Source organism: Arvicola amphibius, chromosome 7 (assembly GCF_903992535.2).
Source record: "Arvicola amphibius chromosome 7, mArvAmp1.2, whole genome shotgun sequence".
In the NCBI taxonomy this organism is placed as follows: domain Eukaryota; kingdom Metazoa; phylum Chordata; class Mammalia; order Rodentia; family Cricetidae; genus Arvicola; species Arvicola amphibius.
In genome coordinates, this window is record NC_052053.1 from 92,130,703 (window position 1) to 92,273,142 (window position 142,440).

The following is a 142,440-nucleotide window of genomic DNA, read 5'->3' on the forward strand; positions in this document are numbered from 1 at the left end:
AGGCTAAGCAGATGAAGCAGGTTTTTCCTGTAGGGTTTAAACAGCAGAGCAAAATTTCTGTCTCCAGTGTTCCTTTGTGACACATGCCCCACCCCCACCATAATTATCATGTGCAAAAGGGATCTTGGCTGTTGGTGGGTCCAAACCACTGAGGGTGAAGGGCAGATACACCTTGTGGACAGAGCTTAAGTGGGGAGTTTTATTGACATAAATGGAGTGGGAGAAGGGAAGGGAGAGAGAGAGAGAGAGAGAGAGAGAGAGAGAGAGAGAGAGAGAGAGAGAGAGAGAGAAAGGAAGAGAGAAGTAGGCAGAGTTTCGCCTTTTAGGGACAGGATATACATGCACACAGGGCTTACAGCACTCCGCCAAGTCCCCAAAGGATGGGGTCAAGGTGTGCCTGGATGCACCCCCACCAACTATATAAAGATCCTTGCGGTAAGCCCTGCCTCCCTGGGTTTCAGTTTCTTTGGCTTTACTTGGAGGGTTGAAGAGGGCTGTTCAGGGTCTAGAACTGAGGAGAAAGCTGGAGGACCCTGAAGGTTAGCAACGAGCATTTGAAAGCTGGCTCTGTAAGCAAGGCTTTGCTTAGCTCCCTTTGTGCTCTCCTGAGGGGCATAAGAGGGAATGGAGGGTCCCCCACTTCTGCCACAATTACAGACACACCAGAGCCCTGGGAGAAGGAAGTCCAAAGCCCAGAGGAAAAGGGCTCATTGTCCACCATGTGACTGGGACACAGTAGGATTCTGTGCTTGGTCCCAGGACCGAGCTATTCTCAATACATTTCTAGGAGTTTGCCTCAGAGGAAAAGACTGGAAGGGGTCATATGAGCCGTCTCTGGAAGCTAGAAAAGAATCAGCATTTGTTCAGTGTGAAGGAAGGGTTGCTAATTTCTCCGGAAATGTCCAGAAACAAGTGTTTATCTTTCTGAGACACAGGAGCTCAGATAGTTCAGGAATGTCTTGAGATTCCACTGGATTTGGGGGTCTACCTATCACTCCCAGGAGATGGCTTCAGCCTCGTCCCAAAGCTGCCTTTCTAAAAATGTGTGCAGATAGGGCTGTCAAGGCTTGCCCAATATCATTCTGTTCTTTCTTTACCCGTAGTGCTGTGGGTTTCCTTGACCGTAGTGTGTCCATCTTTAAAGAGCACACCATGAGGGTAAAGATTGCCCGTGGCAAAAGCAGAAGTCAGCAGGGCAGTTTGGGGAAAGTTGTCTTGCTGCCTTTCCTTTGTGTGTGTATGAATGTGAGTGTGTGTGTGTGTGTGTGTGTGAGAGAGAGAGAGAGAGAGAGAGAGAGAGAGAGAGAGAGAGAGGGTGCTTGTGAAGTCAGAAGACAATTTACTGCCTCGTTGAGGCAGGGTCTCCCTCGTTTCTGCCATACTGTGTACTGCAGTCTGGCCGGCCTAGGGGCTTCTGGATGATTCTCTCATCTTGTCATGGGACTGTTGGGATTACAGGTTTGTAATACTGCATACTGCATCTGAGGTTTTTTTTTTTTTTTTTTTTTTTTTTTTTTTTTTTTTTTTTTTTTTTTTTTTTAAATGTGGGTTCTGAGGACTGAACTTGGGTCATAAATCTTACATGGATAGCCCCTTGGCGAACTTTTCCAGAGGTGGAGTCTGGACTAAGGCGACTTCCAGGCCAGGGGCCGGGGTGATGCTTTCAATCATTCCAAGCTCCTTGGGATCTCACTTTTGACCAAACAACCTGGTGTTTTGTCACAAGGAGAAAGGCAATCATCACACCGAGGATTCTACAAGCAGAAACGAGAATCCTTGGGAAATGCCGCAGAAGAACAGACTTCACACCTTCCAGGAGGCTTCTGCTGGATCCCGCAGGACAAAGTCTCAGTACTTCTTACAGTTTTAATTGATTAAATTGCCAAATGACTGTCCTGGAGCCTGGAGAAGATAGCATTGAGAGCTGGATGACAGAGAGAGCTCCTGGAGGAAGACTCTCCCCATCTGAACCTGCTAAAACAGAGCTGGCCCGACCAGGCACGCTGCTAGAGTCAGAGGGCAGCTGCCAGCTTGTCCCTCTGAGTAGTGCATTTTAATGTGTTGATATGGCGGTCAGTTAGATCCAGATGAGAAGACACTTGGGGCAGAGTGTCTCCCAGCCTGTATGGTGGAGACTCAGTTGTTATTCTAATTCCTGTCATTGATAGATTGATAGATAGGCTGCTTATACTTTTTTTTTTTTTTCAACAGGGTTTCTCTGTAGCTTTAGAGCCTGTCCTGGAACTAGCTCTTGTAGACCAGGCTGGCCTCGAACTCACAGAGATCCACCTGCCCTCTGCCTTCCGAGTGCTGGGATTTAAAGGCATGTGCCACCACCACCTGGCTTGGCTACTTCTTTCTTAAAGGAATTCAGAGAAATTGCTCGAAAGATGAAGGGGAAAATCATCATATGAAGTTAGAGTCCCATCGTTTATTTAATTTTTTTTTTTTTTTGGTTTTTTCGAGACAGGGTTTCCCTGTAGTTTCTAGAGCCTGTCCTGGAGCTAGCTCTTGTAGACCAGGCTGGCCTCGAACTCAGAGATCTGCCTGCCTCTGCCTCCCGAGTGCTGGGATTAAAGGCGTGTGCCACCACTGCCCGGCCCCATCGTTTATTTAAATTGTTAAACTGTCATGAAACCACTCTGCCCCACTGTTGGAGAGGTTTCTAAATGTTCCCAGGACACGTCTGATCCTACCTCTCCTTGGGCCTGCTCTGCCCAGGCCGGCTGTGGAGGAGGGCGGGATGGCTGTGTGGGACCACGGGAGGCCTCCTATTCCTCGCTCCGTGTAGTTTGCAGGAGGCCTGGGAGCCACATCTTCAGTCTGTCTGCAGTGGAAAGCAGCCTAGGACTTGTCGCTGGAACACTCAGGGGACGTCCAGAAGTTGAGACTGGGAAGACGTGCCTCCTTGTCTCTCCCCACTCCTCCCCATGTGCTCTGCCCACCCTGGGTTCTGTGCCTCCATGTGGAAAGTGATGGTTTCCGAGCGGCCAACTGGCCTGGCTGGGGTGGGGTTGAGGCCAGTGAGTTCAGAGGCTTCCCAGCAGTGTTTTACATGGCGTGCATGGGTTGGGCCAACAGTCCTTCAGAGGAGACGCTGAGCTTTCTATGGGAGCTTAGGGCACAGGGGTAGTCTGGAAACAGCCTCAGTTTCTCCCACATTCACAGCAGTCTGGCTCCGTGTCAACCTGTTGAGGCATTTCCCTAAAGCCTTGCCTCTGCCTTCCCGGTGCTGTGGTTAAGGGTGTGCACCACCACACCTGGCTCATTTTATATTAAATTACCTGTTTGTGTGTGTGTGTCTCATGGGGTTATGTATGTGCACATGAGTGCAGGTGCCCATGGAATTCAGAAAAGGGCGCCAGATCCCCTGGAGCTGGAGTTACAGGCAGTTGTGAGCTGCCCTATGTGGATGCCGGGATCCTAACTCAGGTCCCCTGCAAGAGCAACACTCGCTTTCAACAGCTGAACCATCTCTCCAGCCTCTAGAACGTTCACTTTTCTTTCTTTCTTTCTTTCTTTCTTTCTTTCTTTCTTTCTTTCTTTCTTTCTTTCTTTCTTTCTTTCAAGGTTATATTTGGACTGATGTGAGAGAGACATTCAGGTAAGATCAGCTTCCCTCTGCTTGCTCCCACGACACCGGATCAGACGGAGAAAGGCAGTTCACCAGGCCAGGGGAAGACAGCAGTGTCAGCTAACTGCTAGAGGGAAGGAGCTAGAAGCTTTAGGAGCTTGCCCTGCACCTCTCTCACTGTCCCACCCCAAGCTGGGCTGCATCTTCCTAGTGGGGAGCGAGATGGCTCAGTGATCTTTGGATAAGCAAGTGGAGGGGCCTGTATCCCTTCCAGGCTACGGTTCTGGGAGCAGATGGTCTGGAGACACCCTGGTGTGGACACCCCACTCACCCCTGTGGTCCTGATTAGGGTTCCTGCAGCCTCCCTTCAAAGCTTAAATAACAAAGCTGCTGCAGGCCACAGTAAAGGGCAGGCTGAGACCTTGGGTTGCTCACGGTCTGGTGGCATAGTTGAGAGTCCAAAGCCTTGTCCTTTGGTTTTCTGGAGAGCCAGGCAGGATATGGTGACCTGTGTTGGAGCCGTTCCCCTTGGCGGTGAGGAAGTTGTAGTTTGTCCAAGCCCTGTGACTGCTAAGTACCAAGCCTGGAATCGCCGTACCCTGGAGGGTTCAGGATAGATGGCTGGGGAGGTCTCGCTGGGGGCAGTTGCCTGTTTAGCTGTTGACCCCTTGCAACATTTCTGGGCCTCAGTTTCTCTGCCTGTCCCTCCCCCACCCCAACTCAGGCTGGCCACAGACCTCTTCACCAGCGTGAGGACGAGGAGCCTGTATCAATTTCTTCCGGGCTCTGGGAGAATTGGCATCGGTGCAGGAAGGGGATGAACTGGCCGACTTGGGAGATGCTAAGGGAGGAACTTAAGGCCAGGTTCCCAGCCTTCTGGACAGAAGGTGGGTGTTGCAGAGTGGTTGGTGCCGCCTGAGGCCCTGGCTGCTGTCTAGCTTGTTCTTGCCAGGGAGGGCGGGTTTTCTGCTGTCTGGCTTTCGAGAATCCAGGCTGAACTGAAGACAGGTCTGGAGGCTGTCTCCACTGTCCTCACCCCAGCACACACAGGGTGGGGTGGGGCCCTCTCTCCCCCTCTTCTGTGAAGCCTGGATCCTCCCCAGGCCTGGTCCCCTCCCACCAACTCAGTTTCCCGGTACCAACTGACCCTGGACCAGCTGACAGGGGACACAGCTGGAAGGTGGGTCCGATGTGGCTGCCGGCCTTGGCAGCTGGCTTGAGCTCGGAGGAGCAAGGCAAGCAGGTCCCAGCAGCAATCTGGAGGAGTTTCTGAATTACCCACTGGCTAGAGACCAGAGGCCAAAGCTTGCCTGGGCCCGCCCTGCTGGCTGGAATTCTAAAGAGCCTCCTGGCTGTAGGCCTTGTTACCACTTCCTCCCTCCTTGTGTCTTCAGCAGCCTCTCTGCTCTGCAGGCTCCTATCCAGAGGCACTGCCAGCTCATGGTGACTATCAGCTGTACACTCATTTTACCCACGCGGCAGACAGAGGAGACTACCCAGGATCCCAGGGCTAGTGGCTGCTCTCTCCCCGACTCTACCTGCCACCTGTCGAGGTCAGTCCTGGACTCCACCTCTTTTGTCTTAGAGACGCGAATTCCATCTGTCAAGCCCAGGTGGAGGCCTGGCCACATTCTTCGCCATTCCCAGAAATGCGTGACTGAGATAGTAGTAAGGGGTTCACGGTCACCACAGCCTCTAATGCTGACCTCCAGGCAGGATGGCCTTTTATGTTTAAAGTCCCTCCCATCAGGGCTAGGAATCCGGCTCAGTTGGTAGAACGTCTAGCTCTCCAGCACCACGTAAACCGGTTGTGGTGGCACACTACTTCAACCCTCACGCTCTGCAATCCCAACCCTCGGGAGGTGGAGGCAGTCTGGGCTAACTAAGATCGTATCTTAAAACAAAGAAAAAGATCCTCCCCCAGACACAGTGGGCTGTATAATTTCTGAGGTCATTTGTTTTAAAAATTAAAATGTTTCACCGCTGGGCGTAGTGGCACACACCTTTAATCCCAGCACTCGGGAGGCAGAGACAGGCGGATCTCTGTGAGTTCGAGGCCAGCCTGGTCTACAAGAGCTAGTTCCAGGACAGGCTCCAAAGCTACAGAGAATAAAAAGATAGTAATAAGAGAGTATGAAACTCACTGTGGGGCCTTGTGTGACTTGTGAGCCTGTGAAACAGAGTCCCCGGAAGTCTTGGCCCTCCTCAGTGCACTTCAGTTTTCCTAGATTTGCTTCAAGAGCTTGGCTGCAGAGTCTGGGCAGCCACCCACCCCATTGTCCCCCTCCTTTCCAGCACATCTTCAGTGGAAGGCTTTACCTTCTCATGAACACTAGGGAAACTGAGGTAACGGAACCCCTAGGCCTTCTGATCCTTTGCAGAATCGCCCATTTCAGTTGGCCAGGGGAGGGGCTGACTCCACTGGGGATGAACTCTGGGACCAAGGGCCCTCAAGTGCTGACAGGTGCCAATCAGGGCTCTTGGCGGGAGTCTGGTAAAGGTGGAGTCCAGCCCTGTCTTCTGTTTCCTATTAGCGTCGTTTTTTTTCTGGGCAGAGCCAGGGAGCACTAGCGTCTGCAGGACCATGCTTGGTGTTTTGTTCATGCTGCCACCACGTGCTTGCTGGTTGCGACAAGCTGGTGCAGCAACTGTCTTTGGAGCTGTTCAGTCCCCTGAGCCATTGGGGAAGGCCGGGACCTAGGTTAGTGCTCAAACATTTCTTGGTTTAGGAGGTGGGCTGGTGCTGGCAGACAACTGGGCAAAGTCAGCGCTGAGAAGGGTGAGACCCTGTAGACAGATGGGCCAGCACTTGCTCTCATGGGCTGCGCTGGCCATGGCCAACTCCAAGACCCTGCTCTTGTAGGAGGAGGGCCCACTTGCTCGCCCTGGCCGCCCAGCTAGTTTAGCCCCGAAATAACCACACAGAAACTGTATTAATTAAATCACTGTTTGGCCCATTAGCGTTAGCTTCTTATTGGCTAATATCTTACATATTAATTTAACCCATTTCTAGTAATCTGTATATTGCCACATGGCAGTGGCTTACAGGGTAAAATTCCCAGCGTCTGTTTCTGGCAGTTCAAGGGCTTCTCTCTGACTTTGCTTTCTTCCTCCCAGAATTCAGTTCGGTCTTCCCCGCCTACCTAAGTTCTGCTCTGTCAACAGGCCAAGGCAGTTTTTTTTTTTTTATTAACCAATGAAAATCTGTAGGAGGAGGGCCCGCTTGTTTGTCCTGGCCACCCAGAACCAAAATAATCACACAGAAACTGTATTAATTAAAACACTGCTTGGCCCATCAGCTCTAGCTTCTTATTGGCTAACTCTTATATTAATTTGACCCATTTTTATTAATTTGTATATCGCCACATGGCAGTGGCTTACCGGCATCTTTCTCAGGCAGAGGATCCATTGTGTCTCCTGACTCCGCCCTTCTTTCTCCCAGCATTCGGTTCTGTCTTCCCTGCCTACCTAAGTGCTGTCCTATCAACAGGCAAAGGCAGTTTCTTTATTAACCAATGAAAGCAGCACATAGAAGGACCTCCTACACCATGCTCTCATTGCCTAGTCTAGTCCTCCAGGCCTGTCATTGGCACCTCTGCTTTTCCATTAGGGGGTGCTTAGTCAGGACGCCGGCAGTCACAAGAATGGGACTCAGATTAGCAATGGCTTGTCCCCACATCTACGAAGTGGTTCCTAGATGGTGTCTTCTAAGAATGTCCTTATGGGATGCTCAATCCTGCCACAAGGACATGTACTCAACTATGTCTATAGCAGCTTTGTTTGTCATAGCCAGAGCCTGGAAACAACCTAAATGCCCCTCGACCAAAGAATGGATAAGGAAAATGTGGTAGATTTACACAATGGGGTACTACACAGCAGAAAAAATAATGACAGCTTGAATTTTGCAGGAAAATGGATGGAGCTAGAAAATATTATTTTGAGTGAAGTAACCTAGACACCGAAAGACAATTATCACATGTCCTCACTCATAGGTGGTATTTATTTATAAATATTTATTTATTTATTTATTTATTTGTTATGCATACAATATTATTTTTTAAAAATATTTATTTATTTATTATTTATTATGTATATAATATTCTGTCTACGTGCATGACTGAAGAGGGTACTAGGCCTCATTACAGATGGTTGTGAGCCACCATGTGGTTGCTGGGAATTGAACTCAGGACCTTTGGAAGAGCAGGCAATGCTCTTAACCACTGAGCCATCTCTCTAGCCCCTTAGGTGGTTTTTAAACATAAAGCAAAGAAAGGCAGCCTACAAACCACAATCCCAGAGAACTTAGACAATAATGCGGACACTAAGAGAGACTTACAGAGATATAAACTACATGGGAAATAGAAAATAGAAAAAGACAAGATCTTCTGAGTAAATTGGGAGCATGGGGACCTTGGGGGAGGATTGAAGGGGGAGGGGAGAGACAGGGAAGGGAGCAGAGAAAAATGTAGAGCTCAATAAATATCAAAAAGAATGTCCTTATGATCATTTAACATGTGCCTCTTTAATTAAGACTTTGTGTTCCATGTTACTTACCAAGTATAGTGGCCATTTGAATATATAAATCTTTTTTTAAAAATATTTATTTATTATTTATACAATATTCTGTCTGTGTGTATGTCTGCAGGCCAGAAGAGGGCACCAGACCTCATTACAGATGGTTGTGAGCCACCATGTGGTTACTGGGAATTGAACTCAGGACCTTTGGAAGAGCAGGCAATGCTCTTAACCTCTGAGCCATTTCTCCAGCCCCGAATATATAAATCTTTAAAAAAAATAAAATAAAAAAGACTTATCTTAAGCCAGGCATGATGGTGCACACCTGTTAGCAGAGGCTGCTTGTTTCTCCTCAGCTGCCCAGACCCAAAATAATCACACAGAAACTGTATTAATTACAATACTGTTTGGTCAATAGCTTAAGCGTATTTCTAGCTAGCTCTTATATCTTAAATTAATCCATCTCTGTTAATCTGTGCATCACCATGAGGTCATTGCCTACTGGTAAGGTTTCCAGGCATCTGTCTCCTTCAGCGGCTACATGGCATCTCCCTGACTCTGCCTACTTTCTCCTCTATCTCTGCTTGGAATTCCTGACTTGCTTAATTCTCCCCCCCACCCCCCGCAGGCCAAAGCAGCTTTATAAAAGCAACACATATACAGGAGGATTTCCCACACCTCATGCCTTTGGTCCAGCACTTGGGAGGCAGAGGCAGGCGGATTGTGGGTTTGTAGCCTGGTCTACAGAGTGAGTTCAGGGACGGTCAGGGTTGCAGTCATAGTAAGACCTCGTCTCAGACAAACAAACAGAAGGATTTATTGTTGTGTGTGTGTCTGCATATATGTTTGTGGGTGCTGGTGGAGGCTGGAAGAGGTGTTGCACCCCCTGGAGCTGTAATTACAGGCTGTAATGAGATGCCCACTGCTGGGAACTGTGCTCCTGCCCCCTGAAATGATGACCTTTATCTCCCAATCTTCCTATGCCATCCTGAGAGCTGGAATTGCTACTATGGTCCACCACACACCACGATTTACGTGTTACTGGGATTAAAACCCAGGGCCTCAGGCATGCTAGGGAGACATTCCACCCATTGAGCTTCACCCCCAGAGTCTGCCTCTGTTTTTATTAGTTAATTAAAACATTATTCTTTTATTTTGAGATAAGAGTTGTTTTAAGATTTATTTATTACATATACAGTGTTCTGCCTGCATGTATGCCTGCAGGCCAGAAGAGGGTGCCAGATCTCATTTCAGATGATTGTGAGCCACCATGTGGTTGCTGGGATTTGAACTCAGAAATTCCTCCACTGGTTTTTTTTTTGTTTTTTTTTTTTTTTTGGTTTGGGTTTCTCTGTAGCTTTGGAGCCTGCCTGTCCTAGAACTCACTCTGTATAGAATAGGCTGTAGATCTGCCTGTCCCTGCCTCCCCAGTGCAGGGATTAAAGGCATGTGCCACCACACTTGAAGTATATTTACATTCACTATATGTCTGCCTGTTGCCTGCAGAGGCCAGAAGAGGGCTCCCTGGAACTGGAGTTACAGACAGTTGTAAGCCACCACGTGACTGTTAGAAGTCAAACCTGGGTCTTCTTCAAGAGCAGCCAGTGTTTTTAACTGCTGAGCCATCTCTTTTGCTCCCTCCCTCTTCTGAAGGATTTATCATCCTGAATTTTCACCAATCATTTCAAAATGGGGTTACTGCTGCATCACAGCATATTGGAGAAAGGCATTTTGAGACTCTTATCCCAAGTTCGAAATGGCAAGTAAGCAGAGTACCAACTGTGGGGCTAGGAAACAAGGATGCGGAAGCACTTAGAGCCATCCAAGAGGTAGGCTGATGTGGCAACCTCCCTTTGTGTGTGTGTGTGTGTGTGTGTGTGTGTGGTGGGGGGAAGCTTTCCGCACTTGTCTGTGGTGTGCCTACAGTTGTCTCCTCCACAGACAGGGAAAGACAATGCTGGCACAGTTTCTCTAGAGAGAAATTGTGGAGCCCGATGTCTTCTAGTCCCTATCTTGGCACCGCAGGCTCAGAAGGCAGACTGGTTTTGCCTCAGGAAGGATGGAACACTGCCCTAGACTCCCTTTCCTGCAACTGGGCACTCCTTGCTGGGAAACAAAACGGAGCAGCTGGGACTGGGGACCCTCACTACAGCAGGGGACACATTGGGGGCTCCCAAAGAAGCTCCTTGCGAGGCCCCAGGATTTGATGTTCATCACATTGTCAGCTTTTGCAGTTTCTCGCTGGCCCCAACTCTAAATAAACATCCATCCCCTAACATTGCATTTTTCAAAAAAGGGACTCTCTGAGTTGCCCAAGCTTGGTGCCCACAGGACCTGAACTATCCATGTTGAGAAGCTGCTCCCCAGGCAGGTCGAGGTTCTGACCTAGTTTGTCAATATGCTGTGTGCTGCTGTCGATGCCAATGACATGGCTGCTTTCCTTTCCTCCCTCCCTCCCTCCCTCCCTCCCTCCCTCCCTCCCTCCCTCCCTCCCTCCTCCCTCCTTTCCTCCCGTCTTTTCTTCCTTCCTTCCCATCCTTCCCCTGCCCCCGCTCTCATTCTCTTCTTCATTTATTTTTCTTTATAGCCATTAGGAATCTGATTTTCTTGAGCCAGCGGGGTTCTGTTTTCTTTCCTCTTCCCCCCCCCCCAAAAAAAATCTTAGCCCAAATGGAGGACTTGTAAGGTCAGAGCGTCGCCTGCTGGGCAAAGTAGAACACAACACGGAGAGGTGGCGTCTCAGCAGGACTCTCAGGGATGAGGCCAGTTCTTGCGGGCTTCTGTCTCTGACAGGCGCCTGTTTAAGTATGGAACACACAACCGATTCAGACATGAGCATGCTTTTGCGTGCACTCGTGTTTCTCGTTTGACTTGGGCTAACTCCGATGGATCTGCCGCAATTCTCATTGACCCTACTCACCCTCGACCCGTGTGTTTAAGGGCTCGATCCTCTGCAGGACAGCTACTTAAGACACCAGCTGCAAATGGGATCTCTAGGATGTCTGCATTTCTGACTGGCCATGTAAAAGTCTGAGGGTCCTGCTTCCCCTTTGCTGCAGGTACTGCACCAACAATTATAATTTCACCATAAAGGCTGCAGGCTGGGGCGGGTGGCTCGTTTGGTAAATGTGCATGCTACTCAAGCCTGAAAACCTGAATCTGGATCCCGGAAGCCCATGTAAAAGCCAGATAGGGTGGTCTGTGTCTGGACTCGTACCCCTCCCACGGTAAGATGGGAGGAAACAGGGACCTGATATCCAGAAGTATTCAGCCAAACCAGCAAACAGAATCTATACCCAACACCATGGAAGGTGACGACCCACACTTGAGGTTGTCCTCTGACCTCTACACGCACACTGTGACACGCACATATTCTGAAACATGCACATGTGTGCGTGGGTACACACACACACACACACACAGACTCATAAAGGACAACACTCCAGGAAGCCAAATGAAGGGGAACTTAGAGCAGGTTTTGAGGGCTGAGGCTTGGGAATCCCTCTTTGTGGAGTCCGGACACACCACCTCCTCCACAAAGACTCTTCACCATCAGGCACACCAGGAGCCAGGGGTTTCTGTAGTTTCATGAGGTGGACATGACCGACAGGAGGAGGTCAGAGGATTAAATTCTACCTCCAAGTCACCCTCCTGGGAGCGGGACATCTGAGTCTGGATTGGAAGGCCCAGCTGTAGTCTTGGTCTTTTTGGTGATCAGCTCCCATCCCAAAGCCATCTGAGGGTTGTGTGACTCATCCATTACCACGACAAAGACATTTCTTCTCAGGAAATTCCAAGGGTTTTGGCACTCTTGCCTAAGAACTACAGAAAAGACCAAACTATTGTTTTTAAGCTGGGAATAAGGGGCTTCTCCTCTAGCCTAGTCTGACTTCAATATGGCAAATGCATTCTTTCTTTTTCTTTTCTTTTTTTTTTAAAACTGTATCTGCACACATTTGTACAAGTAGGAATGTTGTGTATCAGGCATCTTAAACTCATAGCAGCCAGCCAGTTATCCTGGCATCGTCAAGCACTCTCAAAAGCCATGGTAAGACAAAGTTTTTTTTTAAAAAAAATCTCCCTGCCAGGCATGATGGCTCTGGTCTAAGAGCCTAGCCCTCAGGGGGCTAAGATAAGAGGATTGCAGAGAGCTTGGGGCCAGTCTGGGCTGCAGTGTGAGACCAGAGGTGGGGACATTGGGAGGGGGAGGGTGGGGAGCATGGGTGAGGTCCCTCTGAGGATCAAGCCACTATTCTTCCCTGTGTGGCGTGCTGGGCTGGGAGCCAGCTTCCACAGCTGCCCAGCCTTCCTCTCCCCCTGGAATGCGATGCCGGCTTCCTGAGAGCCTTTCCTTCATTTTGGTTCAAGGCTGCTGGTCAGAAGCCAGGGTCTTAGGACACAGGCTAGCTTTGCCAGCCATTGTTTTCTTTTGTTTAAAACCAAACAAATCCTGAGCCCCGACTTGGCAGGGCAGGCTTGGTTTCCTGAGGACACTGCAGCAGCCACCAGGACTGACTTTGGAGGCGGTGGCATGTGTACACGCTCTCTCACCCATTCCTAACCAGCATCAGGACAACTCAGCATCTCTGAGGAACAAGTCGGTTATGGTGCTTGCTTCTAGGATGGAAGCTTCTGAATCTGGAGTCGGCGCCTTCCCCAGGACTGAGGGTGGGGTTGGCATCCTGCTCTGTTGTGGGCTTGCGATGCCCACTGTCCCGCCATGTGAGCTAGCACTGTTTTTTTTTTTTTTTTTTTTTTTTGGTTTTTTCGAGACAGGGTTTCTCTGTGGCTTTGGAGCCTGTCCTGGAACTAGCTCTTGTAGACCAGGCTGTTCTCGAACTCACAGAGATCCGCCTGCCTCTGCCTCCCGAGTGCTGGGATTAATCCCTGTCATTCTTAAGACCCTGGGCTGTTGCCAGTCTTAGCCAAGGCTGGAGGTTAAAACTCCTCCAGAGTGTTTTTAAGATTCAGTACTGGGGTGCATTGAGAGCGCCCCGCCTGTGCCCTTTGGGTCCGGTGGTTCCCACTCCCCTCTCTCAGGAGTGGAATACCGCGCTGTAAGGAGGTTGAGACAGGGGTAAACAAGAAAGGGTTTTGTAATGAGCATGGAAACAGATTCCTCTGAATGAATAAATAAAGGGGAATCTGTAGTGTAGATAGAGCAGGAAATTTATAGAGTAAGAATGAATGCAACTTGATGTAATGTAAAAACATTTCTTTTTGTGTGTGGTGTGGAAAATTACTAAGGTGAAATATTAAGAGAACATTTGCCCACTTGAAGGTTGCCACACCCATCTGGCCCTGCCAGATGAGGGGGGCTGCACCCAGCAACCGTGGTAACGAAATAATTTTGCCACACAAGAGGGACCCCCACCCTTCTGTGGTCAGTCGATACTGATAACCCAGGACACCTGGTTATCAGAAGGATCAAACGAGGGGCAGCGTCAAACTAACTTAAAAGAGAGGGCTGAAGCAGGACGGTCATCTCACTTCTCACAATGGCTCTGGCATCAAACCTTCGTGGAAAGAGAAATCCTCCTAGCTTGCCTCCCGAAAAGCAGAAATATTAAATGTCTTGCCTAAACATTTAATGCTCTGTCTCCCGAGTACAGAGCTTCATCTCCCGAAAACAGACATTTAACGCCTTGCCTCCCAAATGCAAAGCCTCATTTCCTGAGAGTGGACATTGAAGGTCTGTCTCCCGAGAACAGACAAGATAGTCTGCCTTTCAGAATGCTTTGCCATCCGGAGAGCAAAGCTTCGTCTTCTGAGTAGATAGAACGCTTTGCCATCCCGAGAGCAGAGCTTCGTCTTCGAGAATGGTGAACTAAGAGCCTTGTCTCCCGAGACTTGGTCACCCGAAAAGCCGAGTCCAAGGCCCTACATTCTGAGACAGACTAGCACCAGGCCACAGACAACCCGATACCAGCCTGGAACGGGACATTGGAACCTTATCTCCCGAGCGCAGACTACGGGGTCAAGAGTCGATCTACGCTACCCAGCCCCCAGTGCGGACAAGAGCCCAGCCTGAAGAAATTCAAAAAGCCCTTTTTAAGTCAGGGAATACCAGGTCGTATGATGCTATTTCATGTGTGTATGAGATGTTAAGAGAAGAGCATAGACGTATTAATACATAGGTTTAGTGTGTGAAATGTTAAGAGATATCTTAAGAATAATTAATAAGATTAGGAAATGTTAATAGATAAGTTAAGGTTAAGAAGTGTTTTATAGATAAGTAATGGATAAGTTGTATTAAGGTTAAGAAGTGTTTTATGAATAAGTGATAAGTTAGATTAAGGTTATGAATTGGTTTTATGTATTAGGATTAATAGGATTAATAATTGTGATATTGAATTGCCTGTGTGTTGCCCATTACCAATCCCCCATGTCTATTAAGATTGTAAACCCCATTGATGCATTGGATATTGAAGTTGCTAGTAAAGAATCATTATAAAAACAATTCTCTTGCTTGGTCTGGTCACTCATCGCTCTCTGGGGAGAAGGGTACAGAGTCCTCATAGGTATTACTCGAAAAGAACCTGGAGCTGAAGTCCCCCAGCTCGTAACAGGTTTCATATACGTTATTCCATTTACTCTTCACAGGGCTCTATAGAAGAAAGGGGACTATTATCACCCCCATTTACAGATGAGAAAACTTAAGCCAGAAACATGGAACCCGCTGCTCAAGATCACGAAGGTAAAGCTAGGTAGATTTCAAACTGAGCATTGTAAAATGCCAGGATTTACATGGGTTGACCGTGTTATGGTGCTAACACACAAAGGTAACCACCCAGTGTCCTGCCACTTTAGTTCCCCCAGTGGGATAGCTGAGCCCCGTGGGAGTGGAGGTCCGGGGGTGGGGATCAGCAGGACTTAACCACTGAAGAGAATGGGATTCCTCTCACAAGCCGTTCCAGCCCGCACAATGTATTTCCCACTTTGCTGTCTTCAGAGCAATCCGTCTTAATCTGCCCCCTGGTGGTGAAAAGGTGCAAGGCAGCCTCAGAGGGACAGGGAAGGGTCAGGGTCCTGAAATCTCAGCGTTGTTCTTTGCTACCTGGGAGGTCGTGGACAGAATGCTGAACTCCTCCTAACTGGGAAACGAATTGAACGATGCTCATTCTACAGTCCCGGGAGGACACAGAGCTTGTTCTCAAAGCCCAGCTGGAGTATGGAACGAGGGATAAACCCAGACTTCTGTGTCCTAGGGTGCAACAGTCTCTGGTTTATCTCTTTCCCTGATGGCCTCTGCTATTCCTGCAGGGTCCTCCCGCTTAAGCCTACGGTTTACCAGTAGAGAAAGAGTTGCTGCAGCCCCTCCCCACCACCATGCTTCCGCCGGTTTGCTTGTCAGGCTGGGCTTGCTGGTGCTCCTGCAGTCCTACTTCAGTGGTGTTTCCTGCTATTTAGCCGGCTGGCTAGATAGGGGACTGGCTGTGGAACGCAACAGGGGCTAACTTTTCTTCCTTATTTCAGAAGTGCACGGTAGTTCTTAGTAACCCCGATCGACTGTGTGGGCACGGAGCCTTGGAGGGGTCGGCGCGGGTATGGACTCCTGGGTCCCTGGGGCTGATCAGGGTGGCTTCCAGGGGCAGACCCGTTCAAGATGTTGGAAGAAGTTTCTGGAAGACTCCAAGTTTAGGGAACGTCTCTAATGAGGACTTTTGAGGCTAACCTGACACCTAGTGGCTACAAATAGGAATGACGCCACCTTTGGGAGTTGCAAAAAACAATCCGGTTTTGGGGGAGGCCTCTTGGAATACTGGGGGAACGTTTGGGTTTGACCACCTGTCTCTCACTTACTTAAAGTGGAGTGTCAGGGTCAAGGGGTGACCTAGAGGGATGGAACTGGTCATAGGGGTAGATTTTAGCTGCCTAGAATCTCCATCATTCCTAGAAATCAGCCTGAAAGAAAATCAAATGCATAGTGATCTTTGCTCCCTTTTCAATTTTATGCAAAGGAGAACAGAAACAAACGGGAGCTTTAACTGATGCACAACCATCCCAATTTTCATTCTTTTTACACATTTGGATGTTTGTTTCATCCACACAGGGAGGGGCACTACTTGGAGGTGTGACCTTGTTGGAGTAGGTATGGTCTTGTTGGAGGAAGTGTGTCACTGTGGAGGTGAGCTTTGAGGTCTCATATATGCTCAAGCTACTGCCCAGGGTCTCAGACCACTTCCTGTTGCTTGCAAGATAGACTCTCAGCTGCTTTTCCAGCACCATCTCTGCCTGTATGATGCCATGTTGCACCATGAGGACAGTGGACTGAACTTTGAACTGTAAGTGAGCCACCCCAATGAAATGTTTTCCTTTGTAAGAGTTGCTGTGGTCATGGTGTCTCTTCACAGCAAAAGAAACCCTGACTAAGACACCAACCTACCTGAGCACTGTGTGTGTTCATAGCTCTTCCTTTCCCTCTTTTTACAAAATTCTTGCAACTTGCCTTTCTTTTCTCTTCTTTCCCCCTTTCTTCCTCCCCACTTTTTTGCATTCACATATGTGGGTGTAAGTATGTGTGTGACACAATACTTTTAACCCCTGAGCCACCTCTCTGGCCTCTTTAGTTTTTTGAGACTGGCCTTGGAGTCATTATGTAGGCTAAGCCACTCCCAAACTTAAGGCAATAAACTTTCTGTCTTGGCCTCCAGAGGGCTGGGATTGCATATAGGGGCGGCCACACCTGGCTTTGCCTGCCTCTTTTCTCAAGACTTAAACCCTTTTGTAGTATGTTTGTATGTGCGTGTGGGTTCATGCGTGCATGTGCGTGTGTACGCCCACTCCACAGCATGCATATGCAGGTCAGAGGACAACATCCAAGCATTTTCTCCTCTGTCATGGATTCCAGGATTGAATTAAGATAAACTGGTTTGGCCAGCAAGCGCCTTTGCCACCTGAGCCATTTTAAAACCTAACACAGAATGACGAGCTCTGGAACACACAGAGAAATCAGTTTCGTTGTTCCATTGGTCAGGCAAGACCGCGGAGGCTCCAAGGTCAAGTGACCGGGTCATGCTGTGATCAAGTTGGACTAGATGCCAAGTCTTTTGGTTTCTTATCCTAGGGTCCTTCTATGTGGCCCCACAAAGTTTCCTTCTAAAGGGCCCTTGTTTCTTCAGTGGCTCTCTCATGCGCACAACAAATGGCCAGAGATGGTTCAACAGTTAATGGCCCTTGCCAGAAGCCCGACAACCCAAATTTGCTCCCCAGAATCCATGTCATGGAAGTGGCGAACTTACTCCCACAAGATGTCCTGGACCTCTATAATAGAAACGTGGCATGCGTCTAACCATCTTGCTGGACCTAGCCGAAGCATGGCCCCGGTGATGCCTCCCTTGGTCTCTGGCATACTCCCCTCCCCAGTCTCTCCTGTCCTCACCTTGGAGGCCCAAACATTGTCCCTTTGTCACGTGGGCTGGCGTTCCTCAGGCACGGGTCCCAGTGTCTTGTTCCAGTCTTGCTATGTAAGGCAGCTGAGGAAAGGAAGGAAGGAGGACTTTGGGGGCCCGGTCGTGGGATCTGGGGCGGGGCCTCTGGTCCACTGTAAGCAGTGTCTGCTATCTCACGGAGCACAGATGGCTGGATCCCCGGGCTGATGCCCCTCCCACCAGGGCCCTTTGGCAAGGGGGGGGGCGGGGGAGGGGAGGCCATACTCACCTGAAGTCCACCATGCCCTTCTTCTCTTCCAGTTTCTTTAGGAGCTCCCTGACCTGGTACCGGTTGATGGGGACCTTGTTTTGCTGGGAAGGTGGGGGTAATGCGTTATGGATCCCTCTGCTCCTTCACACCCAGTGACACCCTCTCCCCCCCATAATGTCTCACTCTTGGGACCAGTGGTGGCATTTGAGGACTCAGAGGTGGCTGCACCTACCACAGGGAGGTACTGGAGGCAGTTGCTTTCCATGGCATGGCCTTGCCTCCAGAGTGACCTCCCCTGCTTCTGGAAAGTGACAAGGCTCAGGATCCGGGAGCAATGAGTGGCTTGCTGAGGGGGACAGAAGCTGTACTCTCCAGCATGAGAAGGTCATTCTTGCTCCTGGATACCTAATCCTGGCCAACCCTCTTGCTCTATGGGTCTGGGGACTAAGCATTCATCCCTGCCCGGCTCCCTAGACCCTTCTCCCAAGGCTTCCCCAGGATGCTGTCACAATTGATCCCCTTGTGCATACACTTCAGGGGACCTCCATTCCAATCACTATATTGCTAAGAGGGACCGCGGGGGGTCAGGTAAGCTGGGAAGGTGGAAGGCAGAGCGTGGGAGCTACAGGGAAATGGTCATTTCCCCCACTCCCACTTTTCGTCTTCCTAGGAGAAGAACACAGCACGCGGGGGGGGGGGGTCGGGGGGAGGCCCCTGAGATGACCGTGTGCGTCTGGGGTGAGGAGTGGCATCAGGCCACATGACAGATGTGGGTGGAGGGTTGAAGGAGGTGTTGCATTTCCCTCCAAGTCTAGATGGATGACAGCGGTGCCCTCAACCAACCTTAAGGGCGGTGTGAAATGCAAGCACATGCTTGCCTGTCTGCTCCGCTCCGCTCCCCCGCCCCCATTACCCAGAGTCTATGGGAATCAGCACACCTGTATTATGGCTTTCCGAAAGTCCCCCACAGGCATTATCATTGATCCCGCTGGATTCAAGCTCCTGAAGAACTCCACAGTTGAGATCTTCTGTTGGTCTGTGTAGTTCTGAGAGGAACAGGAGGTGCCAGGAGCAAGCACTTGCCTTTATTACGGCTACCACACCTCTCCCCTCAGCCCCCAAAGGGTGGGCCACACGCTTGGACCCAGAAATGCTTGGGGAGTCGGGGAAGGCAGCTCCAGCTTGAGGCATCTGTACTTTAAACACTGCTTTAGAGCAAGCACCAAGAGCAGACAGAGACGTGATAGCGCCCGTGTTTGTCTGGTTCCTGGTAGCCTCACCCCAACCTAAAAGAGGCCCCACTCACCCCATCCACTTCCTGACTTCACAGAGGGACACCAAAGCTGCTAAGAAGCCCCTAGTATCACAGAGGCACAGACGGCGCGACCAGATCTAAGTCTGGAGTTTGGCTTTGAAATGGCCTCTATTAACACTGGCCCAGTGGGTGCTTTGTGGCTGGTGGGTGGGGGTTTCCCTCAGCTGCTGCATGATTGGTTGGACAGGCTCTGGGCACACCTAGGGTTCTCACAGTTTCCCTACAGTGTACACATGGGGAACAGCCTTGCCAGGCACCTTTAAGGTAGCATTTCTGTTGGTAACCTCTCATGCCGCTCCCGGAGTCAGAAAGACCACCCGTTAGTTCTGGCGGGTTCATGCCACGTCCAGGGCTCCACAGTTCTCATGGCTCCCTATGCTGGATGGAATCCAACCCCAACTCAAGGTCTGAAGTCTGAGGATTTCAACCACTTCTAGCCCAGTTTTGGCTTTCCGGCTTCTTTCGGAGTCTGGCGTCCCAGGCTTCCTCAATTGGACTGACGTGGTTCTGTCTCCAGTGCCCCTGAAGGCTGCCTGCACTGTCAGTGTGCGAACCCTCCCTGCTCCGCTGGCAGAAACCCTCTTGCTAGAACCATCTTCCAGGCTCTGTATCACTCCAATTCTTCCCATTCATCCAGGACCTTCCCCAGCCCCACCTCTGCCAGGAAGTCCTTCTTTTCTCTTTGCCTCGTCCTGGGATGTCCTTACTTCAAATTCTGATGGAGCTTCTGTGACATTTTTTTGGTCATTACTGAGTCCATCCCATCTTTCTAAACACACGGTCGCCTCTTTCCAACTATAGTGTACACAGATGTCTTGTTTGGTCTGTACTTGAAGATTTTTTCCTACACTCTTTTTTTTCTTTATGGTGCTGTGGTTGAACCTGGAACCTCATGCACGTTAAACAAATGCACTAGCACTGATCTATATACTTAGCTAGCCTCCTTTTTACTTAGAATTTTGAGACAAGGTCTTGTTAAGTTGCCCAGGATGGCCTTGAACCCACTCTGTATGTAGCCCAGACTATTTTGTGTACTGTGATTGTAAGTCTGAATAACACTGAAGATACATTGGCATCTGGCTCAGAGTCCTCAGCTGCTGTTGACTCAACGCCCGCCCCCCCCCCCCCCCCCTCTGAGATAGGGTTTTTCTGTAGAGCCCTGGCTGTCCTGGAACTACTTACTCTAGACAAGAATGGCCTCAGATTCATAGATCCACCCGCCTCTGCCTCCAGAGCACTGGGATTAAAGGTGTGCGCCATCATCTCCTGGCCCATTTCTATATTCTTTTAAAACAAGGGGTGGAACCCTTGCTCTGCATCTGGCTGTCCTTGTAAAACCTCCCCCTGGTTCCATTGGAGTCACTTCTTCCTAAACAAACCTGATACCTTTTGCCTTCTTGAACTTTGCACATAATTTTCATTTAAGACCTTTTTAGATTTAGTTTTGAAAAGTGAGGAGCGGAGCGTATCAACCAGGGGCCAGAAGCCGCCTGAGGGGGGCATCCAGTCTCAGAAAGAAGATGCAAGCTCTGGGCGTTTGCTATGTCCGGGCGTAACTCTGAGCACCTCATAACTGCTGAGTTATAACATAACATCCTTCTCAACCACCCTTTTCATCTATTCCCATTTTGCAGGTGGAAAGACTGAGGCACTTAAGACCTCAATAACTTGCCTTTGGTGACACATTAGTAAAAGGCAGGTCCCAGGTAGCAGACTCCATCTTGTGCCTCCATCCCCTCTCCACCTTCCCCCCTCCACCATATCAGCTCTTCTTTGGGGTGAGAAGCAGTATCCAGTGACCCAATAACCTAGGGCAATGTTCCAGGTCTCCATGGAAAGGAACCTTATTAAAAAGGACCTATGGGCACTCAGACAGAACTAGTGCTGGGTGGGTGATTTGGGACCCATGTGGCAGCATTCCGCCAGGGTTCTCTGAGGCTCTAAGGGGGCTCACCTGGATCAGTTTCATGGGGTTGGTCCACAGAGAGGCGGTTTTCTTGCTGGAGAGACCCTGCAATCCCTTGTATATCACATCCAGCTGGGGGTGAATGGCACAGACCCCATCCAGGACTTTCACAAATTGCTCTGTTACCAGAATGTTCTGCAACAAGGAGAGAGGGGCCGTGGTGGAGATGCTGTCATTGTACCATGTGTCTGCTGCCCAGAGTACCCTTCCCTCCCACCCAAGCCAAGTTTAGGGGTGCTGGTCCTTTCTGGTTTGTTCTTCTGAACTGGTACGGGTTCTGGTGTTTTCTAGCTTGTGACTAACTTGGGTCCTGGGTTACTTTTTGAGGCAGAGTCTCACTCATTCTGTAATCTGATATAGCCTTGGATGTCACCCTAACTCTATCTCCCAAATGCTGGGATTATAATCACGTGATTATGGGGGATTATGGGGTGTGCCATTATGGGGTGCTAGGCAAGGAATCCCAGACTTTGAGCATGCTAGGCAAGTAGTCTACCAAATTTAGCTACATCCTCAGGGCTGCTCTGATGTTATGGAGCTTGTGATTTGATTGGTAAGTTTCCCAGGTTTAACTATTTATAGTCTTACTCTGCAGCCTGGACTGGCCTTGAACTTACTACGGAGCATGGGCTGGCTTTGAACTCATGGTGATCCTTCTGCCTTAGTCTTCTGAGCACTGGGATTCTAGGCATGTGTTAATCTGCCCACATCTAGGAGATTTTGATTAGACATTCTTTGTGTTTGGGTGGCTTGTTTGTCAGCTCTTCTCTGAGGCAGTTCTTTAAGTGCCTACACTTGATGAACAGAGATCAGAGACTGGTCTGTCCACATCCTTGAGAGTGTTGTTCTTCGGAGCAGGTACCCAGGATCCCTGGTGCCAACCATCCTGCTGTGGCTCACAGCGAACTACAAACTCCTCTTTTGGAAGAAGTCAGAGCTGGCTTCCAGGACATGGAGTGTGTGCTTTGGAAGAGCGATCCAGCCTGCTCTCTATCAGCTAGACGACCCTCATCTTTCTTCAAGTGTGGTTCTGAGCATCTTTCGTCTGTTCTTTTTTTTTATAATTTATTTTTATTTTATATGAATTGATGTTTCACCTTCATGTATGTCTGTGTGAGGGTGTTGGATCACCTGGGATTGGAGTCACAGACAGATATGAGCTGTCATATGGATGCTGGGAATTGAACCTGGGTCCTCTGAAAGAGTAGTCAGTGCTCTTAACCTCTGAGCCATCTCTCCAGCCCCCGTTTGCCTTTTCAAAGGCCTGAACTCACACTTAAGGGCTGAAGGCTTTTCAGATACTCTGGTCCTGGGAGCATCGATAGAGCAGGAATTCCAGTACATTTAGTCTTGGCATCATCATTGACAAGAGGGTAGGACCCTTGGTCCCCAGGGTGGCAGTGTGAGTAGTGATGGAATCTTTCAGAGGTGGAGCCTAGTGGGAGGAGACTGGGTCACTGGGGACACTGCCCTCCCAGGAACAGATGTCATGCTCAGGGGACCTGCTAGTTCAAGAAGGAAATGGACTGTCTCCTCTCCATGCAGCTTCCTTTCCGTCCCCTATGCAAGACCACGATGATGCCATCTGCTGTAAGGTAAGGTGATCAAGAGGGCCATCATTAGAGCTGGTGCCATGCTACTGGGTCATTCGGCCTCCAGAGATGTGAAGTAAATAGCAGTCCTTTATGGCATCTTGGCTTCAATCATTTCATCAGAGTTCCAGAAAAAGACTAACGGGATAACAGTCTATTGGCTCTGGCAGGCTCCTTTCCTGGCAGTTAGGTCATGGCTCACGGACCCCTGTGCCATCTAAGCCCTAAGCAATGCAGGTTCCCTCAAGTGTATCACGCCTGCAGGAGTTAGGTGAGCCAGTGGCTACGAAAGCTGAATATGGCGGAGTGGGTTGGGGCTGAGGGGTTTTGCATCCTGGTGCAGTGGAGGCTATGGTGAGAGTGTGGAGAGGTGGGGCCTCTGAGGAGAAAGACTCAGGAGCAGGAGGAGCAGGGAGGGGTGGGTGGCGGAGCAAAGAGAAAGAAGAGCATCAGCGGCTTCAGGTGGAGAAATGGTCAGCTTCGGATATTCCAACCATCATGGCTCAGATCGTGGCAAGCGTTTGGGGAATCTTACAAAACACCGTTGGGAAGAATAAGGGAAGAAAGGGACTCTTGTATAGCGCTAACCTTCACAGGACTAGAGGAGGAGGCGGGGCCCTGGCTGACTCCTAGGTGTTTCTCATGTGCTGTGGGTCCTGGGCAAATCACCTAATGACTCTGCTTCAGATTCCTTGTGGGTAAAGTGGGAAACGGGGGAAGGTATGTGCTATGGACTGAGTTCACACCCCTACCTTCATAGTTGGTTGTTTGATTTTTTGAGACAGGGTTTCTCTGTAGCTTTGGAGCCTGTCCTGGAACTTGCTTTGTGGACTAGGCTGACCTCAAACTCACAGACATCTGCCTGTCTCTGCCTCCCGAGTGCTGGGATTAAAGGCATGCACCACCACCACCCAGCATCATGATGGTTAGTTTTAAATATCAATTAGCCACAACCTGACAATCACTGGGGAAGGAGACCTGCAGGAGACCTGCTAGATCAGGTTGACTTGTAGACATGTCTGTGTCGGATAGTCTTGATCCCATTAACTGATGTGGGAAGACCCAGACCATTCCCTGGACTGGGGACCTGGGCTGTGTAAGAGTAGAGAGGGTTAGCCAAGCACTAAGCCTGCAACAAGCATGCATGCAGTCGTTTCTCTCTGCTCCTGACTGGTTGTGACCTGCTGCAAGCTCCTGCGGCTGTGAACTTGTCTGTTATGATGGACCGCAGCCTAAAATAAGCTTCTCTTTCCTTTTTTTTTTTGGTCAGGGTAGTATACCACAGCAACAGAAATAAAACTTGAACACACCCTCCAAGGGCGCTTGAAGTCTTTTCTGTTTTGTTTTGGTTTTGGTTTTGGAGACAAGGTCTCACTGTGTAGCCCTGGCTGTCCTGGAACTCACTCCGTAGACCAGGCTGGCCTTGAACTCATAGAGATCCACCAGCCTCTGCCTCCAAAGTCCTGGGATTAAAAGCACATACCACTACACCAAGTGGGTTTGAAGCCTTAACCCCGTAGATGCGATCTCATTTGGAAATAGGGTCTTTGCAAGAGAGAATCAAGTTAAAATGAAGTCAGTAGGGTGGGCCCTGATTAGAAAATGAAATCCTTAAAAAAAAGAGGGGGGATTTTGCTTAGAGATGGACATACACTTAAGGAAAAAGCTGTGAGAAGCTGAAGGCAAGGATTGGGGTGGTAAGTCTGCAAGCCAAGGGGTGTCGATGACTGCCAGCAACAGCAGACCCTGGGAGAGAAGTCGGGGCAGATTCCTTCTCAGGTTTAGAGAAGGAGCCTAGCCACTCCACACCTACTTCTTGCATTTCTACTCCAGAACTAAAAGGCAATACATTTTTGCTATTTAAGCCACCTGGTTTGTGGTATTTTGGTGCAGCTGCCCTGGCAATGAACACGGTGTGTTGCGGGAGCTCCTTCCGCTCCTTCAGCCAATAGCCACTGAGATACTAGCCCATTGGGGCGTGGTCTCTCTCTCTTTAAAAAAAAGCAGCAACTGCTCTCCACTCCTTCTTGCTTCCGGCTCCGCTTCTGGTGACTAGGCTCCTTTCCTGATTGCGCAGAGGGCTGTTGTCTGGGACAGTGATCTGTAAGTTTTCCCCTTTAAATAAATAACTATTCTATTAATCATAATTCTGAACCGGTGTGGGATTGTTTATGACTTACACCTTCAACAGTCCTCTACCAACATTTTAGGGTAGCATCAGAGGAGCCAGCACCCTAAAACTGCTTTGGGGCCAAAAGCACCGGTGGTCAAAATTATAGGATGTTGTTAGTACCAGCTGCCATCCCTGTGGTGGTTTGAGCAAGTCCCTGGCAGAAGGCTGGTGACTTCCCTTCCACCTTCACAGAAGGATCACCTTGCAGCTCTGAGCACAATAGGCCACATGTTGTGAAACAAACACACATTTGTGAGGTGGGTCCTAAAAACCCTGGGATTCTGGCTGGGTATGTGCTGCACACCTTTAATTCCAGTACTCTGGCAGGCAGAGACAGGCAGGTTTCTGTGAGTTTGAGGCCAGCCTGGTCTATATAATAGCAAGTTTCAGACTAGCAAGCAAGGGCTGAAAAAAAAATCCCAGGATTCTGGAACATTCTGAGACTCGATCCATTTATTACCAAATTTTGTAGTGTACAAATTTTGTTCTAGAGTTCTCCACGCCCCACCCCATTTTTGTTTTTTTTCTCATTAGTACACTTAGGTGCTCGTATTCTAGGTTCCCAGGATCAAATAAATTCTTTTACACTGTGATGAGATTTACTGAAGAGTTACTCCCGTCAGTTGAGCCCCTTACTTCTTGTGTGTGAGGGTCTGTGAGGGACACAGTTGGTGACACTAGTAGAAGAGGTAGCTGGCTTGTACCAGGAGCGAATGAGTGGTATCTGAGCACTTACAGAAATGTCAAGCTCTTCCATCCTGGATTTGGGGTTCCTCTTGATGGACATGATGAGAAAAACTGCCCCCTCCATACTCATAGGGTTCAGGAAAAGCTGTGGGAAGAGGGCACAGCAGGAGGAGGCTGTATTAGACTAACTTCACTTTCCCCGCTGAATCGCGACCTCTATGCTCCTCCTAGACTTCTCCATCTATTCCTGTCTATCTGTCCAGCCATGCGTCCTTTCATCTTTCCACCCACTACTGAGCACTCATTTATCTGTTCGTTTGTTCTACCCACCCATAAGCCATAAGTCCATCCCTTTGTTTATCTATCACCCACCCATCCATCTGCTCATCAACTCACCTTACCTCCCATCCATCTACTTATACATCCAATAATTAATCTATTTATTCATCTACTCACACATTCATCAGTTTCTCTTATCATCCATTCATCCATCCATCTACCCATCCATCCATCTATTCATCCACCCATCAATCCACTCACTCATCCATCCATCTACCCATCCATCCATCTATTCATCCACCCATCAATCCACTCACTCATCCATCCATCTACTCATCCATCCATCCATCCATCCATCCATCCATCTATCCACTTATCCATCCATCCATCCATCTATCCACTCATCCATCCATCCATCCATCCATCCATCCATCCATCCATCCATGCATCCATCCATCTTATCTTACTACCCATCCATCCAAAAACCTATGCATTGATCCACTTCACCCTCCACCCATCCAACACATCCATCCTCCAACAAATATTTATCGAGGCCTGCTAAACCCAGGTCGACTTGACAAGGGCTCTGTCTTCAGATGACATTACTCTAGTTGGAGGAGACAGTTAAGTAAGTAAGTCAGATATGTGATGGCAGCAGGGAAAGCCACAGAGAGCAGGGGAGAGCTGAGGCTGCAGGGAGAGACATGGAGAGCAGGGGTGAGTGAGGCTGCAGGGAGAGCCACGGAGAGCAGGGTGAGCTGAGGCTGCTGGGAGAGCCACGGAGAGCAGGGGTGAGCTGAGGCTGCAGAGAGAGCCACGGAGAGCAGGGGTGAGTGAGGCTGCAGAGAGAGCCATGGAGAGCAGGGGTGAGCTGAGGCTGCAGGGAGAGCCACGGAGAGCAGGGTGAGCTGAGGCTGCTGGGAGAGCCACGGAGAGCAGGGGTGAGCTGAGGCTGCAGAGAGAGCCATGGAGAGCAGGGGTGAGTGAGGCTGCAGAGAGAGCCACGGAGAGCAGGGGTGAGCTGAGGCTGCAGGGAGAGTCACGGAGAGCAGGGGTGAGTGAGGTTGCAGGGAGAGACATGGAGAGCAGGGGTGAGCTGAGGCTGCAGAGGCTCATGGGATCAGAGGACCAGACTGGAATGCAAGCAACCACTGGGTTTAGTATCCCCAAAGCATAATATGGGCTTAGTATGAAGAAAATCCCAAAGAGAGACCCAGATGGTATGAAGGAAGGCTTGTATAGAAGCACACATGTCACCAGAGAGCCAAGGCAGCCGTGGGTCTATAACAAGGGCACCAAACATGTGCACATGGAAGTACGGGGCAGGGGCTGATGATCGTCCCCAGGATTATCCAGTCTAGCTCTACCACCCTGCTTTCCCACAGATGAATCATACATACATATATATGCACACACATGCACACATTCACGGACACACAGGCAGACGTGCATGGCATCCAGACACAGAGGTGCATGTGAAAACGCCAGCTCAGCGAGTCTACCTTCAGCACTTGGAGGCTCTCGTTGACTTCTAGTCCCTTGCTGATTCTGGAGGCGCCCTCATTGGTGATGCCATTGCTGCTGACGTCTATGTAGACCAGACAGCTGTTGAGTCTGAGGACATCCCCCAGGGCCAGAGCTCCTTCGTTCCCAAAGCCATTCATGGACACGTCCAGTTTCTTCAGGGTCACGTTAGACTCCAGGGGAGGGGACAGTACTAGCATCAGGGTGGAGTGAGGCTTACCCAGGAAAATGTCTTGACTGCCAGCCCAGCCCCATTTCTCACCCTCACCCTCGTCTAAACCCCAACCCTTATCTTCACCCCGGCACATTCCATCCTCACTCTCACCCCCTGCGACTCTTAACCCATCCCGTCCCATCCTAACGCTATCCCCCCCCCCCGCCCCCCAGCTCAGTGGTTTTCTGTAGAGACAGATCTACACAATTATTCTGGCTGCTTCCAGATGGGGTTAATATATTCTCAAGACCTCTTGAGAGATTCATCCCTTTTGAGATTCTCATCTCTCTGCCCTCAAGCTAAACCACCCTCTGAAAGCACCCCTAACGATGGTGCTCAGGCCTCAGTAGAGAGGATTGATACAACAGAAGCGCACACCGGGAGTCACGGGAGGAAACCCAGCAGCTCCAAAGACACTTGGTGAGAGCTCTGAACACCCAAGTCCATGGTGACCGCGAGGAAGCAGTTCAACTCACCTCTCAGAGTGTGACTTACCCGGAGACCGTTACACAGGGCCACAGCTGCCCGAATGTGGAAGTGATTCCAGCTTAGGTTCAGCGACTGGAGCCCTACATTGAGGGCTGGTGGGGACAGAGACTCAGGTCAGCATATCCCACGTCCTGGAGACCTAGCCTCAGACCCACAGTACTGGAGATGGGGATGCAAGCCACGACACTCAGGTGACAACGTTTTTAATTTAAAAAACGTTTTGAAAATCTTATGTGCATTGATGTTTTGCCGTGGATGTCAGGTCCCCTGGAACTGAAATTACAGACAGTTGTGACCTGCCATGTGGGTGCTGGAAATTGAACCTGGGTCCCCTGGCATTGATGTTTTGCCGTGGGTGTCAGGTCCCCTGGAACTGAAATTACAGACAGTTTTACCTGCCATGTGGATGCTAGGAATTGAACCTGGGTCCTCTGGAAGAGCAGTCAGTGCTCTTAACCACTGAGCCGCCTCTCCAGAGACGGCTCCTCCCTTAAAAAAAATTAAAGACAGAAACTCACTATGTAGCTCTGGCTGTCATGGAATGCACAGAAATCCATCTATGCCTCCCAAATGCTGGGATTAAACTTGTGTGCCACCATATCTGGCCAGATGATAATTTTCAGCTAATTACTTAGACACAAGGTTGAAAAATGACCCTTAATCCTGTCCCACTTTTCTGTTAAAGAGGGGACAATCTTCAGTGGCAGTATGGGAGCCCACAGTGACTTAAGGTCAGAGAGTTCAAGCTTGTTCTTGTTCCTCAAGGTCAATTAACAGGATATTTGGTCAAAGGCGGGGTCTCAGATGTCTTGCTCCTCAACTAGATGTTTTGAGAATTAAGGAGGTGATTATGCTTGTTTGTTCCTTGAGCCTTGGTAAGGAAGTCTTTTGCCCACCCCGTTTGCTTTGGATGTAAAAGGGCTAAAAGAAAAAAACTCAAGGCTTCTGCAGTATTCACTGAGAGCCCTCCCGATTCTATATCTGCCTTTTGTCTATTTCTTTCCTAATCCTGACTCCCCTATTCAGGCACTGTTTGACAGGTTGACTGGCCCCAACAAGTGGCATGATTTACCTGGTAAGTATGTGACCACAGATATCCTCCCATGAAGAGGTGTATATGCTGAGACACCACCTAAGGACATAGCCCAGAAGTGGAAAGGCTCCATTATAGATGTTTACCCTAATGACACAAATACAGTGTTGTGTATCTTTGTTGTCTTCTTATAAGGGAAAACATTTTCATTGAGGCTGACTTACAGTTCAGAGGTTTAGTTCGTTATTGTCATGTTGGGAAACATGGTGGCATGCAGGCAGATACGGTGCTGAAGAGGTTCTATATCTTGATCAACAGGCAGCAAGAGGAGAATGTGACGCATACTGGGTATATCTTGAGCATATGAGACCTCAAAGCCTGCCCCCACAGTGACACATTTCCTCCACCAAGGCCACATCTCTTAATAGTGCCACTCCCTATGGGCCAAGCATTCTAATCCATGAGTCCTATTTAAACCAGTACACTCCGCTCCTGGCCCCCATAGGCTTGTAACCATAACATAGTATGGAAATGCTTTCAGTCCAACTTCAAAGTCCCCATAGTCTATACCAGTCGCAATCCTGCTTAAAAGTCAAAAGTTCAAAGTCTCTTCTGAGTTTCATGCAATCACTTAATGGTAAAATCAAAATCAAAATGCAGATCACATACTTCCAAGACACAGTGGCACAGGATATACATTACCGTCTTGAAAGGTAGGGAAAGGAGCATAGTGAGGAAATATTGGACCAAAACAAGACTTAAAAAAAAAAAGCTGGACAGATTCAACACAATGTCCATCAAAATCCCAGCAAAATTCTTCAAAGACCTCGAAAGAACAGTACTCAACTTCACATGGAAAAGCAAAAAACCCAGGATAGCCAAAACAATCCTGTGCAATAAAAGAACTTCTGGAGGCATCACAATCCCTGACTTTAAACTCTACTACAGAGCTACAGTACTGAAAACAGCCTGGTACTGGCATAAGAACAGACAGGAGGACCAATGGAACAAATAGAGGACCCGGATATCAGTCCACACAGCTTCAAACACCTGATCTTTGATAAAGAAGCAAAAAATATCAAATGGAAAAAAAGAAAGCATATTTAACAAGTGGTGCTGGTATAACTGGATATCAACATGTAGAAGAATGGAAATAGACTCATATCTATCACCATGCACAAAACTCAAGTCCAAATGGATCAAAGACCTCAACATAAAGCCAGCCACACTGAACCTTACAGAAAAGAAAGTGGGAAGTACACTTGAATGCATTGGCACAGGGAACCACTTCCTAAATATAACCCCAGCAGCACAAACACTGAGAGAAACAATTAATAAATGGGACCTCCTGAAACTGAAAAGCTTCTGTAAAACAAAGAACACTGTCAACAAGACAAAACGACAGCCTACAGAATGGGAAAAGATCTTCACTAACCCCACATCAGACAGAGGTCGGATCTCCAAAATATAAAATATGCAAAGAACTAAAGAAATTGGTCATCAAAAGATCACATAATCCAATAAAAAATGGAGTATAGACCTAACCAGAGAACTCTCAACAGAAGAATCTAAAAAGACACTTAAGGAAATGTTCAACATCCTTAGCCATCAGAGAAATGCAAATCGAAACAACTCTGAGATTCCATCCTACACTTGTAAGAATGGCCAAAATCAAAAACACTGATGACACCTTATGCTGTAGAGGTTGTGGAGAAAAAGGAACACTTCTGCATTGCTGGTGGAAATGCAGGCTGGTACAACCCTTCTGGATGTCGGTGTGGCAATTTCTTAGGAAATTAGGAAACAACCTTCCTCAAGATCCAGTAATACCATTTTTGGGTATATATCCAAAGGATGCTCAATTGTACCACAAGGACATGTGCTCAACTATGTTCACAGCAGCATTATTTGTCATAGCCAGAGCCTGGAAACAACGTAAATGCCCCTCGATCGAAGAATGGATAAGGAAAATGTAGTACATTTACACAATGGAGTACTACACAGCAGAAAAAAAATAATGACAGCTTGAATTTTGCAGGAAAATGGATGGAGCTAGAAAACATTATTTTGAGTGAGGTAACCCAGACGCAGAAAGACAATTATCACATGTACTCACTCATAGGTGGTTTTTAAACATAAAGAAAGCCAGCCTTCAAACCACAATCCCAGAGAACTTAGACAACAATGTGGACACTAAGAGAGACTTACATAGATCTAATCTACATGGGAAGTAGAAAGTAGAAAAAGACAAGATCTCCTGAGTAAATTGGGAGCATGGGGACCTTGGGGGAGGATTGAAGGGGGAAGGGGAGAGACAGGAAGGGGAGCAGAGAAAAATGTAGAGCTCAATAAATATTAATAAAAAATGTAAAAAAATAAAGAAAATTCAAGGTTAAAAAATCAAAATAAAAAATATTCTCAAAAGATCATCTTTGTCACCTTTCATCATGTGTATGTTTTCAATAAATTTTTATAAAATATGTGAATTCTTTTTAGGTGAGGTTTATGTTACCAGTGTGACAATACTAGCCAGCAGCTTTTTAAAAGGAGGTTTATTTAGTCTGGTTTTTTTTTTTTTTTTTTTTTTGGTTTTCGAGACAGGGTAGTCTGGTTTTTTTTTTTTTATGGATATAATTTTTAAACTTTTTATTTAGACTTACTCAGTTTTGTTTATGTGTGAATGTTTTGCCTGCATGTATGTATGTGTGCCACATGCGTGTTTGGTGCCCGTGGAGGTCAGAAAGAAGGCATCGGATTCCCCAGAAGTGGAGTTAGAGGTCGTTGTTAATCATCACGTGGGTGCTGGGATCCAGCTGTTGAGCCTCTGCAAGAGCAACAAGTGCTCTTAACTGCTGAGCCATCTCTCCAGCTCTGAGCTTCATTCTATTTTTATCTATGTGTATGTGTGTGAGTGTATGCCATGTGTGTATCTGTGTGAGTGTATGCTGTGTGTGTGTGTCTGCCCAAGGTGCTGGGAACAGAACTCTGGCCCTCTGCAAGAGCAGCAAGCAGCCTGAACTGCTGAGCCGGCTCTCCAGCCCTCAGGCAAGCTGGTTCTCTACACCCTCTCACTCTCAGTGGCAAGTTTTGCCTCTCACACCCAGATGTTGGCTGTGCTCTATTATTCCGAGCATGATTCACACCACTCAGGACACACATCTATGATCCAAACACTTTGGGGGGGCAGAAGCAGAAGGACCTCAAGTTCAAGGCCAGTCTGGGATTCAGTAACAGTGAGATTCTGTTTAAAGCAAACAAACAAACCAACAAACCCAACCAATAAACCGAAGAACAAAAACATAGAAGCAGCAGCATCAGCATCAAAAAACAAATCAAAAGAGGAACCCACAAAACAAACCCCACAAAGGAAACAGTCATGGCTAAGTTAATAACAAAGGGAAAGAGGGTGGAGAGATGGCTCAGTGGTTAAAAGTACTGGTTGCTCTTGCAGAGGGCTTGGATTCAATTCCCAGTGCCCATATGGTGGCTCACAACTGTCTGTAACTCCAGTTCCAGGCAGTCCAGTGCTAATGCCCCATCGGCCTCCACAGGCATCGGACACACTCACGGTATGTGTACATACATCCAGGCAAAATGCCCATATGCATACAGGGAGAGCTGGAAGCGGTCTCCACCCCAACCCTTCCGTCCACGGGGACATACCTAGCATCTGTCCCAGATGTTCCCCTCCTATGTCAGAGAATTGGTTGTGGCTGAGGTTCAGTGACCTAATTCGGTAATTGGACTAAAGGGACAAATTGTAGAGAGGTTAGTTGTCTTCCACTTAGTTATCGCGAGACAGGATATTATTGCATAGTTAGTACAGGCTGGCCTTGAACTCTCCATCCTTCTCCCTCAGCCTCCTGAGTTCTGGGATTTCTTTGATGGCATCTCTTTCAGTCAACCTTGAGATGGAAGGATGGGGGCTCCTAGGTACCCGAAACTGGGTGGGCTCGTGTTCTTAAGCAAATGATTTCCTATACATTAAAAAAAAAAAAAAACCTTAACTATCGGGCTGGAGAGATGGCTCAGCGGTTAAGAGCAGTGGCTGCTCTTCCAGAGGTCCTGAGTTCAATTCCCAGCAACCACATGATGGCTCACGATTCGTAATGAGATACTGTGCCCTCTTCTGGCCCACAAGCATACATGCAGGCAGAACACTGCATAAGAAAATTAAAAAAAAAAAAAAAAAAGAGCTCCATTTAAAAAATAAATAAAATAAACAAAATAAAAATAAAGATGTACTTTGGGCTAAGAATAGAGATTTAAAAAAAAACTTAACTACCAATGGTTTCTTGGAGAATTATTCCTACTCAGAAAGCCGTGTGACTTGCTGAAGCTTTTGCAGGAAACAAACATGTATTAGTTTCCCAAACCAAGCAAGTGGCTTTGTCCAGTGTCCCCCAGGTCACCCAGAATTCCCAAGGGACATTCTCACATGCTCCTTACCGACAGGGCTTGGCATAGAAGCGCGGCAGATTCCTCCTTGAAGTTGTTTCCTGCAGTCAGTGAGGGTGTGTTGTTAGCAATACACACCAGACCAGCTGCGCTCCCTTGTCCTCCCATGCCTGCCAGGCCCTTTGACGGAACAGTCATTCCCCCCCGCCCCCTCATGAAGCTCCTAAAGCAAACAGATAGGTACAAGGAATGGGGGAGACTGCTGACCATTTCCTTCCTCCTCTCTGATATCAGGTATGAACATCCTTAGTGTATTAGGGATGCCTAACATTCATACCGGAGAGATGGCCCAGCGGTTAAGAGCACTGACTGTTCTCCCAGAGGACCCTGGTTCATTTCGCGACATGACAGCTCACAGCCATCTGTAACTCTAGTTCCAGGGGAACCAACGCCTTCTTCTGGCTTCCATGGGCACCAGGAACACATGTGGTGCACAAACATACACGCAGGCAGACCACCCCACATAAAAATACAAGTTTAAAATATAAAAACAAAGGAGGTCTTACAATCATATAGAAACCTCATCTAGCCAGATGTGGTGGTGCACGCCTTTAATTCCAGCACTTGGGAAACAGGCAAGTGGATTTCTGTGAGTTCGAGACCAGCCTGGTCTACAGAGCAAGTTCCAGTACAGAGAAACCTTGTCTTGAAACGCCCCACTCCTTGCCATGCCCTCCCACTCCCCCCCCCCCCCCTGCAAGAAACCTCCTCTAGCAGGGTGATGTTTCATAGAAGAGGAACCAAAGCGACAAACGTCTGAAAAGACGCTGTGTCTCAACAGAGTGTGAACTGCCGGGGATTGGTGCATTTGCATGCCCCAGCCTGCTGCACTAGGCACTCGAGATTCCGATTGTTTGTTTGCGGAATCACTGCCTAGGCTGAATGATGGAGCCGAACTGAGCAGAAGGGTGGGCAGGTGTCAAAGCTGGGATTCAGATCCCTGCTCTGAGACTTCACGTTTAACCCTCTGAGTCGCAGATTTGGTTAAGGGCCTTCTGTAGAAGAGTAGGGAGACAGATTGGTAGACCTGTAACCTGCTCTAGGCTTTCTAAGGGGACACGCAGAAGTTGAATTTGAATTTCGCAGAGGTGGATCTATCCACTCACAACACCCTACGGTGTCCGTCTACATAGACTGGACCATGAGCCCAAGAGATGTGCATGAAACAGTCCTTTGAAACGTCAACGGAGAGGTGGAAAACTGGGCAGGACCAATCACTGTCCCATCAGTACGAGGGTGTTAATAAAGCATGCTGTCTTCCCACAACATGGAGATCCGTCTCCTTGTCCTGTCACCGGGGAAACCGCTAGAGGGAGACAAGGGAAACTGAAGAGGAACGCCTGATGTATGATAAATTTGGATTAAAAATAGGCGTTCCATTTTTTTCCTGGATACTTTTAAGATATGGATTTTTGTTTTGCTCTGTTGTTTTTTTTTAATTTTATTTTTTTGAAATAGGGTTTTTCTGAGTAACAGCCCTGACTGTTCTCAAACTCATTCTGTAGACCAGGCTGGCCTCCAGAGATCCACCTGCCTCTGCCTACCGAGTGCTGGGATTAAAGGCGTGCTCCACCACCGCCTGGCAGGATATGGATGTTTTAAGACACTTCTTTGTGTCTCAAAGGATTTTTTACATAGACAAATTTAGATGTGGATTTCTTTTTTAAAATTTGCTATTTTGTGTGTATGGGATTATGCGTGCGTGCGTGCCTGTGTGTGTGTGTTTGTGTGTGTGTGTATGAAGGCCAGAGGTTGGATGCCTTCCTCTATCACTCGGTCCTTGATTTTTGGGTCAGCATCTCTTACAGAGCCTCAGAGCTTGCCATTTTGGCTAGGCTGGCTGGAGAGATTCCCCCAGGTCTGCTCATCTCTTGTCCTCCCCTTCTAGCTCTGGAGCTACAGGGGTACACTGCTTGTACCTAGCTTTCACATGGGTGCTGGGGGTCTGAACTCAGGCCTCCGGCTTTCTCAGCAGGCACTTTACCCACTGTGAGTGTCAGCTTTTTAAGTTTGTTCCTGGTTAGTTTTGCAGTTTTAGATCACGTGGACTATGGGAATCCCAAACCAACTGGGTAAAGAGTGTCCTCCAAAGAGGTCCTGCTTTTCAGCATAGGACCGCTCTTCATATTCATTTCTCAGCATAGACGTTCCAGAGTCCCTCAGATAGCATAAATCTGCAAACCCAAGTGAGGGCATGTCTGGGCACTAGCACTTTCAAGTGGCCCTGTTCCCTTAATAACAGATAGAGCATCACTCATTTCAAAGTGGACCTGCGATAATCAAGCGGTTAATGAACATTAAGACAACTGGAGAAACGGGACAGAGCAAGGCGCCAGAGCATTGCTGTCGTGACAGGCGTCAGAGAAGTCCCTTGAAAAGATGACATGAGTGTGAAGGCGTGCGTGGCACGAGAGAGTAAGGCAAATGAGCCAGGCAGACCCCAGGAGCTGGAGATGGTCAGGAAAGCAGGGGCTTGGTGTGGCCCTCGAGGGGCCAGGCTGCCTGGTCCAGGGAGGGAATGATGCAGCGTCATGTTCTGGGACCAAAACCGAGGACCAAGATCCTCTGTTCTTCTCTCCTTCTGTTGCCAGTGTCCTTTCCTCCCCTGCTATGGGCTCACCTGAAAGTTTCAGTTTCCAGAGTGAAGAATTGTTTTCCTGGAGGAAGTCTGAGATGATCCTGGCTCCCTCCAAACCAAGGTTATTGTCAGACATGTTCTGAGAGGTAAGAGCACACACACGTAGGAGAGGATCGCACAAGAAGGCCCTCGGAAACAAGGTGTGGGTGGGGCTGGTCAGGGGTAAAATGTTTAGGATCAGGGTAATGTGAAGGATGGAGAGGCAGAAGGCAAGGAAGCTTGATCCTAGTCTGACTTCTCTAGAGCCTCCCACAGGGTCTCACTCATTGTCTTCAACAACACCCCACTACCTCAATTTAGCCTTGGTACTTCACATAAACATACAGATTGTTTGCTTTAACACTTAAGACAGATTCATTTGGAGGATTTGAAAATGAGCCACACCTCATCAGGTCCCTGCTTTGCAAAGAAGAAAGCTTGTTTATGTCAGTTAGGGTGGGTAAACCATTCCATCTGGGGACTTGTAAACGCGCGCGCAGCCCGAGATGGCTCTTCAGGTTTTTCCCACAGCTGCCTTTGATACCTGGCCCCCTTCTGAGAAGTATCTGGAGAGGAGGAGCCCACAGACTGCCTAGAGACAGCCCAAAGCTGACCTAGGCCTGGGGTGGGAGGTTCTAACCGGGCTTGAGTGGTTCTGAGTCCCCAGGTATGCTGGGAGGAGTTGGAGGAGGAGGAGGAGGAGGAGGAGGAGGGCATCCTACCAGCTCCTGGAGGTAGTAATTCTCATGGAGCATCTCCATCAGACTCAAGACGCCTTCCTCCATGATGGCGTTGTCTTCCAGCTCCAGTTTGAGGATTGTTGTGTTGGACTTTGGCCGCCACAGTGGGAGAGGAAGGAAGACCAAGAAGTGGTTAGTGACTAAGGTAGCTAGCTGTCTGTCCACTCTGGTCCAGAGCTTCGTTTCTCTCTAGAACTTCCCAGGCGTGTGAGAGGGTGCTGTGTTGGAGGTCTGGGCCACGGTGTGGAGATGGTTAAGACTTAGTGAGACCATGGTGTCTGTAAGAGACGGTTCTGTTGGTAATGTGCTTGCTTGGCAGGCAAGCGTGAGGAGGACCTGAGTTCAGATCCTTAGCACCAATATATGTAATGGCGCATGCCTGTAATCCTAGCCCTGGGAAGGTGGCGATTGGAGGACCTTGAGGCTTGCAGGTCAGCCTGTCGACCTGAACCAGTGAGTTCCATGTTCGGTGAGAGATCCTGAATATGTTGGAGAGCAATAGGAGAAGTCACCTGATATCAACCTCTGACACACACACACACACACACACACACACTCACACACACACTCACACACACACACACACACACACACACACGTTAGTGAGAACTTTAAGAAGTGGAGCCAGGAGATAGAGAGCTGGCTTGGTGGCTAGGCACGCATACTTCTTTTGCAGAGGACCTGAGTTTGATTCTCAGTACCTACACTGGGTGGCTCGCAGCTGCCTGAGGTTGCAGCTCCAAGGGCATCGGGCTTCTCTGCTGGCATGTGCGCTCACAAGCTCCCCACCCCTCCGTAACCACATAATTAACAGGAAAAATAAATCTCAGAAAAAGGAAGTGGGGCTCAGTGGAAGGTGGTGACTGACTTCCTGTGCTTGCCTCTTCTAGCCTTCCTGGTTTTTTGTTTTTGTTTTTGTTTTTTTCGAGACAGGGTTTCTCTGTGTCTCTGTGTAGCTTTGCAACCTGTTCTGGAACTAGCTCTTGTAGACCAGGCTGACCTCGACCTCACAGAGATCCGCCTGCCTCTGCCTCTGCCTCCCGAGTGCTGGGATTTAAGGCGTGCGCCACCACCGCCCGGCCCTGGCCTTCCTGTCTTATCATTTCATCTCTTCCTCTCATGCTCATTCCCTCTGTTGTTAAGCCAGGAGGTCATTACCAGGGCAGAGCTGATGCCAGCCCTTAAGCCCAGTTAGCTAAACAAACCTCTTTTATGAAGTTGCTAAGCCTCAGATATTATAGCAACAGATAAGGATTGATGGGAAGGGCCTGGAGACGTAGACTAGGAACCTGAAGGTGGGGGAGGAAGAGGACGGCAGTACAGAGGATGTGCCATCGCTTTAGACCTCACTAGAGCAATGTTTTCTGCAGACCCCAGCAGCTTTTGACGGTGGTGCTGTTCCCCCAATGAACAAGTTCGGAATATTGTAAGACTTTGAAAATTGCCGTGAGTTTTGTAGCTTGATAGACATCAAAGTTGGAGTTTCCTTCCTTGTCCATCATCCCTCTTAGGCTGCATCACTGAACCAGTGTCCTCTACCCTCTTGACACCTGTCACATAGGTCCAACTGGCTGTCCCCGCTGCCCCACAGTCTGCTTCTTATGAGCTTGTGACTTCTTTCTGCCCCACAATCTGCTCCTTATGAGCTTGTGACTTCTTCCTCTTTTCAGACCCTTTATAGATAGGATGTGTTAAGGATCCCTTGGTCACTTTTGGTTTTTTTTTGTTATTTCTACGGATGGTTGAAATATTACTGATTTTTATTTTGAGACAGGGTCTCATACAGTCCCAGGCTTGCTTGGAACTCGCTATGAGGCCAAATTGAGTTTTAAATCCTAGTCCTGATCCTACTGCCTCAGCCTTCTAAATGCTTGGATTACTGATATGTGCCAACATATCCAATGTCACGATGCCATATCCAGTATTATTACTAATTAAAAAAGTCTGTGTGTATTTGTTTGTATGTGCATGTTGTGTGCACAGCATAAGGAAGTTAGAGGTTGATGTCAAGATTTCTCTATTGCTCTCCACTTTTCTTTCTTTTTTTAATGAGACAGGGTCTCACTGTATATCCCTGACTGGGTTGGAACTTAGTTTGTAGACCAGGGTGGCCTTGAACTCACAGAGATCCACACGCTTCTGCCTCCCAAGGGCTGGGATTAAAGGCATGCGCCACCACCACCCAGCCCTCTCCGTCTTATTCTCGAGAGTCTCTCACAGAATCCAGAGCTCACCGACTGACTAGACCTGGGGGCATGCAGTGAGATCCAAGGAACCTCAGGTCTCTGTCCCTCCTTGGTCAGGGTTATAGACGTACACCACCAAGCCTAGCTTTTATATGAGTGCTGGGTACCTGAACTGAGATCTGCATGCCCACCTTACCAACTGAGCCAACTTACTACTGTTGCTTATTTTTAAATGTCCCCTCCTAAGAACACCTGCCTGTTTACTTTGCTGAGTTCCTTTGAAATCAAACTTTCTCTTCACCCTCCTAAGTGAGCGGTCAGGGAGGCACTGACATACAGTTATCAAATTTCCTGTGATGTAGCCAGTTTTATATGTAATCAATTATATAAATCTGTGATGAACTTAAGGTCAAGTCATTCTTTGGTCATGGTAAGCCAAGAGGTAATGTCTTTCATGTAGAAAAATGTGATTTACTCTGCAATATGATTTTTTTTTTTTTTTTTTTTTTTTTTTTTTTGGTTTTTCGAGACAGGGTTTCTCTGTAGCTTTGGAGCCTGTCCTGGAACTAGCTCTTGTAGAACAGGCTGGTCTCGAACTCACAGAGATCCGCCTGCCTCTGCCTCCCGAGTGCTGGGATTAAAGGCGTGCGCCACCGCCGCCCGGCCTTGCAATATGATTTCTAAAAATGATAGTGTGAAAGGCAGACATTTAATGGAGTGGCTCAGGAGAGGCTCCACATGTGGGCAAGGTCGGCTTTGGAATGGAGACCCAGGCCTACATTTTATAATTGCAGTAAATACAGACTGATGTCTTGCTTCCCAACTAGGAAAGGCCACAGTCTTCAAAGTATAACCTCTTCCATGAACTAACAGGAAAAAACAATGACCAATGACCGAGAAAGGACCAGGGTAAGTTGCTCTTTAGACACCAAAGAGGGTGCCCTCTGAATGTCAAACCAGTCACCCTGTTAATTCTCTTCCATCAGGTTTGATGTGTTCCTTTGTCCAGCATGCTCACCACCAGAGTTATAGCAATGGCCTTGGTACCCTTGGGGCCCAGCCCATGATGGTTGAGGTTCATGCAGGACTCCTCCATGTTCCGGATGAAGTAGGAGACAGGCACTACGCCCACCAATTTGCAGGCCTCCAGGTACAGTTCCTTCTGTCCGATGGTGAGGAATTTCTCTGTGTCTGTAGAGAAATTCAGAATGAAATTAAGCTTTCTCTTCCAGGCTGCCTTAGCTACCCCCCCCCCCCAGGGGAGGTGCTCTTCTGCCTGGACTTTCCTGGGATCTGCCTTTGTGGATATGTGCTCTAAAACCCAACTTCTCCAACTGTGGGTGCTGCTGGGTATACAGGAGACTAACCAAATATTGGGGGCACATTTGAAAGAAACTGGCCACAGTAAAAGGTCTCTCAAGGTGTGATGACCACAAATTAGCGTACAATCACACATGTGATGAATCCAATGTGTTTCTGGCTGTGCTTGCTCGTGTGGCATCTTGGATCTTTCGCACAGGCTTCATTCTGAACACAGCATGCACACTTAGCACTTGACACGCTCTTACACAGCAGAACACCACAGCTGCTAAAGCACTGGGCTGCAATTCCTGATTCTTGTATATATTAGAAACTGCAGTGCTTTTTACTGGACATCCAAAGACTCCCCCTCTTGTAAAACCGTGTTTTATTCAGGGAGTGGTGATGCCCGCCTGTAATCCCTGCACTGGGGTGGCAGAGGCAGGCAGGTCTCCGAGTTCTGGAGCTATAGAGCGAGTTCCAGAGCAGCCAGGGAATGAAGAAACCCTGTCTTGAAAAACCAAAAGTCAAAACCAAACCAAAGCAAAACCAAAACCAAAACAAACAAGCAAACAACTCACGTGGTTTAACTATGAAAACCAGAGACTTCTAATATTTCTCAACCTCTGCATGCACATATCACATTTTTTGGATTGGATTGGATTATAATACAATTGTGTTGTAGTCAAATACAAAAATATTTGAATTGTTTAATTTAATTTTGAGACAGGGTCTTTTTATGCACTGCTCTGTCTGTCCTGAAATTTAATATATAGAGCAGACTGGCCTTGAATGTCCAGAGATCCACCTGACTCGGCCTCATAGGTACTGTGATTAAAGGTGTGTCTGTGTGGGATATTCAATCACACTGTGAACCTTGAGTTTGTGTCTGTCTTAAATAAAATCAACCTTGAGTCAGAAGACCAAGTTAGCAACTTGTTGGCAGAAAGTAGTCATAGAAAATCAGAGGGTGTCTGGATGATGATAGAGACACAGGAAGTAGTAGTGAGGTTCTTAGGGGGGGATAGAGAGACACACAGGAAGTAGTAGGGAGGGACTTAGTGGATAGAGACACACAGGAAGTAGTAGGGAGGGACTTAGTGGATAGAGAGACACACAGGAAGCAGTAGGGAGGGACTTAGTGTAGTATTTTTTTTTCCTGGGGTGGGAGAGGGAGTAGAAGGACACTCTCTCTTGGAGATGCCAGCAAAGAGAAGTCAGCTAGTTGCTCCTTAACTTCTCTGAGCTAGCCGGTTGTCACCGCAGCCTCTGACTCCCGAGTCTTATTGATAAATAGAATGATAGAGATTTAATTAAAGGCTATACTAGGTGGCAGTGACAGAACCAGTGCCTGTGGGAAAGGAATTCCCACCAGGCCTCGGCCTCAGCGGCTGCCAGAGGAGTAAGCTGGTAACTGCAGAGCCGCAATTACTGGCTGAACAGCAGTAGATTAAAGCACAGCCTCTGTGATGGGTGGAAAAGCAACAGTGGCTCAAGGTTCACAAAAGAGTTATCGAATCAGTTTTGGCTTGGGATTAGAAAACAATTTCCATCAACGACTGAAATGTTTATATACATACTTGGTGAGTGTGTGTGTGTGTGTGTGTGTGTGTGTGTGTGTGTGTGCGCGCGCGCACGATTGCCAGAAGTCATGCCTCAAGAATGTCAGAATGGACATTCTTCAGGCATCTTCACCTTGCTTTTGAGATGGTTTCTCCTGTCCTAGGACTTTCTGAGTAGGCTAAGCTGCCTGGCCCGTGGGCAAGGGATCTGTCTGTCTCTGCTGCCCCAGTGCTGGCAGCAGAGGAGCAGAGACACAGGTCAGCTTTTGTGTGTGGGTTCCGAAGACTGAACCCAGGTCTTCAGGATGCAGCAAGCACCCTACCAACTGCCTTTCCAGCTCTCCAGCTACCATTTTCTCATACATTTTTATGTGAGCAGCACCCTCAGCCTTGATGGTTATAAACTAAAATGTTGGTCTCCTTTCAAGACTATTGGGGATGTTGTAGGTCCTACAATATCAACCATCCAACCAAGATTTAGGTCTTTTGGTTGTTTTGAGACAGGGTCTGGATGGCCTGGAATTCATCATATAGACTAGGCTGGTCTTGAACTCATGGAGATCCTCTTGCCTGTGCCTCCTGGGTGCTGAGATTAATTAAGGCAAGATTGGATTCTTTATATAAAAACAAACAAGCAGGCCAGGCGGTGGTGGCGCACGCCTTTAATCCCAGCACTCAGGTGGCAGAGGCAGGCGGATCTCTGAGTTCGAGGCCAGCCTGGTCTACAAGAGCTAGTTCCAGGACAGGCTCTAGAAACTACAGGGAAACCCTGTCTCGAAAAACCAAAAAAAAAAAAAAACAAAAACAAAAACAAACAAGCACATCTATCTGACTACTACTTGAATTTCCTTTTTATCTTTAACAAATGTGAAATGATATATACCCCCAAAAGAAGCTGTTCTAAAATAAATTTGTTATCAGTAAATGTTAGACCCGTATGCCTATTTTCTATACGTGCATTCCCAGGGCAGCATAAGAACTGCTCTGAGGTGAAGGCATCGTGAGTGGAAAGTTTAAGAAGTCCCGCAATAGATGTAGACTTCAGGCCCAGAGCCAGGAGTTTGGGAAGAGAGGGGACACTAACTTCAGATAGCCCAGGTGGACATATCCCTTTGGTTAAGAGGAAAGGTCAGTGGTTATATGTCCCAGGCCTTGCTAGAAAACAGGAACAGTATGCCTTTGTCATTTTCCCAGGACGGCCACATTCAAAGACTGGTCATTAGTGGTATTTAAAGTCCTAACCCTTCTGTCTGCTTTCGGACACTGCAGGGCCAAGCAGTAGCACAGAGTTGTTGACTTTTGGTGGTTTAAGGCATCTCTAGTTCAATCTTAGTTTCACCAGCACTTTTTTTTTTATTACTGCAATTATTTAATTTTTTGCTTATAGATGTGTGGCCTGCATGTGTCTGTCTACCGTGTGTGTGCTGTTGTCCATAGAGACCAGAGAGAGTGTTGGATCCCCTTGTATTAGAGTTAGAGATGGTTGTGAGCCACCATGCGGGTGCTAGGAACTGAACCTGGGTCCTCTGGAAGAGCAGCCAGTGCTCTTCAACACTGAGCCATCTCTCCAGCCCCAGCTAGTCTACTTTTTTTTTTAAATATTTGTTTATTTATTATGTATACAATATTCTGTCTGTGTGTATGCCTGAAGGCCAGAAGAGGGCACCAGACCTCATTACAGATGGTTGTGAGCCACCATGTGGTTGCCGGAAATTGAACTCAGGACCTTTGGAAGAGCAGGCAATGCTCTTAACCGCTGGGCCATCTCTCCAGCCCCCCCCCCCCCACCCCAGCTAGTCTTCTTAAAACATAAGCTGTGGCTGGTGGTGCTGATTGACAGCTGAGTGAAGTTACCAGGTCACAGCTGTGTGAGTCCTCGGCTTGATTCTCCAGCACCACAAAAAACCGTGAGCCATGAATCAAGCTTTGCCAGAGATTTGGAAAAGCAAGCGCCTGCATAAGCAAAAGCCAGTCTTTTTTTTTTTTTTTTTTTTTTAAGACACACTTGTATCCCATCAGATTATTTAAACAATGAACCCCCGGAAATTAGGACTTCCCAGGTGTTTCATGCAGGGAGCAGGAAAAGGTTAAAGCCTGGTGCTAGCTGGAGTAGGAGCTTGTCTCCTGCAAAGAGAGTTCACACAGTTCTCACAGGCAGTCAGGCCACCCTGAAGGGCAGCAGAGCAGAGACATTGATGGTGACCTGGACCACACTGGCCTTGGATTGCCCAGCTAGTCACACCTCTTGCCCTGTATTTAAACCCAAACCTTATGCCAGGATCCTGAAGATGGACTTGGCAGGGGTAGGCTGCTGGGTTTCTTTATTTCTTCCTCTTCATAATGAGGTTACATGGAGTAAATCTCCTTTTTTTTTTTTTTTTGCTTTTCACTCTTAGTTGTGACTTTAACTGACTTATTGAGGGTGGGTGGCTGGACCCAGTTAAGGCTGTCAGCGTCGGGGCAATCAGCACAGGGTCCTGACCTGAACAACCCTGGTATCAGTTTCAAGACAACAAATTAAATCAGTCAAAAACAAGTAAGCTTGCACCTTCGTGGGCTTTCCTATCCTGGTGGACTTTCCCACGTTAGACTCTGTGTCCCCAATGACAAATGTAGACACAGATTCCAAGCAGTTGATCAGTACTAACAGAATGAGAACCCCAACTCTCTATTGCAAGCCCTTGGGTTCTTTGTTCCCTAGACTTCAGACAAGCCTGGTCCATGGTCAGTGGGCATCAAGCCTTCCTGAATGAGGGAGAACGAGATGGAGCTAGGAGCCTCAGGCAAAACATCCAGTGTTGCTCTTTGTCACGTCCTCCAACTAGGTAAAATGAGGTGCTGGAGGCAGAACTAACAGCTGGGCTGTGATGGCACATGCCTTTAATCCCAGCACTTGGGAGGCAGAGGCAGAAGGATCTCTGTGAGTGCAAGGCCAGCCTGGTCTACAGAGCGAGTTCTAGGACAGCCAAGGCTACACAGAGAAACCCTGCCTCAAAAAAAAGGCAGAATTAACAATAGCCTTAAAGTTCTTAAAGTGCCAAAGAAGCAAGAGAACCACAGGATGACTGGGAGCAGTGGGGTGGGGTCTGAGTAGAAGAGGGAATTTGATGCTGACTGGTAGGACGGCCTTATAAGCTGACACTGGGGGTAAAGGTCACTTTGCCCTCCCTCTATTGATGGGGTCTGAGAATCACTGAGTGCCACCCATGTTCAAGAACACACGAGCAGGTGAGGATAATGATGCATAGACGTAATCTCAGCACTTGGGGGTGGAGCGCCAAGAGTTATCCTTGGCCATGTAGTGAATTCAAGGTCTGTCTGGACTACATGAAACCTTGCCTCAAAAAAACAAAAGCCACAAGAGAGGAAGGGTGTCTCAGGCTGGACCAAGCTAGGAAGCTGAAGGCTGCTCTTGTCCGGTGGAACCAGCATCATTCTCCCCTTGCTTCACAGATGCTCACAGATAATCCTTCTTGGTACCCCTCTCCTTGGGGATAACAGGAAGAAAGGGATGCTGGCGGTGCTGTTTGCAAGAACAGAGTCTCTTTCAGCTCCATCAGCTGGGGTAACCAGGAATGCTTGATTTGTTATGACAAAGCTTGGGACTCTGAAGCAGGAGAAACAAGAGCTCTCAGGTGACCAGAAAGTCACATGATTAGGGTAGCAGAGACACTTTAGGGTACTGCATGGAACACTGACTAAAAAAGACAGGTCAAACGTGGCATCTGCTTGTGGAACGCTGGCCAGCGCTTAGTGGCTTTGGGTGACTCTCACAATCTTGAAGCCATGGTTTCCTTTTTAGAAAAGATGTAATAAAGTCCACCTTCTTGGACTATGAAAAAATTATGTAAGAGTCACATGGGGTAGGGTGAGGTAGAGTAAGGTGGGGCTGGAGAGGTATCTCAGAGGTTAAAAGCACACACTGCTCGTCCAGAAGACCTGAATTCAGTTGCCAGAACCCATGTCAAAAGACCTGCAACTGTCTGTAACTTCAGCTCCAGGGGGTTATCTGATGCCTCTGGCCTCTGTGAAAGCAACTGGACTTGAACACACACACACACACACACACACACACACACACACACACACACACACAGTCAGATGGGAGAGATTTAAAGACCGGAAACTTCTGTGTGTTGCTTTAGATTGTAACAACAACCAGCTCAGAAGGTCCTGTGTGGTCCCCAGCCGACCAGGAGAAGCAGGTAGTCCAGAATGGAGCATAGCCTTCCTGCCCCCATCTTCCAGTAGGACAGAGAGGAACATTCTGGTGGAACCAGATCTCTCCAGTTTCTGAGGAAGCTGGTTGGCCACCCACCCTTCATCCATCAGATTTTACCTCACCTTCAATTTCCAAGTCGGTTTCTGAGTCCTCCCTGGTGGGTTTCTCTTTCTCAACACTGGGAGGGGCCTCGGCTTCGCAGTAGAGGATGTCATCACTGTTCTGCAGTGATGGTGTGGTTTCTGTCTCATCTGGAAGAAAATCCCATCCCATTCCGGGAATTAAACCTGCAGCTCATTGGGTGACAGCTACCACCGACTCCCCTTAGTCTCTGCCTCTCTCCTCTGCCTCCCAGGTCCTGCTTACAGTCTTTATCCCATAGCTCACATAGCAGCCCTGACGAGGAAACCCCCTTCTATAAGATCTCTGTATGGAGCTGGACGGTGGTGACGCATGCCTTTAATCTCAGCATTTGGGAGGAGGAGACAGGAGGATCTCTGTGAGTTCAAGGCCAGCCTGGTCTACAGAATGAGTTCTGGGAAGGTTCCAAAGCTACAGTGAAACCCTGTCTCAAAAAACAAAAACAAAAGCAACAAAAAAACCAAAAACAAAACAAAGCAAAACAAAGACGTCCATATGGTTGAATTGATGGAGTCCCTTGTCCCTTGTCAACAGGCAGCTCCAGTCCCCTTCACCGATCTGCCTGCTTTTGGTGGGGTCCCTGCTCACACTCCTCCCTCATGATTTGCATGGAAGGATTTTGGGGTCTGCTGTTGAGTCAGTTACTCTTTAGGGTAAAAGGATGTGTCCCAAAGCCTGGGCTACTTCATGGTCACATACTGGGAGGTAGGTGAAGGGCAGGACAGGTGGGGACTGGGATCAGAGGCAAAGGATACAGGTGGGGGTCGGCTTCAGGGAGCAGAGGAGACAGATTTCCAGGAAGCTGGTCTCGCTTCCCTTCCCTCAAGTCCAGCACTGTTTCTGGGCCTATGAAGGAGAGGCTTGAAGATGTCTCCGGAGCTAAAGCTCATTGCTACGAGCTAAGCACGCTTGTCTTCACTGGACGAGGCTCTGCTGAGAGCAGCCGTGCCTCCTTTATACTGGTCCCTGCACTTGCTGGATGCGGCTTGTTCTCTGGGCTGCTGAGTGCTGGGTTCCTGAAAGCCACACCCAAGACTCAAAAGATGAATCCTCTGGCCTCAGCAGGCCTCAGGGGTTCAAGAAGTCACACGGGTGCTTCCCGAAAGCCTGGCAGACAGGGCCAGCCTGCTCTCTCTCTCCCTTACCTGTTGGTTTTATTTAGTTTTATTCTTTGAGAATTCCATACATGGCTACCCACCCATCTACTCTGAGTGAGTTGAGCATTGCGTGCCCCTCCCCTACCTTCACAATTCAGATTCTAGGATGGCGGACTTCTTAATGATTCCAAGTAGGTGTGTGTCTTTATTTTTTTTCCCAACAGAGCCAAGTCCCAATATTTATCCTCAAGCTTCTGTGCCAAGTTTCCACGCGACGTGTAATTTGAGTAGCAGTGACTGAGTGGTTAGAGAACACTCAGCAGCTGAACTGCCCAGATTGCTGCCCTGTGTTCTGAGAGAAGGGGCACGTTTCTGAGTCTTGGCTTCTTTATAATTCAGACAATGAAAGAAAGGAAGGAAAGAAGGAAGGGAAGAAAAGGAAAGAAAAGGGAGAAAGAAACGTGTGCTGGGAGGAGTGAGTATATGTGCGCTTGCAGTTGCTTGTGGGGGCCAAAAGAGGGCGCTGAGTACCCTGGAGTTGACTTACAAGTTCTTGAGTTCCTGGGAATGGAACCAAAGTTCTCTAGAAAGGCAAAAACTCCAAGTGCTGATCCATCTCTCCAGCCCCTCAAACAAATTTTAGAACTCCACTCAACCAGGGGGATGCAAGCAAATTAACAACCGTTGGTCAATTCATGTGGTGTGAACATTCCCAAATATGGCTGGCTCCAACTATCAGTGTGATGTCAACCAGTCCACAATATGAAAATTGACATTGACCAGAGCTCTTAAGAGCCAAGTCCAGCACCATAACTCACCGTATTCGAGTGGTTTCTAAACCCTGCCACTAATGTAACACTCCATCTCCATTGCAGAGACTCAGAGAGAAGGAGGGCTTTGGGGGGATCTACCTGATCACTGGTAGAGATGGGGAGAGAGATGGGGGAGCCTTTTCACCTTTGGTCTCAGACTCAAGAGGCTCATCATCAAAATAGTCCATGCTGCCAGGACTCTCTTGGGGGCTGGTAACAGCTTCTTGTCCCCTGGTGGCTGCTTCCCTAAGATCCACACCTGCCCATTCAGCTTCTGTTTCAAACTATGTGCACTGCCCTCTCCAGGGCGAATCCCAAGGGAACCTGTAGCTAGTTTTTCATCCCAGAAAGCTTGGAGGAGAGCCGGCTTTGGTGGGAATCCAGCCTGCATGGATTTGCCTCCAACTCTGTCTGGGGGAGGTAGCTAGGCCTGGGGCTCATTGGGGACAATGGTAGAGCTCTATTCCCCTAGATCCCAGGCAAAAAGGATAGCCACCCACTTGTGACTTTGTGATGTAAGAGCTACTTTCCTTTTAACTTCAACATTCCATGATCTCATGTGGTCATTGTGATCCCTGAGGGTGGACCCGGCAACAGCAGGCCTCACGCCCCTTGGGTGGCTCTGGTGGTCATCTTTTCTCATATGTTTGCTGGGTCCAAGCCCAGACTTGGCTGTGAGAGCTTGGGTACTGTGGGGGGACCTCTTAGTAACAGCCTATTTCCCTCTGAGTCAGCACTAAACCCAAGGCTCTTAGTCAGGTGACCGTGAAGCGCTGCCACCATGTTTTTCTCTCAAGGTGGCTGCGCTTCAGGTACAAAGCATTTCAGTGATGGGTGAAGTCAGTTTTCTTCTGCCCCGTTCTTCTTTTTGGCTTGCACCCTCGGGAGAGCATCCTCACCCTTGGAGCGGCAGCACGAAAGCAAAACACCACAAGCTTATGTTCTATCACTACGGCTTGCTGCGGCCACAGCATTGTTCAAGCCGGACCGCCAGGCTGTTTAGCTGGAGGCCAGCATTCCCACGCTCAGCCGGGATTCCCACGCTCAGCTGTGTTCCCATGTGGAGCTGAAGTTCGCTTGCCTCGTGGTGTCAAGAGAACCTGAGGGCTTGTCTGCTGCTCTCTGGTAAAGGCTTCAGAACATCAACAGTCAGGTCAGTGGTTGGAAGACACGGGGCAAGGCGGGTGAAAGTCCCCTTTGTCGTTGACGAGGTGAAGATCTAGAAATCAGGCTTGGGAAAATGATAGTCACGGGTGTGTATGTGTAGGCAAGAGGATTTCTCGTCGGTTCTCTTCTTCCATCTTGCTTGTGAGGCTGGGTGTTTTTGTTTCTGTGTTGTAAACTATGTTGTGTTCCAGGATGGCTGGTCCATGAGAGGCCAATTCTCCTGTCTCCTCAACTCACCACAGGAGTGCTGGGATTACAGACGTTCACCACCACATCTGCTCCTTTCCAGGTTCTGGGGACTGAACTCAGGTTGTCAGGCTTTTGAGCTGATCTTTGTGCATGAGGCGGAGAGTCATCCGCGCCTGCTCAGTTGTCTCAGCATGGCCCCTAAAAGGATTCTTCCCACTTAAGTGTTCCCATCATTTTCCTTCATTGTTGAAATTGTGCCCTTTCGGTTTTGTGTCATAACCAACCAGGCCGGGTGGCACTTGCCTATGATCCCAATACCCAGGAAGCAGAGCTGGGAGGTTCACAAGTTCAAGGCCAGCTTGGACCATAGTTTCAAACAAAACCAAACCTCAGAGTGCCGCATTGTGCCGTCGATTAAACCACCATGCTTTAAATGGCTGCTTTGTGAGACGGTCCCCTGCAAGGCTCGCAGGGGGGCCCGAGGGCTCCTGGGAGATGAACTGATGATGCAGGTAATTCATGGAGCAGGCTGCTGTGATTTTGGAATACATCAAAGAGGATCATTTTCTGGGGCAGGGTTTGGATGTCAATATGAACAGGATGATAATTGGGCTATGAAGATGACTCAGTGGTTAAAAGCTCTTGCCACCAAGCCTGACAGGAGCTAAGTTAGATCCCTGAGTCCCACATGGTGGAAGGAGAGAATGGAATCCTGGAAGCTGTCCTTTGATTTCTACATGTGTGCTGTGGCACTAGCCTTACCCTCCCCCCTCTCTCTCTCACACACACACACACCTGGTTTTAAAAAGATGAGTGCCAGACTGTGGTGGCACATGCCTTTAAACCTAGCACTCGGGAGGCAGAGACAGGCGGATCTCTCTGAGTTCAAGGCCAGCCTGGTCTACAGAGCAAGTTCCAGGACAGGCTCCAAAGCTACAAAGAAACCCTGTCTCCAAAACCAAAACCCAAACACCAAAACAAAACAAACCAAAAAGATAAGGATAACCTTCTCTTTTCTTCTCTCTCTCTCTCTCTCCTCACATATGCATGCTCTTTTTTATTTTATTTTATTTTATGTATTATGGTTGTTTTGTCTGCATATAGGTCTATGTGTTGCTTGCATGGCTGGGTAGGGCAGGCATCTTGGAACCGGAGTTACAGATCGATGTTCTATTAGGGCTGGAAATGGAACCTGGGTCCTCTGAAACAGTAGCCAGTGCTCTTAACTACTGAGAATCTTCCCATCCCCCACCAGTATTTTTGTTGTTTGTTTGTTTTAGTGGGATCTTTCACTGACTCTGAAGCTTTGATGGTTTGTTTTGTTTGGGGCTAGATTGACTGGCAAGCTTGCTCCAAGACCAGCCTCCCAACAGTGGGGTCATTGGCATGCGTAGCCATGTTTGGTTTTCATGGAATTAGAGTTCAGGTGCTCTTGCTTTTCCAGTAAGTGCTCGTGATGGATATTCTTGGTTGTCAACTTTACGACATCTGGAATAGCCATTGCAGGTACTGAAAACACAGTCACCGGGTATACCTGTGAGAGATGTGTAGGGAATTCCAGATGCAGGCGAATTTGACAACCAAGAATATCAGGCATCCTAGTACTCTTAGTCACAGAGACATCCCCCAGTTTCCTTCATTACTAGGATTCCTGCTCACTGCTCACCAGTGAGGTTTAAAGCAGAGGGAGCCCGTTGTGGTCTACATGCTGGCATTTCTATAGCCCCGATGATCACCACGCTCTGCTCCATGGACTTTATATGTCTTAATGTGTTCCAGCTGCTCAGTGCCTCTGTTACTCCCATTTCGCAGATGCGGAGACTGACAGAAGGAAGGATTAAGTAACTGGTCCAAAGTCCCAAAGCTAGTAGCTGACGGAGTGGGGGATGTAAGTGGACTCTGTCTGGCTTCAGAGTCCATGCTGCCTCTGCAATGACTTCTGTGTCAGAATCACACAAGGTCGTTTCTCTCTGGGCAACCGTGGTTCTTGGCTGAGAAAGATTTATGCTCAAGTGATGTAGTTCAGGATTGGTGAACTACATAGTCCACGGGCTAAATTTGGACCACGGCTTGTTTTTATGAGTTTTGTTGACGCACAGCTATTTCAGCCCGCTTTTAGGCATGGCCTACGGTTGCTAGAAAACCCAAACTACTTATCACCTGGTTCCTTAGGAAAGAGAATTTGATGGCAATCAGACAAGATGATCCAGGAAGGAAGAGAATAGAGATAAAGGGTTTAGAGCTGTGGTTCTCAACCTCCCTAATGCTGCGACCCGTTGATACAGTTCCTCAAGTTGTGGTGACCTCCAACCACAAAATTACCTTCGTTGCTACTTTAGAGCTATAATTTTGCTGTTGTTATGAATCATAATGTAAATATTTGATATGCAGGATATCTGATTTGCAACCACTAGAGAGTGTCGGCCCACAGGTTGAGAACCACTGGAGTAAATGAAGGACGTTAGCGGAAGTCACATTAGGAGCACATATAGCCTAAGAAAGGAATAAAAGTTGTTGTCTTAGTCATTATAATGTCCGATTTTATGCCAAAAATTAATTTTGATACAGGGTCTTGCTATGTAACCCAGGTTGGCTTTGAACTCATGGTGTTTGCCGTGCTTCAGTCTCCTAAGTACTGGGATTATAATCGTAGGCAATCATGTCTGCATGGGATTTATTGATGCTGCGTGTGTGTGTGTGTGTGTGTGTGTGTGATCAGAGGTTAATGTTCCATCTATTGCTTTCCATTTGGGATATGTGTATGTGTGTGCATGCAGTGCCTTTAAAGGACACAAGAGGGCACCAGATCTTCTGGAGCTGGATTTACAGATAGCCATGAGGCTCCTGATGTGGGTGCTGGGAACCAAGTGCATGCTCTAAACCACTGAACCAGCATCCCAACCCCATTCCCACCATTTATTTTGGATACAGGGTCTCTCCCTGAACTTGTAGCTCACTGATTGGCTAGACTGGCTGGCCAGTGACCCTCCAGGATCCTCCTGTCTTCACTTAACAGTGTTGGGATTAAAGGGGTGCACTGATACATTGGGCTTTTTATGTGGGTGCTGGGGATCCAAACTCAAGCTATTATGCTTGCCCACTAAGCCGTCTCCTTAGCCCTAGGATTTTTTAAATGATAGTTTTAAATGATAAAATTTTAAATATGGGGGGTTGAATCAATGACCTCATTGGTGTGACAAAAATGACAACTTAAGAATGGGTTTGTTCGGCTCACAGTTCAAGAAGAGGTACAGTCCATCATGGCAGGGGTGGCATGTGCCAGGAGTGAGAGGAGGTTGATCACACTGTGCCTGTAGTCAGGAAGCAGAGAGAGGACAAGAGATAGGGGCCGGTCATAAAACCTCAAGGGCAAGCTCCAGCACAGACTTCCTGCAGTTAGGTCCTGCCTCCTGTAGGACCTTCCAGATGAGCAACACCAGCTGGGAACACATTCCAAACAAAGGAACATAAGGGAACATTTCATATCCGAACCACATTCAGCTCTGGAGTGCCCTGCCACTGGGCAGGGTGATGGGGATGAAAGGGGACCTCATGGAGTATGCAGTCGACTGAAGGGTATGGACGGATGAATACAGTGACTGAATTGAGTCCAGGGTAGAAGAGTGAATGGGGCAAATGGGAGGGACTGAAGGTCTGTACTGGGAGCAGGACTGTGTGGTGTGTGGAGATCTGAGATGCTGAGGAAAAGATGCCTATGCTGGGAACCAAAGATCCACTAGACAGTAGCCAGGTAAGTGGCGAGGGTGGGGAGGAATATTTAATTAATGATGACTAAAACAGTTACGAAGCCATCTCAGCATGCTAAGGCTGGGGTATGAGTCCCATTGGGGAAGGACATTCTGAGAAAGGAGCTGGGGAGGTGAGGAGTCCCCCTCATGCTGTACCAAGCCATCAGACTTGCATCCTGACATCAACACAGCTTTGCATGAAGGTTTTTAAGCAGCAGAATGACCGAGTGGGTCTGGCAGAGTAGAGAGTAGGAAGTGTGCTCTGACTGCACTATGCTACATGTATTAAAGCTAGGAGAGGGATCAGCACCAGTGAGGAGAAGATGCAGGATGAGGTGGATCGATTAGATGCAAAGGAGATCAAGCCATTTGGACTCCAGTGAGCTCAGAAATAAAAGCAAAAGAGAAGAGATACACTGTAGGAGAACAGGACAACTCAATAAATGATTGTTCTTCAGAAAAAAAGAAACTGGAGCAGTGGGGTTTGTGGGACAGATGACAGATTGGAGGTAAAGAGTGAACTCTCAGTATGTTGAGCCTGTGAGTTATCCCTGGGACATCCATTGAAGAGGACTGTAGGCAGAAGGACTTGTCTATGAGCCAGGAAAAGAACTTGGGGGAAAAAAGACATGAGAGCCATGGATGGTCAATTGGTAGAACTCAACTGGTTGGCATGTATGTTATGAGTCTCTGGGTTTGAACCCCAACAATGCATAAAGCTGGATGTGGTGGCTTCTTCCATTAATCTCAGCTCTTAGGAGGTGGAGGTAGAGGATCCTGAAGTTGAAGGTCATCTTAGGTTACACAGTGAGTTCGAGGCCAGCCTTGGATACATGAGACCCTGTCACAAAGATGAATGAATGAATGAAAGAGTAACTTAATCCTCTGCTCCACAAAAACCCTCCACTGGTGTGAGAGCTGTCATATATGAATGGTGTTTGAAGCTATTAAAGTGGTAGAAATTTCTCCAAGGAGAGACTGTAGGGTAGGAGAAAAGAGGCTGAAAGCAAAGTCTAGGACACAGTATCCATGAAAGAAGGGTGCTCAGAGGGACACAGTAAAAGCAGGAGGATAGAATGGCCACAGAGAAGGAAAACGAACGTCACAGAAACCAAGACAGGAAAGCATGTGCAATTACATCATAGCCAGGAACCAATAAGGCCTGGGATGTATCCTTTCTACAGCTCTCCAACGGACTCAACAGGGAAGTCAGAGGGAACATTAGGGAAGAAAGCTCAGTGGAGTGATGGAAGTTATATGTCAGAGAAATGCATGCCAACGAGAGTTAAAGAAGTACAGACCACAGAGTTGGCTCTGGAGGAGAGAAAGCCAGAGGGAGACCTAAGTGTCACAATATAGGAATGACTGAATGACTGAACATGCCTAAGAACTGATGTGGGGACTCAGTGGGAAAAGGAGTAGGGGCGCCATCTCTGGGAGGAGGGACATGGGGTCCTGAGCTTGGTGGAAGGGCCAGCCACTGTGTTGGGAGGCAAGGCGGAGAGATGGCTCCAGGTCTTGTCTTACACACTGTTGTGATAGCATGGACCAGTTTACTTTTGGTGGTTCCACTTCTCGAAAGCTGATGGGGAGCCAGTCTCCTAAGAGCCAAGGGACTGGACATGGGAAGCTGACGAACATTGAACTTGAGACATGGCTAATGGAGACCCGGTGCCATGACTCCGTGGCTGAGAGAAAGAGCGAATGCTCTAACATTAGTCTGGATCATTTTGGGGACTTCTAGTCATTAATTCCGAGATGTTGGAGGAAACACTAAGCTCAGAGAAGCAAGGTGCTTTGTTTCGTGGGTTTTTTTTTTTTTGTTTGTTTGTTTTCCGAGACATGGTTTCTCTGTGCAGTCCTGGCTGTCCTGGAACCTGCTTCATAGATCAGGCTGGCCCCAAACTCAGAGAGGCTGAGCTCAGTTGTTAGATCTGTGTAGATTCAATATTGAAGCCACTAACTAACTCATTGTAGCTCTTTAGCCCTTGGAATGTTGCTACTTCAAATTGAGATGTGATGTCTAGCTAATGCACATACTAGATTTCAAAGTACAAAAATAAATATTAACCCACCATTTAAAAATATAAACTGTAGGCTTATTTTTTAATCTAAAGGATTGAATTAAAGACTATTTTTATCTAAAGGGTCGAATTAGACTATTAAAACTAATTTCACTTGCTTTATTTACATAGGTTTTTTATTTCCTTTGTGTGATGCTTGGGTTAAATACAGGGTCTTTTTGTTTGTTTGTTTTTGGTTATTTGAGACTGGGTTTCTCTGTGTAGTCTTGGCTGTCTTGGAACTCGCTCTGTAAATGAGGCTGGCCTCAAACTCAGAGAGCTGCCTGCCACTGCCTCTCAAGTGCTGGGATTAAAGGTGTGTGCACCACCACATGCTAGGCAAACACTTTATTACCAAGTCATACCCTCAAGTCTCTGGTGTACATTTTTCCATTTATTTATTTATTTATTATGTATACAATATTCTGTCTGTGTGTATGCCTGCAGGCCAGAGAGGGCACCAGACCCCATTACAGATGGTTGTGAACCACCATGTGGTTGCTGGAATTGAACTCAGGACCTTTGGAAGAGCAGGCAATGCTCTTAACCTCTGAGCCATCTCTCCAGCCCCCTTTTATTTTATTTTATGTGTATGGATGCCTCTGCTGAATCTATGTCTGTGTACCATTTGTATGTCTGGTGTCTGCAGAGGCCCGAAGAAGGATGTTACAGATGGTTGTGAGCCATCTTGTAGGTGCTGGAAATCGAACCCTTATCCTCTGGAAGAGTAGCCAATGTTCTTAACTGCTGAGTTGCCTCTCTAGTTCTCTCTAGAATAAGTTTAAAAAAAAACACTATTATTATTATGTTTATGGATGTTTTATTTCCAGGTATGTGTGTGCATTATATGCGTGCCTTGTGTCCACAGAGGTTGGAAGAAGGCATTGGATCCCCTGAAACTGAAGTTGTGAGCTGCCATGTAGCTGGCATATTGTCTGGATAAGCGGGCACTGCTCTTAACTACTGCCCTATCTCTTTGGCTCCCTAAGATAAAAATTTAAACTACACATGTGGTTCACATTTTTCTTTTTCTTTTTTCTTTTTTGGTGGGTTAGGCTGCACTCTCGGGGCCTTGGTCAGTAACTTCTACATTCTGAAGGTAATTGGCAGAAGTATGACAGAAAGGTTGTAGGCAGCCAACTTCCACATGTACCAAGATGAATTATTGCAAACCTTTCTCTTCCACTGAGGGGCAGGTCTATGCACCTTGAAGCCATGCTAACGGAGAAGGCATGCACTCCTTTCATTGCCATTGTTCCCACAGCTGAGAGGAATGACAGGGCTCATCCCTCAGATTATTGCTCTCGAGATGAAGCTGCACACAGTGAAAATGATGCTTGGAATTTTCCTTTGGCTGAGGAACCGTGGTTCACAGGTGTCAGGAACCGTGGTTCACAGGTGTCAGGAACCGTGGTTCACAGGTGTCAGGAACCGTGGTTCACAGGTGTCAGGAACCATGGTTCACAAGTGTCATTGGCTGTGTGGGACTATCGGCCACTTCCCTTCTTGGAAGCTTGCATGGCACCTTTTGGTTCCATGAAAGCTAGTTCTCAGAAAAGAGGAGTTCAGGGCAGATCCAGCTCAGGTCCTGTGGGTCCTGTGTCTGAAGTGCATGTGGAAGGGACTTACCTTCCACATCTTGGGGGGGGAAGCCCAAGGACAACAGCAGTAGCCTATAACATTTTGGGAGTCTCTTGAACAACCCTGACCAACAACACAAAAGATAGCTGCTTATGTCTGTCTGGTGTTGGGGTTTTTCTTGGGTCTATGGCTCTTTGAGGGAGCATTATCAGCTCAGATGGGAAATTTGTATTTAAATAATACATGGAATCTATAGTTACTGACTCCCTTGGCAATCCATTGTTGCAGTCTGGAGAGCAGCAACTGTATTTTAGCCAGGGATTATGGGAGAAGACCCAACATTCACAGCTGTAGATGACTTTTTTTCCGAATTTAAAAAACCCAATAGACACTTAGCATTCGCAAAACCCCAGGTTTGATTCCCACCATTGCATACTGGGAGTTGGGGTGCAAATCTGTAATCCCAACACTCAGGAGAAGGAGGCAGGAGGAGCCGAAGTTCAAAGTCATCCTTCAATACATGGAACAAATTCAGAGTCATTCTGGGATGAGACCCTATTTGAAGAGAAAATGAAGAAGAAAAAGAAAAGAAGAAAGCAAACATCGAGAACCAACTCTGGCTCAGCATGGTGAGGGAACTGAGGCTCCAAGAGGATGGGTAACCCCAGAGGCTTCATGGGGAGGAAACAGCAGAACAAGGGTTCTGAGCTCCAGGGATCAAAAGCCAAAGCTTGTGTGACTCTCCAATCACCCTTCACCTTCTAAATAAAGTAACCAACTATAAGTCAGGAAACAAAGAGGGAAGCCTAGCTTCACTGGCTCCAGGGAAAGCTTCTGAAAGAGTGTGGCATCAATTAGCTGGCCATACCGTGTCCACAACTGTGTCCCGGAGGCCCAGGTGAGGCTAGTTCTTTCAGCAGAAGCTTTGTTCATTTGTTTAATTAATTGGCTTTATTATGTACAGTGTTCTGCCTGCATGTATCCCTGCAGGCCAGAAGAGGGCACCAGATTTCATTACAGATGGTTATGAGCACCATGTGGTTGCTGGGAATTGAATCCAGGTTCTTTGGAAGGGCAGCCAGTGTTCTTAACCTCTGAGCCATCTTTCCAGTCCCCCAAGGCTTCCTATCTCAAAGCAATTTGATGAGTGTCTAAGGGCCTTGCCTCAGACCTGCGAGGCAGAACTCTGGAAGGAGGGCCTAGACTGTCTGTACTTTAAAGCCATTTTCCAAGTAGATGGAAGAACCATTGCTTCGCGAAAAGCATAGCCCTTGATTTCCGGTCTGATTTGGAATTTGGGCTTGCAGATAGATTTCGGGAGAAAGTGGAGAGTTTACTTAAGGAGTGGGTTTGACCTTGGGGTTCCTTAGGTAGTACTAATGGTTGCGTGCCGACTGATGAATGGCTCCGCAGCCTTCAGATGGCTGGAGGGCATCTCAGGTAAAGGGGTGAGTGCTGCTGCTGCCACCGCCACCGCTGCTGTTGCCGTAAGCAAACGATGAGGGGAGAATCTCAGGAAGGCCACGTCACTGACGGTCTCCTTCTTCTTCCTTTCAGCCCTTCAGTGTTATGATGTATCCAGCTGGTCCAGGATCTGGTGATTCCCCAGAGGGCTTCCCCGAACAGCCAAAGCTCCAGCCACAAATTGGAAATGGCACAGCTCAGACAATGGGTACTGGAAGTGGGTGTACAATGTTGTCCTTCCTTCCTTAGGTCACAGCTGAGGCAGAAGACCGTGTAATAGACAGGGAAAGAGCAGTTCAAAGAGGTCTTTGGTTAGCACAGACTTGATGGAAGAACTGGCCTTTGTTTAAGTGACACACACTTTATCCAGCCATCAGTCCTTCTATGTGACTGGCTGTCTTATTATTTATTTTGAGACCAGCTCTTTGTAGCTCTGGCTAACCTGGAACTCAGAGATCAACCTGCCTCTGTTGATTTATTTGAAGCATACAGTTCCAGAGAGACAAGAGTCCATGATGTCAGAGCAGAGACAGCAGGCAGCAGGCATGCAGTAGAATGGGAACCGATGGCTCCCATCTCAAGCTGCAAGCAGCCAAGAGAAAATGAAAATAGCGTGAGTCTTTAGAGACCTCAGGGCCAGCCTCCAGTGATGACATATTGCCTCTAGCAAGGCCACACATCCTAATCCTCCCCAAACAGCCACCAGCTGGGGACCAGCTATTCAAATGCTGGAGGCTGAAGGCTGATGAGGACCACCTTATTCAAACTACCACACTGACCTAGCATTAGGCATAATAGAGATGCAGGGTAAACACACCGCCAGCCATACTTGGTTCCTGGTATTGAGGAGACCTCCTTTCATTCCATTTGGGCCACATCACTTTTACCTCATGATAAACACACTACCCACCAGCCATTCAGTCTTGGTCCCTGACCTTGTGGCATCTTCCCTCCCTCCATTTTTCTCTCCCAAAGGAACACACACAGCTTCTCACCATAACCCATTTGGAACAGGTGGGGGAAGTAAAAATCTTATTTGCCCAAAGCAAGGGAGGGAATCCATTTGTGACCTCGAATCTGAGCTGGACAGTAAAGGCGGGAAAAGGTGTGGGAATGCGGAAGCATTGTTCCCTGCCTTCTTGGCTCAGCAGAGCTGGTTATAGAAGTTATGGTCAGACGCCTAAGCAAAAAGTCGTTTTTCTTACTACAGATGAGGAAAGGGCTAAAAAGGGCATGCGGTGTTCCACACCTAGATAGTGGCAGAAGTCAGAATAAAACAGTGGGCCCTTAAAGATACCTTAGAGCCTCCAACAAGCCAACAAGCCCCTTAACATTATTATTTATATTTATTTATTGAAATGAACTTTTAAAGTTAGTATACAGAGTAACGGGCTTCAGGCCCGGCTGTTCCGTTGCCATGGAAGCCCCTCTCTTCATAACCGCTCCCCCCCTTACTCCCAATAAAGTTGTTGTTGAAGCTATGACCTGGGGCGGGGCCCGGGCTGAGTGGATGGGAGGAGCCTGGGCGGCTCGAGGCAGAGCCTGGACAGCGTGGGGGCGGAGCCTGGGCGGCTCGAGGCAGAGCCTGGACAGCGTGGGGGCGGAGCCTGGGTGGCTCGAGGCAAAGCCTCGGCGGCGTGGGGGAGGAGCCCGGGTGGCGCGGGGCGGACCGAACTGAAGGAGACGGGTGTGCGGCAGTGTGGAGGGGCGGTGGCGCGGGCAGGCGGCCGGCCATGATCGCGTCATGCCTATGTTACCTGCTGCTGCCGGCCGCGCGCCTCTTCCGCTCCCTCTCAGGTACCGGCTTCGCGTCCTGATGGGCGGGAGCTGGGCTGCGCCCTGTAGTGGTCCGCGGACCCTGGGGTGGAGCGCCGGGCCTCACAACCGCAGTCCTCGGCTGGTGGCAAGGTGTGAGGTGGCCCTTGACCCCGGGCCTCGGGCCGTCCTGGCCCCACGAGGCCCGGGCTGACTCTCGTGGGCAGCCTCTCCTCACGCTGTGGGCTGATGACGTCGGGCCACGGTTAACGTGGACCCAGGGCTGGGGAAGGGGGCGCCCTCCTTGGCTGTGGCGGTGGTCGTGGGGCTGGCTGAGACACTCCTGGGGGTCGGGAGCGGTGGCAACCCCGGACAGGCGAGGACCGGACTTCTCGGCGGGTAGAATCCGGGAGGGGTGTGCCCTTAGGTGGGTGGGCTCTTGTCACATAGGCTCACTGCGGCCTGTCATCTGCTGCCCTCTCCAGTTCAATTCTGCTTGAGAAAACAACTTATGCTCAGAAGGCAGAGGCTTTTAAACCTCGGCTTTGGAGCAAGTGCTTAGAAAGAGCTGTGATAGGTTGGATGCCTTGGTGAGGGGGTGGTGGTTACTTCTGCACAGTCTGCCTTCTCTCTGCTTTTGAAATCCACAGGCTTTCATGCAACCCCAGTTTTTCTTTGAGGTCCCTCAGAACTCCCAGACTTTTCTCCTGTAGCTTTAGGGGGCAGTATCAAGAAGGGTTTTCTTAGAAATAAGAGGCCCAACTGCATTCTGTGTTTTTTCTCTGTGGAACTGCCCTCCGTTGGCGATGGATACTATATTTTGTTTCAAATATTAAAATTTTAAAACACTGTCTCCACTAGACTGCTAGCTTCAGCAGAGCAGGGGGCTCACTGTAACTCTTGCCAACACATGGCTTGCTGGAGGTCATGGGTTTCCAGAGAATTCAGGAAGGCTTTGGGTGTCCATGCGTCTCAGGAATGGGAATTCCTACAGAAGTCACTGTTTACAGAGAACTCAGCATATTCCTTTAATTACGTGGCTATCTAGTGCCCACAATGGTAGCCTTAATATCAGTCCACACATTTCCTACTCAGTAGAATTCTAGGGATCTTAGATGACCTTTCTTCCATCCACACATTCTAAAGTGGCAGGAATATTAATTTTGTGTATTTGGTGTTTTTTTTTTTTTAAAGATTTGTTTAAGAAGCATTCTCCCCTTGAAAAACAATCACACCAAAATTGTCTGCTAAATTGGAAAGCGAGGGGCTTTCTGCCCATCAACCGAAGCTCCTCTGGCATGTGTTTCAAGGGACAGATATTTAGCAGGTTCCTAACTGAATCCCAGCAACTAGCCTGTGGCTTGAGAGCATTCTTGACAGTTTAGAGTAGACCATTTATTGTGTTGTAGGATGCTAGGTGTCACAGCTGCTGCCTCATAGTGGTTCTAGACATTGCTGCTCCCAAAGGGCAAAATCTGCCTCTTTCACTTAGTTGAAAAATACTGATTTGATTTTTTTTTCGTGGTTTTTTTTTTTTTTTTTTTTTGAGACAGGGTTTCTCTGTGTAACAGCCCTGGCTGTCCTGGAACTCAAATTGTAGACCAGGCTGGCCTCAAACTCACAGAGATCTGCTTGCCTCTGACTCCCAAGTGCTGGGATTAAGATGTGTGTCACCACTGCCTGGCCACTGACTTGATTTGAAAAAGATTTATTATTCTGTGTGTTTGTGTGTGCACAAAATGTATGTATGTGGTGGTGGTGGTGGGGACTTGCCATGGCGTTTGTGGAAGTTAGAGGACAGCTTTGTGGATTTGGTTCCTTCACCCTTTTTGGCAAGTGCCTTTATTTGCTGAGCCATCATGCTGGCCCAGGTTAACCTCTTATTCAGAGGGACATAAATTCATATATTTCACATGGACATTTGAATGTCACCAATTTGAGGTTTTTCATCCCTCTATAAAACTGCCAATAAAGTGGGTGTCTAATGGTTGTGGGCCACCAGTGTGTGCATGTCATTTGTTCTGATATGTGAATAAGTGCTCTGGCGTGTGAGCATGTAAGTGGGGGGGTTACTTGCTGTCATCACGACCTTACTTGAAGCTCCAATTTTAGAGTTCTCTGCCTGCTTTATTGCCTGTTGGTTGTCATTCATGGTTGCTGTAGCCGAGATGACAGCTGTCTTGTAACTGTCGGTTGCTGGTGCCTTCTAATTTACAGTCTCTGATGTGTTAGGGAGTGGGAAAACAGATAATGAGGTTTGTGAAAATGTCACGGGTGGAATGATTAGCTCTGGGAAGAGGCCCAGGGATTTTGTTAAAAAGTAAGTTGATTTTTTAAGGCTGCCCACTTTATTATTATTATTGGAATACTTTCTTAGACTGGGGCAGAAGAGCTTGAAAACTCTTGGGAGTTGCCTGGTTTGAACAACTCTGGCTCTCATCTTAAGGTCGAGAGTAAGCCCTTCTGAAGGAGCACTGTTTAGGGTCAGCTTTGCTAACTTTGTTACAAAGCTGTGATTCGGTGATTATTTCATCGTGTGTTAGTTCTAATGTAATATGGTTTTCAGGCCCCGAAAAATTGATGTTAAAAGTAGTGTTTTTACTTTTATTTATGTAGAATGGCTCAGTGGTTAAGAGCACTGGCTGCTTTTCTAGGGAACCCAGGTTTGATTGATTCCCAGCCCCTACATGGTGGCTTACAACAATCTGTAACTTCAGGCCCAGGGGATCCCACACCCTTATCTGACCCTGTAAGTACCAGGCACTCACATGATACACAGACATACACGTAGACAGAACACCCATACACAAAATAGATTAAAAACTAAACAGTGTATTTACCTCCAGGAAAAGAGATGAGGTTCTATGTGCCTATCTGTGTTCTAGGTTATCCCCTGGGATTGGCTATTCTTTCATTATTGCATTGAAAGGTACCAGATCCAAACCATGAAAATTGGTTAATACTTGTAAAGCAATTAAAACTGTATCTGGCACCTAGAAAGCACTGCTAAGACGATGCTCCAGGTAGTAAGTAGGGAAGGCTGTGCAGTACAATATGAGCGAGGTGGCTGTGATGATTGTTCATATGGGGCTTCTAGTCTAGCTGGGGAATACTGTGGCATGAGTAATGCTGTCTGTAACCTCATATTTTGGCTTCCTTTCCAGATGCTTTCTTTACATGTCGAAAAAATGCCCTTCTGGCGAAGAGCTCGTCCCCCCAGGTAGAGGGTAACTTTGCCATGGCCCCTCGGGGGCCTGACCAAGAGGAGTGTGAGGGCCTGCTGCAGCAGTGGCGAGAAGAAGGGTGGAACCAGGCACTCTCAACTGCCAGTGAGGGGCCTCTTGCAGATAAGGGGCTAGCTGAGAGCAGCCTGGCACTCCTGATGGATAATTCTGGAGAACAGGATGCTACCTCGGAGGACAAGTGGTCCAGCAGGCAGCTGAGTGACCTTCGGGCAGCAGAGAGCCTGGACCAGCCTTTCTCTGAGGTGCTAGAGGAGGAGCCACTGGCTGAGGTTGAGGGCCCTCTGTGGACAGGGCCCCAGTATGCAGACTGTGCTGTCCTCCCAATGGGCGCAATGGCTGCAGAGCACTGGGAAGAGGACCCTGCAATGGTGGCCTGGAGCATAGCGCCAGAGCCAATGCCCCAGGAAGAGACGTCCATGTGGCCCTTTGAAGGCATGGAGCAGCTTCAGCCTCCCCCAATGGAAATACCTTATCATGGTGAGTCTGGCAGCCAGCATAGCGAGCCATGGTGGCAGGTCCTGTAGTGGGGAGTTCTGCTGCTACTCTTAGTTTTTCTGAGACTCTTGCAAGGTCAGATATGGCGGGGGGAGTGAGGGGTGTTGTAAAAGTCATCGCATCTGTCCTCACGGGACTACAGATGAAAATGTCACAGTGCAGCGAGGCGGTGGAACCTGTCGGATGTGTTGCAGTTAGGCAGTGGAGAACTGAGGCCTGGCCTTAGCTGGGCTACTCTACTTTGTTGCTTTGTAGGTGTGACAGGGTGTTGTGGAGGCAAGGGTAGAGAGCTCACAGACCTCCACTCAGCCTCAGTGAGAGTGACTGCCTTCATTTTTGTTACATTTATTGGGAGTCTATGAAGATGTGAAGAAAATTCTATGGCTTAAATAGGGTTTAAATCTGTTCAGGTGCCTCATAGTGTAACCAGAACCCAGGTACAGAGACAGAAAGCACTCAGGAATAAAAAAATTACTCTAGAGATTTCTTTAACCCCAGACTATTAATCACAAAAGACATTATTCCCCAGAGGCTCATGGTCATATTATAGGTGGGAGCTTGTTAGATTCCTGAGTTTTCTTGAGCATATGCTAGTGCTAGGTAACTAGGGGAGGCAGTGATGTACAGGCGGAGATTATCTCTAGCTCCGAGGAACTTACTATCAGCTCCGAAAAATGCCATTAGAGGGATGGGTGGCAGAGGTGATGGAGAAAGGAACCTCAGGCATGACATTGTGACTCTGAGTAGAAGCAGCTTGGCCTCTGGATAACTTGCATGTGTTCTGGAACTCTTCTCTTGACCCCTTTGCAGAAATCCTGTGGCGAGAATGGGAGGATTTCTCCACGCAGCCAGATGCCCAGGGTCTGGAGGCAGGAGATGGCCCTCAGTTTCAGTTCACGCTGATGTCATATAACATCCTGGCCCAAGACCTGATGCAGCAGAGCTCAGAGCTCTACCTGCATTGCCATCCAGATATCCTCAACTGGAATTACCGCTTTGCCAACCTCATGCAGGAGTTCCAGCACTGGGACCCGGATGTGAGTGTAGAGGGCGATGCGCCATCTTGCATAGGTGCAGAAAACCCAGACTGCTTTCTGATCTCAGGGAGAATGAGTTCCACAGCTATTCAGATGATGGCAGTAGTGCCAGACAAGCCAAGATTATCTTTGGCTCTACGATGACAGATAGGTTTGAATTTGCCTGCCCTGGACTCAAGCAGATGCCAAGGCGTTTCCCTAGTGTACACTTTCTAGTCCCCTTATGCGGGAATTCACAGGATGGGGAAGCCTAACATACCTATTGTTGCTGGTGGTGACTATCTGTCTGGGAAGTCAGCCCTGTGGGAAGTTTCACTATGACCCCCAATCTGTTCTGGGACCTGCTCCTAGGGAGTAGAAGTTACATTGCTTCTGGCCCTTGGGAGTGATTGGTTCCTTGTCAATTTCCCAGATCCTGTGTCTTCAGGAAGTCCAGGAAGACCACTACTGGGAACAGCTGGAGCCCTCTCTGCGGATGATGGGTACTGCAGCTCCCCATCGTGTGTGCCAGCCCTTCCTCCTCCAGCCCTGCAGACTCTCTGAAGAGCTCTCCTCCTCTTTGTATCTTAGCAAACCAGCAGCCTTGCCTGTGGGCTAGTTCTTTCCATGTGTGGGTGAGAAAGTAGAGCTCTAGTTTTTTAAATCTTTGAAATAACCAAATCCATGAACTCCAGTCAGGCTGCATGTTATTAATCCCATTTTACAGATGAGAAACAGGTTCCAAAAATTGGTGTGACTTGCTCAGAATCCCCAAACTACAAATCTAATAAGCTGTGGAGCCAGGACTCCTATTTGTCTGACTCTAGATTCAGGGCGCCAGGGACTGGGGAAGTGGTTATTGCTGATAACCCACTGGGTCACAGGACTCCCATTTGCAGCCAGTTTTGCCTCTGATGACAAGCCTCTGTTCTTCCTGCTGTGTGTTGCTTGTATTCTTCTCTTGCTCTTTCCTTATCTAGTCCCTCAGGGTTCTGGTTATAGCTGTAACAGAATCCATAGAACCCAGAGGTGGCAAGGGCTCACTCTTAAGGGGCTCCAGGATCAGTGCCTTAGGTGCGGACCATTTGTGCTGCTGCTGTGGTTGGAAGGGATTCAGGATTCACCAACTCTGACCATCTCTGTGGTGGTGTTTCCTTACAGGCTTCACCTGTTTTTACAAGAGGAGGACTGGGTGTAAAACGGATGGCTGTGCTGTGTGCTACAAGCCCACCAGGTTCCGTCTGCTCTGTGCCAGCCCTGTGGAGTACTTCCGGCCTGGGCTAGAGCTCCTCAATCGGGACAATGTAGGCTTAGTGTTGCTGCTGCAGCCACTAGTCCCAGAAGGTCTGGGGCAAGTCTCGGTGGCTCCCCTGTGTGTGGCCAATACCCATGTCCTGTACAACCCACGCCGGGGTGATGTCAAGCTGGCCCAGATGGCCATTCTTCTGGCCGAAGTGGACAAGGTGGCCAGGTTGTCAGATGGCAGCCACTGCCCTATCATCTTGTGTGGGGACCTGAATTCTGTCCCTGATTCACCCCTCTACAACTTCATCAGGGATGGAGAGCTCCAGTACAATGGGATGCCAGCCTGGAAGGTGAAGTGGGGCAGCCGCTGTGGGGCGGGAACATGGATGAGGGAGAGCATCAAGTGCTGCTTCTGAGGCAGTGGACGGTGCTGCTGATGTTGAAACGCTGTGTCTGCTCCTGGAGGCTAGCAGGACATAAGTGCCTCTGGCTCACTGGACATCCTCCCATTTTTATCATTTTTAATTTGCAAGTGATTCTTATAAATTATTTAAGAATTAAGCTGGGCAGTGGTGGCGCACATCTTTAATCCCAGCACTTGGGAGGCAGAGGCAGGTGGATCTCTGAGAGTTCGAGGCCAGCCTGGTCTACAAGAGCTAGTTCCAGGACAGGCTCTAAAGCTACAGAGAAACCCTATCTCGAAAAACAAAAGAATAACAAAAAAGAATTAAAACACAAGAGAAAATACTCTTTATGACCCAAATCCTCTGCTGTCCACGTAGAGGGAGTGATGACTTCTAAGTTTAGCAGCACTCTCATTTTTTGTGTGTTTATGCTCTCACAGTAGAGCGCCTCAAGTACTATTTTGAGCACTTTTTATGTATCAACTCTAATTTTCACTGTTTCTATCACTGTTTCCATTTTAATAAGTGCACAAACTAAGGCATTTTGTTTAGGTCATGCAGTTAGTGGAGGGCTCAAGAATGGTAGCCAGGTGGTTTAGCCTTCGGCACTGTTCTGTGGTCACCATCACAGGGGATATGTAAGGCTACCATATTTGTTTTATAAACACAGTACAGTATTGTTTTTGTTATGGGCTTTTTCTTCTTTCAATCAGTTTGCATTTGAATCTATTTTTTGTTTGTTTGTTTTTTGAGACAGGGTTTCTCTTTGTAGCTTTGGAGCCTGTCCTGGAACTCACTCTATAGATCAGGCTGATCTAGAACTCACAGAGATCCGTCTGCCTCTGTCTCCCAAGTGCTGGAATTAAAGGTGTGCACCACCTCTGCACGGCTGAATCTAATTTCTTACAGCTGCCAAATATTGGTAGCATAAATACCTCACAGTGTTACCAGCTCATGCTGACTTTATTGTATATTACTTAATCTCCTCGTTCCTGTTTGGTCTCTTCTGGTTCAGTTTATTGCTTAATTTTTGGCAAAGCCCAATGGAGAAGGGACACAAAATGACCGAACTATTATTGAGTACTTGGACTTTTATTTTAATGAGGTTACTTAAGTGCTGGCAATGTCCTGGTTGCCAAGAGCAGGGCATTAGCCTGCTCTAAAGGAGCTGTTTTCAAGAAGCTCGGGGGCAGAAGAATTTGTTGAGTGCCTACCAAACGACAGGCACTGTTAGACATGGGCTGTGAGAGCACTTGTTTTGAAACCAGACAGCCCTGAATTCAGTCCCTGCTCTGCCATCTTGGGCAAGTTAGGGAACTTTCTCAAGCCCTCTTTGCTTCATCTGTACACTGAGAATATAATGGGACCAATAGTAGATGCTTTACAATTATATGAAATGGCACATGTAAAGTTCCCAGTGCTTTGTTCACAGGGAACAGTCAGTAATTGGTAGTGGTTATTATTAGTGTAAGATTTTTATTGTATTATGGTATTAACGTCCCATTTCCTAGTAAAAGATATTAACTTAAAGAACATTGAGTAACTTGTCTCAAGTCACAGCCATTCAGTTCCAAGTCTCTTTTACTCTGGATTATAGACAATGTTTATGCCCTTTCGTGGCAGAGGGCTTATGTCACAAGTCTATCTCAGACCCTTGCACATAGTTGGCATTTAAATATTTGTTGTTCAATGAAATAAATGGAATTTTTGCTGCCCACATTGGGGATATGCAGATGACTGATATTGCTGAATGTTTCCCCTATACGCTCTGTCCATTCCCAGGCTGCTCATGACTTTGACTGAGGATGGTGGCATAGATACGGTAAAGTGTTTGGTGCATTTCCCATTTGGTTTTACCCTGTGGTTTCCCAATAATAGACTCAAGGAATTGACTTTGATCTAGAAGATGTAGAGTTGGGGATGACAGGATAAACCTGCATCCTCCCTGGAAGAGGATTGCATAGATCTTAGATGAGTGAACCTTAGGACCACATGCTCATACAGTTCTGTTTTCCTGGACTTACTCTTTGCTCTTTCCATTCTCTCCTATCTCATGGACATGGACGTGTTTTTAGTGAGAATGTAGTGTTATAACTAGTTCCTTATTGTTGCCTTCCCCTGAGATTTACATGGCTTGCTCATTTCACGTTTCCACTGTCTGATTGTGTGTGTTTGTACTTGTTCAAATGCCCCCATACATGAATTATTTCCTTTTTCTGTCTTAGCTTCCTCATCCCCACCTTGCTCTTTCTTGTAGGTTTCTGGGCAGGAAGACTTCTCTCATCAGCTTTACCAGAGGAAGCTGCAGGCCCCACTGTGGCCCAGCTCTCTGGGCATCACTGATTGCTGTCAGTATGTCACCTCCTGTCATCCCAAGAAATCAGGTAAACACATGTGCTTTTGTTTGTTTAAGTGTTTTATTGCTGGTATGTTTCTGTATCCACCATGTGTGTGCCTGGTGCCTGCAGAGGCTAGAGGAAGGCCTCAGACCCCTTGGCACTAGAGTTAACAGATGGTTGTAAGCTGTCATGTGGGTGCTGGGAACCAAACTTGCATCTTCTGCAAGAGTAACTTGTGTTTTTAACGATCAAGCCCTCTCTTCAGTCCTCACATATCCATTCTATTTTTTGGGGGGGTGGGGGTTTCTTTGTGTAGTCTGGATGCCCTGGAACCCACTATGTCGACCAGGCTGGCCTCCAACTCAGGGATCCACCTGCATCTGCCTTCCCATTGCTGGAATTAAAGGTGTGCACCACCATGGCTGGCTCGTATATCACATTCTTGATTTGCTGTGTTCATGTGGGGTGAAAACTTGCTCTGACTATCAAGAGAAAGTGTAACCTCCTGAAGTCTCTTAGCAAGCTCCCTGCTTTTCTCACTGTCCTCCATATGCTGCTAAATGAGATGAACAAGTTGGAAACTCTCCCTGTCCTCAGAGTCGGATTTCCTGCATTGTCATGCTAGAAGGTTCCTGGCACTTAGGAGGCCTTAGCATGCGACTCTTTGCCTTTCTTTTACTGTATGGCATTTCCTGGTTTATAGAGAGACGTAAGTACGGCCGAGACTTCCTACTACGATTCCGCTTCTGCAACATCGCTTGTCAGCGGCCAGTAGGACTGGTTCTCATGGAAGGAGTGACAGACACTAAGCCAGGTAACAGACACTAAGCCTGTTTTCTTGGCTCTCCCCTTTCTTCACCCCTGACATTTGTCAGTGCCTGTTTTCTGGTCCTCTATCTCTTTTAAAAAGCTTTGTTTATTTTGTGTGTATGTGTATATGTGTACCATGTGCATGCAGATGCCCGCAGAGGACAGTCTAGGGCATCAGATCCCCTGGGAGCTGGAATTACAGGTGTTTGTGAGCTTTCTAATGTGGGTGCTGGGAACTGAACCTCCGTCCTCTTCAAGAGCAGCAAGTGCTTTTAACTGCTGAGCCATCTTTCCAGCCCATCCCTTGTCTCTTCTAAATCTAATTCTTGATCAGCTTCTGATGGGTTTGGAAGAAGGAAGGTGAACTGAGTGAATGCATTGATAAGAGCACTGGAGCCCTGGGTTCTCGCCAGCTGACACCGAGTAAGCCAGTTACTTTTTAAGGCTTAACTGCTGTTGTGTACCATGTGTTTAGCATTTGTAGGGGAGAAATGCATATATCATAGGGCCTTGAAAACTGAGAGGTAACAGTGAACCTGATACAAAAAAACTTCCAATTTGGATGTCACAGTATTTTTGATAGCCTCACTTTCTTGTCTCTGAAACCACTTCAAAGTAATAAGGAAGATGGAATATAAAAAAAGCCAAATGCAAACTCCATCTTTTATAAAACGAGGTGATCTGAAGCTGCGAACCACAGTGAATTTATAATGGCTACAAGGGGAAATGGGTCCAGAGGCAATATGGAGTCTTATCTGTGGGGCTGTATAGGTCTCAGAACTACACTGTATTTCCCTGGGGTGAGGCGCACCTTTTGAGGGACAAACCCAAACTCTCTTGCTTTTTCAACAAGAGTAGAATGCATACAGCTTGATAGAAAAGTCTGAAAGGCAGCGTGAGAGCGACTATTCGGGGAAGCAGGCCGCCCTTCAGTAAGCAGTCTGCTGAGTGTCAGAGGGGGCGATGGTGGTTCTTCCAGAGCTGCATAGCCCTCTGGCTCCGGAGAAGTGGAGATGAAAAGATTCCACACACAATCCTGTGTTAAAAGGAAAATTCTTGTTACTTAGACCATGTACTCAGTGTTTACTTTATATAAACTGCGTATCAATGGCTGGTATAGAGTAACAGCTAACTCAAAGTTGGCCTATGGAATCTATACTAAAATATATGAAGAAAGGAATAATAGAAAACCAAAGGCAGCTAAAAGATGCTCTAGAAAAGAAAGATAAATAAAATACTTCTTCAAAGATAAACCTTATGGAAAGATTTATATGGAAAGAAAGATAAAGCATATGGAAATTATGATTATTTCTTCATGAATAAAAAGATGAAACAATCCCTAGTGGAGGAGCTATTGGCAGTTGATGGCTTCTGGGAGAGAGTTTGTTTTCTTTAGGGATGTGACCCCTGTGAGACTGCCCATAATCCAGTAGAGGGCCCTATACTCATGCACATAATGCATTTCGGTGGGTTTGAAAACAAAACAAAACAATAACACACAAAACTGGGAGGGAATAGTGATGGGGATACAGGGGGCACTGGAAGAGAGGGGAAGCTGGGAGGGCCTGATCAACACACACACATTATATGCGTGTATGAAGTTCTCAAACAGAAGAAGTGATTATATCTTTATAAAATAGTGCAAAAAGCAAACACTTGCCTTGAAAAATCAGTTCAGGCACATAGCAAGACATCAGGAAGATGAAAACTAAGCTGCGGCGCTCGGAGTGAAAGTAGAAAGCTGAAGTGTGCTCAGAGGCAGAGCATTTCCTCGGCATACGGCCTTGGAGGAGATGATGTCGATATCTCATTTAGGGCCCGCAGCTCAGCTCAGAATTTTAAGATTACAAAATCCCAAAGTATACAGTAATAATCTCACATGGATAATGTTTTATTAACAGTAGATTATGTTGCCAGGTGATGGTGGCACACACCTTTAATCCTAGCACGCAGGAGGCAGAGACAGGTGAATTTCTGTGAGTTTGAGGCCAACCTGGCTTACAAAGTGAATTCCAGGACAGCCAGGGCTGTTAAATAGAGAAACCCTGTCTTAAAAAACCATAAAAAATAGATTATTTAAAAAACGAATGTGCACTCGAATGAAACATAAGATAGCACTGAAACATAATAGCAAACAAATCAGACCAAGGCTTTTAACCTACATGCTGATGATCACTTTATAAGCAGAAAATAAATTGTTCTACCGGGCATGGTGGTGTGGAGGAGGCTGAAGGGGAGAGGAGATCAAGGCTGATCAGCCTAAGCGACATAACAAGATCTTGTAACAAGAAAGTTTTATAATGGGAATGATTGAATAACGGTGCAAAATATTGGTAGTGTTTTCACATTTGAGGCTGGGTCTGGGTAAGTGCACATGCTCACCACGCACTTTGTTGCCCCTCATTGGCTCAGAGCCCAGTCTAGGCTGAGCAGGCTGCTGTTGAAGAGCTTGCGTCACTGTAAACGAGAAATGAAGAGGTTTGCTAAGTCAAATGGTTTTCTAGAGGACCTGTTTAAATATGTGAACAGATACAGTTTCTAGCTTAATACCAGAGTTACATATCAAAACACGCCAACTTGTCTGTGACACTAACTTTAACGGCGACCTTCTAGTGCAAAGGAAGATGCAGTGCTAGCTAGCGGTGGTCTGATTCCCAGGACCAACACAGCATTTAACTAATGCTTTACGTCACCCACACTGTGATATAAAACACTGATTCTTACCTTCCCAACTTCTTTTAGGAAAGAATGATTCTTTTTTTAAAGATGTTTGTTTTTGTTTGTTTGTTTGTTTTTTATGTGTCTGAGTGTTTTGCCTGCCTTTATGTCTGTACACCAGTTGCATTCAGTGCCCCTAGAGGCTAGAAGAGGGTGTCTGGTCCACTGGAAGGAGAGTTACATACAGATGGTTGTTAGCTGCTATATGGGTCCTTTGCAAGACCAACAAATTCTCCTGACTGCTGAGCCATCTCTCCAGACCCCTCATAATGATTCTTAAGTAGAATATTTAAATTAAAGCCTCTTGCTAATGTTTCCAAGTGTAGTGAACCCCCTCCCCATTTTCCACCATGTTAATGGATGGGGATTCTGTCTTGGGCAAATGATGCCCAAGACATAAGGACACAAATCCTTTAATGACTGGTTAGCGCAATGGTTCTCAACTGTGGGTTGTGACCCCCTTGGAGGTCAAATGAACCTTTTCACAGGGGTTGCCTAAGACCATTGGAAAAAGCAGATATTTACATTACAATTCATAACAATAGCAAAATTAAAGCTATGAAATAGCAATGAAATAATTTTATGTTTGGGATCACCATGATATGAAGAAATGTATCACAGGGTCGCAGCACTAGGAAGGGTGAGAAGCACTGGTGTGTCAGTCTAACAGTGGCAGGTTCTCCTCAGCCCCAGTAGTGGTTCAGTATTTGAAGTAGGCCTTAACTAGAATCAGAAAAGCAGTTCACTACTCCCATAACGTTGGGTCACTATTGCATCAGTAGGTGTGTCCTGCCAGGCTGGACCCTGCAGCTCACACAGGAGCGCTCGGTACATAACACCTTCCAGCTTACTGACAACTAGCCAGTAGGAAGAAGCTTCTAGGTCAGCACCAGTTTGATTTCTCCTTGTCCTGTGACTCAGTATGTGGTAATACTTCAGTAATAGGGTCTCACCATCATGTTCTGAAGGGTAACCAAGAGCACTGGCAGTAGCCTGTAATTATTTGGTATCTGTGGGACCCCACTGGCTAACTACTCCAAAAGAGGTAGCCCATTTAAGTTCTGTGTTTTTTGTTAGCCCGTTGTGTCTAGTAGTGCTATTGTTTAGGGTAACTCCATGTCTCTGTTTTTCATCTATGGATAGGTGACTTTTCAAAAGGACTTTAGCATTAGAATGAGGACTCCACACTTGTGGCCTAAAGCTGCCACTCTTCATATCATTTTTTTCTGGAGAATTAGGATTTCAACTTATGACTTTATAAGGTTCACAAATAAATCACAATGTTGTAGACACTAAAGAGGTTCGCCGAATTTCCTTTCTCATGGACACGTGTGTTTACATTGGGTACTACTCTGTGGCCGAGGGTGGCCTAAAACTTGCTATGTAGCATAGACTGGCCTTGAACTCACAGAACTTCTCTCTCAGGTTTCTGTTAGTATTACAGGTGTGAGCCACCACACCTGGCACTTAAAGGTTTTAAAAAGTGTGGGTGATAGAGCTGCAAACTCATGCCCTCAGGCTTGTGTTGTGTTACTCTTACTCACTGACCCATCTCCCTAGCACTTCAGATTTAAAAAATTATGGATTATTTTATGTGTGTGAATGTTTTGCTTTCATGAATGTCTGTGCACCATAGGCATGCCTGGTGCCCAGAGGCCAGAAGAGGTATCAGATCCCCTGTATCTGTAGTTACAGATGGTTGTGAGACACCATGTGGGTGCTGGGAATCAAAACGGGGTCCTTTGCAAGAGCACCAATTGCTCTAACCTGCTGAGCCATCTCTTCAGCCCCACTTCTAATAAGAGCAAGCCATGTATCAAATTTAGTACATTATAGAAAAAAGAGCTGCCAAAGGATGACTGGTAAAGCTGACCAAAAGGTTCCTGGGAAAGGTTGTCTGATCAGCTTCCCAAGCAGGGAAGCTCTGAATCTAGATTGCCCATGGGCTTGTGTATGCTATAACTGAGGATCATTCTTCCAAGTACTTGTTTGGTTGGCCCAGGATCTGGGGAAGAAGTTGCTGCTGTGTAGAGATAACTACTCCTCATGTGAGGCCGTGAGCTCTGTGTAACTACCAGAGCCGTGCTGTTTGTATGCAGTACTGCATGCATGGGAAGAACCAATTATTTTGGGAAACATTCCTTACAGTTTTGCTGAGAAAAGCCAGGTGTGTTGGCACATGCCCTTAATCCCAGGGAGGATTACATTTGGGAGGCAGAGGCAGGGGGATCTTTGTGAGTTTGAGGCCAGTCTTGTCTACCTATCAAATTCTAGGACAGTCAGAGCTAATATAGAGAAACCCTGTCTCAGCAAAGCAAAACAAACCAGTATTGCTGAGAAGGAAGGACTGAAGCTCAGTAGCAAAGTGCTTTTCTCATGTGTGCAAGACTCTGGGATCAATTACCAGCTCCACCAAAAAAAATAAAGATAAATACACGAAGAAACAGCCTGCTGGTTACTGTTGTTTGTCTGGTGTATTGCAGTGATGGAGGGTGCAACTCAAAGTGAAGACCTAGCATGAGAATGTTCAAGTTCCAAGTAACATCTCAGTGGAGACCATGATGTCACTCAGTAGGTGGAGTGGTCAGGAAACTAATGAAAGTAGAAAGTTTTAATTCACTGTTCACAGTCTGCAACCCAAGATGCTTTGTTCAAATAGAAGAAAAGTGTTCAACTTCCAGCACCATAAAGAACAAAAACCAAAACCAAAGATACTGCAGCTCCCCAGATAGCATCTTGCTTAGAGAAAGGAGCTTCAGTGCATTCCTGTTAGAGTGAGGGACAAGGCAGGAACACCTGCTAGCAGAAAAGAAGTAGAAAATAGCAGCAAAAGAAAACGGAAGTGTTTAGATTGGTCCTTGTTGATGACACCTCTGTGTAGTTCGTCAAGAGAAACAACCAAGGCCAGTAGCATTAAAATTAAGTTAATCCTGGAAAGTAACTAGTTATAAATTAATATGTAAAATCAGTAATAGTCACATTTAATGTTCTTTGTTAAAAGATATAATGAAAGCAAGATTCTATTTATAGGAGGAACAACAACAAAATAAATGATAGAAAAATATCAGATACATAAAGTGGGATTTTCTTCCATCTGAACTACCAATTTTTGAGGGGACAAAGTTGTCCATAATAGTTATGTATCCTTTTAATTAAAACAATTCTATCTACGTGAAATTCATATATTACAAAATCCACTTATCTAAAGTTCACTGGCTCTTAGTATATTTCAGAGCTGGAACAACCATGACCACAGTATAATTTTAGAACGTTTTGTTCTTGTCCCATGACACTCATATTGGGGACTAAACCCAGGGCTGTGCATTTGCTAAGCAAACCCTCTGTCCCTGAGCTAAATTCTTTTTTTAAAATTTAATTTTAAACAAATTTTTACATACAAGCTAAGTCTTAGTTGCAGAGCATTTCCATCCCCACCCGAGAAATTCCATATATACTGGTGGTCTGTTTCCATTCATCTTCCCATGTTAGAAATTGAAGGGCCATAGATGAGTGAGTTTCTGGACTTTTATATTTTCCGTTCATACAATATAGTATCATTATATTCTTTTCCCTCCCCCAATTCCAACTCCTTGTGGGTCGGACTCCTTATCTCCTGACCCACCAACTCCATGTTCTCTCTCTCTCTCTCTCTCTCTCTCTCTCTCTCTCTCTCTCAAGAAAAAAGCAAAAATCAGAACAGACAAACAAAAAGAAAGAAAAAGAAAAAATTCAGTAAGACAAAAACTATCAAAATGAAACAAAAAGTGCACAAAACAAACAAACATGGAGTGTGTGTGTTGGCCAGCTGCTTCTGGGCATGGGCCTGCCCTGGAGTGTGGTTGACACACCCAGTGACACCCTGTTGAAGACAATTGCTTTACCCTTTTCCAGCATGTTTCAATTGCAAATAGTTTCTGGGTTAGGGGTGGCACTCTGTGTCCATTCCCTTTCTCAGTGCTGGGAATTGTGTGGTCTGAACCTGTGCAGGCCTTGTGCTTGCCGGCACAGCCTCTGTGAGTTCACATATCAGTTCTGTTGAGTCTGGAAATGCTGTTTCTTTGAAGTTATCCATCACCTCTGGCTCTTAAAGATCTTTCAGCGTCCTCCTCCCCATAGATCTTGGAGCATTGAGATGTCCCATTTAGGACTGAGTGCTCCAAAATCTCATTCTGTGATGGGTCTCTGTGCTAATTCCCATCTCCTGCAAGAAGAAGTGTCTCTGATGAGGGCTGTGCGATGCTCCGTTATCACTCAGGACCACTGTTTCTAGGGCCATCCATTTACTTGAAAATTTCATAATTTCATAACAGCTGAATAATATTCCATTGTGTAAACATACCACATTTCTATTATCCATTCATGAGTTGATGGATATCTGGGCTGTTTCTAATTTCTGACTTTTATAAATAGAGCAGCAATGAACATGGATGAGTAAGTGTCTCTGTAGTTAGATGTAGAGTCCTTTGAGTAGACGCTGGTTTCCCTGGGGCTGCACCAGTTTGCACTTCCACCAGCAGGTAGTAAGTGTCCCCTTTTCCCACATCCTCCCCAGCATGAGTTGTCATTTGTTTTATTGATCTTGGCCATTCTGACTGGGATAAGATGAAATCTCAAAGACAGGTTTAATTTGGATTTTTCCTGATGGCTAAAAGATGGTGAACATTTTTAAAGTGTTTCTTAGGCATTTGCATTTCCTCTTTTAGAACTCTATTTAGTTCTATACCCCACTTAAAAATTGAGTTATTTTTCCCTTGATGTTCATTTTTGTAGTTATTTCTAGATACTAACTCTCTCTCCTTTCTTCCCTCCCTTCTTCCTCACACATTACACACATAAAATTGGTAAATTTTTCCCATTCTGTAGGCTGCCACTTTTCTTGAATAATGGTGTCCTTTGCAGTTCTGAGGCTTTTTAGCTTCATGAGGTTCCCTTTATTAATTGTTGATCTTAGTGACCACTTAGTGGTCAGTGTCCTGTTCAGAAAGTCTTTTCCTGCGCCAGTCAGTTCAAGCCTATTCCCTACTCTGTCTCCTGTCAGATTCAGGGTATCTGGTTTTTGTGTGTGGTTTTTTTTGTTTTGTTTTGTTTTTGAGGTTCTTAACCCATTTGGAGTTGAGTTAGTATAGGATGATAGGTACAGATCTATTTGCATTCAAATACATACAGCTATCCAATTTTACCAGCACCATTTGTTGAAATTGTTCTTTTCTCCAGTGTGTATTTTTGGTTTCTTTGTTAAAAAAATCATATGGCTATAGGTATACATAATTATGTCTAAGTATTTATGTTATTCTATTGATCAACATGTCTGCTTTCATTCTAATACCATGTTGTTTTTATTACCATAGCTCTGTGATACAACTTGAAATCTGAGGTGGTGAGACCTCCAGCAGTTCTTTTATACTCAGGATTGTTTTAGCTGTCCGTGTGTGTGTGTGTGTGTGTGTGTGTGTGTGTCTGTCTGTCTGTCTGTCTGTCTGTCTCCATATGAAACTGAAGATTATTTTTTCAAATTCTGTGAATTGTGTTGGAATTTTGATGGGATTGCATTGAATTGGTAAATGTTTTTGATAGGATGGCCATTTTCACAATATTAACCCCACCAATCTGTGAGAGTGGGAGATTTTTCCATCTCTTGGTGTCTTCTTCAATTTCTTTCCTCGGTGTCTTTCACTTACTCGGTTAGAGTTATCCAAAGGTATTTTATTTTTACTTATTTTTTGAGGCTATTGTGAAAGGTACCGTTCATCTGGTTTCTTTATCATTATGTTTGTCATTTATATATAAGGAAGTCTACTACGTTTTGTGTGCTAATTTTGTCAAAGAAATTTGATAGCATTAGTTGTGCCTGTGCAAGAAAAATGAATGGTAAGGGTTGAGTGGGAGGAACTCTTGACTGATTGATTTTCTTCTTCATTTTGTACCACGTGGCCTAATGACCCATTTAAAAACATACAGGTTTTTAGCCTTAGTTCATTTTCCTCCCTTCATCACCGGTTTTTTTTTCCTTCTCCCCCCTTGATGTTCTGGAGCAGGACAGCCAGGGTCTGAGAGGGATCTGCAAGTGAAAGGTTCTGACCCCACTGCACGGTCCATGGATAACAAAACCTTTTTCTCTCTGGCTCTCTACAGATCGACCTGCTGGTTGGGCCGAGAGTATCTTTGAGGAAGAGATATCAGAACTTGAGCCTATCCTCTCCAGGTAAACTTCTTTCCAGTTCTTCTCGGTTTCAGTCCAGGCAGGAGAGAGATTCTCACTGGCTATGCTGAAGCAACTGGGGATGACTTTTTGACAAGCCCCCTCTTTTCCCTAGTAAGCTAATAGAGGGCATGCATATATGCAAAAGCCAGGGTAATAGTCTTGCAGGTGAAGAGCCCATGGAGTCTTTCCTTGAGGGAGAAAGCCTCCCGGCAGACATGCTGGCTCTCATGAGTACACTGGTATTCTTTACCAGGTGAATGGAGAATGGGGATAAGGAGTATAAGGGGGTCTCAGCGTTCACTTCTGTTTTTAGGTTGATTTTAGCTGAGATCTCTAGCCACTTATTAGTATGGGCAGCAATTTGCCGAGACTAAGTAATGTATTAGCTTTCCTTGCTGTGATAACAGACCCTGAGAAACACAGCATAAGGGAGGAAAGGCTTATTATCCAGGCGCAAAGCCACGGCTCGTCATGTGCACCTGCAGTCAGGAACAGGAACTGAACACCAGGCTTTGCCCACTTCTCTTTTGAGTCCAAGACCTCTGCCTGTGGACTGGTGTTGCCCACAGATAAGGTGGGCTTCCTGTCTCAACCTAATCTAGGTAACTCCTCACAGGCATGCCCAGAGGTGATTCAAAGATCTTGTCAAGTTGACAACTTTCACCATCGCAGCTTTCTCTCCTGTCACCTGGACAACTAACCACACCACTTTTAAGCCATGTCTTTCCTCCCACGTCTCGTAGGTTCCTGGCAGTCTCATAATACAAAATGCATTCAGCCTAACTTCAGAAATCCCCATAGTCTTAGCAGATCCAACACTATTTAAAGGTGTAAGTGATGAGCTTCTTCTGAAGTCACTGTTAGCCCCTAAGTAGGAAGGAAGCTGCGTGTGGAGACACATCTTTAACCCCAGCCCTTGATCTCTGTGAATCTGAAGCCCGTTCAACTGGGCTACATAGTGAGTTCTAGGCCAGCCAAGGCTACACAGTGAAACCATGTCTCAAAAAATTAAAAGCAAAGCAAAGCAAAGCAAAACAAAACAAAACCCAAACAACAAAAAAAGTTACACATTTCAAAATAGGATGGCACAGAGTAAACATTCCCTTTCCAAAAGATCAAGACCCAGCAGGGAAAAACACTAAACCTTGGAGCTCTATGTCAGCAGTCTGGGGCTCATGACAGAGTCATCCAGATTCCTAAAGACTTGGGTAGTCCCACCTCTCCAGCTGTGCACACATGGTTTCTCTCTCAGACGAGCTCTGCTCCATACCTCCTGCTTTCCTTGGTGGATATACCATGGTTATGGCATCTCCAGTATTCTGGTGTCTTAGTTGCTCTTCTATTGCTGTGGATGAAACACTATGACAAAGACATATTTTAAAAGAAAGCATTTAACTGGGGGGTTGCTTACGGTTTCAGAGCATTAGTTCATGGCTATCATGGCAGGGAGCATAGAGGAAGGCAGGAGGGCATGGTGCTAGAGGAGTAGATGAGAGCTTACATTCTGATCCACAGGCAGTAGGCAGAGAGAAAGGATGGGGCAAGAAGAGAGAGCTTTTGAAACCTCAGAGCTCACCCCCAGCGACACATTTTCTCCACCAGAGCTATACCTCCTAGTCCTTCTCAAACAGTTCCAGTAACAGGGGACCAAGTATTCAAACATGAGCCTATTCTCATTCAAACCACCACACCTGGTGGCTCCACTGAAACTTAAACTTTATCTTCACAATGTTACACAGCCTCTCAGAACTCCTTATAGGGACTCTAACACTGCCATACATAGCCTGGCATCAGCAACATTTGAAATCAACATTAGGCATTATCCTTTGCAAAATATTCATAGCCAGGAGGTGGTGGCACACGCCTTTAATCCCAGCACTTGAGATGCAGAGGCAGGTGGATCTCTGTGAGTTTGAGGCCAGCCTGGTCTATAAGAGCTAGTTCCAGAACAGGCACCAAAGTAACATAGAGAAACCCTATCTCAAAAAAAAATTAAATAAATAAAAATAAAAAGATAAAAGCCACGGAGGAAGTGACCTGAGGGAAAATATAATGCTTTTGTTAGCTGATATCTTACCTTCTGTCCCTGTAGGACTATAGGCACCATCCAGCACTGCCTCCACCTGACCTCAGTGTACACCCATTTCCTGCCCCAGCATGGCCGCCCAGAGGTCACAACGATGCCCTTAGGTCTTGGGATGACAGTGGACTATATTTTCTTCTCAGCCGAATCCTGTGAAAATGAGAATAGAGCTGGTAAGTCTGGTGAATCAGAGGTTTCTAGAAGCCACCCTAGGGTGTCTGGCTATAGCTGATGGTAGGTGTCTTTAGTGGCCTGGCTTGGGTTACAGGGACCTGAGCATCAGAGGAGCAGTCATTCCATCAGTTTTGTGCACATTCTTTCTGCAGACTACCACCTACTTACAGTGTCAGGGTTGGGGAACAGTCATTTCTATTCCCATCACAGAGATAATTACTAGAAGTAATTAGTCTTGTCTAGGGGCAGAAACTGGGGAGGGACTTGGTAGGGCCAGACTCTGTTTCTTGTAACTGGAGGTTTCTTTCCTGCCCGCCAGTTCCCAAATTACCACTCTGAGTCTTAACACTAATTACAAACTGTTTGGCCTATTAGCTTAGGCTTATTATTAATTAGTACTTATAACTTAAATCAATTCATTTCTATTAGTCTATATTTTACCACAAGGTTCTTGGCTTGTTACCTCACATCTTGCTTCTCCAGCTGCTGCTGGTGTCTCTCAGACTCCTCCTCCTTTGTCACTGTATCTTTGCTTGGATTTCCCACCTGGCTCTATTCTTCCTGGCTATTAGTCAAATCAGCTTCTTTATTAACCAATTACAATAAGATATATTCACAGCACACAGAAGGGAATTCCATATCAATTTCTTCTTGCCATTAGTTATGGAGAGCAGTCTGTCAGCCCTATACCTAGTGTGCTTGTTACTTTTGTAATGTTTGAATTAATTGCCTATATTTAGAATTATATTTTATATAAGGTCTATATTTCTGTGTCTTGAAAAATCAAAAACTTTGTAATATTGGACCCAGAGCCTGTGTTCCATTTGTCCCTGTACCTGTTTTCATTCACTGATGTTATCACAGGGAAGCCTTCTAGTCAGAATGTCAGGTGTGTGTGTGTGTGTGTGTGTGTGTGTGTGTGTGTGTATGTGTGTGTGCATGCGTGTGCACACGTGTGTGCATGTAATGTGATTTAAAGTACAAGCTCTGAGGTCCATGTCTAGTATGCAGCATGGCTAGTGACTGTTGTACCTATTGGCTTCTGCTTTGTGCCCAGATCACAGGTTGGATAGAGATGGAACTCTCAAGCTCCTGGGCCGCCTCTCCCTCCTCTCTGAAGAGATTCTCTGGGCTGCCAATGGCTTACCCAACCCCTTCTACTCTTCAGACCATCTCTGCCTGCTCGCCAGCTTCGGCATGGAAGTCACTGCCCCATGAGGGCCCCCAGGGAAAGAGCTCACCGGATCGACGACTGCAGATGCCCCGTGCTGTGGAAACTTGTGCCCCCCCCCAATTCCCTCCTGCCCGTGGTTAGACTTTCTCCAGGCTTGTCCACGTTCTCTGCCTGTGGTCCCTGCCCTGCCCCAACCTCTTCCTAATCCTGTGCCACATGCTAGGTGGCCCTGGGAGAGGTGGAAAGCGTTCCCTTTCCTTCCGTGTACCCAGAGCCCCCTCCTCCATTGATTTTTAATGACCAGGGTTGCGGGAGTTATTGATCTCATTGGTTATTTGCTTTCAGGCCATTTCTTGGTTGCACCCTCTGACCTAACTTCTCCCTACCTTTATAACCTCTGGGCTCTGGCATGCACATGCAAGGTGTGTATAAAGTGTGAGTTCTCCAGGGGGGACGGCCCAGCACAGCCAGGCCTGCCTCTGCCTAGTCCATGTGCCACCATGAGGTGCTGGGGTAGAGGCAGGTAGAGAGCATGACACAGTAGCTATGTGCTGCTGGGAGGCAGCAGGTGTGGGACCCTTTATCCTCTGAGTTTCATTAGTCAGTCACCTAGGCAGCCTAGGTACACTTGTTATTTCTGGAGACAGATTGGCCCACAGCCTGGAGCAGCAACTCAGGGATGCAGCATACACCAGAACTCCTTGGACCCAGATGATTTGGTAGGACTTCTCTGAGGAAGGCAATTTAACGTCTTGTGTCGGGTTTTAGTGGGCTGGCACAATGGTGTGACGTTTATAGCATTTTAAGGATAGGAAAATGGACTGTTGTCTCACTGGACTCTGCAGAACCGGGCAAGAGTTGAAGTCCCAGTAGAAAGAGCAAGAGGCTCTCCAGATGCCTTCATCAGGACTGGAGCTCCAGGGGGCTTGTTCTCTGACCCCTGTATACATAAGAGAGTTTCTCTTCTTCTCACTCTACCCCAACCCCCTCCTGCCTTCATTGTTCCTTTCTATTTTCTCTCTAGAGAAGCCTGCTGTTTAGCTCAGTCCAAACCATTTGAACAGGAGCCTGGCTTTGTGCAAACTAGGCCCAAGAACTCAGGGTGGCAGTGCTTGCATATTTGCTCTGCCTTTCCTCCCCAAACATGGGACCCCTACCCTCTCAAGACCCCCATAGCCTGTACCATGTCACCTGCATGCCTTACTCACTGCTGGGGTATAGTCTAAGGTGTCCTTGGGTCGGATCCTTCACATAGCTTTAACTCAGTATCTGCTGGCCCTTGTTGGTCGTCTGCTCCATTTTCCCTGGAGACTGGAGGGAATGGCTGAGAGGCTGTGGCTAGGGATAGTGGTCCACACTTATGTTCTTTCCTTTCTCTGAAAGCCAAAGACCTGGCTGGAACGCTGCACATTGCTGACTCTCAGCTCCCCAAGCTCAGGTTCTGGGGAACTTCTTTTCCTGTGTGTGTCTACTTTTAAGCTTTGTTTTCTGGGTACTGGATGTATGCCTGTCTGAGCCCCAGGCCCGTCTGTCCACAGCCCACTTTTCACCATCTCTCTCTGGACACCTCCTGAGATGGTTTCACGACCATGCCCTGTTGGTTCTCGGGACAAGGGCCAATGACTATTCCCTCTGCCAGGAAACGCAGGTTCAGCTGCTAAGGAAGGTGGAGGATGGAGGGCCAGAGTTTGATAGTTTATCTTTTCCTTGTTTCTTATTTGTTTCTGTTTTAGAAATGAAGTGTGGGGGTTTAAATGGCATTTAAACTGCACTCTGTAGCCGGCAGAACCAGGCAACGTTTATCCAAATAAAAGCTTATCATTACCCCTTCCATTGTTGGTCTTTTCGTTAGGACTCTGAGAGGCATGGGGTTTGGTAGAAGGTTGGAGGATGTGAAGGGCAGAGAGAGGGTCTGAGGATCCTGGGGGTAGGGCCTTAAGTGAAGATGGGGCCTTAGGATCTAAATGGAGAACAGAAAATCTTGCCATCTGCCCATTTTCTTCCCTGTGCTCTGGGGCTTGGGAGGAGCAGGGTTTGAGTGAAGTCCCCCACCCTGCCCTCCCTTTGCAGGGTGCAGCTGCCTTCTCTGTCCCCGCGAGAAGAGCAGGGCCCTAATTTAGCTGCTTTTCACTCTTACTGCATCTGCTGCTTTGCGTCTCATAGATTGTAGACTTTTGCAGATGGATTGGTGTGGCAAGCGGGATGTTCCTGGTCAAAGCGGTGGCAGCTGCGTGAGGCATGATGTGTGTGGCAGATGCCCCTTGTCGGGTATCTATTTCTGATCATCTCCTGTAGTCGGAGCCAGGGTTGAGCCGCGGCCATCTGTCATTGGAAACACTTCTCTTCCTTGCCGGGCCTAACTGCCAGTACTTATGTCCTCCCCTGGTCTTCGTATGCAGTACACCAAGCCAAGGCCTCGTGAGATAAGCCGTGGTTTTCTGTCTTACCTCCACAGCTTGTCAGCCCCATACTCAATCACGAGGCAGTGTCTCCCCAGGGACCTGGCATTATTTAGAGCTGCTGGCGCACTCTGGGTCAGAATCCGCTGGTTTAGGAGAAAGCAACTCTATCCAGGGATTTGGATTAAGCTGCCATACCTTGGCCAGATTGATTGATGAGTAGGAAGTCACTGACTCCCTCTGCCTTTCAGTTTGCATCCTTTGGTGAAAGGAAGTTGAGAGAGAACTTCCAAGAGGGGGTTAGGTTTGTGTTGCTAGTGCTGCAGCAAGGAAGGGATGCTAAGAATGCCAAAAATTCTGGTAGACTGGGGAGGATGGTTGTTCCCAGGAAGGTTAGATGGTTGGTCCCATGGGCTGGGGGAAGTCTTTGAAAGTTCCAGGCTTGGAGTTACAGTTCTAGTGCACTTTTTCCCTGCATGGAAGGACCCCCAGTGCCTCAATCCCCAAACACACACACTCAGAATTTTGGTTAACAGTTTATACTGAGCTTCCACTTAGTGTGTGTGTGTGTGTGTGTGTGTGTGTGTGTGTGTATGCGTGAGCGCTTGTTCAGGTGGGTGCATGTGTGCATGGAGGCTAGTGAATGTGTGTGCGTGCATGTGGCGATCAGAGACCAACTGTGGGTGCCATCCTTCAGGATCTGTCCACCCTGATTTTTGAGACAGGGCTACTCAATGGCTTAGGACTTATAAAGTAGTCTAGACTGGCTGGGCAGTAAGCTCCAGGGATCCCTTCTGCTTCCCCAGGGCTGGGATTACAAGAATGTGCCACCATGCCCAGTTTTACATTGGCTTTAAGGATCCAACTCAGGTCCTCAGGCTTGCACAACAAACACTTATGGAGCGATTTCCCCTTCCCACTAGGAGGCAGTAGGGGTGTGGCCTTGACAACTCTTTCACCCAGCGTCAAGCTCAGAGTCTTGAAGCTTGGCTTAATTTCTTGCCGATTTACGCTTCTCAGACAAAGCCCTCCCAGGGGAACAGGGGAGCCAGGCTTTCTTGCAGGTTGCCCTGTAGGGCAGGGGCCTGGAAGAGCTCAGAAACAGCTTTCAGCTCGAGGGAAGGGAAGGGATCCGGTCAACCAGCTTCTTCTGTTTTTTCTTTCCAGTTCCTATGCTGGTACATAGTGAGCCACTGGAGAACTGGGTTTTGGCGTGTTAAGTAATCTACGCTGCAGTTTCTACCATGAAAACGTGTCTGGGACCCAGGGCCCCCAAAAGCCTGCTGCACCTTTGCCTGTCCTTTAATTGTTGAAGACAAGGGACATCTAGAAAGCCTGGTGAGGTTCAGATCACTCTGGGGCAGAAGAATGTGAACTCCCATGTGTTTTGCAGGGAAGTTGGCCCCTCTGTACTATTCCCAGTCCCTATGATCCACCGACTGGGACATCAGCTAGCTCTGGAGAGAATGACGTCTTATATTCTATAACACTTACAGTCTTGGAAATTTTGTTTTCCATTAGCAAGTTCTCTCTGGCTAGGGATTGCAAAGAGTTGTCATGTGTGGGGTGGCTCAACGAGTTAGCCGGTCTGTCTCCTCCACCTGTCAGGCCTTAATAGCTGGTTCTCCACCCTCTTGGCAAACACTAAGTGTTGCCAGGCAACCTTAATGCATCTGGGTCAGTCTTAGTCCTTGGTATGACAACTGCTTCCCACTGCCACTGCCCTCCACAGTAACAGTCGAAATACTAGGTCCTGGCAGCTGGGAAGGACGAGTCAGTCCTTCAGTCTTTTCAGGGCTTTGGGGAAGTGTCAATTTAGTCACGTGCCTGAAGGAGGAAGGGCCGGGCTGTGTGCCTGGGAGAGCCCAGGCAGCAGAAAATAAGGCAAATGCTTCCCCCAGGAAACGGGTTCTGAGCGGCCCACAGGTCAGCAGCGATACATCTGCGTTCTATGAAAGTGGCTCAGCAGTGACCACGATGAAGCGGGTTCCCTGATGCCCTAGGCTCACCTCAACTCATCCCTATCCCTGAATTCAGAAATAGTTCCAGGCCCACTGCGGCTTCCCACCGAGTCCTCTGATGTGTTTCACTGTAGCTAGACTTCCATGTGTAGACAGCACATCCTCATGGAATTCCGTGCATTCACCATATCCACAAATTCCAGTTACCTTTGTGTAAACGTTTGTTTTAAGTTGGGGGGGGGTGTATTTTAGCTGGCAACAAAACTGCCTCAATTTAAGTGGTCACCTTAAATTAAGGGGTCAAGCTACCTCTAGATATTAGCAGATTGCCTCTCCTCCCTAGCTGCAGTGCTGACCCCAAGCTTTGTGATCTGATCATCACAGCACTGCAAATGACAGAGGCTTGCTGGGTTAAAACTGTCCTCGCCAGGACAAGGTGGGGTTTGCTGTCCTGTAACATGGCCTCCTCTCTACAGTCTGCATTTTACTCTTAGGCTTGTGAGACGTGAGGAATGAGTCTAGCTGACAAATGCTGCATTCCTGTGAGTGTTGGCTTGGTTTCCGGTGTTTGCACTTAGTGTGAGTGGGCAAGAGGCTGGGAGCCAAAGGACAATGAAGAGGACGGTGGGTCCAGCAATTTCCCCAAAGCTGTGGATTGGCAACTGTTGAGAAGGAACTTCGGATTTCTGCGGTGGCTTCCTAAAAGGAACTGTCTTTCTCCTTTCTCCTGATTGACTGTAGAAGGCTAGGGCATAGCTATATCCTCGGAGCTGTGTGAGGAAGAGGCACCTGCCAGCAGGATGGGAAACATGATCCCCGATTAGGGCTAGCAAGGGCTGAATAGCTCTGACAGGCTGAGAGTCAGAATCCAGAAGTCCCATCACAGCTTGCCAGGGCTAGGAGGCTTCCTGTTCCCCACTCTTTGGTTCTCCTCCCATCTGCTTAGGATCTTGGCTTCTTCCTGCAGTCAGTGGGGCTGATGAGTGTGGGAATGGGTTTGGGCTCCAGCTCCCAAAGCGAAGCAGACAAGGTTTCATGTGATTTCTGCCAGCCCATACAAGAGGAGCTGGGAGACTTTATTCATTTCGGGGAAGAAAGTGAGAAAGGGATGAGACAGAGTGTGCGGTGAAAGGCAGGGGTAATACTGATACAAAGACAGGGATAACAATATCTAGGACAACACAGCAGTCGGACAAAGCACGGGGTGGATGGTCCATCATCACGGGCCCAGGGCTCGACTATATCCAGACTCCTCTTTAGACTTCACAAGGAGGCTTGGGACCCCAAAGCACTGAGCTCGATGGAGTGAGAGGGTCCTAGCAGGGGACTTGCAGCTAACCCTGTGGCAGCCCCACCTGCCCCGAGATGCTGGTGGGAGGCTGTGGTACCTGGCAGGGTTAACCCTTAGCTCCCACCTACTCCTCCTAGAATAGCCTTGCCTTTTACACCTCTGGCGTCTTGGTTCTCACCTGCACATCCTTGCACTCTTAACACCACTGGCAGCATGTCAGGGTGGGGCACGCACGTGTTAAACCAGAATTCATTCCAGGCAGGAAGGCCAGGTGTACATACACACAGTCCTCAGGGCACTCACTGCACAGCTATCATTAGACCTATTCCCTTGAGCCAGGAAGTCATCCCAGCTGGAAGGGGATGGGACGTGATATGACAGAAAGGACTAGACATCAGCCATGGTTGTTTTCTGAGTCTGCTCCTCAGTACCTGGTCTCTAGGCTTCATCATTGAGTCTGGGGCCAGGGGGCTGCTGCTCTGCCCACTTGGCCATACCCATTCAGGATGGATGGCTGGCATGAGGGAACAGGGGAGCATGGGAATGTGAGGTTTTGGAGGGAAAGGACTGGCAGGTAGCTGGGTGGAGAGGAAGGTTCTCTGAAGACAGCTTCCCAGTGTTCTGACCAACACCAAGGAACCTCTGTTCCAGGCCACCTCCTGCAAGGAACTTCCTCTGCCCTCATCAGCCAGCAGTCCCCAAGGGCGGGTCTGAGAAGCTAAGGCAGGTGTGAGCCAGGAGTCTGGGGTCACACCTGCCAGACCCCTGTCCCTCATAGGAAGTGAGATGAAGTGATGCCATGGGTCGTGACTAAGGCCCCAAAGTCCCTGCCCCTGCCTCTGCCAGAAGCCATCCAGCCAGGCCAGCCCCCAGAAAGCACAGCCTGTGGAAATGGCCCCAGAGGGGAGGATGACTTGCTACATCGACTAAAGAGTTAAAAATAAAAAGCACCACGGTGGCCATGACAGTCTCCACAGGCCGGAGGTCCTTAGCTCAGGAGAGGTGAAGAGCATGGTGGGGGGGTCACACTGGCCATCAGCTGTTCCCCCACACCCGGAACAAGTCAGTGCCCCACCCACCTGCTCCCTTCTTTCCCGGGCCACATACCTGACTCCTTTCTCCCATATTCTGTCACATCTTGACGTTCCCAGAGACATACAGGGCTACGGATAAGCAGCCATGTTCAGATCCAAAAAAGATCTTGTCCACCCTTGTACCACTTAAGGTGGGCACGGGAACATGGGAACCACTGCCCTACTTCCTGAACTCTGAGGCAGATCCAATAGTCTTAGGCCCCTTTGGGGCTCCAGCCATGGGCCTGGCCAGGGGTATAGCCTAGGGGAAGGCTATGCACTTCCCAGGGACCCTCTGACCCCAGGAGGAACCAGATGAGGCAAGGGACAGAGCAGCCAGCCCCCCCCCCACCCCCCCGCAAATTGTCTCCTTGTGCTGGGTTCCATGGGCCTGGCTCTGGGTCTAGGAACTGTTGGTGTGATGGGCAGTCAGCCTCTGTGTGACACAGGTCAGCAGCAAAGACATCCCTCCTCTTCCTCTCCTCCCCCTCCTCCTCCTCTCCTCCCCCTCCCCTCCCTCTTTACTTCCAGCCACCATCCATTTCCTGGCAGGCAAGAGCTTCACGGTTCTATCCTATTGTACCCCCTCTGGTGAGCCAGCAACCACACGCATGATCTCTGTAGGGTGGGGTAAGGGGATGACACAGGAAGCCGGCCCTTTCTGCCTCTGGGAAACTTAAAACTGCCACTTTTCCACTCACAGTGCCACAGGAGTCTTCCTACAACCAGCCCAAGCTCTGTACCCAAGAGGCTGGTATTCTTACCTATAACGATCATTTCTTGAACGGACTGTTAACTTTTAAAAATTACAATTCATGTTCTAATTCAGAGCCTTGGCCTTAAAAAAAAAAAGCAGCCCCCCCCCCAAACTACCTCGTAGGGTCTGCCCTGTGGGAACAGTAGAACACAGCAGCCCACTTTAAGGGGGTGTGCTCTTTCCTGGACACAGTCCCCACCCAGCACTCTTCCTCATTATCTGCTGGCCCTGCAGGCATTGGAGTTCTGTTGCTCTTATCCAAGCCCTCTGCCCTCTGCAGCCACTCGGCAGCTGCTCTGGCTGACTCTGCTTCTCAGGAAAGCCCATTCATGGTCACCTCATCCTGCTATCCTGTCACTTAAAGCCTGACAAGTACTGTCTGTGCTGCAGGGAACGCAGTCCCCACAGGGCCCCATCCTGCACTGCCTCCCACTGTCTCACTTACACTCCCAACTCCTGGGCTGTCTCTCCTCCCCCAGCCCTGACAGCCCCTCTCCACTCCTCACTTTCCTATCTGGGATCTCTTGCCTGAGGGCCAGGAGAGAGACAACTCCTGCTGCTGCCTGCTGGCCTCCTCCCTTCCAGTGCCCCACGATCCATGATCCATCCGCTCAAGTTAGCTGCCACCCCAAGCCTAAATGGGGAGGGAGCTAAGGAAGGGAAGGTGGGCCTTGGGTATAGGCATCCTGGTCTAGTCTTGTTTCCCCAGCAAGGGCTGAGATGATTAGAACAGGAGAGAAGAGCCCACTCACACAACTAGAGGGCCCCACTCAGCTACCCCATCCCCAGCCAGTTTCTCAAGGTCATGGTATCCTCAGTGAGATTCTGGGCGCTCTACAAAGTCCAGTCCTTCTGCAAGGAGTCCCCAGGCTGCAGCAATAGTCAAGACAAGACTGAACCAGTCTAGTGTGCTGGGGGCCAGGAACTCTTCCCTGAACAGTCCTCTCCTTGTTCGCCTATAGCGTAATCCCACACTGGCTATGGTGTCAGTGTGTGTGTATGTGCCTGTGTATGTGTTGGGAGGCGCACAGTGCTGTCTAAAGAGTCACATTGACCCGAGGGCTCTCCTGGGTCATAGGCTTCCACCTTAAACAGATGTGTCCTCCGCCACGTTCCTGATTTGAGAACTACATGGACCTTTCTCAGGGGGACCCCTACCCTGCTTCCCTTTCCCTGGGTCATGATTCTCCATCCCGACCCCACCCCACCCTCACCCCACAGACTGGCGAGGCTAGCCAACTTCATCACTGCTGGTTGGAGCACCACAGAGCCAGCAAGCCCTCCCCACCAAGCCACAGAGGGCTCAGAGAGAGCAAGCCTTGCCAGCTACCAGCATTACCACGTGCCTTTCCCTCCAAATACCTTAAACTTCAGTTGTAGGGTTAAAACTCCAAAGGAAATACTGCTTCTTGGCCCAAAGTTAGGGGCTTGGCTCCGTGGGAGGGGAAGTCACCTGGGGCTGATCTGCAAGGCATCCTTCCTGCCTCCCACCCCTAGCCCACCCGATCACCAACCCCTGCCTGAAGGAGTAGATTCTTTCGTGCAGGTAAGTCAGGGCCTCCAGAAGCAGAGGAGGCATGGGGGTGCTGGCAGCAGCCTCACACCCGGATCTGGTACCCATTGAGGTCTGGCATGGCTTTGGGCTCTGCAGGCTTCTTCTCCCCTGACGGCCTGCAGAAGAGAAACAGGGGGTTCAGAAGAGGAGCGAGTGGTTCCTAGGGAGATGGAGAGAGGGAGGGAGGGAGGGAGGGAGGGAGGACTGTCCTCCTGGCTTCCCTCCTCTAAGGGGTCTTTACAGCAGTAGCAGAGGGTATAGGGACTGTTTCTGGAGCCGTAGTCAGCCAGCCTGGGGTGTCCTAGGTGATCGATCCCCTGCTCTGTCACATAGCCTCTTGCTCAGGGTGATGGTATTTTAGTGCCAGAGGTCTGCTCAGCACCCCTCCCTTCAGAGCGGACAGGTGACTCCAGAGGGACAGTTATACTTAAAGCAGGAGTCAGGATGATATGTGGAGAAGGGCACCAGAGCGAGAGGCCTGTTCTTTAAATAGCAAATCTTGCCATTTGAGCCCAGACAAAAGCCCAGACCACAGGGGCAAAAGCTGTGTTCGAAGCCTTCTCTTCTGGCTGTGCAGCCTTGGGTCATAGACGGAGTCCCTTCAGCAAACCACTGGAGCGCTCAGGCCTTGTGGGAACCCCACAGAATCCACCCTCCCTCTTTAGTCCATTCTGCTGTCTACTTCAGACAACTGAGGGTGTTTTCTTTAGGGGAAATGGCACCACACCGCAGGCAATGCCAACACACCAACACCTGAACCCGGCATCCCACGTGACTTCTCAGAGATAAATGGATGGGAAGAAAAGAGGAGTCAGGAGGGGCCCGGAAGAGGAGAGAAGCCTCCTTTCTCACCGTCTCTCACTGCGGCTGTTCCTGCGGTGCGGGCTGGACTGGGCTCTCTGTGGGGAGGAAACATCCTTCTTCCGGTCCTTGGTGGGAGAGGGAGGGCCTGTCCCCTTGCCAATCTGGGTGGGGAGGAAGAAATAAAAGCACGTTTTGGGCTGCCCCATGGCCCACTCCGCTCAGTCAGGAATGTCCCTGGAAGCTGCCCTGGGCACTGTGCACTCCAAGCCTCAGGTAGCCTTTGCCTTGTCTCTGGGTCACCCTGGCACTTAAATCACCAGGGCAGTAGATTCTTGGTAGGTCTGTCTACTGTGAGGGTTCTGAACACAGTGCGGGAGCTGTCACTGGGCTTCCATAGGACTGGAAGACATCTTTAAAGAAAGACCTTTCTACCCTTTCTACCCAGGCGAGGTAGTTGTGCCTGCCAGATGGGGCTATGGCAAATGCTCTGGGACAAGTCCTACCAGCCCAACGGTGACACTGACTATCTCAGATGCCAGACTGGAAATTGTAACTCTGATTCAGGAAAACAAAATGAAAAAAACAAAACAAACAAAAAACCGAGTCATCCTTTATGAAGTATTGTCAGCCTGCTTTGAGTTTTCTTCTCTCCTAGACAAATGGGGAGCTGAAAAAGAAGTAATATGGGGAGTCTAGTGCTGAGCAGGCCAAGTCAAAAGCACTGAAGAAGGAATCTTTAGGCTGCCTGAAAACACTGAACCCTGGGGTGCAGGACCTGGGAGAAGGGAGCGGCTCCAGCATGGAGAACGACTCTGTAATGCAGGCCTAAGGCAGCATCTCCCTTAGGGGAAGACAATGTTAACCACGGGGGTTTGAAGGAGCAGGTCAGAGTGCAGTCGGGCTGTGGAGGCTCACTACCCTACCCCACCACCCTCTCAGATAGGCTAGGCACCCTGGCCAGATGTACCATGTCCCTGGCCTTCACATGTCCAAGCCTATGCTTCCTCCTCCTAGAGTAGGTTTCTTGGTCTGCCCACCCAAGGTTCAACTTCAACAGCAGGACTTTTTTGAGTAATGTCTGATCCCGAGTCCAAATAGATACTTCATTCTCAGGAGCCCCTACTGTTCGGGGCAAGCCAGCCAAAGCATGGAGGATCCTATGAGGAAGCAGGGTTGACAGTGGCTCCGGGGACCACTGCTGATCCTAACCTTGAGACGCATGTCTCGGGCGTGACGCTCCAGCTCCTTGCGGAAGTCTTCCCGACCCAGCCTCTCCACGTCAAGCACCGAGTGCTTCCATTCAATCTGTTCCACGCTGTGGGGGTCGTGGGATACGCACTGGCCCAGCTTCACCTTCTTCAGCACATGCCAGCAGCGGCCATAGGCCGCCTCGTAGTCCAGCACGAGCTCACTGAGTGTGCGGAAGGCTGGAGGTTTATACATCAGGTCCTCCCTTCGGCTCATGCCCAGGGCTCCATAGCGGCCCCCAAAGTTCACCCCCAGCACAATGTGGCGGAAGTAGTTCCCTGAGAAATAGGTCTTGAAGCTGATGGGGAAACGTTCCAGGGTGGGCATGCTGTTGGTGAGGTAACTGGTGAAGCGGTGAGTTATGGAAAGCGCCAGGGCAGGATGGCGTATGAGTGCCAAAGAGTCCCTAAACGGGACAAACAGGCCACAGATACCTGTCTCCCTCCCCGGCCCTGACTGGGGTCCTCGCAGAGGGCTGCTTCTCCGAGGAGACTTGCCAGCCTTCCCAGGTGCTCCCCTGCCCTGGGAGGGGTCTGGGTGAGAAACCCTGTGTATTCTTGCAGGTCGTTATGTTTCTGAGACCCCCCATCTGCCTTCTTTACAGATCAGCGTTATCTGGACGCGCCAACAGCGGGCCTCCCCGCTGCTGCTCCCGGACTTAGAAACACTGTATCCAGATGTGCCAAAACTAGGGTCACCTTGTCTATGTTGCTATCCAGCAAGCCTGGCATGGTGGCAAGAGGGAACACTGAGACGACAACTTCCCCAATGATCCTCTGTTTTGCAGGGATTCCTCCACTCCGGGAGGCTGCTCCTTGCTGGGGCCCAAGAGAGGCTAGCAAAGGTGGGAGCCCAGACCCCTGAAGACCCTCCCTTTCTACAGCAGGCAGCCAAGGCACTCTGAACCACTCTCTCCCAGGCCCCAGGAAGGATACATTCCCAGGATCACAGCTTCCAGGCATTTGATTGGCAGAGCCTCTTTGGTCATTTCCTTGGCCAGGTCCATCAGCCTATGAGAAAGGGAGGCGGAGCTGTGTGGCGAGCGTCTTCAGCCCCCTCAGGCTCTGTTTGGTGAGGAGCCAGAAACACTAGGCTGAGACTGCCCTCCAAGCCGTTATTCTCCCGGGTCTGGTGTTTCCTTCCCTCGCCCAAGTCTTGAGTCTGAGGGGATGACTCGGGGGCAGGCCCCGGAGCTCAGGAAGTAGGCCTACTCCCTCTGTACTTCCCTCCATTCGCTTCTTCCTCTCTGGCGGGGCTCCTGCTTAGACTTCTGGGAGAGGGAGCAAGAATGGCCCCACGCAGTGCAATAGGGCTGAGGGGAGGGGAGAAGCTTAGCATTGATGGATTCCCTTCCTAAGCACAGCCAGCAAACACTCCTCATCTAACCCCAGAGGCCGGAAGAACTTGCTAACCTTGCTAACCGATGGAAAGTACTCTCTGCAGCCTGGATGTAGGATCTCGGGGAGACAGCTGTCCCTGCCTGCCCCTGAACTTGGAATTTAGCCCCCCTCCCTTTTGTTTCTTGAGACAGGGTTTGTCTGTGTAGCCCTGGCTGTCCTATCCTGGAGTTCACTCTGTAGACCAGGCTGGTCTCGAACTTAGAGATCCACCTGCCTCTGCCTCCCAAGTGCTGGGACTACAGGTGTGAGCCATCACCGCCTGGCAAAAATTAGGCCATTTCAAAACAGCCTATCCTCCAGGTCTGGGGCCTCAGCTTGGCCACTGGCTTTGCCTGGGACTCCTGTATCCTATGGGAAGATGGGATGAGATACCAGCACACAGCAGCAACAGACGGACAGGAGCAAAGCCCAGGATCAGAGAAGGTGGGTTCAACCCAAGAATTTCTAGACCGGGCAATTAATTAAATAAGCAACTCAGGGCATATCCCCCTCACCCCCGCCACAACTAAGGATATAAGTACCTTAAAACAAACTGTCTAGAATAAGAGATTCGGTCTACATGCTGAGTCTGCATGCTGAGTCACGACAGGCTAGGGAGTGAGAGAAGCAGTCTCTTTCCTGTGGGATCTGATGCTTAGACACTGGACTCTCTACTTCATGACCAGGAGAATCCAAGACAAACTGGGTAAGTATACAGGTACCATGTGATGCAGAGGGCATGGGAGACTTCAAGGAAAGAAGAGGGAGAGGTTCTTCCCTGCTCCCACCCCACCCCTGCACGCCCTGCCCACAGCACCTACCAGACAACCTGGGGAGGGGGGTTACCCTACTTACTAGTTCAGCTGAGCTTTGCTTTCCTAAGCCTTGGGTGGCTATCTCATCGGGATTTCCCTTCCCAGGGTAGCGTCCTTCCCCCATCCTATGGCTGGCCTTTCTCAGGAAAGTCCCCGCCTACCTTCTTAAGCTGTCACTCAAAGGCAAACCACCGAGGTTCCCTAGTGGGATCAAACCCAAGGGGGTGGGGGAACCCTGAGAGCCTGGCCAGAGGCCTGGTACTTACCCTGTCAGAGGTCTGCTCTTCTTAATTTCAAAGAACTGTGTTCCTGTGTGATTGTACCTGGGGACAGTGGTTAAGGGCTTCCTGGCTTGGTTGGGAAGGCTGTGTTTTCCCCTTGGCTGCCGCCCCAGAGGCCAGGATGGCTACAGAAGGACCCCTTTGCAACATCTGCCACAGAGCACCATACGGGCCGCTTAGGACTTGTTCTCTGGGAAGAGGGGCTAGGGTCCAGCATGGGGGTTCTCCTTGCTCTCACAGTTCTTCTCCTCACTCTTTGCAGTCTCCCTCATCCCCTCCTGCCCTCCTGTCTCAGCACACGACGCTGAGTGGGCAGCCAGCCCAGTGGGGCTGAGAAAGTAGCCTTAGCTGGGGGCAGCTCCTCGGAGTGCTGGGTTTTCCAAACAGCTAGGAAAGCTGGAAGGCCACCACCTCCCCTGTGCCAGCTAGTTTTATGTCAGCTTAGCACAAGCTAGAGTCATTTGGGAAAGGGGAACATCAATTGAGAAGACCCCCCCACTAGACTGGCCTGTGGTGAGTTCTCTTAAGTTAGTGATTGATGTGGGAAGGGGCCCAGCTCATTGTGTGTGGTGCAACCCCTGGGCTGGTGGTCCAGGATGCTCTAGGAAAGCAGGATATATGAGCCACAAGGAGCAAGCAAGGAAGGAACACAGAACCCAGGACGCATGGTTCTCGTGAAGAAGCTCCAGGGGCCCAGAGCAGAGACATAATGGAACTGGCCTGCTACGGGGGGAAAAAAGTGCCAAGAATTGGGAGAAAACTTCAAGCCATGGATAATATATCTTGGAGCAAAAGATCCTTTTCCTTCCCCCATCCTCTCAAACCCAGCACTGCAATAGCCCCAAAGAGCATCTTCCGTCCCTTTGCTGGGCCAGGATGAATGATAGCTGACACCCCCTTTTCTCATCAAGGTACTTAGGAGGCCCCTTCTCTCCCTACAGGCGCACATGCACACATACAAACACACACACACACAAACGCATGCACATAGACACACACACAAACACACGCACACACACATGCACGCACACACGCATGCATGCACACACGCATGCATGCACACACACACATGCAGAGCATGGGGAAACTGGTGCTGGAGAAGCTGGAGTGGGTCCAGCACTCAGACACAGCCTTGGCAGCTCCAGGGAACAGAAATGCCGGTGAATGGCAGCTCTAGAGCTGGGAGGGAGCTGGCCCTGAGGATCCCTATCCAGGCCCCACTTGGTCTTTGGGGCTGTCACTAAGTGGTGGCCACAGCTCCGGACCCAAGAGGATACTGCAGCTCCCTGATGTAGCGCTGCACGGCTTCCAGGCGCTCGGGGATGGGCGTTGTCGGCTGGAAAGTAGGCACACTTGGTATGGGAATCTAGGGACAGATGGAGAAAAAAAGCTCTGTCACATGGATAGGCACACCCTGGAGCTTCCAGCGCTCCCAGAGCAACAGCCAGGGGAGGCTCCTACTCTGAGCCGTTTTCCCTGGGAGCCCTTCTTTCCCAAGCCTCCTCCCAGGCCTCCAGCTTAGCTATCCCTGATACCTGACTGTACTTCTAATGTGGAACTTAGGTTGACCTTGCAATTTTACGCTGTTAAATAATTTTAGAAAAAAAAAAACAGGAGGATTCACTGACTGACTATATTAATTTAAAATATGCATTAATTGATGCTTAACAACAAGAATGTCCGTATTGGGGCTTGGATGTGGCAAAGGTGTTAGACACTTTGTCCCTGGGTAGGTTCTAGATAAAAGTATTAGGGTACTGCAGACACACCCTTGGAAAGGCAGAAGGCAGTTCTCAGGATTGTCATCAAAAGGGGCGGAACCAGCTCCTCCTTCCTATGGCCTCTTGCACCCCGTGTGATCTGCCTCTCCATGCTCCTGTCACGATGCCATCCACTGCCATCAGACCTTCCCACAGTCTCAACCAACACTGGCTCCTCCAGTCCCCAAAGCTGCAAGCTAAATAAACCTCATTTCGTCCTAAGTGTCCTGCCTCAGGCATTTCATTATCGCAATGAGAAAACAGCCTAATACACTGTGGCTCGAGCACTAGATCAAAACTGGTTTCCTCAGTGTTCCATCCTACCGGGCGGTACCGTAAGCTAGGGGATCTATCCTAGACCGGTGGATATGACATCAGCCAGGGATGTCCGTGGCAGGACAGGTGTGCCAGGACTTCCAAGGCGCCAACCTGAACTGTCAAGGAGTGCGGCGGTGGGAGGGGGGGACAGTGTAGGAGGTCTTGCTTCAAAACACCCTTTCCCCACCCACTCCACATCTAACCAGTGAGTTCCCATCATTCCCCAGTAGGCTGCCATTGGACCACACAGAGTTTGCCCGTGGCCACCTAGTTGTAAATATACCAGGAGTCCCAGGTACACTCAGGGTGGGGCTGCAGGGTGAAGAAGGACTCATCCTTGGTATGAGAGGCTGGGCCCACGGAGGATTTTACAATACTCTAATCGCTGTGGCTGGGCTCTGTCGGGAAGGGAAATGACACACTGGTTATCACCAGACACTTGTCTCTGGGGTGCTTCTGGCGGTGGGAGATCAGGACCGTGTCTCTGGCAGATACTGTTCCGTTCCATAGGGTGCAGATGCAGGAAGAAAGGGCCCTGGCTCGGAGACCGTCTAGCATGTCTTTCTTCCCTCTTCCCTCCCCAGGGTCCTTTGCTTCCCGTCTGGGCAGTCTCCAGCAGCAGATGCCACAGCCTGGGGAGGCTACTTCCCCTTCTGCATTGGTACCATCTTCAAACTGGCATCGTCACTTATAGCCACCTGCGGGAGACAAGCTCAGGGTGGGCCCTGCCTTCACTTGTCTGGATCACTCTGCGCCAAATGTGCATTCGAACTGTCCGAGGAGCAGGCTGGCCATCCTGGTCGGGGGTATGGGGGTGGGGAGGTAGGACAGAAGTAGCTTAGCAAACCTCTGTGAGTAGTACTGCATCTCCACCCATGTCAGCTGACCTCAGGTGGTACTCAGTGTAGCAAAATCACCCTCCTTGAGGTTGTAGCTGTATAACTGTACCCAGCTGCTCATGAGCCACTCTGGACAGGGAGGAAGCCATGGAAGAACAACTTGCCGGAGCTCAGGCAGAGAGATTTGGGGACAGGCTCAAGCCAGGACCAGGCTGTACCCACAAAAGCATCATGGACACCTGTCTCCATCAAGGACCCATCAAGAAGGTTGCTGTGCAAGAAGAGTCCAACATGACCTAGGATCCTAAGCATGTCTTAGAGACCGCTTTCCCAAGGGCAAAGCTTGATCCCGGAACCAGACAGTGCAGGGTTGCAGGACAATCCTACTGAAAGAGTCCCTCAGGCCAACACAATGAGGAGGCTTAGGGGAGGTGGGAGAGCCTGTGGCTGGACTTGGGGGTGAGTCAGGAAGACTTAGTGATGACCAGAGCGGAACTGGCTCTGCTATGGAATCCAGCTCTGTGATTTCAGCGATGTCCTGAACAGCAGTGCCCCAGAGGGCTCACTGGTGAATGTTCCTCACTTGTGAAAGTGCAGCCACAGAACCCGCCTGGGGGTATCACTGAGCTACTGCAAGCAGACACCTCAGGACACTGCCCAACACCTGACTACAGATGTGTGCCAAGGACTGTCCAGCACACTCTGCCCTGGGCTCTCTGGCCCTCTAGAGTCACCTGGGTCCCCATCTGCAGGTGCTCAGTGATCAAAGCCACAGCTAGATCTTCACCATCAGGGTTGGGTCAGTGGTTGCTGGACTTTCAAAGGGGATGACAGCTGGAAACAGCTAGAGAGAGTCTCACGAAGGAGCATGGCCTGCTGCTGGCTTCTGGATCCTTCCAGAAACTGTTATGTTTGGGCTCACTCTCGCAGATCCTGCAAGTGCTTGTGGCTTGCTGCATGCCCTTGCCGTGGAGGGGACCCATTAGACGCTCCCCTAATGAGGTGTTACACGCTTTCCATGACCAGTTCATCTCAGCATCCCCATGAAGTGGGCACTGCCGCTGATCCACGGGCAGCTGGGGATGCTGAGGGGCAAGGATGCTGCACACCTTCCTCTTGTAAGTAGTTATGAGATAGCTAGGGTGAGAAGACATGGTGGCTTCCCTTGCAGAGAACTGCCTTTTACTGCACCTTCCTGCAGAGGCTTAGCCTGTAAAACTCGGGGAAAGCGGGTGGGGGCATGGGAAGCTGTAGCAAAATGAGGGAGTGGAAAACACACCCCAGCCCCTCCCGCCAGGCGCCATACGCTCGCTGTTCCCATATCTCTTACTTTCCCGTAAAGACGCCAAAAATTATGGATCATTATGTGAGAAGTCACCCAATGTTATTGTTTGGCTCAAGTGGTCTGTTAAGACAATGTGTATCTTAAGAAACCGTCCCCGGGCCCATCAAAAACAGTGTGACCTGTAGCAGGCCACTAGGGAGGGGACAGGCCAGGCTCAGGCCTTTCTGTGGTTCACAGTATGACACCCAATATTTGCTGCTCTTCTCCACAGCCTCTAGGGCTCCTCCACATCCCCTGGGCCCTGAGGGTTCCCTGGGCCCAGTGTCCAGTTGAGCTTCATGCTTCCCCACTTCCTTGATCTGAGACGCTTTCCCAAAAGGCTTAAAGTTTCAGAATTCTCTCTGACTTGCTACACTTCTGACTTAATACTTTCCTCTCTAACAAACAGCTGATGCCTTCGAACCTGTCCTTCCTTCCCAAGCATGAAGCCTGAAGACCACATTACTACCAATCACTGTTGAAGGCACTGATGAATTGAGTCCTCCAAAGCAGCGACCATTCTACCCCTCTCCTATGGTCCAATCCAGACAGAACCACAAGGGCTGGATACTGTGGGAGAAGTGTGTAGTGCTGGCCTCATCAGCCAGGTATCCGGGTGGCCTCTCCTCTTCCTCCTCACAATGGTCATGGTTTCTCAATTCACCCTCTCCACCACCAACCCATTTTTCAGATAAGCAAACTGTGGCTCAAGCAGGCTGGAGGGGATTGGCCTCGGGCTCACATGGGCAGGCAGGGGATCCAAAACAATACCTAATCCGGCGATGTCACGCTTTCTTGTTCGGGAATTTGTCCCGAGGTCAAAAAAAAAATCAAAGCAGGATCCCCAAATTTGTGTTTTAGAATGTTCGACACAGTGTTCATTTTAAGATAAGACTGTGGAAACAATGTCCAGTTCAGATTAGCTAAATAAATGAGAGCGATAATGTAACTATTCAGAGTCAGTCTAGCTTATTCCCCTGGGAAGCATTAGGCACTAGGAGCTCAACCTTCAACCTCAGATTATCTTTCCCCCAAACAGTTTTCTGATGGCTATGCCAATAACTCAGCGAAAGCAACACAGGCCTGGTCCCCAGGCATCAGGAACTTCATTCTCCCCTCTCTTCCTTCAGGACTAAGCTATAGTCTGACATCTGACCAATGGCCTCAGTACATGAAACAGTGCTTCCTTAGACAAAACATAAACATTAACACGCATGCACGCGCACGCGCGCGCGCGCACACACACACACACAAACACACACACACTATAGCACTACACTGCACAGCACAACCCAAATGCCCTTTCATTTAGCAAACACACACAAGCGCCCGCCCTGTGCCAGGCACACAGGAGACCTCAAGAAGACAAAGATGAATGAGACAGAGCCCCCCTTCCTGAGCAGCACCATGGAGGCACTGTTGTGGTAGAGGAGCTCTAGTCAATGCAGAAGAACACTCTGCTCCTCTCTTCCCACAGGGTCGCTGCTACGCCCCTGAATCTGGTACCCAACGGAGCTGAGCATCCGGAGCCCTAAGACCTGGTGCTGAATCCCAGCTCTGCCACTTCCCACATACCTTTTGAGTTTCTCATCTTAAAAGGGAGTCCAAACTACTTCCTTTGGACTGTTGCTGGTCAAATTCAGTAGATATTATACAAAATATTTTCTCATCATACAAAGTCCTACACTTCCCAGTCATTCATCATTAGTCTTACTGTTTTTTTTGGCTTGTGAAGTGTCCTGAGCCAGAAAGACGCCAAGCCACATTGGTTCCCCAGTTCATCTGTGGTCCTCCTACCCAGAAAGCCATGGGAGAGGGCCTCCTGGAGATAGGGCACTGAGCCTCCCTCATCAAATTACCCCAAAAACACTGGAAAGAAAGTTCTGGACAGGTGCCACCTACCTATATTTTAAAAAAATCTTACCTTCCTTACCAATGGTTCCCTACTGTTTCCATCTGAAGCAAGATGTATGTGGATTATTTTCTTAGCTTCAAGGTCAATAAAACCCATCCTCATTGTGCCTGCCCGCTCCCTGTCTTACCTTGGGAAGGTCCGTGGCCCCACGGATCCGCAGGGCCACCTTCTCTCCATCCGGATGGATCTTGGCCACATGCTTCCACATCCTTTCCCAGGTGGCTTCGTCCACTGGCAGTCCACCTCGGTTGACGAAGAAAGGGACACCTCCATCCCGTAGGTCCTCTTCCCCTTCCTCCTCTGGTTCCTCGTCTCTCTGTGCTGAGGCCCCTTCGCTGGTCTCCAAACGTTTAATGCCAGAGTGGGAGGCGGCAGCAGCAGCAGCAGCAGCAGCGCTGGCGGCGGCTGCATTCGGCGAGGCACCGCTGCTGCCACTCGGGACCACCTTCTTTCCCCCTGGCATCCCTAAATCCTCGATGGGGGTGGGAGGATATATCAGGAGGCGGGAAAACTAAGTGCCTCACAGGAGGCTTCCCACATAACCGCTATAAAGATAACACATGGCCAAACAGTGCCGGGCGCCTTTAAGAAACCAGGGCGTGGCTCCTATACAATAAAATACTATTTGGTAAGAAAGAATCAGCGCATCAGCTTGGAGTGATGGCCAGGTGGGTTGCCCAGGGTCCGCCTTAGAAGCCCTGTTTTGTTTGAAAAACTGGATGAAGAGAACACACCCCAACTTGGCAGCCTGTACAAAGCACCCCCATTTGGCAGCAAGAACAATGACCCGCAGCGATCTAGGATGGCAGAGAGGAGAAAAGTGGGGTTCCGGGGATGGGGAGACTGAGGCCAGACAGCTCTTGCAGCAATGCTGAAAAGGAGGCCCAAGGCACCGGTGCCCACTCCCCGTTTTGGAGAGAAGAAATTCCTCTACGGAATCCTTGCACACTCACACTGGCGCGAGCGGAGGGGGCCCGCGTGAGCTCCCAGTCTGGACCCCAGGGATCGGGGATGCAGCGGGGGGGGGGGGGGAACGCGGCGCCGGGGGCGACTTCTCTGTCGCGACCCTTCCGGGAGCCAAGACTCGCAGCTGGCGGGCGGGGAGGGGGCGCGCGCCGCCGTACACATTCCACGCCAGCCTCCCGCACAAAGTGGGGCTTTGTCTAGATTCCCTAGCCCCTAGCCCCGGGGAACAGCAGCAAAGAGGGCGGAGGGGAAGGGCGCGGCGGGGAGGCGACGGCTCGGGGAGCTCGGGCCCTGCGATCCCGGGCCAGGAGCGGATCAGCGGGGATACAGGGGGCACCTGGCGCGGCTCGGTCCCTGCTGAGCCAAAGCGGGACTCCGGGCCCCAGGCTCAGCCATCGTGGGGAGAGGCTCAGGCGACTAGCGGGGGACCAGGCTGAGGTCGCTGAGCGGCAACCTCGCCACTCGCCACCAGCTGCAGCATGAGCGGTCGGAGGATGCTGCACTGGGGTTCCCACTGCCAGGCTGAGCCGGGCAGGGCGCGCGGGGTGCGAAGGTAGGTCCGTAGGCTCCACCCGCGGCGGAAAGCCCTGGAGGATGTCGGTGCACCGATCCCCAGGGAGCAGCAGCCTATGAAGGTGCAGCCCACCGGCCGATGGCGGCGTCCCGGCTCGGCGAAGCAGAAGCCACCGCTGCCGCCGGCCGGGTCCCCCGCGCTTCCCGCCGCCCACCAGGCTCGACTCCGGCCCGCGCCGCGCATGCGCTCCGTCCCCCCCTTAAAGGGCCAGCGCGTTCCCGCCGAGTCCTCCTCCAGCGGCCGCCACCCCACTACCTCATAACTACAAGTTATCTCAGGAGTGTCCTGGACGTTCCCTCCTTCTCACCTCTCTCTTAGGGCGTTGAGGAGTAGGTGCAGAGCTGCGGAGGAAGTTTACACCCCGCCACATAGAGCGCAAACTCCTGGGGGATTCCTGGCGCGGAAGGAATTGTGGCGGGAGGTAGGGAATTTCCTGAAGGACAGACACATCGAGGAGGGGCGGCCCTCAGCTATAGAATCAAAAACGCTGACCTGGAAACCGGGAGTTCTAGACGGTGTTCATGCCCATTTTTCTCTGGGACGTTTTGTAAATCTCTTCTCTTTGCAGACTTCAGTTTCCCCATCTGTCACGCTGGATGAACTCTGCTCTCTGACAATGCTCCTCAAGGGAGGATTTGTAAGGGTCGAGAGTTGCTCTGCTTATTTCGGTTACTTGCATGGGATCCCGGGAGTGTGCCCCTAGTTCTGGCTTTGGATGTCCCAGTCCCTGGCACCTGGCTGGAGACAAGAGCTTTCCCAATCATGGGACCAAGACAGCAACATAGGATGGGAGGCAGTGTTTGGGGAGAGTTGACCTGCCCAGGTAAGTACAGTTGAGGGTTGTGTGTGGCATGTGGATGCTGTAGCACAGATCTGAGTGTAACTCCCAAACTAAGAACTTTACCAGACGTCTACAGCTGAGTGGTGTAAGACTTTCCCCTACGAGTAGTTGGTATGAATAGCCATCATCTGGGAGAAATGTTCCTTACAGATATAGTTTGGATATTGAAAGTCTCCCAGAGACCAATGTGTTTCTAGATGGGGCTATTCGGAGGAGGTAGCAGAACCTGTGGGGGGTGTGGCTGTGTGTATGTGTGTGTGTGTGTGTGTAGATGGCTGAAGGTATCCTCTTCATCCTAATGTCATCGCTGTTACTATGATAAGACACTGACCAAAAGCAACTTTGGGTGGAAGGGATTTATTTTGGTCTATTACTTCCAGGTCACAGTCCATCACCGAGGAATGGAATTCAAGGCAAAACCCGTGAGAAGTGCTGCTTACTGACTTAGTCAGTCATGCTAAGCTATTTATTTATTTATAGGTGAGATCTCATTAAGTAGCACCGACTGATCTGGAACTTGATAAGCAGACCGGTTTGGCCCCAGACTCACAGAGATCCGCCTGTCTTTGCCTCTGAAGTGCTGGGGTTAAAGGCATGTACCCACATCAAGAGTAGAGAGAATCTCCAGGCCATTAATGCTTCTCCATGGGGTCCTTAAAGTTCCTCCTGGTGCCGGATCTTTCTGAGCTTCAGTCAAAACCTTTTGTTGCCTCCAGTGTTAAGAACCAGGCATGGTCAGTGCTAGGGATGTTTCCAGAAGGCCAGGTTCTTCCTAAACTCACTCCCAAGGAGAGTCCGGCATGCAAATGGCACCAGAGATCAACAGCTGCTTCCTTCTTGTTGTGTAAATGGGGAAGCCTGACTCTCAGAGTGCAAGTTCCCCAAGCCCACACAGGAACCAGCCGCAGAACCAGACTGAGAGCAGAAGGCCTCCTTGCGACACTGCCTCTCCGCCTAATAATGACTGTCTCGTGTTTACCCAGTGCTCACGGTGAACTTACAGGATGTTTACAAGTTCTCTGCCCTCTCTTTGTGAATGTTGGTTGGAGTCTGATACCCCTTCCTCTGAATGTGTGCTAAGCTCAAGAATGAGAGGAGGTGGATGCACTGAGACCCTTCACGGCAAGGTCAAAGAAATGAGATGACACCAGCTGCCATGTTGTGAGGAAGCACAAGTAATCCAGGTGTCACATGAGGGCTTTCTGGCTGACAGCTCCCAGTAGATCCGCGGCCAATGGAGACAATCAATACAGGTGGTAAACCGAGTCCCTGACCTTTGGGTCTTCCACCCAAGGTCTCAGACGTGAAGCAGAGGCAAGCCAACTGCATGCACCCTGTCCGAATTTTTCTCCTACGGAAATAGAAATAACAAGTGATTTTTTTTAAAAAAAAAGCAGGTAAGTTTGAGCTGTAATTTGTGACATAGCATCAGATAATTATCAAGCCGGTTTCCTAAAATGAAATAGATTTGTGGTTTTCATAATACATACTAAATAGATGTAGGTTACTCACTGAAACCTTCAAATGGTGTAAGTATGAGGGAACATCTACACTGGTCACTGTCGCTATGGATATAGTGTGAGCAAAAGGGATGTGGTCTTTGTCCCAACAGACTGTATGGTCTGCTAATGGAGGGGAAGGCTGGACACAATTGCCATGAAGTCCTCTACCAGGGAGTAGTGCAGTCAATTGTGAGAGTACATATTCTATGTAACTTCCCAGGAATGTGGAAGGCGGGAAAGGAAGAAAGCGTTACAGACCTGCAGGATCTACTCTGGGGATTGGCTGGCTTGTGCCGCTGGAAGTAGGAGGAGATATGCATCCAGCAAGGGAGATGCAAAAATACCAGGCAATGGAGAACCTGGGAAGGGATGTGTCTTCGTCTCTGGCAAAAGCCCAGAGAAGACAAGTGTCTTGCCTATTGTTGCACAGCTTGTGAATTGGGACCAGATCCTGACTTCTTGTCTAACCCTCCCAGGACTCCTCCAGACTTGTGCCCTGAGAACAACATCTGTAAGAGACACGGGTAACTCCTTACTTTTGTTCAGAGTGCTTATGACATGATCTCCTTTGCTATCCAAACAAAATCTCCAGAAGGGGTGGGGGGAGTGTCGCTCTTTGAAGAGTGCTTGTCTAGCATGTCTGAAACTCTGAGTTCAATCCCCAGCATTGCATAAACCAGTTGTGGTAATGTGCACATGTAATACCAGCTCTTGGGAGGTGGCGACAGGAGGATCAGAAGTTCAAGGCTCTCCTCAGATATATAGTGAACTCAAGGTCAGTCTGGGTTGCACAAGACTCTGTCTCAAAACAGGACTGGAAAAAGGTAGGATGGGCATGTTTTCCATGGTGCAGATGAAGAAAGGCTGCATGGGTCATGTCTCTAGTAGAGGCGCTGGCACAGCAGAGCTACTGGGTACAGGTGATTTTGATGATGAAGATAAAGTTCATACTATACACATCACAGTTGCTATCGATTCTAGACTATAGTTCTAGAGGGGAATACAAAGGGTCTTAGGACATCAGCATTCATAGAAATCTTCTTTCATTAATGTTTTTGTTTGCTTGTTTGAGACAGTCTCACTATGTAGCCCTGGCTGGCCTGGAACTTGATGTGTAGACTAATTAGGCTGGCCTCAATTCAGAGACCTGCCTGCCTCTACCTCCTGGGTGCTGTGGTTAGAGGCGTGCACCACCACCCTGGCCCTTATTTTCTATTTCTGACACTAAACCTCGAGTCAGCCCCAGAGAGGAGCGTCTGACTTAGCTTGGGTCTTGGGGGCATCACCTGTCTGAAGGAAAGCTGGACAGTCTTAGCAGTTGTCTAGCTATGGCCATAGACAGTGGGGACAGAAGGCCTCCCTAAAAGTAATGGGATACTGCTAGTAAAAGAGAGGCATAGAAGTCCACAGGTATAGATATTGCTTATAGCTGACTGACCCTCAATATGTTCTCTATCCGTGGCATGGATACTACTTTAAACTTAACCCTAAATCAACTCGAAAAGCTAGAGCCCCGGTTACACTCGACGCATTGCACGCACTTAGTAACCACATCCAGCTCAGAGCTACCGTGATGAGCAGCTGAGGCTGCAGAACCTTCCACCACCACGGAGACTCTGCTAGCCAGTGCTCTTCCAGTTCCACTCGGAAGTCAATTTTCTGTCCTTTATTTCTCCCTCCCTCTCTCCCTTTGACAATCACGTGCTTCGGACTGTTGTCAGACTCACTATACAGCTGTGGCTGACCTTGAACTCCTGATCTTCCTGCCTCTACGTGGTGGTGGAGGGTCACAGGAAGGTGCCCTCCCCACCCGGTGACTTTTTCTTTCACCTCATTAGTTATGAATATGAAAACAACTAAAGAGGTGAGTAATGATCTTTACTCACGTATACACCGAGTCTATGCCAATGTCTGCTTCCAGGAAGGAGCCTGGAAGTAAATTGCAGGACCACAGGCTCCAGGGATACCTGGGAAGAACCTCAGAGCTCTTTTGGCAAAGTGGACCTCAGGTTAGACTCACCCAGGGAGCTCTCAAAATTACTGATAACCTGAGCTCCAGCCGGCAGTCTTGCAAGGCGCATGTGACGGACACCAGCTTCCAGACAAGCAGACCGAGAGCCACAGTTGCTGGGAGTTGTAGCTTGTCTATGATCACATGGCTGGGATTCCAGCTCCAGGGTGTCCTGTTTCTCCCTCACTGCCCCATAACCCAGAGTGCAGAGCCAGGAGCCAGGCTTGCAACTTCACTTTGCCCTGGGAAGAAGGCTCTGTGTAGGTGAGAGGCAGCCCCTGCTGTGCGTGTCTGCGGAAGCCCCAACGCTAAGGCAATCTGGACAGTTGTCACCTGTCCTCAGCAAGAGTCCCAGGATTCTGAAAGGAAGGGGGATATCAAGATATGTGGGGCAAGTGGTTAGGGGTGGATCCCTTGTCTTGGGAATTTGGCGCAGGCAGCTGAGAACACTCCTGTGCCTCGGGTGGCTTTTGCTCTAGGCACCCCATAGTTATGGTGCACGCTTGATGGGTGCAGTACCTACCCTTGCCTTGGAGGCCTGTGTGATGGTGGACTGTCTCTGTCACCGTGTATCTTTGCAATCTGAGCTCCTGTGCAGGTACTTCCTGGGCAACACAGCCTGGTCCCCAGGGGCCGAGAGAAAGCAGGACACATCGTGTTCCACTACAAAGGACTCTACCCCCTGCTGTCCTCTGAGAACCATCCCCCTACAATAATAGGAGATCTATGCCTTTAGACGACATCAAGGGACAGACTTAAAAATGGATCAGGTCTTGTCTGCCTGTCATTCATCAGGTCTACATAGGTGCAAAGCAATGACTAGTGACAGAGAGAGTGAAGTCATTGCTGGAAGTACCTTACAAAAGCTCCCTGTCCTGCTCTCCATTCACAGATGGGAGCCGAGGCTTGGCAAGGTGGCGAGATGTCTTTCGGACTGCGTAGACAGGTAGGGTAAGGAGCCAGGCATGGTGGTGCACACCTGTTTCAGTACTTGGAGGCAGAAGGATTTGAAGTTCAAGGTCATTCTCAGCTGCGTAGCAAATTCAGAGCCATCCTGCATGGCGTGAGATCACGTCCCAGAAACAAACGAAGACCAGCAAGATGATTCTGCAGGTTCTGCCAAGCCTGACTCCTTAAGTTCAATCCCTGGGATTCACATGGCAGAGGGAGGGAATTGTTCTCTGACCTCTGTGTGTACATCCCCACCATGAAGAAATAAAATGTAACAAAAGCAAGCAAATAAAAACTAACCAAAACCTGTACCCTAAACAAACCTATGGATATTAGTGGTAGGACTCATACCGGGACTCTGGGCCCTGCTCTATTCCTGGCTCAGTCTGCCCTTCTTTCCCAAGGTAATCTTTAGCAGCAGAGAGGCTGGCTCTAGGAGAACCCTGGAGAGCTTGGCAGGAGCAATGGACAAAGGAAGTTTGTGTCCAGGTGTGACCGAGCTGTGTGAAGCAGGGGGTGGGTGAGAAAAGTCCTCTCCAGTCCAGGGTATAGGGTGGCCTGTAGCTGCCCCAGGGCCAGGGCTGCTCAGGGATTACAAGGTTTGCTTTCCTTTCATTTCTTTTGCTGTGATGAAAATAGCTGACAAAGGCAACTTGGGAAAGAAAGGGTTTGTTTGATTTATTTGCTATTATTTAAATTTAGTATTCACTTATTTTTATTTTATGTGCATGTGCTTTGTTAATCTTATGTGTTTTGCCTGCATGTATTTCTGTGCACCATGTGCATGCCTAGTGCCTGTGGAGGCCAAAAGTGGGTGTCAGATCCCCTGGAGAGCCACAGGTAGTTGCAAACTGTCTCGTTAGTGCCAAGAACCGAGACCAGATCCTCTGCAGGAGCAGCAAGTGCTCTTAACTTCTGAGCCGTCTCTCCAGCTCCAAAAGGGTTTGTGTTAGCGACAGTTCCAGGCTATAGTCCGCCACTGTGGAGAAGTCACGATGGCAGGAGCTTGAGGGAATCAGTCACATCGCATCCGTAATCAAGACCAGAAAGCAATGAGTGCATGCATGCAGGCTAGAGCTCAGTTCAACTTCTCCACATAGAGAGTTCAGTATTCCCCGCTGAGCTAATGGTGCTACCCATAGTGAGTGGGACCTTCCACTTCCATTAAGGTCATTAAGATAATCCACCACAGACGTGCCCATAGGCTAATTCAATTTAAGCAATTGAGACTCTCTTTCCAGGTGATTCTATACTGTGGCAAGCTGACAACCAAAGCTAATCACCACAGCTCCACCCTTATTAAGTTGACACCCAGACTTGTCACTGTTAACCCATAACTTTCTGTCCTTTATTCCCAAAGTCTTACATTTATCTCATCATGTAAAATAGAGTCCAACTTTAAAAGTCCCTAGTCTTTAAAAATTCCAATTCATTAAAAATCCAAAAGTCTCTTAACTGTGAGTTCCCATAACCCAACGAAGCAAACTACACACTCCCAACATACAGTAACATGTTCTTATTTCAAAATGAAAGATCCAGGGTACAGCAAGGAATAATTACACAAAAGAGAAATGAGTCAACAGGGAAAACACCAATTTCAGTCTCTCCATGTTCATTTTCTGGGGCTCGTCATGTAATTGGCTGGGCTCCAAAGGCTTGCACAACCCCACTCCTCTAGCCCTGCTACCTACAGCACACACAGCTTCTCTCTTAGGCCTGGGCTCCACTCCATACCCATAGCTCACCTTAGAGGACAGCCTTCCGTCTCTGGTAGCTCCATGGACTGGGGTCTCCATGGCAGCTTAGGCTTCTGCAGAGCTTCACATGTTTGCCCAGGCCCTCCGCACAGAGACTTCAGTCATGCCACACATCGTCTGGCCTCGGCTGCGTGTCGTGAGCCACTCAATTTTGCATCTTTTATGCCTACGAAACCAGCATCACATGGACAATACCTACAACATTGCCAAACTCTGCTGCCAGCCTGAGATGTAGCCCGAATCCTTGGATCAGCTTCTGTGTTCTGACTCCAGGAACTTTCCTCTAAGCAGTTGCTTTTGAGAATCAGTGAACCCTCTTAGCTTAGATTTTTTTTTTCTTTTAAGTGAATTTGGATATTTAGAAGATGGAGCTTTCTCTGAGGTATAGGATTTTGCCTAGAGGATGGATACTTTGCCCATTCTTCCAGGGTAGCACAGGATGGTTCTGCATAGTCATGCTGGTCTCTATCAGCTGCCTCTTCAGCACCAGCCTTAGGACAGCCAGAATGTGAATGCTCCCCACAGGCTCACATGTTTGAATACTTGGTCCTGAGTTAGGGGAACTGTTTGGAAAGGATTAGTGGGTGTGGCCTTGTTGGAGGAGGTGTGTCACTGGGAGCATGCCTTGAAGTTTCAAAAGACTTACTCCATTATCTGGTGTCTCTCTCTCTCCTCTTTCTTGCTGCTGATTAAAGTGTAATCAATCTCTCAGTTGTTCTGGCCACCAGGTCTTCACCACGAACTCTTACCCTCTGAAACCATAAGCCTCGAATTAAACATCTTCTTTTCTAAGTTCCCTTGGTCACAGTATTTTTGTCACAGCAGTGGAAAGTGACTAAGACTTTATCCCACCTTGAAATCTCCTCCGCCGGATAAATCAGTTCATCACCATCCGGCTTGCATTCTCAGGACACAGGTAGACTGCAGCAAGACCCCCGGCCACAGTGTCACATGATCCCATCCCAGTCCCCTACAGAATCCTGTTCTCAGAATCCTTAAGTTCTGCTCAAGGCATGCATTAGCTTTTCTTGGCACAAAATTTCAATTTTTTCTACAATCCTCTCACATGGTCAGATTTAATCACAGCAACAACCACCCCACTTGGGGCACCAAATTCTGTTTTAGATTAGCTTCTGTTGCATGGTAAAATACCCAGACAGAAGCTACTTAGTAGGGAAATGGTGTATTTTAGCTCACAGTTCCAGTCCATCGCTGGGTGGACGTCACAGGGGCAGGAGCTTGAGGGAACTGGCTGTACTGCATCCATAATGAGGAGAGGGCGTTGAATGTGCGCATGCTCACTTATTTGCTTGCTTGTGTTCATTCTCCAGGCATACGATTCAGAATCTCCTGCCTAGGGAGTGATGCCATCCACAGTGGACAGGTCCTTCAGGTAATTAGGATAATCCCCCACAGGCTTGTCCTTGCACCAATGTGGTCTAGACAATTCTTCAGTGAGATTTTCATCCCAGATGACTCTACACTAGTGGTCCTCACCCTTCCTAATGTTGTGGCCATTTAATGTAGCTCTTCACGTTGTGGTGACCCCCAGCCATAAATTATTTTCATTGCTACATCATAACTATGGGCTTGCTTCTGTTATGAATCATAATGTAAATACCTATATTTCGATGGTTTTAGGCAACCCCTGTGAAGGGGTTGTTCAACTCCAAAGGGGTCACAACCCACTACCCTATGCTGTGTGAAGTTGACAATTGAAACTATCACAGCTTCTCTGTATTCCCTCAATCCCTGGCCCTGTGGGATCAGTCTGTGCTCAAAGTCTTTCCCCTTTCTATGCCCTTTTAGTGAATACACTTTATCATGAACAATGGCCACCAACTACTATGCTCACCCAGCCCTGTTGGGAGTGCTTTTATGATGACAGCTTTGTTACGGTGAGGTCTGGAGTTCTCACTGCACTCAGAAGGAGGTCCTCTCGACATTGCTTTCTACACTGGAGAGCATGGGGATTAGAAGCAGCATGCCACAAGCCCAAGTTCCCAGTCTTGCTGGGTGTGGCAGAGAAACAGGATTTGAATACAGACCAGCTAAGCACTTTTTAAAACTCATTGTGCTGTGCTGGCTTCCCAGAATGCCCTTCCCCAGTGCGCTGCCCTCTGGCATTTATTGTCTCTCATGATGAAGGCACAGGAGGCCTATGGGAAGCAGCTGGTTCCAGCAGGCTTGGCAGGATGGGGTGGTTGGTGGTGGGTCATCGGGTGGGAGGTAGTTGTGCCGAGGAAGGAGACAGAGTTTCTAGTGGCTCCTTTCCCACTACCCGGTAATTATACAGCTTGTTCTGCAGTCAGGGAGGGCTTCCTGGGCACAGGGCAGAGTGCCCAGGCAGGCAAATGGGTGGCATATGTGCTCCAGCCCAACACACAATGGGCTTGTGATTATACATCTGCACACAGTGAAATAACAGTCTATTATTGCAGGATGCAGAGAATAATCACAGTGTGTGGGAATGGGCCCCAAGACCATCTGTGTCCCTTCTCCCTGGGCACATGGCCCTGTGGGGAAATTCATAGCGAAGCTTGGGGGAGGTGATTGACCTCTCAGGGTCAGAGTAGCAGGTGCCAACAGGTGGATGACAGGTACATAAATAGTAGGTGGCCCCTTCAAAGAAACTTTGACACTCTGGCTTGTCAGGTTCATATATGACCTTTATTTACTTAACTGTGGGGAGAGACATAGGCGTGAGCTAATGATGAACTGTCAGTCCCTGGAGATGAGAAAGAAGGGTGACCTGCCAGTCCCTGCCCATCATTGGCAGGCTATGTTGGAGGCCGTATGACCATTAGGTTCCAAGGTTTTCTCTAACCGAATCAAGGCTGAAGTATCACCTTGACAGTGTTTGGTGTGTGACGTCTCTTATCTTCATGTTGAGTGCATTCCAGAAGAAGCTATAGGCTTCTCACAACACGGATGGTTGGACTTTGCCCTACAATCGCTCATCCATGTCTGGGTGAGACCCTCCATTTCTGACAAGGTCTTGCTGGCCTTTGCCTGGCCCAAGACTGCCCTTTGAGACTTATGCTAAAGTATAATTTTCAAAAAGGCAGACCTGGGCAAGAGAAATGATTCAGCATGTAAAGGTGAGTGGACCTGAGTTTGATCCCCGGGACCTACACCGTGAGAGGAGAGAAATGACTCCCACAAGTTGCCCTCTGACCTCATGAGCACATGCTCAGGCACACATACACAAGATAAAACAAACAGAACGTTTAAAAAGGAGCCAAGAGGCTGGGACACGGCTCCATAGCTAAGAGCACTTGCCAAGCTCCCAGAGGACCCACGTGACAGTTTACAGCTGTCTGGAACTCCAGTTCCAGGAGAGCCGATGTCCTCTTCTGGCCTCTGCAGGGATCAAGTACACATATGAAGCACAGACACACATGCTGATAAAATACCTATGCACATCAAATAAAAACGAGTAAACTTTAAGAAAAGGGGGGACTTCAAAACTATAAAAGTTTAAAACAAATTTCTGTTAAAATTTTTGTTTTATTTAATTAATGAGTGAACTAGAGAGTTGTTAAAACCGAGCAAAAGAGATGGCTTAGTCATTAAAATGCTTGCCTGCCAAACATGAGGACCTCCGTTCGGTTCCTCAGAATCCACGTAAACATCTGGATGCAGTGGTACATGCTTGTTATCCTAGAGCTGATGCAGTGGACACAGGCAGATCCCTGGAATCGGGGGCCAGACAGAAAATGGCTTGGTTTCCTATGACCTGAAGTGGGATTTATCTTTTTTAAAGCTACGTGTGTGTCTCCTGAGCACAATTCACCTGCATAAAGCTATTGCTTGGGTCTTGAGTGGCCCCAAGGACTCCTGTCTTAATAACTGACCATCAAAATGGTGCTGGTGGGAATTAGTGGAACTTTAAGAGGTAGGGTCTGGTGAAAGGTCCTTAAGACAACTGGGATGTGTCCTCAAAGGAGTCTGTAGAACTCTTGCCCCCCTTCTTCCTTCCTATCCATAAACTGAGCAATTTTGCTCTGCCATGCCCCACGACATGCAGCCTGACACAGGTCCCAAAGCAATAGGGCCAACCAGTCCACAGCTACCACAGCCAGCCAAAGTGTGGATCAAAAATCCCTGCTCATAAATGGGTTACCTCAGGTATTTCACTATATTACCTGAAGGTTGATGAGCAGACATATCTATGGGATAACATAATTTGCATTTATTATCAGCTTTCTATAATCTAACTTCTATCCTTACAGGATAAATAGAATAGTTCACTGTAAGTATCTGCCTCTGTAGGGTCAGATCGGATTAGAGAACCCCAAAGGCAACTGTGAGCCTTTTAGACACAAATTACTAGGCCTCAATCCCAGACTCACTGCTACTTTGACCAACTAGAGACCCAAGAAACTAGAACCTGTTTCTTATCATATTAACGTACCCAAGACTAATTCTTTGCCATTTTCTTCTCTATGTCATTGGAGCAAGAAAAAAGATGAGAGCCAGGTTGTGTGTGACTGACAGAGCTGGGCAGGGGGAAGGAGGGCACTGGAAGGCTTGGCAGGGGTGGGAGTCACCAGTTCAGATCCAGAGACATCAAATGTTAGAGAAGTCCCTCACCAAGGACAGTTTCTGGGAAGCAACAATGTCTTGCCTTCATCCTCCAGCACCTGAGATTTCCTGTGAATACCCGAGCACCTCAAGGGCTTGGACCCTCCACTGAGGGACAGTGGAAGCACCTGATTCTCAGTAGCAGTGTGGGAAGCACTTCTCGCTGTACAAGTGAGGCCTTGTAGAGATACAGGGTATCTTGTCTTGACATGTCTTCTCCCAAGGCCATCTAGTGGCTGTTGGATAAAAAGCATCCAGATAGAAAATTCTTAGTGTTTATTCAAGGCCAGTAAATGAATTCTCCTCCTGGTCATCAATGTGACTTACTGGTTGTGTGGCCTCCGCATCTTGACTGATCAGTAGTCACTGAGTGTTCTTCACTTTTCAAAATGATGTGCTTAGTGGTGCTGGTGAGAAAAGCCTCAAATTCATAGAATGTTTTCCACTTTGCAAAGTATTTTCTCCAGACATTATCTCATTTAATTTCTGTTAATGGTTGTGTATTACAACACACACCACATATAACATATAAACACACCACATACAAGACACAACATACAATACACACCACATACAACACACACCACATACCACACACATCACACACAACACATCCATCACACAACACACATACCACACACTGCATACAACACACACCACATGCCACATACAACACACAACACATCCAGCACACACCACACACACTGCATACAACACACACCACATACAAAACACACACCACACATAACAAAGCACTTTGTCATCATTTTGATCTGGGTGTCCCCTCAAAGTCTTATGTGTTGAGGCTTGGTCACCAGTCTGTGGTGCTACTGGGAGGTGGCGGGACCTTTAGGAGGGGTGAGTTCTAGTGGGCATACCAGTACCCCAGCCTTCCCTTCTGGTTCCCAGTCTCCAGAAGGTGATCAGGCTGCCTTCGCCATGCGTTCCACCAGTATGTACTGTGCTCCCAAAGGATCATGGGATGAAACCACTGGGACCAGAAGCCAAATAAAGCTTCTTCCTTTAAGTTGTTGACCTCAGGGGTTTTGCCACAGTGATAAAAAGTTAACGTAGTTCTGCCATTTCAAACTGCAATGACTCCCAATGAAAAAAGACAGTCACTGTCTATCTATTGCTTACGGTTACTGTTGCTGTGACGAAACACCAGGAGCAGTTTGGTGAGGAAAGGGTTGATTTCACTCACTCTTCAACAGAACAGTTCATCAGCAAAAGCAGTGAGGGCAGGAACTCAAGCAGGGTGGGAACCTGGAGGCAGGAGCTCATGCAGAGGCCTTGGAGAGGTGCTGCCTACTGGCTTGCTCCCCATAGTTGCTCAGCCTGCTTTCTTATAGAACCCGGGACCACCTGCCCAGGGATGGCACCAACTCTGTGGGCCGGGCCCTCCCAATCAGCCACTAATTAAGAAAATGCCCTGCAGGCTTGCCTACAGCCTGTTCTTAAGGAGGTGTTTTTCTCAGCTGAGACCTCCTCCTCTCTGATGACTCTAGTTTGTGTCAAATTCACATAAACTACCAAGCGCACAGCCCAGCTCCTTAGGAAGGCTGGAAGAGAGCCATGCACTCTCTGGCTCTGCCTGCCCGCCCTTCTAGCCTTGCCCTCAACCACACTCTCCAAACCTTTTGGACACTTTGAGTGACTTGAGTCTTAGTGGATTTCCATGATTCCGTTTCATGGCTAAGGCTCAGGACAGCCAGGGCTCTTAGATGGTGAAACTCCCTCTAAGGGAGGGAGGGCCACACACTTTTTGGGCCTCCACTGCTCCTGACTTTCAGGACCTTGGTTCAGTACCTGTCCTTCCAGCATCATGGGGCTGGGAACTGCCTATGTGATGTGTTTCTTGGACTGTGCCTGGCGCCAGGTAGATACTCAGTCAACGTCGGACCATATTACCATATAGACAACTGTATAAATTAATAATATCTGGTTGGGAGTCTGATTCTGTATCAGACCCATCAAGTCTTACTTAACTCTGCCTTGGGCAAAGATGGCCAGTTTATGATGTATTTGGTTTCATGTCTGAAATTCTGGGAAGGGCTGGCCTAGTGCCTTTCTACTGTCCCCAAACCTGTCCTGCTTGTCCAAATGCATGTCAGACCAGATGAGAGAATGCGGCAGGAACGAGACCAGCCCTTCCCCACCCCTGGAAATCAGACCAGAGTGGATTGACAGTGTCGTTATTATATATGAAGAATCAGACAGACCCATTCTCATGGCTACCTGGTCCTGAAAACCAGAGGTTTGTTCTTGCTGGTTGGTCTTGGCAGGAAGTCCTCTGGTAGGCAAAACCACAAATGCCAAACTTTAAGATTGCTGGATGATCCTGTCCCTAGAGCCGTGGCTCTCAACCTTCCTAATGCTGTGGCCTTTTAATATATTGTGGTGGTCACCAACCATGAAATTGCTTTCGTTGTTACTTCATAACTAATTTTGCTACTGTCGGGGATCGTAATGTAAATATCTGTTTTCCGAAGGTCATAGGCACCCCTGTGAAAGGGTCATTTGACCCCGAAGGGGTTGCCCCCCACAGGTTGAGAACCACTGCCCGAAAGGCTGCATTTGTTCCCAGTTTTGCGTGCTGACATTTCATAAATGAGCCATTTACATGTAGCATTTGGGGGGGGGTTCAAAGGTATTTTGTTATAATAAAAGAATTTCTGGTATTGAGAGATTAGAAAATGAAGGTAGAAGTGGGAAATGAAATAAAAGCTCCAAGCACCCAGATTTCACACACGTCCAGCAAGCAGGAAAGCACAGTGTTTTAGGCCCACAGAATGGTTTTGCTTTCTTAACAGTGGAGAGAAAAGGGACAATGACATTGACGTCTGATAATGACTCTAACAAGGGGCACCACACTGCACATGCTCAGAGCGCTGGGAAGGACTGCGGCCCTTAGGCACGGCCATCCTCAGCGGTATGCCGATGATGCCATCATGGAATAGAATTCTCTGCTGTTGTGTACGGAGGGAGGGGCTCACAGAGGCAACAGTGCCTAACGCTCATAAAAGTTATAATGTGGCTCTGTACAAGCAACCAGTTCTCACGACTGGTGTTTTGATGATCCGGTTTCCTAGTATGTTTACGTACTCATTAGTGCCCATGTTCATATTGATATCATTTTTACAAAGATGGCATTGTATTTGCAGTTTTTAAATGATTTTTAACTGTACAATATGTTTCCGTGTCTTTTTATATTAATGAATGCATTTAGATTTTAAAATTACACTTATTTATTTATTTATTTAGTGCTTGTGTTTGTGTGTGTGTGTGTGTGTGTGTGACCATGGTACACCTGAGGAGATCAGAGGACAACCTGTGGCCGCCTGTTCCTTCCTTCCACCATATGAGTCCTCAGGGTCAAATTCAGGTGCCAGGCTTGGTGGCAGACAGTTTCATCTCAGGATAAATGTTTTTCTTTGATGTTTTATTTCTCATCATAAAGGCAACATATACAGCCTCATCCTAAATGCCTTCATGCTGCTCCAGTGAGTATTATAATACACGTAACTAACTTATTCGTGGTGTTCTTGGGCTTTTTCTGTGATAAATTACAGTCATCTGGACACTGTGTCAGTAAAATCAGTGCTTTGTCCAGCACCGTCTCCTTAGGGCAAATTTCTACATGTGTAATTTTGAAATTTGATGCTGAAGGAGTCAAGTACATGCCGCTGCCTGAAGACGCTACGCTGGCATGCTGGCTGTTCTGAGGTAACGGCACTTGGAACACAGCAGGCTAGCGATGGGCCTCTAGCTGTGGCAGTGTTTCCTCACTCAAAGGCAGGGGCGGGGAGGGGGGAACCTGTGTGGGAAAGGCCCTCCCTTCACCAGAAGGAGAGGAACATACCACCATCCAGGGCAGGAGGCAGGAGAAATTGTCTTCTTTTTCTTTATTCAGCTGTGATCTTTCATTGGCCTAGGGCTGACTAGTCAGGCGAGGCTGGCCAGTGAGTCTCAGGGATCCCCCGTCTCTGTCTCTCCAGTGCTGCCAGCCACCATCTTTGACTTCTTTCTGTGGGTTCTGAGAATCAAACTCAGATTTTCATGCTTCTTCAGTAGGCTCTTCACATCACTGACGGCCATCTCTCCTGCCCTGAGCCTCGCAATTAAATGGTCATAAAACATACACATAGAGCTGGGTGGTGCTGGCGCACACCTTTAATCCTAACTCCAGAGGTAGAGTCAGGCAGATCTCTGTGAGTTCGAGGCCAGCCTGGTCTACAGAGTGAGTTCCAGGACAGGCTCCAAAGTTACAGAGAAACCCTGTCTCAAAAAAACAAAACAAACCCCGTCCCCTGAAACAAAATACCATATGCTCAGAGAAAGGCATGCAGACTTATTTCATGCAACTTTTACATGACCTGGGAGCCTTCACGAGGGAAGAAAAGACCCTAAAATGCAGTTCGAGTCGAACATGTATGCATGGAACTGGACAGAGAGTAGCCAAGTCCTGAGGAAACAAGTTTTACATGGGGAGGCTCAGGGGAGGTGAGCGTTACCATAACCCGGTCTGCACAGAGCTGCCTCGATGCTAGCTAGCTCCCCATCGTTACCCCCCTCCCTGCCCTTTCTTTTTCAACAGGGTGTCCTGTAGCACAGGCTGGCTTCCAGCTTTCTGTGTAGCTGAGGATAACCTAGAACTCCTGATCCTCCTGCCTCTGCTTCCTGAGTGGCGGGACTGCAGGCCCGCACCGCCACTGTGAACTTCCACTGTTGATGAAAATACCACGGAAGGATATAGTGAGGGCCCCGGTCATGTGGAAATATCACCTCATGCTTCAAGAAACAGAAGGAAGTTTTGGGGGCACCTCCTTGTTTGGCTTCACAGGTGTCTCTGACTGAAAATGGTTGCAGCAGCCAGGTGGTCGATTTGATGCGGCATGCTCTTAACTCCTTCTGTGGGAAGGAAACAGCAGGAAACAATGTCTGATTTTTGAGGGGAAACCCTTGTGTTTCCTCAAGCCTTTGTTTTGGGTTTGTTTTGACTGCACCTGCGTTTCTTACAGTTTTTCACAAAGAAACTTGCCTTTTGAGAGTCACAATATTTCAATTCATGTTCTTCCCCCCCCCCCCCCCCCCCGGCAGGGAAATGCTGGCAAACTCAGCCCTTGTTAGCCCACCGACATTGTTCCGCTGACATTGATTGAAATAGTCATTTCCTTTGGGAAGCCTTTACCATGGAAACAAACTGGGGGCTCGGATTCGAATGTCTGAGTGGGAAGGAGTCCTCCCGTGCTACAGCTTCTGATGGCTGCCAGTCTTTTGTTGTAGAGCTATGGGAGTTAGGATCTGCAGGATGGGGCAGAGGACCGCGTTCCCGCTGGCCTGGCGGATGCTAAGAGGTGAGACAGAACAGTGTTGGGACAGAGAGCCTTCACAGCTGGGCGGCCTGGGTTTCCATGCCTCCCTCTGCTACTGCAAGCTGACCCTCTGAGACTACGACAGAATGGGGGTGACAGCACCGTTTACTTCCTAAGATTGCTCTAATTACTAACTAGCACGCTAAGTGGCACTTACAGATGGCTCGCTGCCGATAAGGGCTGTAGTTTAGTGGATAGCGATACCCAGGTAAATTCTTTACCCATGAACTACATACGGACTACAGCTGCAGCTTTGTGAACATTTAGTGTCTATACAGGTTCATTCAAGCTGTTCTATGGCTAGATAGCCAAGGCTGGGTAATGTATGAAGAACAGAAATGTGATTTTTGTGCTGTGGTTGTAGAACGAATATCATCCGTGGGGGAAGGCAGGAAAGGGGTGCACAGGAACACATGGTATTTCTGGAATTTCATGGTATTTCAGAGTACAAAGCACTTAGAAGACCTCAATTTGATCATCTGAGCCTTTGGACAAAGGCATTTCCAGGAGCCTATGAGACTCTCCTTGGCACCTACCCCACTGTCTTATCTATCCTAGGCCTACAACACACTTTTTTTTTTTTTTTGGTTTTTCGAGACAGGGTTTCTCTGCAGCTTTAGAGCCTGTCCTGGAGCTAGCTCTTGTAGACCAGGCTGGTCTCGAACTCACAGAGATCCGCCTGCTTCTGCCTCCCGAGTGCTGGGATTAAAGGCGTGCACCACCGCCGCCCGGCAACAACATACTTTTTGTGCAATGAAAAAAGAAAGAAATTGGGAGGAGGCAGAGGCAGGCAGATCTCTGTGAGTTCGAGGTCAGCCTGGTCTACAGAGTGATTTCCAGGACAGCCAAAGCTACAAAGAGAAATCCTGTTTCAACAACAACAAAATAAATAAATAAAAGGAAGGAAGGAAGGAAGAAAGGAAGGAAGGAAGAAAGAAAGAAAAGAAAGAACTAAGTTGGAATTCTGAACGTGGCCACCAAGAGCCAAAGCAGAAAAAGAGAGATGAATCGGTCTTGTGTTTGGAAATGGGAAGAAAAAGGCAAGAAAAAGTTGATATACCAACTTTTTTTGTTTTGTTTTTGTTTTTCAAGACAGGGTTTCTCTGTGCAACAGTCCTGGCTGTCCTGGAACTCACTCTAGACCAGGCTGGCCTTGGACTCACAGAGATCTACCTGCCTCTGCCTCCCAAGCGCTGGTATTATAGGCGTGTGCCACCACCACCAGGCACTGTACCAACTTTTGATAGAACCCTCAATAAACACATACAAATGCACTATCCTCGTGCATCTTGGGGAAGAAGTGGAGTCCAGTAGCATGGTTGTTGCATAAGGGGCTCTGGCAATACAGGCAGGAAGGAAAGATGAACCTTGGGGTAAGGACTCAGCAGATGCAGCTCCACAGCTCGGAACCAGAGGAAACTACACAATCACGGACTGATCCCTGCCACTTGGATCTGGGATCCAGCTGGCTGTTGATATGAAAATCAGCACCCTTGTCTTATTCTCCAGTGCTAAAATGTGACAATGGCTTTAACGCAGGTTGTAGCCCAAGGAATGTTGGAATGTTACTGCTGGTAAAGAATAATTTTGGTGTCCCACAAAAGCACACACTGACATAGTGGAGAAATCTTGCCAGGTGATTTCTTTTTGTAAACAAAAATTTGTGTGCAAGAAATGCAAGCTGGGCTAGCGAGTAGCATGCTTGGCCAAAATGGGCTCTGTCTTTCATCCCTGATGTTGGTGATGACTACATCTCATCCCAGTGGTTTGAATTTGACTTCACAATCTGGTGCAATTAGCTAATTGGCACAAAGGGATTCAGAAAAACATACAGCCCTTTGATAGAAACCATTTTCACACTCCCTATTTTGCTGGCACCTAGTGGTCAAGCTCGGGAGTAAAGTCAGACTACTGAAGTGACAGGTGTGTCAGGATTTATGCTGACAACTCTGTTTACGGTGTGAAACGTGCTAGAAATCAAGAGCTGGCTTGCTGTGTTTGTAACCTGAGAAAGACAAAAGGTTCCGGTTTGCATTGGGTTTGTATGTTACACAAAGCCAGTTCATCAGAAAGGTAACAATTCCTAGAGTGTCTCAGAGCTCTGAAAGGCGGTCTGGGGACAGCTTTCAGGACTTGCTTCTCTCCTGCTACCTTGCTACATTGTGGGATCCAGGGATCAAATTCCAGTTGTCAGACATGCACACAGAACCCCTGGCTTATACACAGCACCCTGGCCTTCACACAAGTGACCCCTGGGCTGTGCACAAGCACCCCTGGGCTGCACACAAGTGCCCCTGGGCTGTACATAAACACCCCTACCAGACTCCACCTCACCCTTAGCCATCTTACAGGCTTATTTTTGTTTTGGACATGTATTTCTTATTTCTTATTTTATTACTTTGAGTATCAGAACCTGTCCCAGCTCTCCAGCTCACTCCCATTTTTGGGAGGCCCCTTTTCTTCTTTAATAAACTGTCTTTATTTCTATCACTTAAAATTTAAAAAATGCATTCATTGCAATAAATGCAAATAGTACAGAAAAAATACAGGGAAAAGGAAAACCAGGCACAATATCTGTGAAAAGAGGTAATCACTCTGGTAAACATGTTTTACATGTTTACCATGTAAACTGGACATAGAGATGCTTTTCTGCAAAAGGGGGATTTAAGTAACACACTGTCGATACCTTGTTAATTATTGTGATCTAGAAAAGTCTTGTTATTACATGTAGATGAAGGAGATTACCCTCACTGACTTCATAATATTCATTCTATATACACGATGTAAGTTCAATCCTTGCTGGTGAACATTTGAGCCATGTCTAATTCATTAATGTTACAGTAACAAAATACCCAAGACTGAGTAAAGAACAGAAAATAATTCTTACAGTTCAGGAGGCTGGGAAGCCCAAGAGCAAGACATCAAAATCCATTTCTGGTGAAGGACTTCTTGCTTCATACTCACGTGGCAGAAGGGAGAAGAGCAAAAGGAACCAACACTGTGTGAAGTCTTCTATAATCCATTAAGTGCTCTCATGGATGACGAGCCCCATCACATGGTCATCTCCTAAGGCTCCACCCATTAATAAAATAACATCAGCAAGGGAATCTCAACATGAATTTCGAAGGGGGACACAACCATTTAAACCATAATGTCCCGTCTCTGCCCCACTTCAACCATGTCCTTCTTACATACATGAACACATAATTCCATCCCATTAGCTTCCTAAACCCTAAAATGGTTCAGTATCAACTTCAAACTATAAGACAGGGTCACTGTGTATGCCAGGGAGTCTCCTGTCTCCATCTCCAATTACACTGTAGGAGTGTTGGGGTTCCAGATGTGTGTTACTGAATCCAGCAGCAATGTGGATTCCAGTGATCCAAATTCAGGTCCTCATGGTCATAAGCAAGTGCTTTACCAACTAAGCATCTCTCCAGCTCTATCTATCTATCTATCTATCTATCTATCTATCTATCTATCTATCTACTATCTATCTGTTGTTGATTTTTTGAGATGAGGTCTTACCATCTCTGTCCTAGAACTCAATATGTAGACCAGGCTGGCCTCAAACTCACAGAGATCCACTTGCCTCTGCCTTCCCAGTGCCAAGACTAAAGACCTGGGCACTACACCTGACTCTGTGGTTGGTTTTGAGGTTTGTTGTAGATTTGTTGTAGATGGATTTTTTTTATGGGCCTCAAACTCACAAAAACGACTTATAATAATAATAATTATGAAACCTTGGCCTACAGCTTAGGCTTATCCCACTAGCTCTTATAACCTAAATTAACCCATTTATATTAATCTACATTTTGCCTCGTGACTTTTTACCTCTCTTCCATCTTGCACCTCCTGTTTCCTCTCTGTATCCTGTGGCATCTCTCCAGTGCCTAGCTTCATCTCTTCTCCCTCTTCCTGAAAGTTCTGCCTAATCCCTTCCTGCCTAGCTATTAGCCATTCAGGTCTTTATCGAATCATTCAGAATGCACCTTGGCAAAGACACATCTTCACAGTGCACAGGAAGATTATTCTACAACAGTTTGTCTTCAGCAGACTGTGGGAAAGAGCTGACTCCGGTGTCCCTCAGCTGATGTGCCAGGACTGGGCCAGTTTAAAGCTGAAGGCTGAGCCCTGTCTTCTTCAAATGCATGTTGATGCCTCAGGGTTCTTCACTCGGAGGTCTCTGCTAATATAAACTTTCAGAGCTGCAAAGAAGAGAGACAGCAAATGCCCTCCCAAGCCATGTTGACAGGTCCCAGGCAAGAGTTCAGAATCTAAAGAATGTGGAGGCCCCAGGCGCCACAAAGTATCAACTAGTGACCCACTTCCTCCATCACTTCCTGCCCTGGGAAGGGAGGAGAAGCTCGCACAATGCTGGCCAGCCTCTGCCTTCTCCTTTACCCTCTTCTCCTAAGTTCTGCGTCTCTCCTCTTGGGAGGGCGCGTCTTTGCTCACTTTGCAGCCTGGTCCTCCTGGTTGGTGACAAGGAAGACTGGGTCCTGCAACATGGATGGCAGCAAACAGGGAGACAGGGAACAGCGATGAGGTCACACAAGGTCATGTTTGGGTCTCGTCAGCAATCTGAGAGGGAGGGAAGATGTGTGTGCTTCTCTGTACTTCCCAGGGCAGGGTCAGCCTACCCTGTTGTTTTTCTGACCACCCTGTTCCTGGGCAAGGGAGTCAGAACATGGCCTCTTCCAGTCTGCCACGTTGGCAGTCATGACCATTTTGCGCTAAAGTCACTCCAGAAACAACAGCTGCAAGCAGGGCATTCTCTGCTTTGTCCCTTTCTGTAAGCAGGGGATAAAAACTATCATGTGGAAAATGTCCCCGTCGCCAGCAGAACAGAAGCAGTCTGTGAGTCACTCAGAAAACTGTCCACAGAGAAAAAAAGGTGCTGGCATTTTAAGAAAAAGTTTCCCTCACTCCTTCCTCCTTTGCTCAGGATCACGTTTTGTTAAGGGCCAAAGAGAAAACAGTAATTTTCCTCTCGCTCCAGACCAGAATTCGTTGAGGAGCTGGGTGTTCCCATTTTTCTAGTAGCAGTTCCCAGCCCTGGCCAGCAGAGGAGGGAGGAGTCTGTATCCTCTGGATCTTCAGTTCTGGTGTCTGCAGGACCAGCTCCTCACGAGCTGTTTTCGAGATTCACTGTCTGAATGGTACCAAGACCCTTATGGTTCTGGTTCTAGGGTGTTTGTATTGGTCGTTGGCCTCCCCTGAACTGTCCTTTGATTTTCCCCCGATAGCCCTGGGCAGTTATGGAGGTCACTCTGTTGCTTCATGTCAGAGCCCTCTGACTCCTGGAGGGTACCAGATACACAGAGGTCTGCTGTGGGCATCCTGGAACATTGCCCCAAAGCAGGATGCAGCCCCTTTTGGGACCCATCTTTTTGTTGCTGTTGTTCCCATCCTCTCTTCTCTAATTTCAACCTAGATTGTTTTGGTCTAGGTTTTTAATCTTTCTTAGATTATTTGTTTTTTTTCCTCTTTTCTTTCTCTGCTCTTCACATGTGTGTGGACCTCAGGGGTCAGAAGTTGGGAGCTCTTGCGGGCTAGAGGAAAGAACATGGAGGCCAGCATCTGCTTAAAAGGGGCAGATAGCAAACAAGGAATGCACTAAGCAGAAGTGACCTCAGTCCTGAGCACTTGTCACGTGGCACGGTGCCCAGCGTTCAGCAATGACCATAAGAGACTAATCAAGTGAGCAGGGGAACGAGGAAAGCAGGACCCTGGCTCAGATGAGGTCCAATCCCAGGCACTGGCTGACCTCCCTCCAATGACCTCATCCCTTGAGGAAGCAGAGATGAGGTCATTTCTGGGACCCTCTCCAGACCTGACTCTGGGTTTTGCATCTGCAAAGAGAAAATAGAATATTTATGCTGTTCCTCCACTGAACTTAAACAGGGAGGAAGCACCCCTCCCCCAGTCGGGGGAGAGGGAGGGGTCAGGCTCCATGTGGCATTGCGTCCTAATGTATTCCCTCTCGTCGGAAGCTGTCTAAGTCACCAGGGAAGACTGTTGGGGAGCCCCAGCTGGGTTTTCTTTGGTTGCAGCAAAGGGAGGCACTGGGTCCTCAGAGCCTCAGCAGCTTTCCAGTGTAGGAGAGGAAAGGTGGAAGCCAGGAAATGCAGCTGCAAAGTGACTTTTAGTGTGGAGAGAGCCTGCCCTGCTAGGGCTGATGAGGGCCGTGGCCGGTGAGGGAGCTGAGTGGGGATTTCCAGATGAGGGCATCAAGGAATTCTGGTGTGGCTGTTTTTGGACGCTTTCAATTGAGGAGATGGCGTGTTGTCTTCCTGGGATGAACCAAATCTTGTCTTCAAGGACAAACATCTTCTGGAATCACAGTAGTTGTCTTGGATGAAGATGGTGGAATAAAGTCACATGAGTGAGTCTGGGAGGGGTTGATTCTTAGTCAAAGCCATCCTGTTGTCTGTCTGAAAGACAGTGATGTCTTCTGTCCTGATCCCTAGAGGCTGACACCATTGGGTACATCACTCCTTGTGAGCACCCTTGGTCTACCTGGATTTGACCGATGGTGGCAGGAAGGAGAAGAGGCCAGAACACTCATTCCTATGTTCTCCCCCTGGGCTGACCTACTGGTGGCTTCCCTCTGTTTCAACCTCTAGCTCCGGCCAGGAGCCTCAGACCCTCCCCTTTGAGCTGGACTCCTCCCTTTGTGCTTTCACCTTAGGGGACTCTGGCTACTGTCTCGATAGCCCCATCGTTTCCCTAGGATGTCCTGGTCAGCTGTGTTGCTTTTTTTAAAAATTATTTTCATTTTTAATTCTGTGTGTGAGTGTATCTATGCGAGAGCGTGTGTGCACATGGGTGTAGTTGCCTGTGGAGGCAGAAGAGGGCAGCAGATCTCGTGAGCTGAAGCCACAGGCACCTGTGAGCCGCCTAGTATGAGTGTTGGTCTGCACTTGCACCCTCTGCAAGAGCAGTACGTGGCTCTTGGGCCATCTCTCCAGACCCCTCCATCCCTTTGAAAAGTCAGTTGTGGATGAATACAGTCAGGACCCAAAGGAGAACATGAAGATAAGCAAACACTGCTTATCAACACATTTTTAAACTAAGGGCACAAACTGAACCTGTTAAGGATCTTGCTTTGCTACTGGGAATGAAAGGCTGCTGAGATGTTAGAAGCCGCGCAGGTGAGAAGTCAGACTTGCACAAAGGCACAGGGAGTGCGGCCACAATGAAATTAACTTTCAAGTGGAGACGCCCCTTGACTTGCAATGGGGTCACATCTCGAGGAATCCATCGCACGTTGAAAACCCATCCTCTGTATCTTACCTGTGAGCCCAGGCTGCCTCAAACCTGCTGAGCCACTCCGGTCAACCCAGAGAGTGCCACGGCCGTCAGCACAAAGGGTGCTTTCTAACACACAGTTGGACACCTCAGTAGTTTATTGAACACTGGTACTGAAAATAAAAAGGCAGAATGGCTGTGCATAGGACACAGGGATGGGCGGTTTGTGGACATGACCAGATGCAAAAATCACAAATCACAATGTTCTAGCTCACTTTCCAAACCCCATGATCCAGAGCAACTTAGGGAAAGAGAGGGTTAACTTCAGCTTACAACTCCAGGTCACAGGCCATTAATGGAAGAAAGTTGGGACGGGAACTCAAGGCAGGAACCTGGAGCAGCAGAAACCATAAAGCAAGGCTACATACTGCCTGACTCTCTGGCTGGCTCACGCTTTCTTAACTGTTTATACAGCCCAGGCTCACCTACCCAGGTATGGTACCTACTGCCCATAGTGGCATGTCAATCGGCATTATGGAAATGCCTCTGAGACATGCCCACAGGCCAACCTGATGGAGACAGTTCTGTAGCTGGGGTTCCCTCATTCCAGGTGTGGTGATTTGGATCAGAATGTCCCTAATACCTCCCCCAGCTCATGTATTAGAATACAGGTGCCCAGCTGGCGGAACTGTTTGGCAAGGATTAGAAGTGTGGCTTTGTTGGAAGAGGCAGGCTTCTCTCTCTCTCTCTCTCTCTCTCTCTCTCTCTCTCTCTCTCTCTCTCTCTCTCTCTCTCTCTCTCTCTCTCTTTCTCCCCGCCTCTTACCTGCAGATAAGGGTGTAAGTGTAAGCTCACATCTAGTCCTCTAGCGCCATGCCTCCCTGCTTGCTGCCTTCTTCCCACTACGATGGTCATGGACTCACCCTCCGGAACTGGAAGTCGAATAAATCCTTTTTTTCTGTAAGTTGTCTTGTCTATGGTGTCTCGTTACAGCAGCAGAGAAGTAACGAAGACATCAGGAGACTCTGGATTGTGTTAAATTGGAAGTAAAAACCAAGCAGGATCACACCATCCAAACCACGTCGGCAACACAGCATTCTGCAGGATCACAGAGTCTCATCGCTGACCAGGAGGCTGCAGCTCACTGTTGCTACCAAGCATCCTGGGAGACAGCATCATGGGAGACCACCTTACCGCACAATGCAAGCCCGGGAAAAGACCACAGTTCAAAATTCAAAGTATGGTTTCAAGCGAGCATGTGTGGCTTTCACATCATTGGTAAAATAAGAAATCTGAAGTTTAAGAGCTGGAAATGTAGTTCAGCTAGTAGAAATTTGGTTTTGAGTTCCTGCCCCAGCTACCATGCACAAGGCCGGGTCTTTCATTTCCCGGCACCCAAAAAGCCAGGTGTGGTGGTATGTGCCAGCAATTCTAGCACTTGGGAGGTAAGAGAATCAGAATTTTGAGGATATCCTTGTCCACATAATGAGTTGGAGGCTACCTGGGCCAGGCTTAGGTAGCCTGGAATACCCTATGTAAAAAACAAAAGCAAAAACACTGTAAATCTGGAACAGACTATAGAAGATGGTCTGTTCTCTTGTGGGGTGGAAAAGGAAGTCAGTTGAACCCCCACAGGACAGAATTGACGTGTGTGCCTTGAAACAAAAAGTGACCTGCCCCGCTCTGGGAAATCTGCAGTTACTGATGTGCAACATAGCTCAATGGCACTGAAAGCCCCCAGAGCACCCCTACTATTCAATCGGGTACCCTGGAAGGCTGAGCTTCAACAATGGGGCTTTCCAGTGAACTGGGAGTCTCCCTACACCACTGTTACCAAGCACTTAATACTCACAGCAGCGATTCAGCACCTGGGCGCTGATAATCTACTTGGGGATTTAAGACACAGAGAGCACTAAGCCAACCCTTCCAGCTGTCTGATTGATGGGCCCGTACTAGATTTTTTTCCCCTCCACGACATAACTTTATTTAGAAATTGAGTTCCCTTGTAAAGTTTCCCTCTTTGGGAAAAGCCAAAAGCTTCCACTGTCTTAACAAGTCTGAAAGCCACCAAGCCACATCCAACAGCTTTATTTTATAGAAAACTTAAGAATCAGATTTGGGGCATGAGCTGGTCCGGCGCCTGCTGCTTGCCTATTGATCTCTGGTTGGAAGACTGTCTGACTTTGAAACCAAGACGGTGTTCCTCTTCGGCTATATTAGGTGACACGGAGGGCTTTCCTGGAAGGACGGACTTAGGAAGCAGGCTGTGACAGATGGCTTTCATCGCTTGTGCGCTGGAAATCTGCTCTCCTCCCTAATTGGATGCCGGGAGTTGTAAGCAAACAGGGATCTATATTAAATCATTGCTCGCGGTCCCTAATTAGACTTTGGAATTTGGCTAGGCTCATCGCAGAGTATGTTCATTTGTTGTGTCGACAGGGACACTCAGCATTAACAAAATTTTTTGTGGTAACGTGAGTCCCAGCATCACTCTGGTGCTGTGGCAGCAAGTTCCCTCAGAGCTGAAAGATGTTTGTAGGAGGTGGAGATTGGCGGGCTGTGAACTGTTTTTCCAGTGTCCCTGCTTGAATGCAAAGGTCTAAAGTCTCTGTTTTCATCAATCAAGGAAGCCCTTTGCAGGGTTACAATCAGGGCTCAGTTCCCCAAAGTCAGAGCCACGTGCCCAGCCAATCTTCGTCTCCTATCTCTTGGCTGTGGTGCAGTTAAACCTCATATTGGCACGGTCAGTTGCAAGGGAAGCTTTGTCTCCAAAAACAGAACGCGGTTCCAATTGGCCTCGGCACCAACAGCCTCGGGATTCCAGATGGAAAAAGCGTTCAAGCGTCCCAGTTTGTAGCCCCCACCGCGGTTGCTTTAATCACCGCCAGCGGCCCCAAATGGTCAGCAGAGTCTATAAAGGGGCAGAAAGACTGCGGAACAGCTTGTCTTTTCTCCCGCCTTACCCCTGTGTCATGTGAACAGAACGCATCCCTGCATCTGGCTGGGTGGGTGTAAGAGGCCAAGGGCAAAGAGCCTGGGAGGCTCAGCTTTATCTGAGATGATGTCAGGAAGGAGGCAATTTTAGCTGCCAAGGAAAATTATAACTTTTCATTGCGACCATAGCTAGTCACTATCTTATATCCTCCCCCCCCCCCTTTTCAAAAGCCATTCTTACGGAAGCCCACGTATTTGGCAGGAATCCTCTGACGGGGTGGGGAGGGCAGTTTTCTAGAAGGTTGGAACAGAGCCTATTGTATTTTCCTTGTGGGTCTAGAGGGAGAGGGGCCTAAAGGGAAGGAGGTGCTTGTCTTTCACCCTCATTGTCCTGTCTCTGGATGGGAAATTTCTGAATTTGATAAGCTAAGTTTTAGCTGTCACACGTCACATGGCAGGTCTGGGGATATGGCATGGCCAGCGAAGGGTAGAATGCTTGCCTGGCAAGGAAGAAAACCCGAGTATGAGTTTTTGGCACACATATAAAAGGAAGGCGTGTGCCTGCTTCTGTGACCTTAGTGCTGGGGAGGCAGAGACCGGAGAATCTTTGGGCTTGCTAACCAGCCAGGTTAGCCAATTGGCGAGCTTCAGGTTCAGAGAAAGCCCATGTCTCAAAGAGAAAATAGAGGATCTGGAGAGATGGATCAGTGATTGAAAACACTGGTTACGTTTCCAGAGAACCTGGGTTTGATTCTCAGGACCTGCAGAATAGCTACCAATTATCTGTAACTCCAGTTCCGGGGGGTCTGACACTCTCTTTTGGCATCTGCAGGCACTAGGAATGAAGGTGGTGCAGAGACATGCATGCGGGCCAAGCATCTGCACACATAAAATATATTATATAAAATTAAAAAAATCTCAAGCAAGGTGGAAAGTGATGAGGAAGACATCCAAACCGACCCCTGGTGTGTGCACACATATGTACAAATGCACACACACACACACACACACACACGTGTATACTCGTGTACACACAAAGGTCATATGGTAAGACAGCCTCAGCTTCTACAGTTCTGTCTAGAACCCTCAGGGTAGTCTCTTAGGAGGCCCTTCCCTGGAATCTCACAGAGCCCTCACTCTCAATACCTGCCCCAGCCAGCTACAGAGGAGTCCAGGGTCTGGGTCACTTCTTGTTGGCCATGCTGAACTTCATTTGCATCCTCTGCTTCTAATCAGGTAGGTAGATTGCAAAGGAGTGGGCTGGCTCAGCACATACAGCACACTTCGCTCCAAAATGAGACTCGTCTATTTCTCTTCCGCTGTCCCTCACGTCCTTCTATATAACGCCAGTCTCCCTTCTCCCTCTCCCAGAAACTTCCCAACTGCCATTGATTGAATATCCTTTTTGTTGAGTGCATTTCTTTCATTTCTCCCAGGAGTCTGTAATATAATAAACAATTGGTCCTTTGGAATGAAGAGGTGGAATTAGCCCCTTTTTTTTAAGGTGTGCACAGGACCTAGTTAATGGAGGAAAGCGGCAATGTTCAGATGTTTGGGAGTAGATCTTCCCGCAGTGGTTACCCTTCCTAACCTCAGAAGCAGCGTGAAGGAGTTCGTGAGCACAGCCACGAAGCAGCGTGAACCCGTCGTGTACATGTGTGGCAGGGCCAGAGCAGGTGAGGAGGGAGGCGGGAGGCGGGAGGATCTCCAGCCGCTGGGGAGACCTGGTTTTGCCCATCCCAAAAGCTCCCTTGTTTGGAGATGGACAGGCTGAAGGCCTTGGGACTTCCCCGTCAGACGAGTTCTCTCAGTGACTATGGCTGCCGCCAGGACAGCTGTGTGGGTACAGATATGTCATTTGTCAGAGGTTGTTCCCAGAGGCCATGGAGACAGCCACCTTTGTTGAGGTCTGCTAGAGGAAGCCAGCTTTTCAAAGTGGGGAAGCCTTTTGACTCGTTAAATGGAAAGGGACAATGAGCTCTTTAGTCCTTACTGCAAGAGACCTGGAGAGCTCAGGCTTACAAATGTTGTTTTAAGGACACATAAATAAATAGCCATGGCCACTAGTTCAAATGAGAGGAAGCAGATCTCAGCACCCAGATGGGACGCCACAGCTTGTCTGCTGCTTTCTTTTTGTTTTATGTTTTGTGGATTTTTTTTGTTCTTGTTGTTTGTTTGTTTTTGTTTGTTTTTGGCAGGGTTTTTCTGTTGCGTTGCTTTGAAGTCTGTCCTAGAACTAGCTCTTGTAGACCAGACTGGCCTTGAACCCACAGAGATGTGCCTGCCTCTGCTCCCCCCCACCACCAACTGCTGGAATTAAAGGCGTGTGCCACAACCACCCAGCTTGTCTACTGTTTTTGTTTTTATATATTAAGCTTCCAAGGTACATTTACAATCCAATGGTGGTGTGGATTTGGGACTTTTCATTTAACATTTTGCTGTATGGTTATGTGTGTGTGTGTTCATATATGTGCATGTAGGGATGTGTGTTCACATGCTTGTGGAGGTCATAGGTCATAGGTTGACATCAAATGTTTTCCTCAATTGCTCTTCACCTTATTTTTTGAGACAGTATGATAATATACATATATACATATATATATATATATATTTCCAGTAGACTAATGATAATATTTATTTTTGTGGGGTGTGTCTGTCAGTGAACTTGGAGCTCTTCAGTTAGCTAGACTTGCTGGCCAGTGAGCCCCCAGGATCCTTCCCAGAGCTGGGAAACATGTTACAAACATGAGCTGCTGCATCCGGTTATTTCTGTTTGTTTGGTTTCAGTTTTGGGTTTTGGAGACAGGGTTTCTCTGTTTAATAGCCCCGGCTGTCCTGGAGCTCATTCTGTAGAGCAGGCTGGTCTCAGACTGAGAGATCCACCTGCATCTGCCTCCCAAGTGCTGGGATCAAAGGCGTGCGCCACCACGGCTCGGCAGCACCCAACTTTTGACATGGGTGCTGAATTTATGATCCTCATGCTTGTGCACTAGGCTCTTTACTGATTGCACCATCTTTTTAGATTATAAAGGAGATTTATAATTGACTCTTCCTGGATATTAGATATCCAGCAGTGTCATTTAACTTGGTAGATAATGCTGAATTAATACCCATGAATGGTGTGGAATATCCTTCTGTATGGTGTGCATACATGTTGCTTTTATTGGTTGACGAATAAAACGACTTTGGCCTATGGCAGGGCAGAACATACCTACGTGGGAAAGCCAAACTGAATACAGGGAGAAAGAAGGCCGAGTCTGGGAGATGCCAGCAGCAGCCAGAGAAGCAAGATATAAGGTAACAAACCATGAGCCTTGTGGTGAAATATAAACTAATAGAAATGGGTTACTTCGTGATGTAAAAGCTAGCTAGTAATAAGTCTGATCCATCAGCCAAACAGTTTGTAATTAATATTAAGCCTCAAAGTGGTTATTAAGTAAAGCATTTTGATATTAACCTTATTATTCTAGAAATTATAATTGAAAAATCCAAAACACCTATTAAGATGTTTTGAAATAATTCAACTATATACAAATTATATACATATAATTGTAAAACTCCATCACTTACACATTTATTTGAACAATAGCTGTATTTTTCACAATAGAGACTCACACCAATGTTGATACTGTTTTACCCTTTTGAAAACCTCTTTAATATATGACTTATAGATTTTTATATCAATCTCTTATGGTATATTGTTTCGATTAAAGTATATGAAGATAATCTGTTCCTGTATGGATAGATAATATAGCTAGAAAAGGAAGAGAGTATCCTGAGGGATCGTGTGTGTGTGTGTGTGTGTGTGTGTGTGTGTGTGAGTGTGTGCATGCCCACACATAGGCCAGAGGTTGATATCTGGGGTCCTTCTCTATTGCTCCCCATTATAGCTTTTGAGACAGGATCTCTCTCTGAACCTGGAGTTCACAGACTGACCAGAGGCCCAGCCACCCTTTTGTCCTTCTAGCTAACACACCAGGCTGTTTACATGGATGCTGAATCTGAACTCAGGTCCTCTTGCTTAAGCAGCAAACACTTTAACCACTGAGTCATCTCCCCAGCCCCTCTGCTAAGTATTTCTCAATTGTATTTTTCACTTAGAGATTTAGAGGATGGTATGCATTCAACCCTCTCTGTCCACGATGATGTTTTATCTCGGCCTTCTTTCTCCCTGTATTCAGTTTGGCTTTCCCACGTAGGTATGTTCTGCCCTGCCATAGGCCAAAGTAGTTTTATTCGTCAACCAATAAAAGCAACATGTATTCACACCATACAGATCCTCCCATGAGTAAGCTAGCTGAGACGACCCCGGGAAGCAAGTTCCTAGCTGAAGACACCCAGCCCTTCGCAAAGCCTGTAATTTACTTCCGCCAGCTTGGTGCTTTAAAACATTTTCTTTTTAAATTTAATTACATGTTTGTGGGGGAGGGGGTGTTGAGCAGAAGCCCAGTAAGGAACCCCAGACTTCAAGATGCTTCTAGCTAAGGATTAAGCAACCTCACAGAGACCTCCAAGACAGCAGTGGGTGTGGCTCCGGCCGCCTCTGGGATTCTCCCGTCCTGCCTGTTTGTGCTCAGGCAGGGTCGCAGACATATTAACAGTGCACTGTATTCTTCCGAAACCGAGCACACATGCATCCTCTCTGTCCTGGGGCTTGGGGCAGTTTACTTATTTATTTATTTTTTTCCAGAAGCATGGTGAAATAACAGAAAATGGAACTGACCCCGGAGAACTTGTAAACGTGGGCTTTTACTTGTAAAACTTATAAACTGACTTTGGGCACTGTCTTCTGTAAATGTGGGGTTTGGCAGAAAAAAAACAAAAACCAGAACGGAAACACCCCACTCAGGGTTTAAACAAGTTTGAGACTTTGGTAAAGGCGAACACTTTTTACAATCTAAAGAGAAACAAGAGTCTGGGTCCTTTGGAAAACTAGACTAATGGTTGGGAATCGTTTCTCTATTAATTAAATTGAGCAAGTCGGGGGAGTAAAGCAGGAAGCCCGCCACCTGGTGATGGATATATGTATTGCTCTTTTGTGCGCATTTTTTTACCCCACCTGCCTTAAAAGGGGGCTTTCACCATGCCACCGTTACAGTTGTTTTACTTAGATAACACCAAGAAAAGGGAACACATTTCTGAATTAACTGACAAAATGAAAAGGCGGGGCTTAGAGAGGAGCAGAGAAGCTCTTGCACGTAGAGTTAATTGCTCCAAAATTCTGCCTGTAGCTTTGTCAGGCCCTCAGTGTGCACTTTGGAGTAAAATGGTTAACTGTCCATTAGATCCTGTCTCTGTCGTTAGACTTCAGGTTGCAAGGACGGAGGCTAGCTGGAACACTTTCTTCGAGCATATGGTAAAAAGGAGGGTGGATTGTGGGAGCTTTTCAGGTTGCCCATTGATTCTTAGGCACTGTACTGAGATGGGTGGTAAGCGGCCTTGAAGCCTGGCTTTCCGATCAAGCAGTCTCCTGGGATTTCCATGGGTAGGCAGCCTCTGGAGCAGGGAGCAACCCTTCTTACCCAGGTTGGCCACGTTCTGATGACCCCACCCCCTTCACCTCTGCACTCTGGATAAAGGCAGCCAACCTGTGTATTGGAAGTGTGGTCCCTTCAGCCTGCGGGATGGGGGCGGGGCAAGGTGCTCTGTAGGGCACCTTGTTTCTCTACTCCCCACCTAGGAAGGCTGCCATGCTCCAGAAGGATGATCTAGCGCAGGGATTTCAGCCCTAGCTGTACTAATCTTACTACAGTGTCTTGCTCCCATTTATTCGCACATTAGGAGCAAATCGTACGGAAATGCCTCATTACAAGGATAACACGTGGCTGCACGAGGCCAGCTTCATTATAAGGACAAGGCTGCGTGAGACCAGCCTCACTGTGGGCGTTAGAGTGTATGCTGACTCGCTTGCCACCAATCCCAGTGCTTGACTCTGCTTCCTCAGATCCCCGGGGCGTGGCCTCAGATCCTTGGGGCGTGGCCTCAGATCACGCAATGAGTTCTCTGCTTCCTACCACTGCCAAGCCGTCGGAGGCTTTGTGCTTTCTGTTTCCAAGTCCAACGTGCCAACTAAACTGGTTGGTACTTTATCATTTTTTTATTTCGATTAAAATCAATCTAGGCCCAAGTGTTCCTTTCCTTTTTATCTCTCTGTATTTGTTTTTCTTAACTTCCCGAATTGCTAAGACTTCTCCCATGACGCTGGGTGGAAGCTATGACAGCTGACATATGCATCTGGTTCTGACATTAAAGGGCTGTGTCACAAAGAGCATCCTTAATGCAAGGTTAACTCAGGGCTGGTGAGACGACGCAGTGGATCAAAGTGCTTGCTACCAAACCCGGCAACTTGAATTCAGTCCTGGGTCCCACGTTGTGAAAAGAACCAACCCTTGTAAGATGTCCTCTAACCTCTTTATGTATAAACCACAGCGTGCACGGAGCTATACACACACCTGCATACACACGAAACATTTTCAAAATTAAGGATAATGCATAAAAATTATTACTCTGTGTCGTTGGCAAATCCAAATGATGGCCTCTTGGGATAAAGAAATATGCAAAATATCACTGTCTTTCAATTTTTGTTCAGTTTGGTTTGGGCGCTTATCTTCTTACTTTTAGAAGTCAGCAGTGTCTCCATGTGTGTCTCTCTGTGTGTATATGTGCATATGTGTGCTATGCTCATGCTGAGGAAGAAAGACGGGGTGAAAGAAAAGGCTGTAAGGAGGAAAAGGATATTCAAAGGCCAGTCTCAGGGGAGGTGAGGGGTAGCACTAGAGAGACCCCGAGGCTTCCTCGTCCTTCTACCTTGCATTTCAGTCCCCTTTACTCCCCTACTCTGCATAGCTGGTTACCCACAGCCTCTCTCCTAGAAAAATTTTTGGTAGCTGCTACCTAGAGACTCAAGCATACTAAGTGAGCAGTCTACCATGGAACTATATCTCCCAGAACTTTTTGCTCTCACTCTCTCTCTCCTCTCTCTCCCTTCTCTCCCTCCCTCTCTCATCTTTTCCTTCCTTCCTTCCTTCCTTCCTTCCTTCCTTCCTTCCTTTTTTCAAGACAGGGTTTATCTGTGTAGCCCTGGCTGTCCTAGAACTTACTCTGTAGACAAGGCTGGCCTTGAACTTAGAGATCCGCTTGCGTCTACCTCCCAAGTGCTGGGATTAAGGCATGCCTAGCCCAAATTCTGGGATTAAGGCAGGCATAGCCATCCCTAGCTGTTTTCTTGTCTTGTATCTTATTGTCAAAAGCAAATCTCCCTGAAGATGTTGGTTGGGAAGTAAAGTACTCCAGCAAGAACACTTATTTTTTGACAGGGAGCTACTTAACACAGAAAAGCCTGTAACAATCAAGAAATAAGACTCCAAGGTGCTATTTTAGGCTTAAAAATGGATAAATGCTAGATAAAATAAATGAATATTTCACTTTTAGTTTCTAGGCAATTCTATGAGAATTGTGTCTATCTTCCCATAGAGCAATGACTGGTCAGTGGACATCTAAAATTCTTCCCAGTCCCATCAGGCTTCCTTCACACAAAACCACAATTTATCTCTTGGAGATAGTGGAGCTCTGCTCTCTAGCATTTATAACAGAGAGCGATGGTCACCACACCCAGGGGGCTTCGAGTCCCACAAGGAGTGCTTATCACCCCCTTTCCTTGAGAGTGTGTGTGTTTAATCTTCAGTGAGTCAATTCCTGCTCACCGTGCTCAAGTGGGTCATCTACTGCTCAAGGATGTATGGTGATGATGCTGGTGATCATGATGCTGCTGCTGCTGCTGATGATGATGATGATGGTGATGATGATGATGATGCCGGTGATGATGATGCTGGTGATGCTGCTGCTGCTGCTGCTGTTGCTGCTGCTGATGAGGATTACGATGATGATGATGAAGGTGATGTGTAGTGATGAGACTAGGAGGCCTGCTTTTTGTCCTGCCTGGCTATCGCACGGCTAGTTTAAAACCCGAAATAACAACACACAAACTGTATGCATTTAAACACTGCCTGGCCCATTAGTTTCAGCCTCTTATTAGTTAATTCTCACATCTTGCTTTAACCCATATTTAGTAATGTGTGTAGCACCACGAGGTGGTGTCTTACTGGGAAAGATTCAGCATGTCTGACCTGGTGTCTGGCTTCATGGCGACTGTCTCAGAGAGGAGAGGCATGGCGATTGCCTGAAGCATCTGCCTAACTTCCCTTCTTCCCAGCATTCTGTTCTGTCTATTCCAACTATCTAAATCCTGCTCTATCAAAAAGCCAAGGCAGTTTCTTTATTAACCAATGAGAGTCCTCCATCAGTGATGGTGATGGTGGTGATGATGGTGGTGATGATGGTGGTGATGATGATGCTGGTGATGATGATGATGATGCTGGTGATGATGATGATGCTGGTGATGATGATGATACTGGTGATGATGCTGCTGCTGATGCTGCTGATGATGCTGATGATGCTGGTGATGATGGTGATGATGATGATGCTGGTGATGATGCTGCTGATGATGCTGGTGATGATGATGATGATGATGCTGGTGATGATGACTGTGAAGGTGGAAGTGATGATGGTGGTGCTGAAGACAGTGTTGGTGATAATGGTGGTGATACCCTGGGCATGGGAGAGCTGGCCCCGACAGCATGGCCTAGGAGAGTTGACTCTGCCTCCTCATCTCATGGGGGCAGTTCTAGTGGATTGGACCAACCAGCTCAGCTACCACCCAGACCCACATCCTAGCCCACCCTAAATTGACCCCATTTATGAGCTGCTGGAACGTGAAGAGACTGGTTCTGTGGAATGATACCCACATGATCTCCATGATTCCAAGTGACAGCAGGATATCCGAGAGAAGTTTCTGTGAGGGTCCAACGGTGATGGTGTACCAGAAACCAGAGACCTTGAACCATTGCAATGAGCATTTTGCAGGTGGGGCTGATTGGACAAAGGAGTATATACCGCGTGTCACACTGCAGCTCCCGATGCCACTAGGATGGATGAAGAGGTGTTGGGAAGACAGAGGAGCAAGGTGGTTTTGGTTGCTTGTTTTGTTTTTAATTAATTTTGGGGGGTTCTTTGAGGGTCATGCTACAGGGGTGAGGGACAGATATGGAGGGACTGGGAAGTGAGCAGGGTTGGGGTGCATGATGTGAAATTCCTAAAGAATCAATAAAGAATTATGTAGAAAATACTGGCAGTGATCATTGTGAAAATGGTGGTGGCAGTAGTGATGGTGACTTCTATGATGTGCCCTAGCCGGTGCCAGGCTCTGTGATGGGCACTTCACACGCCTTATGTCCCCATATGAATGAACAAACTAGGTGCAATTCTGTTTTACAGATCCAGAGAATGAAGGGCTCGTTAAGTACTTAATCTTATGTGTGGGGGGAGATCTCTGGGCACATGATCAGGCTTGCATTCCCTGTCATAAAGGATTTCTGAGGATATGTATGCGTCCGTGTTTATGTCACCTGTATATCTATAAAGCATAAATGAGTGCTCTACTCATTAATTACAATCTCAGGGCCTTGGGCAAAGTTTACTGTGAGTAATGGCAGGTGTAAATACACATTTCAAATAGTCTTCTTGATGAGTTTTTTTTAATATATTTTTTCTGTTGCCAATTGCTTGTCAGATGTGATTACATCAACCTTCTTCTTATCTCATCGAATCGATGACAAAGAGCTTGTATCGGGGGTTGGGGGGAAGAAGTCTCAGCTGTTATTTTTCATGTCAACTTGTGGCTAAGCTACAATTTCTAATTGTCCTTTTTGTGAGGGTAATTCTGTTAGAATTAGGTAATATTTTGTGCAAATTTACTTAATCAAGCAAAGACAACTGCCAGAGGCCAGCATACGGGGTCCAGGAAGACCACTCAGCACCCATTACTTTCCCCCCTCATTGAGATCCCCAACTGCTACTGACTTTTTACTTCAGTATCCTTAGCACATACAGACCAAGACAGTGACAGTGTGAAAATCTTCCTCACTTTCAAGCAAAGCTTAATTTCTTTCTTCTGGCGACCCATGCAGGGAAAGTTGGCAAAGCAGTGGACCCCGAGTTCCAAACGCGGTTTTCTCCCCTCAACCTCTGCCTGTCTCCTGCTCCTACCGTAGGAGATGGACCACCTTGAGGTCACTTTAGATTTTCATCTGCTTTTCCAGAAAAGCAGCTTGGCCCAGGAGTCAAGGGCACCCTATCTATCTGTCTTTCGCAGCCTTCTGTGAGGTTTATTCCTGCCCCTCAGCATCCCACACTCCCGTGCCCGCTGTTAGCTTTGAATTAGTAGAAAAAATCCTTCAGGGAAATAGAAGAACTTCTAGTCCTTTCTTTTTTTTTTCCCTAGAAAGTATCTGAGTTTTACTTGACTTCAATCCAACCGACCTCTCTGATTCTGAGCTCAATAAATGTCCGTTGAACAAATGAAGGAAAGAGGCAAGAAGAAATGAATGAGTATGTTGTGAGGGAGGCTGAGGTATTTGAAAGGAAGAGACAAGTCAAAACGGGATGGAGTAGTGGGACTCAGGTACGGAATTGGGGGCCTCTGAAGTCTCCACACATCTACCTTTGAGAATTAAATGACATCTAACCTTGGTCAGCATTTGGAAGGACACTTTTTGTTCAAAAAAGAAAAACGGTCCAGTACACTGTGATAAGACCATTTCCTTTCTCGCAGCGTCTCCTTTAATGTCAGGTCTGAAATATGAAGTCATTAGGGGATATTAAAACAGTGCTGACAAACTAATTAACAAAAGACATTACGCCGGATGGGCTCAATTTATCCTTTTTAATGGTTCTTATAAATGGGTGCCGCCAATTAAAATTAATAAAGATTTACCAGCGATTGCCCAGTGTACATTGCTAAGAAGCACCCCTGAAGGTCGCCTTAAAGTCAGCTTTGTCAAAGTGGCAAGTTCAGCTCTGCTGCTCCATCCCCACTGAGTCCCCAGCTCTGTTGTTCGCCTGGATGCTTCTCCTTCAGCCCAAGAGTTGAGCCGCTTAATCCATCTCCTCCAGTCCAGCAACAGCGCCACACTATCTAGTCCGCGATGCTTAAACACTCAACACGTAAAGGAAAGAATCACATGAGACCCCCGGTTGACAGAGGCCATCTGATTTGTCAGAGTTTGCATGGTGGCATGTTCACTGTCACCTGTAGAAATGGCTTTCTGAGCCGGGCGGTGGTGGCGCACGCCTTTAATCCCAGCACTCGGGAGGCAGAGGCAGGCGGATCTCTGTGAGTTCGAGACCAGCCTGGTCTACAAGAGCTAGTTCCAGGACAGGCTCTAAAGCTGCAGAGAAACCTTGTCTCGAAAAACCAACCCCCCCCCTAAAAAAAAAAAGAAATGGCTTTCTGGTAAATTTGCAGAGCTTCGTTTTTGGGGACCTGGCTGGCTTGGAACTTCACACCTCTGCTGATGTCCAGGAGTCTGGATCTGAGAACACCACCTGGAAAGCTGTCTCTAAGTAGATGTGGGTGGGGTTTGGAAAGGGTGGGGCTGGCCACTGTCCAGAAAACCTCCTGGTCACCTGGACTGGCAAGATGGCTTGGTCAGTGAAGCATTTGCTATATAAGAATGAGAACTTGAGGTTGATCCCCAGAACCCATGTAAAAAGGCTCAATGTGGTGTTCCCACGTGTTTGTAATACCAGGCCTAGGGAAGTGGTATAGGGGTATCCCTGGGATTCAGGAGTCAGCCAGTCAGCCAGCCAAATCATCTTGGTGAACTTTAGGCCAATGAAAGGTCTTGTTTCAAAAACAAACCAACAGTGGCAGCCTCCTGAGCCATGACACCCGAGTCTGACCTCTGGGTTTCACATGTGCGCACGCGCGCGCACACACACACACACACACACACACACACACACACACACACGCACATTTCCTTGATAACAATCCTTTATATCTTCTTTCCTTTCTTTCCTTCCTTCCTTCTTCTCTCCTTCCCTCCCTCCCTCCTTCCTT

General features: G+C 48.2%; 3 protein-coding genes across 3 annotated transcripts; 1 reads left to right on the plus strand and 2 right to left on the minus strand.

Moving 5' to 3' along the window:
• Positions 1-10,758: 10,758 nt before the first annotated feature.
• Positions 10,759-48,325, minus strand: Lrrc74a (leucine rich repeat containing 74A). Its single transcript, XM_038337848.1, has 15 exons — positions 48,283-48,325; positions 46,210-46,338; positions 40,023-40,195; positions 36,801-36,908; positions 36,082-36,178; positions 33,453-33,502; positions 32,667-32,748; positions 27,977-28,062; positions 27,246-27,440; positions 25,514-25,609; positions 21,001-21,147; positions 18,670-18,777; positions 17,750-17,832; positions 17,472-17,565; positions 10,759-10,886 (listed from the first exon to the last, which is right to left on the minus strand). Exons 1-14 carry the CDS (start codon positions 48,323-48,325, stop codon positions 17,553-17,555), a joined length of 1,410 nt encoding a protein of 469 aa, XP_038193776.1. The 3' UTR covers positions 10,759-10,886; positions 17,472-17,552.
• Positions 48,326-60,014: 11,689 nt separating this feature from the next.
• On the plus strand, positions 60,015-83,841 carry Angel1 (angel homolog 1). Its single transcript, XM_038336506.2, has 10 exons — positions 60,015-60,147; positions 63,270-63,827; positions 64,656-64,882; positions 65,295-65,364; positions 66,023-66,456; positions 68,768-68,894; positions 69,553-69,663; positions 78,510-78,579; positions 80,672-80,835; positions 81,894-83,841. Exons 1-10 carry the CDS (start codon positions 60,084-60,086, stop codon positions 82,052-82,054), a joined length of 1,986 nt encoding a protein of 661 aa, XP_038192434.1. The 5' UTR covers positions 60,015-60,083; the 3' UTR covers positions 82,055-83,841.
• Positions 83,842-89,259: 5,418 nt separating this feature from the next.
• Positions 89,260-102,707, minus strand: Vash1 (vasohibin 1). Its single transcript, XM_038336956.1, has 7 exons — positions 101,857-102,707; positions 96,851-96,939; positions 95,559-95,615; positions 94,034-94,108; positions 93,060-93,441; positions 91,899-92,011; positions 89,260-91,162 (listed from the first exon to the last, which is right to left on the minus strand). Exons 1-7 carry the CDS (start codon positions 102,190-102,192, stop codon positions 91,090-91,092), a joined length of 1,125 nt encoding a protein of 374 aa, XP_038192884.1. The 5' UTR covers positions 102,193-102,707; the 3' UTR covers positions 89,260-91,089.
• Positions 102,708-142,440: the final 39,733 nt, after the last annotated feature.

Coding starts and splice junctions, on each gene's coding strand:
- Lrrc74a (XM_038337848.1), bottom strand. CDS start 48,325: ATGGACTATTTTGATGATGAGCCTCTTGAGTCTGAGACCAAAG. Junction 40,196..46,209: donor AACCGACTTGGAAATTGAAG/GTGAGGTAAAAT, acceptor ATTTCTCTACAG/ACACAGAGAAATTCCTCACC. Junction 36,179..36,800: donor ATTACTACCTCCAGGAGCTG/GTAGGATGCCCT, acceptor CTTACCTCTCAG/AACATGTCTGACAATAACCT.
- Angel1 (XM_038336506.2), top strand. CDS start 60,084: ATGATCGCGTCATGCCTATGTTACCTGCTGCTGCCGGCCGCGCGCCTC. Junction 63,828..64,655: donor AATGGAAATACCTTATCATG/GTGAGTCTGGCA, acceptor ACCCCTTTGCAG/AAATCCTGTGGCGAGAATGG. Junction 80,836..81,893: donor TGAAAATGAGAATAGAGCTG/GTAAGTCTGGTG, acceptor CTTTGTGCCCAG/ATCACAGGTTGGATAGAGAT.
- Vash1 (XM_038336956.1), bottom strand. CDS start 102,192: ATGCCAGGGGGAAAGAAGGTGGTCCCGAGTGGCAGCAGCGGTGCCTCG. Junction 94,109..95,558: donor AAGAGCAGACCTCTGACAGG/GTAAGTACCAGG, acceptor CCTTTCTCATAG/GCTGATGGACCTGGCCAAGG. Junction 93,442..94,033: donor GAAGCTGTGATCCTGGGAAT/GTATCCTTCCTG, acceptor CCGCTTCACCAG/TTACCTCACCAACAGCATGC.